General features: G+C 37.6%; 1 pseudogene; it reads left to right on the forward strand.

Moving 5' to 3' along the window:
• The first annotated feature begins 9846 nt into the window (after positions 1 to 9846).
• On the forward strand, positions 9847 to 86700 carry LOC149181604 (C2 and GRAM domain-containing protein At1g03370-like; annotated as a pseudogene).
• The last annotated feature ends 57479 nt before the right edge of the window (positions 86701 to 144179 follow it).

Raw genomic sequence — 144179 nt, forward strand, 5'->3', positions numbered from 1 at the left:
AGCAAGGGAGTATGTTGGGTCATGGAAAAGGTATGAATTTACTATTAACTTATTATCCTTTTCCTTTATTCTTATCCTTTCTATATCCCAATGCGCTAATCTATTAAGAAATTATGGTAAGAAATACAGAAATTATCTGCAATTACGCTTTGGCTAATTATTACCTTCCTTTTTGCAGGAAAACAACAAAAGGGACAAATGTTGTTCCATGTGAAGAAACAACAAACATTGACAGGCTAAGGAAGGAATGTGACAGTTGTAGATATGTCCAAAAGAAAATCAACAAGATTAGTGTGAGAAGGGAAAGATGTCTGAAGTTAGAAAATTATGCGAATCCCTCAGGATCGAGAGATCCTGAGGGATTGCTTTTATCATTTATCTTTCTTCCCCTTTCTCATTATAAAAGGAAATGATTATAAGTAGAAAGGGGATGACTATTGTTTTTTTTTTCTAGTTAAGACTAACCTAAGTACCCACGGGGGATTTGAACCGGTGACCTATCGCAAGGAGTGCCTTAACAGCGCACTCATTCACCGTCAATCCAAAGCCCCGTGGGCAAGGGAATGACTATTGTTATTATTATTATAATTCTTAATTACAGACTCTTGCTGTAGCGAAGAATGCAAATACGTTGTAATACTCTTTCATGATTAATACATAAGAGGAGTTGATATTCCTTTTCATTTATCTGAAGTAACTAGAGTGTACGATGGCAGCTAAGGGCCCGACTTCCAGTGGAATTCACTGCTTCACCTATGTCATATATTTTCAATTATTGCAAGTGTGACAGTTTGTCACACTTGCAATAATATATTTTCAATGATAGTATTATTAATTTCTGCTATTTTATTTCATTGTTTTTCCTTATTTCTTTGTGTTGACAGCATAGCTCTATTTTATATAAATTACAGCATTGTTGTTTAATTAGTTTCCTTTTGCTTTGGATTGAGTTTCCTAGATAAATATCCTACTCGAAGTAATCAACTGTAATGAGTATTAACTATTGTTGTTAGGCTCTCAGATTGATATCATCGTTGTTTTAGAGAGTAATGCGTTTGATTTAAATTCAATCAATTTCTAAGAGAGGAGTTATCAATGTTGTACTCTTAACTGATACTACTGTTACTTGAATTGCATATTGTTGTTGCCTGAATTGTTGTAGGATTTGATTTCATTAAAGGATTGAGTTTTTCTTGAATTGCAATTAGAATTTACTTGCTACATCAGTTTACTCTTGTATTTAAAAGATCTATACTGCAATTTAGAAGGATTACTCTTTGAGTTAAATAGCTGCCACATACTGTGTACACTCTTGACATAGAAAGGCTTGCCCATATTGATAATTAATGTGAAGATATTTAGGAGTTGAAAAGGAACCTTTTATCAGTCTACAACTACCACGTTCCACTCAACCATAGAATGACTGAGCCAATAATCTCTTCAACCATACACACTTGTGCCATATTCCAACCATGAATGTGGGACCAAAACCAAAAGAACCTACTAGGGAATCCCGAGGCTAAACCACCTCGTCTTCATTAATAGAAACCAAGCTTGATCATAATCCATCCTAGATCACTAGGCCAACACAATAAGCATGTAATAACAGGCTTTACCAAGATCTTCACAAGATCAATAGGCCTAAACAAGCATGGATGCAACAAGATTTCTCCACTTACACCATGAGGACCAATGGCGCAAAGGTAAGAGGCTAAGCTATAAGCCTGACCCCTAGTCATAGGTACTCCCCACATGACTTTGGCATAGCCATGAACAGAGCATCAACGGGAAAGGGGCCATCCCTTAGTTCTATTACACTTGCTCATGACCCCAACGAAGTAGAATGAGGTGCTAGGTGGAGGGTGCTAGATTTAATGCCTGGCGCTAGGCCATACAGTTGCGCATGTGACCCTGATAAAGTGTGGAGAGGGCTTCAGCAGTGGGGGTGGGCAGTTAGCCCTGGCACCCAGCCACATTAAAGTCGACTTGACCATAGGTTGATGGTAGAGGCACCTAAAATAGTGGGGAAAGCCTGTTGGCCCAGCCCTTAGGTCTATGGTGCCCATGTGGCCCTAGCATTGCGCTAAGGGTTATTGGGCATTTAAAAGATTCAACAATTTGTATCTTTGGGGGGGGTGAAATTATTGCCTTCCGAGTGGAAATTAGCGTGGATTTGTCACTTTGTTAGCTGATGCATCCAATTTGGAGGATAAATAACAACATAATGGTGGAGAGAGCCATAATGGGATGTGTTTTTGGCCTTTTGGAGCTCAAGAATAGTCCAAATAGGGCTTTTAGGACATTATGGATTTAATGGAGACCTCTATTTAATGGTTAGAACACACCTAAAGAGATTTTTGGCAGGTTTGAGTCCATGGGTTCCATGATCAATCAACATTTTGGAGTAGTTACCGAAGGCTTCTAAGCATGGTGAGGACCTTGTAGGAGTTTTCTAGCCTTCAGATGTTTATTACAGTAATGGTGACTTGTATGGTATAACTCATGTTTGTCTTTCCTCGCTATGTCTTGTTGAGGAAAGCTCTCTTTTTGTACTTCAATGTGGAATTGTAATACCTGTATGCTCATTTTCAAATGGAGTATAGGATCTTTGTAGGAGAACCTTTTTTCTTGCTAATTATTTCATCTCTGGCTGTAGGTTATCATGATTTTTAGAGTGAGAGTTATTTGCAAGAGAATGTTTCCTTGAAGGGGAAACTAGCCACTCATATTTTCATCAAACATTATGTACTCTTCTTCACTGAATATATGGAGCGGTCTAGCTGTGTTAGAAGGCCTGGAGATGTAGCTTAGGAGGTCTAAACTCTGTCACCAAATTTTTTGTTTCTTCTCTTCTTGAATGCCTTTATGAGTTAAATGATGATATGTGCTTATTTTGAATTTCACATGTAAACTAACTCATTAAACTTGAAGATACCTTTAAAACTTGTGTTTTCATAAGACCCATTTTTACTTGCAAATCGTCACAGGACAATCACATTTCAAGAAGGAGAATTTCTCCAATTTTAGATCAATTAGTATCAAATCTAGTTTTGAGCAAGTTGTGGTAATGGGAAAGAAGATGGAAACTCTACAAGATTTATAGGAGATGAATTTGTCTTTTCAAATGGAGAATGTTGAATTGAGAAGAATGCTTGAAATTGTTGATGAGGAGAAGAGGCATATGCACCTTCAGTTGCAACAAGTGCTTGAGGAACAAGTTTGTGAGAGTTCCACTCCAGTGATAGCAAAGGATACCTCTGAAGTGAAGCTAATATGTGGACATGGCTCAAACAGAGGTTATGGACCTTATGTGGAGAATGATGCATGTACATTTTTCCCACATCTAAAAGATTATCATCATATGCTTGTTGGTAAAAGTGTATGGCTTGAGTCATCTTCAAACTCATCATCAGCATCTGAAGAATAAAATATGGGTGGAAATTCCAAGGAGGTAATCAACATCTCAAGTTCAAATGGTGATGTTTATGTTAAACACGTCTTTTGTAGCATTTGAACAACATACTAAAGGCATTGGTGTGAAGTTGCTAGCTCAGATGGGTTATGAAGGAGGCAGCCTTGGAATCAATGGCTAAGGGATTACTAATCCTATCATGGTGAAAGAGAGACAAAGATATCAAGGATTGGGATATGGCCAAAGAGAGTTTGGAAAATTCTCTAAACTGTTAGAGGCAAAGTAATCATCAGAGGATGATATGTCACAGCAAGATGGTGTTGATAATGTTAATTTGTATCTCAAGAGAGATGAATGCTTCAAAGGACCTTTCATGTCATTGTCCAATCTACATCATCAAAGTTGCAGCCCCAGGGACAAGTATAAATCTCATGGGATTTTTCCAAATGCTAATAATTTTGTTTACTTGTGGGACATGTACCCTTGCACCTTTTGTGATGTTGTGTGGTTGTTTGTGAGCCATGTACGGTGATGATCAAAAGAATGGAACAAATTATTGGCATCAAGCATGAAGAACCTCCTTCACACTTGAAGACTTCCTTGTTGGTGGGCAAGCGATAGTACTTTGTACCCATTGCAACATGCATGGGCATGGGAATGAAAGATGTTGGAAACTACATCCAGAACTTTGTCCCAAGAGGGATAAAGAGGTTATGTAAACAAATTCAAGGAGCACAACAGGTGGGAAATAGGAGACTGGCATAGTTCCCAAGGAAAACTTCAAATCATAATAGATGCAAAAAAGAGAACCCATAAGCCTAGGAGAGGAAAATATTGGGTAGATTGTTTGTATAGCTTGTTGCTTTATAAATTGTAAAAGCTTGTTGTGTCATTACCTATTTTTGGGTACTTTTGTAAAGTGAACAAGAATAATCACTATTTGCAACAAGTATGTTTTTCATTGACATTTTATGTTATGTTGGCTTGTTTATAAGTCCAAATGTTTAAGAACTTTTGGGATGGGCAATGTTTGTCATCCAGTTTGTATACAAGTTTTTCATGTACTCACCAATACAAGTATTCAACATGAAACACGTTGTGAATGAAATCTTTGTTAAATATTGTAAAAGAAATGACTATGTTTTGTGGACAAAGCCAAATATGTCATTGAATTTTTGCACCCATAATACTTTTGTGTACAAGCTCAGTTTGAGGACAGTAAAGAAAAATTTGAATCAGTGCATGGCAGGCATTGAATTTCTTTTGATTTCCAAGATGGAAAGTCAAGTTTGTCTTCAAAAATGGAACCTCAAGATGAAGTTGTTTGAGCCATGAAAGATGGTTTTAAAGAATTTTTTTAGATTGCACCTATCAATGTTTTTTTTCTTTCATGGTGATAAGAATTTTGGATGGGTTCTTGATAGGACAGTAAGGTCTTCATGCAGAGGATAGGTGGAGCATCTTTATTGGAGCTTGAAGGCACCAATTGGAAACAAAGCATCAAGGATTGAGTTTTGGGATTTTTTAAAGTTTTTACCTCATTTTATTTACTAGGAGAAGCTAACTTTTGGAGTCGAAAAGTTCCTAATGGGGAGGTATGATCCGGTGATCAAAATTTAGCTCAAAATTGAAATTTCCTAGAATATTTCAAAAATGGCGTCAAATCGCAGTGTTCATCATTTTGATTCCAATGACACTTATTTTTCCCTAATCCAATGTCGTATGACAAATTTATGATGTTTTGATCATTCGGATCAACAAATAAAAAAATTTGTAGTTTGTTGACTGGGTAGTCATACTGCTAATGTCAGCAACCCTACTGTGGGCATACAGACCAATCATGGCTTTCCAAGTGGTAGCCTAATATAAAAGTAGGATGGCATAATCTGATTGGTTGTAGTTTGGTTGTGGTGGTCCAATGAGAGGATGCCACGTGGCCCAACTAGAGGCCGCTACATGGCACCTCGTGGTTGGCTAAAATTTTGTTAAGTGCTCAGACAGCCTCAGGTGAGCTCAAACCTGAGACCTCCCTTGTGAAAATTACACACCTTACCAACTCCTTTGCATGGTGGTTCTTAACCCCTAAGGGTACCAATGCTATTTAAGTTTTCAATGGGCACGTGGTTAGAGGAGGGGTCGGGCGGTGAGCCCCAACCGCCAGTTCCCTACAACCTCACACAACAAATGGTGCAAAGGTAAGAGGTTGGTCTATAAGCCTAGACCCTGGTCATGGGTACTCCCCATGTGAACTTGACATAGCCACGAATGGAGTGACGATGGGAAAGGGGCCAACCGTTGGTTCTATTACACCTGCATGTGACCCCGACGACATAGAATGAGGTGCTAGGCAGACGAGGGTAGAGTTAATGCTTGGAGCTAGGCCATATGGCCACACATGTGACCCCGACGTAGTGTGGAGAGGGCTCTTACGGTGGGGGCAGGCGGTTAGCGATGGCCCCTGACCCCATTAAAGTCGACATGACCATAAGCCGATGGTAAAGGGGCCTAATTGGGTCGGGGCAGAGCGTTAGCTTAGTCCTCGGGCCTATGGCACCTATGTGGCCCTCGTATTGCACTGAGGGTTGTTGGGCACTTAAAATATCTGACAATTTGCACCTTTGGCGAGTGAAATTATCACCTTCTAAGTGTAAATTAGGGCGTATTTATCAGTCTATTAGTAGGTTAATCTAATTTGGGGGATAGATAACAAGAGAATGGTGGAGACAGCCATAACCTGATGATTTGTTGCCCTTTTGGAGCTCAAGAAGAGTCCAGAAAGGGCTTTTTAGACATTCTGGATCCAATGGAGACCTATATTTACTGATTGGAGTACATTTGAAGAGACCTTTTGTAGGTTTGAGTCTATGGATGCCATGATCAATCAGTGTATTGGACATGTTATTGAAGGATTTTCTAGCTTTCAGATGTTTACTACAATAATTGTGACTTGTATGGTATAAATCATGTTTGTCTTTTCTCACTATGTCTTGTTGAGGAAAGCGCTATTTTTGTACTTCGATGTGGAAATGTAGTATTTGTATGCTTATTTTCAGATGGAGTGTAGGGTCTTTGTAGGATAACCTTTTGCTTGCTGATTATTTCATTTCCAAATGCTAGTATTATAGATCTCAGTAAACTGGCATGCTTAAACCTATCACTTTTACTAATCCATGTTACCTTTATGTCCCCTTTCCCTATTCAATACACCAAAATATCTCCATCCCCCAAAATTCATGGCATTTAAACATTTGGAGGCATTCATTTAATAACCACCTCTAGAATTTTAATTCTAATGCCTTTTTTTGGGGGGGGGGGTCCAAAACTATCTCTAAAAGTTACATTTTCATGATTTTTAAGGGTGGCTATCAAATACCACCCCTTAAACCCCCTTAAACTTCATAAGAATTGAACTTTTAGAGGTGGTTTTGGACATCACCCCAAAAAATGTCATGAGAATTAGAGGGGGTTGCTAAATGACTGCCTCCAGATGTTCAATTCTCATGACTTGTTTTTGGGGGGGTGTTTCAAAATCCACCTCCAAAATTTAAATTTTCATGAATTTTTAGGGGGGTTGTCAAAAAACCGCCATGGAAAATGTATTATGGGGTAATCATTTAACCCCCCCGCCCTAACAAAAGTCATTTTAGAGGTAGTTATTAGAACCTGCCACCCCATTAAAAGAAAAAGAGTTCAATTTTCATGACTTTCCAGGGGGTAGTTAGAATATCCATGATATTTAGGGCAAGAAGTCATTTAACCCCCCCCCCCCCCCCCCCCCCCCCAACACAAAGTTCAATTTGCGTGACTTTCTAGGAGGGTTTCAAAAAATCGCCATGAAAAATATATTTAGGGGTAGTAATTTGAAAACCATATCCAAAAGTCATTAGAAACACTTTTAGAGGTTGGTTGTTAGAAAAATTCCTGAAATAAGTTCATTTTATTGAATTTTGGAGGGGGGTTTCAAAAAGCACCCCTAAATCCCTAAAAACAATTTTTGAGGTGGTTTTGGCAGGCCACTACAAGCCAAACTGCCCCTAAAGACTTTTATTTAGTAGTGTAGGTGCCATTATGTGCCAAGAGCCAAGTGTTAGTTCATTCTAAGTGTCCAATCTTCCTCTGTTACTTGTTTCCTTCTTTCCAATAATTGATCTTAGATAACTTTAATTTTAAACCATTCCAAACAATGTCAGCACATGTCAAAGCATACTGAGGCATCTCAATGCATGTTAGGAATTATAAGACTTGCAAAGTGCCAATATGTGTCAAGGAGTGTTACACATGTTATGGAGTGGTTTGGCATGTCAATGAGTGGTATGTTGTGTCATAGAGTGACAAGGCATACCAAGGAGTGTTAGGGAGTACTATGGAAACACAAGGGAGGACTAGGTCAAAATGCATGGAAATGAATGAATATGAGGGTGTGTCAAGGAGTGTCAACAAGTGTTAGGCATGCCAAGGAGGGAGTGATAAGTTATGATAGGGAATACTAGGGCATGTCAAGAAGTTCTAGACTTTGCTAGGGAGTTCCAAGGTGTGCTAACATGTTCCAAATAGTGTCAAGGCATGCCAATACATGCCATGTGCTAAGGCATGTTAGGATTTGTAGGGTGACAGTGTGTGTCAACATGTGTCAAGGAGTGTCAAGGAAACAAAAGGGAGAACCAAGCTAAAATGAAATGGAATTAACACATGAGAGGGTTAACCAGTCAAGTCTTTACCTTTTTCAAAAGGGGCATGCTAGGCACACTAACAATAGGTTACAATACATGTCAAGTGCCATTGTGTGCTAAGTGTTAATATGTGTTAATGCATGCCAAGGTGTTCTAGGGCATTCTAGGGACTACATGGCATGCCAACACATGTTAAGGGAGTGATATATTGCACTAAGGCATGCCAACATGTGCTTGGGCCTCTTAGTCATGGCAATATGTTCTAGGTACAAAGATGTTCCAAGACATACAAGCTGCCAAGGAATGTTAGTGTGAGCCAAATCATGTCAAGGTGTTCCAAGAGTATTGAAGAGTGTTAAGTATCTCTCATTAATAGAATTTACCAAGATTGATTATGCATTAAATAATATGGTTCCTACACACACTAGTAGAACTTCATCTAAAGGGAATCTGCTAGAATCATGTGTTGACACATAGGAACTCTATATTCTCATTACTTGAGGGAAATGATACACACTAATTATTTCTTAATAAATTGATTGACTCTAACCTCTATGGCCTTCGACATATAATGAAAAAGAATCCATAAAAATGGTCTTAAATTGTGTTGAAAATGCAACACGAATTTCCTCATTTTATTTTGCCCAAATTAATTAGGAGAAATTCAAATTCTAATGTCATAAAAATACTTGGAGGAATTTAACTAAAATGATATGGGACTTATCATTTAGCTAAATCAGTTAGTTCAAGTAGGAGACACTTGAGTTGTGTTTAGTTATGATTGATTGCAAATTTCTAACAATCTATTTTAGTTAATTTGAGCTATTGTGATTTTAACTAGTTGTATATGATTAAAAACTAGTGGAGGATCAAACAGTGGGGTGTGTTCACTAGTGATCAACCAGTTAACTCATCAACCACCCCAAAATAATTGATGCATGTAGATAAATCAAGTTACCGTGTTGAGATTGGAGTTCAAGGGAAGTGTACTATCAGTTGTATAATTTTTCAGGTTGCGTGGATGGTACATGATGTTATCACTGTAAAAATTCCTTTAAAAAGAAAATTGGATGACCAACATGATTTCTCAATTTTTGTGTCAGTCATGGTCAAGTTATTTTTATGTTTTGTTTAGAGTCTAAGTCATAGAGTCAGAGTCTCGTTTCTATTATCAAATAAAGGTCAACAACCCTATTTCTCCTATTATAGATCCCACATTATTTCAAAATTGTCATGTGTTAGGTTGTTTCAAAATTGACATGTGCTACGAAATTGCCTAGGAGTTTTCGTACCGCAAAACTCAGAAAATGCACTATATGCGCTACGAAATCAGGGATTCATAGTTAGGATTTTTCGTATCACAAAACCTAGAATTTGCACTGGATGTGATATGAAATCGGGGATTCATGTCAAATCGAGTCTAGTTGTCAAATCAACCTGAATTCGTTAATGCTTCATCATTAGGTGTCAGTCCAAGAACCTTACCCATCACACGCAGCCATTCCCTCTCATCATTAGATTCGTTAGGGGTCTTTGTATGCACTATTTTCAAATTTAAAAAAGAAAAGGTAAGGGTGAATTGGTATTGGTCATTTTCATGTTCCTTTCATGCATAAGAAGTACTTGGAAAGCTCAGGGTCAACATACATTAGAGTTCTTTGAAGGCTCAAGAGAGGCAGTTCTCCATTTCAAGTCAAGCAAGGTTGTGTTGAAACTAAAACAGGGAAAGTTTTTCCAAGTCTCCTTTACAAGGATTTCACAGAAATGTCTGAAGAAAAGAAGAACCATAGATCAGGCCGGTGTTTGAGAGCTAAGCCTGAAGGCTTAGATGTTCTCATGAAGAATAGAGAGGTTGAAGAAGCATTCAAACATGTGGGCTACTGGAGGTTCTGTGAAAAACTTCAGGGAGGTCATAGTCAAGTAACCAAGGATTTTGCTTTTAATTTCACAGGTTTGAATTCAAAGGTTGGAGTGCTAGAATTACCCATTTCTCCTGAGGTCATTTCTACAGTCACAAAGATTCCAAGAGGCCAAGAGAGATGGTTTAAGAACTTCAAATTTAAAATGGCACCTTGCAAGGTATTCCTGAAGCCCAAATTCATAGACTCAGACTTAACTAAATCGATGCCTAGGAGCTATGTCAAAGAATCATTTGCCAACTTACTCACATACATCCAAAGATACTTTACCTGTGAAGGGAGATACCATAAGGTGTACTCTTACCATTTCAAGCTTCTATTACATTTCACTAGAAAAACATCTCTCGACTTAACTTTTTATATTTTCCGAAGCTTAGGCAAGATGTTTGATAACATTTACTTGAAGAAAGAAGCTTTTGAAACATTGTTGTTCCATCATGGCTTGATCAAATTAATTGTTTTACATGATCTTCAAAAGGTAGATAGGGAATGGTCTACTTTCCTATTTATGTTTTGAAATTGAAACAGGACTTAGCCCTAGGGCTAGGGAAATATCTTCACCAACAACAAGTCATCAGAAAGAAGCAAGGTCAAGCAGGTTTGAGAAACTTAAAGCTAGAAAGAAAGTGAAGGAACCTACGACACCACTAATTATTCAAGATACTCCTCAACAGTCGCAGAAGAAGAAGGTTCAAATCAAGGAAGTGGTACAAAAACAATCTATTGATGAAACAATCCAGAGAAGAATAACCAGAAGCCAATTAGCCAAAGAAAAGGGTAAAATAGTGATCACTGATGATAGCCCAGCTTCAAAAGGTAGTTTGAATGATCTCCTCCAGGCTATCGACATAGAAGAGTCCCCTCTGGTCCAAGCAGACTTAATTGAAGCAGGTAAGAGAAAAACAAAAAGAGTTAAATCTTATAAAAAACTCCAATTTGATGACTAGGTCTTAGAGTTCGTTTTCAAGCCAAGAAGGCCTATGACTAGACATTTAAGAAGGTCACAAGAGGCAGAGCTAGAAGTAAGTGAGATAGAGCAGGTAGCAGAGTTCCTTGAAGAGCCTGTGGTTCCACCAGTGCAATCATCACCAATGCACAAAGATGAAAGAAATAAGGCAATTGGTACTCAAGAAGAAGAATGTAGCTTTGAGGAGGTAAAAAAGAAATTGAAGTCTACCAATCTTGAGATTGCTCAACTTAAGAAAAGGGCGAGGAAACATGCAGTTGAAAAAGCCAATTTCAAAAGAGTAAAAGCCATTTGGGAAGATGGAAAAGTTCCAAGACATGAAGTAGTTGACAGTCATGCTCAATATTTCACTTGGACTGTCCCTGCAATAAAGGAGGCAAGATATATCAGAGGGATCAATGGTAAATTAAGAACTAAAATCAGGATGATGAAAAGACAAATTGAAGACCTGGAGATTCAGCTGAACAAGTCTGGAGGTCAGCTTCAGCATAAATAAACCAGATAGTAAGTGATGAAGTTTTGACACAATTTTGATTAGGAAATTACTGTTTGAAGTTGTTTATGGATGGATAATGTCAAATATCTTGGGCCTAATAGCATAAGGTGAAGCTGTGAACAAATCCCAAGGAAGACAATTTTTGAGAAAAAAATGTGTGTTTTTGATTCACACAGCAGTTTCGTAGCACGCTAAGAAACTGTTATAGGTGACATGTATCGCACAGCAGTTTTGTAGCGCGCTACAAAACTGCTGTAGCTACCAGTTTTGTTTTTTTGTGGATATATCTTGAAAGGGAAAGGAGATTATTTTGAAAAGGGTGCTGCTGCAGAGATATAGGAAGACCACTTAAGAAGGTTTGAACCCTGAACCATATACAAACACCAAATCCTGCGTTGCTAAAATAGTAGTTATTTCGTAGCTCAATTAGTTTGTCATGCTTCAGGAAACATTCAAGAGTTTTTGTCTTGGCAGAAGTGTAGGAGTAGGGTCTATGGTTAATTTAATGCATGTCATGAGATTAAAAGAGACAACATGGTTAGCAGAGACTTTGAAGAATCTTCTTGAAAACCAAAGCAACAATACAGGGGGCAGTTTCCTAGTTTCGAGGAAAGTCAAATGATAGGTAATTGAAGTCTAGCATGGAGTTTAAAGTCATCACCAAAGCCAAAGTTGAGGAGGGACAGCTGTCAAAGACCGAATTTATTCCATAATCTAGGTTGTTGCTAGCATAATAAGGAGTTACACTCCTAGTTGTATTAGGATTCTAGGATTGTCAGTTAACAACTAGTTGTAATTAATAGTTTGTTTTAAGTATGAATAGGTGTCAATGTCAAGTAAATTTGAATTCCCCTTAGGTTTGAGAAAGGAATCCAAGATTGTAATTAACTCTATAAAGGACAAGAGGTGTAATGCACCAAGGGTTGGAAATTTTTCAAAAGAACACTCATACTATGTTATTGTGAAAGACTGTGTTTTTTATGTAATACAGTGATTTGGCTTTATTACTCAGGATTCAAAAGAGAGTTTAATGTTTGATTGTCTTATGGTTGTCCTCATTTCCTCACTTGCAGTGGTATGAATTCATGTTACTTAGAACTCATTAACAGTGCTCTAACTTCCTTCATGTATTTGTAGACTGTGTTTCCTACATATTGTTATATGTTACTGATATATTAAACTCTTGATGCCCTGACTTCCATGTAAGGATAATTTGGTTGTGACACTGAAACATTTTCTGACTCCATAAGCCCAATGGATGTTTATTGATTGTGTTTAACCAATTATATTTCTTCACTTATTTTTCATAGAGTTATCCATCTAATCTTTAATTAAAATCTTTAACCTAGTGAGAGAGCCCTCTCAGGTTGAGGAGGTTAAGCCTCAACCAAAAGTTGGTCTGAAATAGTTGCTCAAGGTCCTCCTAGTTAGCAGCCTATTAGGAGAAGGTTTTCTGATAACACATGCAATGAGAGAAAGACCTATAAGGGATTGCATAGTTCTAGATGGTGATTTCCCTAATTAATAGGGGGCTAGTTCCCAAGTAAACAATGCAAGGAAATAGGGACATGCATAAGTAGAAAATTGGTTAAGTATTGGCTAAGTCTTGTCTAGGAAGTAATGAGATAGATTATACTTGTGCAAAGGTTTCTTGAGCTTGAGAAAACATTGTATTCCTTCTGTATTTTCTAACTTATGCAATACAGATAGGAAGGGATTTTGATAAGTTTCTTTCCACTTAGATAAATATTTCAGTATATGTGTGGTTGAATCTTTTCTCATATTTATATTATGATTCCTTTATCATTTAATTGTTTCCACTAATGAGTAGAGTAGATTTAAGTCTATTGTTTTAGTAAATTACATTAGCAGTTTGAATCTACAAGGAAAGTCTACAAATTGTTTCTTTTGACAAAAAATATAGCAACGGTCACTTAGCGTTATCAAAAACTCATTAGAATAATCAATGATGATGAACATTTTTTGACCTTCACCAAAATTACCCAGAAGGAGCATTGGTGAGGGCCAATAAAATATCATCACTAGAAGTGTCACCAAAGAGAGAATTAGTGATAGACCTTTAAAAACCCTCACCAAAAGTGTCATTAAAAATGGTTTTGGTGACAAACCTTAAAGGATTAGCATTATATGCACTTACAACCATGATTGTTTAAGGACTATCACCATATGCAACATTGGTGATGAACCTTAAAGGTTCATCACAAGCATGAACCTCACCAATGAGCTTTTTTGTTGTAGTGATTAAATCCTTTACAAAGATCAAGCAAGGAAAAGTTGGATCAAGAAACTTCAGTGGGAATAATTGTAGGTAGTGGGTTTCATGTGTGATTTTCCATTTGGTTTGTGAATGCATGGTACATGCATGTATGGATTCAGTTCTCTTGCTGTCATTGGTATGTGTTTCTCTAGCTGTGATGGTGGTTTCAACCTCGCCTTGTCATTTCTGGAGACACATGGTGTGATAGGGTTATTTTGTTTGGTTGAGATTTGGATTGTCGGATGGTTTTGGAACTGGGTGAGTTGGTCTAAGGAAAATTCCCAAGGACGTAGGAATCCCTTGAATGGTTTTGGTTGGATTGCGGTATAGCCTAAGGGTGGAAATGAGAAAATTCCTTAAGGTATATGTGAAGAAAACTAGAGGCATATAAACTCGTTTAGGGCCTCATGATCCCTTGATCAGTTTTGGCGGGGTTGGGGTAAATCTTGGTAGTGTATGTTTGTGTTTTGGGCCTAGTGATCCCTTGACCCGTTTTGGTGGTATTCTAGTAAAGCATAGTTGTGTAGGTGCTTGTTTCAGGTCTAGGAGTCCCTTGACCGATTTTGGCGGGATTACAGTAAGGTCTGAGGAAGCCATGGATATTTTGTTGTGAGTCCCACATTCATGCTTAGAATATGGTGCGGGGCTCATTGGCTAAAATAAAGATTTGTTTCATCTCAATCTATGGTCAGTTCATATGTGGAAGTCCCTGTCTTGGTTTAATTTTTCATATGTTAATAAGAGTTATTTTCCTATTGTATTTCATGAGTATTTATAATTGTTATTATGTGTCTTTGATGGTTTTTCTATGATTGTTATTATTATGGTTATATTCTAGTTATAAGCATCGTTTCATGACATACTCTGGTTATGGATATTATCATGTTTTGATTGGTAAATGAAGGGTTATTGAATGCATGACCTAATAGATGTTATTGCAGCTAGTATGAGAGGGAATTAGACCTTCTTGATGATTCTTAGATAAGTATTAGACTCTTATGTTCAGATATGCATTCATGACCTACATATTACATGTTCACGATGTGTTTGACAAAATGACTATCATAGTTAGGCCTATTTAGGTCAATTCCTTGAGAAAATTTTGTATGAATGTATTTGTCTTGATGTCATTTATCATTATGGAAAGTCTCACTAAGCTCTGGGTAGTGATCTAGAGGGTGACCTGGAATTTAGGCTCAGAATCCGGAACCGAATGCTCTGAACCGAAATTTTTGGATTGAAACCACTAGGATGTAGGCTTTTGGGAATCGTTGGAGGCTTCCAACCACATGGATGAATTATCGTGGGAGTGGTTGAGAGCCCAAATATGTGAAAAATAGGTCTAGCTCAAGGTTTGGCTACCTGGGGTGGTTGTTCAGCCCCTGAGTGTCATGTAGCTCCTGTAGGAGGTGTCAAGTGGTAAGTTTGCGGTCATTAGTTGACCCCACTTCCTTAATAGGATCTAGAATGTTGGTCCATGTGATAGTAGCTCTATGTCTCATATTTATGCTGACATATTGATGAAAGTGGGTAAATGTTGGAGGGAGGTGTTATAGGCTGGTATCAGAGCATGGTTCAAATACCTGGATTGGATGGGCAGAATGTGTTTTTCATGCAAGCATGTCAATGTCTATGTGATTGTTATGCATGCCTTTTCATGGTTATGTTTGTGGTGCACAAGGTCATGGTATGCAATTAGTATTATCATGCATGAAGTTTATATATTGATGTGATTATGTATATACATGTATCGTGCTAATCTAGATTGATTTTGTAGATGAGATAACCTCTCCTAAAATTCATTGAGGTATGTTGATTATGTTTGTATTTGGTTTATCTAACATGGTATGTTTACAGGAAGAAGAGGATCAAATGTGACTAGGAAATGGGTGGATTACAGTGCATGAGACTCCCCTTAGAGATCATATGTGAAACCAAGAGATGAGTACACTCCAGAAATAGCAGACACATTGAGAAGCTTAAAGGTAGAGATAAGAGGTTGCAAAGCAGGTAATGATAGAATCATTGAATCACAAAAAATACATTCCAGCGTATGGGACAAACACACAGAGGTCATTGTAGTTATTCTTTAGAGTTTTTCAGACGTGCAAAGACATGGAAAATCATGTATCAGTTATGAACAGGAGGATAGGACTAATGGAGCATATGGTAGCAGGTCTCATGGTGAGCACATGTCCGATAGGGATGAAACAGTCAGGGATTACAGGTTTTTGGATACACCTTATAGGCGAGGCAATGGACATGGTTTCTACTCTAGTTATGGCTCAGATAGGTATAATGGTCATCATCACTATCATCCTTATAGGAGGATCGATAGGGGATATTTTATAGATGTGTTCAAGAAAGCCAAGGAACCTACATTTGATGGAGAGTTGAAGAAACCAGAAGATGTAGAGGAAAGGTTGCTTGGAATGAATAGTTATTTGAGTTGCATGAATACACAAAGAGCATGAAGGCCAAGATATCTATTTTTAGCCTCAAAGGGAAAGCAAATATTTGGTGGGAAGATGTGAAATGGGTTAGAGACATTAGGGTAAAGGATTTGAGTTGGCGTAAATTCAAGAGACTCTTTAGGAGGAAGTATTTGTCAGAAATGTATTATGATAGTAATCTGAAGGAGTTTTATGAGTTAAAGATGGGACAGATGACAAATGAGGAATACATGAATAAGTTCCTAGAGTTCTTTAGGTATGTGTCATATCTTAAGATTGAGAAAGACAAAGTTCAAAGATTTGTTAGTGGATTGCCATTAGCATTTAAGGATAAGATTGAGTATGATGAAGTCTCGGTCAATGGAAGAAGTCATTTGAAAGTTGAATCACTATTATGAGTAATCGAAGCATAATACCAAGTCTATGCAGGGCTAGAAAGGAAATGAAAATACTAAAGGTAAATGGCCACTGAAGTGAACAATATCTCATGATGCAGGAGAGAAAGATAATGTTTCTTCTTACAAGAAGTTTAATGCATTTACGAAGGGACATGGGTAGCATCCTTAAGAGCAACATAATAGAGGTGATGGTAGGAGACAATTGCAATGTTTGATATATGGCAAGGAGCATCTCATGAATGATTGCCCATTATATTAGAGTGGTAGGCCTCATATATATAGTGCTCAAGAGGCATAGATAGTTGGGTATGTTGGGCAGAGAATTCCTCTAATTTATGTAGCATTGGATAACATGTAGGTGGATCGCCAGGAATCTATTATTGAGATGGATGGAAGATTTGTGATCAAGTTGTTTCTATTTTGATTGAACCTAGATGTAGTTGTAGTTCTGTTAGTCCTAACCTAGTGGATAAATGTGGTTTGAGAAAATAAGTGCATGCAGAGTCTTGATTAATGCAATTGGCTATAGGTATTAAGAAAAGAGTTCATCATTGGGTAAGAGCTTGTGAATTTGAGTTTAATGGTATGCCTACATTAGCTCATCTAAATTTAATTCCATTGGGATCATACATTATGCTTCTGGGTATGGATTGGCTATATCTTCATAGGACTAAGGTGGATTTTTATGAAAATACTATTGAGTGCCTAGATGAAAATGGAGAACAAATAATCTTTCACAGTAAGAAGGCAACATCAGTCATAATTTTTACAACTATGCAGGCAAAGTGTAGTTGCAAGAAAGGTTGTGTATTGTTTACAATGCATATTTTCAATGATAAATGTAAGGATGTTGAGGATGCGGAAGTCTGGAAGAGGTACCCAATTTTGCAGTAGTTTCAGGATGTATTATGAACATATATTTTAGATCTTTTTCCTCACAGGGAAGTGGAATTTTCTATTGAGTTGGTATTAGGCAAAACACCAACATCAAAGGCACTGTACATGTTGAGCACTCCCCAGTTAGTGGAATTGAAGTTGTAGTTGAAGAAAATTCTTGAAAAGGGATACATTAGGCCAAGTGTGTCACCTTGGGGTTCACCAATAGTGTTTGTGAAGAAGAATGATGATACTCTCATGTTATGCATTGATTACAGGCAGTTGAACAAGGTGATGATTAAGAAAAGGTATGTGTTGTTGAGGATTGATGACTTATTTGACTAGATGAAGGGATCAACACAGTTCTTGAAGATTAATTTGAGATTAGGATATCATTAGGTACGCATCAATGAAGAGGACATCTACAAGATAACCTTTTGTACTAGGTATGAGAATTATGAGTTTGTCATGGTTCCTTTTGGCTTGACTAGTGCTCCAGCTACTTTCATGTGCTTGATGAGTAGTGTGTTGCAACCTTATATGGACAAGTTTGTGATTGTATTTATTGATGATATTTTAATATATTCTAAGAATGGGGAAGAGCATGTCAAACAATTAGTAGTAGTATTGATATTGCTAAGAGAGCACTAGTTGTATGAAAATCTTAATAAATGAATTTTCTTTCAGATAGAGGTACATTACTTGGGACATGTTGTTTCCAAGGAAGGAATAATAGTGGATATGGAAAATATCAAAGTTATCGTGGAATGGGTAGCTCCTAGAAATGTCGATGAGGTTATATCATTCATGGGGTTAGCAGGAACTTCTCACAAATTTCATTTCCTATTAGATCATTGCAGAGGAAAGGAAAGAAATTTGAAAGGGGAGAGGAATGTGCAACTAGTTTTGAGTAGTTGGCATAGTTGCTTACAAATCCTCCAATTATAAAGTTGGCAGATCTAAATAAAGAGTTTGTGGTATGTACAAATTCTTGCAAGAGAGGACTTGGTGGAGTCCTAATGCAAGAGGGACACATGATCTTGAGTTGGCAACAATCATTCATTCATTGAAGATGTGGAGACATTATCTTCTTGGAAGGAGGATTTTCTTGATCAGTGATCACAATGAACTAAGATACTTGTTTGACCAACCTAATATGAATTCCAAGCAAGATAGATGGTTGGACATGCTCATTGATTTTGATTTAAAGATCAATTACATTAAGGGTAAAGAGAACAGGGTTGCAGATGCCCTTAGCAAAAGAGGGAAGGTGAATCACCTAGAAACTATGAGTTCATATGGGAGAAATTTACAGGTTTAGATGTTATGGGCAGGACAACATGATGATAGGTATAGGGACCTTAGGTAGAGGTTACAACAACAGGGTATAGGTGATCAAGATGTGGATTACCATCTCATGACGGATGGTTTGGTCAGATTTATGAACAAGATCTATGTGTCATACATCAGTGAACTCAAGAAGCTTACCTTGCCGGAATTTCATGTTAAGCCATATTCAAATCATTCAGGATATCAAAAGACTCTAATAATTGCAAAGAACTTCTACTATTGGCTGAATCTGAAGAAAGAGGTAGTTGATTTCATCACAAGGTGTTTGGATTCTCGTAATGTAAAGGTAGAGTGCGAGCATCTAGGTGGTCTATTGTAGCTGATTCCAATTCTAGAGTGGAAATGGGAGGTCATTTTGATGGATTTAATTACAGGTTTTCCAAGAAAATGTAAACAACATGATTCTATTATGGTTGTGGTTTACAGGTTGGTTGAGGTATCTCACTTCATAGTGGTTAAGTCTAATTATTCAACTAGTGAGGTAGCATAGGTATTCATCAAGGAGATAGTGAGGTTGCATGGTATTCCTAAGAAGATTGTGTCAAACAGAGATGCCAAGTTCACTTCCTTTCTCCAATGCTAGACTGCTCCAAGACTGCTCTAAGTGTGCAAGAGTATGAAAGAGAGAGAATACAGAGAGAGCTCCACCATAGAACTGTAAAAAGTTGTGAACCGATCCTTCACATGCAAACCTGTGAAGGAGATCCTTGGCAAATGAGTTCACTTCCAAGTTTTAGGAGGATTTATTTACAGGTTTAGGTATAGATTTGGCCTTTAGTACAACTTATCATCCACAAATAGAGTGGGTGAACAATATTATAGAGGACATGTTGAGGATGTATGTTATGCATCAACAAAGGAAGTGGGAAGAGTATCTTCCAATGGTAGAGTTTTCTTACAACAATGGGCATCAGGGGTCACTAAGGATGAGTTTGTTTGAGGCACATTATGGGAAAATTTGTAATACTCCCATCAATTTTAGTGATCTAGTGAATAGGGTATTGGTAGGACTTGACATGTTGGAAAACATGGAATAGGAAATGCAGTTTATCAAGAAGAATCTAAAGGAAGCACAGGATAGAAAAAAGAGCTATGCAAATAAGAACGATGCATTTAAGGAGTTTGAAGTTGGTTAGCATGTGTACTTTCACATCAAGCCAAAAAGGAGCTCCTTGAGTATTTGGTCATGTGCGAATTTGACACCTCGATATTGTAGGCCATTCAAGACCCTCGAGAGGATTGGACTAGTGGCATACATAATTGCACCACCTCCGATAGTGGAAGTATATGATGTTTTTCATGTTTCATTGATTAAAATATATGTGAAATATGTTGATCATATGATTGACTATCCTGTATTGCAGGTGGAGTTAGAAGGAGAATTCTAGCCAGAACCTTAGTGCATTTTGTAGCGGAAACAACTCATGCTCTAGAACCGAGCAATCAAGCAAGTTAAAGTTTAGTGGAAGCCCTTTGGGCCCGATGAAGCTACATGGGAGATGGCTGATCGAATGCAGTATATGTATCCTTCATTACTTTCCAGTGAAGGAAAACGAGTTTTGGTATATGTACATATGTATGCATGGGCATTATTGTAAATATCACAATGAGTTGTGTTATAAAGCTCCAATAAGCAATATGGTTGTCATGTTTTTATGTTTTTCATGTGGTTTTGCTTTCAGCAGGTTGTCATTGTAAATACTGCATCGATCTAAGTTATAAATATCCATGGGTAGTGTTTTTTGGTTTTGAGTGGTCTTGTTGGTTATGGGTCATTGAACACCGACGATGGTGTTCCCCAAAGGGGGAGGGTTCTGTAACAACCTTGTGTTAAAAGTTCATGTAATAAAGTTAATAAAGGAAAAATAAGACCAAGGTCATGGGACACATATTCCAAGTTGAATGTTAGGAAAAAATCCTAGTGGGTGTTCATTTGGTTTATTATGGCTAAATAAATTGGCAAAGGCATTGGAAAAGGCTTTGAAAAGGAAAAGAGACATTAATTGGTATTTTATTTATGAAAATATAGGAATAGGAGAAAAGGAAGGTGGAAGGTCACAGGTTTGCATGTGAAGGATCAGTTCACAACTTTTTACAGTTCTATGGTGGAGCTCTCTCTGTATTCTCTCTCTTTCATACTCTTGCACACTTAGAGCAGTCTTGGAGCAGTCTAGCATTGGAGAAAGGAAGGAAAAGTAAGGACAAGAAAGCAAAGGAAAGAAAGGATCAAGAAAGGAAAACTTGGATCAAGTAGCTTCAGTGGGAATACTCATAGGTAACAGGTTGTATGCACATGCATGTATGGATTTGGTCCTCTTATTGTCATTGGCACAATATTTTCTAGGTGTAACAGTGGTTTCAACATTGCCTTGCCATTTATAGATAACCATGGTGTGATGGGGTTCTTTCATTTGGTTGATCTTTGAATTTTTGGATGGTTTTGGAACTTGGTGAGGTGGATTTAGGAAAATTTCCAAGGGCCTAGGAATCCCTTGACTGGTTATGGCAGGATTGTGCTAAAGCCTGAGGGTGGAGACAGGAAAATTCCTCAAGGTATCAGTGAAGAAATGATCCATGTGGATATTGGTGGCCATTCACCTATTCCACTTAGAACCCAAAGTCAGTTTCATCTATTTCCTTAATTGTAGCACAATTTACTATTTTTGGCAGTTTTTCAGGTCTTGAACTTCTGGAGCCGTTTTGAGGCCCTAAACGGCGTTTTTTTTGGCAAAATTGCTTTCATGATTTTTAGGTCAATCACATCAATAGTTGTAGTCCTCAGAGACCATATTTCCAATGAGGTATCATACATTTCAAACGAAGATAATAGGACCAAGTTACGACCACGGGAAGTTGGCTGCCCAACTAACCCCAACGGGTTCCATAAACTCTTGGTGTTACATCTCCTCGGGTTAGGGTTTTGGTTGTTTAGGGTTTTCTCTTATTGTTCAATAATAAAAAGGCCCTTTAGCCTCATTGTAACGTAGTTCAGAGGCATGTAGATGCCACAACTCTTCTCAGAGATAAGCTACCATCTCCCAAGCTATATTATTTCCATTTTGTTTGTAATCATAGTTCAATATTTTTATATTAATGAAATGAAGTATTTTTCTGCTACTTATCTATGTTTATGATTATATCTATAACTTGTTGTGTTCCATTTTAAGTTCGGATCAATGGTATCAGAGAAATCTGCTCTTTGCCTGTTTTTCTTTGTAAGTCCCTAACGAGTTCAGGGTATAAGGAGTTAGGGCTCGATCTAGTTGAACCATTGTAGGATCAGCCTCACAAATCATGACGACCTCCCATGGAGGAAGAATAAATATGAGGGGGAAGGAGATCCTTGTAAAATGTTTCTCAAGGAAGCCCTCGAGTGACAAAGGGACGTGATGATGGAGAACTTTACCCAGATCCTTCGATGACTACCCATAGGCGATGCATATTTATCCAACAGCCACTCTAGAGGTGCCACTCCTTTTAAGGTACAATTTAGCACCAATGTTCCCATATTCAAAGGCCTGATAGATGCATATGCCATAGAAAAACATTTAAATCTATTGGAAGAATATTTTTCAGTTCATGACTTTTCCAATGAGGAAAAGATTATATTTCCACTTCTCAAAGCTGCCCCACGTGTCAAGGAATGGTGGGAAACCTATTGTGAACAAAAGAATGAGAGTGAACCCTTGCTGTTTTCAGTTGCACCCACTAGGAATTTTTTCTGAGATGCCATCAAGGAACAATATTACCCTATCGGGAGCTATGAAGATAAATACATAAAGTGTACCAAGCTACGACAAGGAAGGGACCCAGATGTGCTAGAGTTCACAAATAATTTCCATACCCTTCGCATAAAGTTGGGTATCAAGGATATTGAGTGACATTTGGTGATCAAGTATCACGGTTGTCTACACAAATACATCTAGGATGAGATGGAGTTCTTGGACATTTCCTCGCTTGGTAAAGCGTATTAGTATGCTGTAAAGATTGAGCAATAGTTTAAATAGAAGAAGCGAGACTTTGGATATGTGAATCCAAAGCAAGGAAAAGGCACCCCCAAACCATAGAACAAGGGACCAATCCAAGGTGGAGTTACTCAGGACAACCTGCCAAAGCCACAAGCGAAAAACAACACCACAAAGATGAAGAAGGACACGGGAAAATGGTCTGAGTTCTGTTAGCCTCCTGCTGCAGCATGTATTCATCTTTCATGATCGACATTTTTACATGCCAAATATGTCATACTTTGCATGCTGCAACGTTCCATATTTGCTACAGAGGCCAGAGAATTGCTCATGAGAGTGTCCTAGTCTAAATGCCACTGCTATGTTCCATTTTTGATGAGTTTTTTCAGTTAAGGGAGGGCCAAACAGCTTAATCTTGGTCTCCCTAGGTTTCAATTTCCTGTTGTAGAATATAGAGAATCAACATCTGTCCAAAAAGCTTAATCTTGGCAGATTTGTAGATAGGTAGAGAAACAAGGGTGCTCAACTACTTAATCTGAGCCCCTGAATGAAATAAGTGTAGATGTAGATAGGAGGACAGCGAGAAGAAAAGAATGAAAAGCTGGGTATGCTAGTTCAAGTGCACCCAAATCAAAACAAGAGAAAATGTTAGGCAAGTAGGCTGGGTAAGTAGTTTTGTGGTTGCAGAATCAAGCTGTGTGATCCATTTCATGCTTTACAGTGTCATATCTATTCATATCACAAATGCAATGCAATTTTCCCTTGGAGGACTTCAAGCGAGACATGAATAACTCCCCCTTCTTCTTATTCCCCAAATCATTTACTAACCTCCCCAAAGAGGTCAAGATCTGCTTGATATCTCTTAAAGTTTCATCATTTGCCATATCATTGCCTAAGTAAAGATCTGCTTTGCTTAAGGATGCTTATATTTCTTATACGAGTCATTTTCCCCTTAATAGCCTAAGATTCACATACTTAGCACTCTCTCATCACATTTCATATTAACTGCTAACTTTATTATGTAACTCCTTATCTTTTCCCCTCCCCCGACTAACGCTATGTTAATAATTCCCCTATATACTTATCCCTTCCTTGGGTTGAAATATAACCATAAGTATCGCTTGGGAATTACTAAGTTTATTTGAAACTTAGTAAGAACCCTCATTTCACTCAAAAAACCATCATCTTAAAGTATTTGGACTCCTTGCAAAACACAAAAACCCCCTTCAAATGCCATCGGACTCACTCTGATGCATCAAGATCCCTTCCAAAGTGTTAAACGACCTTTCCGATCACATTAACCCTCCTCCAATAAGTCTTCCTCTCCTCCGACATGATATCGCTGTCGGAAGTTGCAGCATTCATTCATCGGCCCGCCCCTTTATACTTTCCCGATATCACTTCGCCGATGCGATTTCGGGATTGGCAGTCGCAAGGTTTTTTTACCTATATACATACGCCCCGTCTCGTCCACCGATGCGATATTGCTATCACATCCAAAAGCATATCGCATCGCACTCCATACATGTCCGCAATTTTTTCCATTTTGAACAGCCGCATGCCTTGTTGCTTTTCAGAAATCAGCGATCGCTCCCATCATATCACATATATAAAAACCATTGCCCTCTGTCCTTGCCAATTGCCGATCTCCGAGTTAAAACCCTGCCGCACTGCCACATCACCCTGCCACATCACCCTGCCACGTCACTACCGTATTGGGACCCCCGCTGACATCATGCTGATGTCATGCCGACGTCATCACTAAAGGAAGGTGCGAAGGGCACAAATCGCAGCAAAGAGAGCCCGGAATGAAAATCTGAAGCAATTTTCGATGCGCGATTAGCGCTTAGCGCTAATCGCTAAGAAAAAATGACCAAAATAGAAAGCCTCGTATCGTTCGGTTTCCAGGAGGCCTGAAAATTCGTAATTTTAATAGGATTTCTTCATTTATGATTCCTATTCAAATCGGCTAGCGCCAGTAGCATTCCAGAAGCCACGGAAATCATTTGTAGCAGCCATTCTTGCCTTGAAAGGGCAGAAAGGAGGCGATTTGACAGTTTCAAACATGCCGAGGGAGAGAAAATGGCCCGATTCAAGTGTCAAAGAGTATTAGAGGAAAGATGAAGCCCGGATTAAATTAAAGAGTATCAGTGATGCAGCAATGAGTGTTAGTTCGAAGCGGGCGAACATTAAAAGCCCCCAAACAAAGTCAAAGAAAGCGGTACAGCCATTTAAAGGCCCTTAGATCACAGTTAATACACATCAAAGCCCCTCAAGAGTGGCGCATCAAAGCCCAAAGCACAGTTATGGCTGAATGAACCGCACAGAGCCATAAGGACAGATTTCAAATCATATTTTTGTGGTAGCTACCCAGCGTGGCACTTAGATATCTTCCTGCATTTATTTCACGACAAGATTAGGGTAAAGAACTCGTTTTCCTTAGATCTGTTTAAGATCTGCTATAATGAATATTTTTAGATATTTTCCCTATATAAACAACCCGAATTCATTGTTTAAAGGGTTGGTTGGTTGTACAGCTCCAAGAGAGACTCGCTCTGTATACCTGATGTTTTACTTAATCAAAGACTGGTGAAAAGCTTGGAGGAATGACTGTGTGCTGTGTATTAATGTTTTGAAGAATTGAATGTGGAATTCTTGTGCTGCAACATGACTCAATAAGTGTTTCTTACCTTTGTTTTCCATTGATGTACCATCTGAAATAGCAGAAAGAATGAATAGTTTAGAATTGGTGTAAATGCCCTCTATGCTCAATTTCTGCTGTTTCTTTATGTTTTCATCTAAATTAGTAATGAATATGAATTCCCTGTGGCTCATATTTCCCCTAATTCACTCATGTTTGACAGTTATCTGGGGATTCTCCACTACTCCAAGACAGAGCTCATTCACCTTCCCTTTATTAAGCTGAACGAGAGATTCTTAATTGCCTCTCATTCCTTAACCCTCATTCCATCCTTTAAGCTTGAATCATCGTTTCATGTGAAGCTAGCTTGCTCCATATTCCCTCTTGTGACTAAGAAAACGCACCAGCAGTCCCACTCCTTGACTCCATGCCCAATGTTTCTAAAACTTTCATGCTATCCCTACCTCTTACTTGAAAGCATCATCCTTCCCACCAAAATCAAACAAAATCCCTTGAACTCAATAACTAGCCTAAAATCATCATCAACAAAGCTAAATCATTAAGAGAGAGCCCTCTCTGACTGCTGGTAGGCTAGGACCTGCAGTACAAATATTGGTTTGTGGTTACCTCGGCCGTATCATTTAAGAAGCTTTAAGGACAACATGAGTGATAACATAATGGCGACTCCACTGGGGAACTTCTTCAGATAATTTTATAAATCAAGTTGGAAAGCTCCACTGGGAAAGAATCTGACCTCCAAAAGTTTCTTTCTAACCCACTTTCTTAGAAAAATCTCCAAAAAACAGGTTAGAAGCTGGCTCCTAAGAAGAAAATACATAATACCAGGTCAAACCCAGACCCAAATCCACCAGTTGTTTTTGAAAATCCGAATTTAATCACAAGAAACCTCAAGAAATTAGAGCGAAAAGAAGATTTTGCTGATTCTAGTCCTGAGATAGTTCGGCCAAGTGGTGTTCCCACCCCTGACAAAGTTTTATTTCGTTCAACTCCTAGTTCCGCTTGTTCTTTATCCACCTCTCAAATCACTGCTTCCACACCTTCGTTCACTGTGCATGCTACCACTACTACTCCTGTTATCCCAGTTGTTCCAGCTGTTCCATTTATCCCTATTGCCCCACTTATACCTGTTAATATGGCTAATAGATATGCACCCCTACAGCTGCTTGCTAACCTCGGGGCTATGCCTCAGGATTACCAGACTAAAATAACTTATTTTGATGGCACGGATGCCTGCACAGCCCTTCAACATACAAAGAAAATGTAGGATTACTTTGAAAGCTATGAGATTGACGATGATGGGGTGAGAATGAATATTTTTGTCCAAAGTTTGACAGGTGATGTCAGGACTTGGTTTAGAGCACTCCCAGCTAATTCCATAGCATACCCAGAAGCCTTGTACCAGTCATTTATCAACAGATGGGAGAAAAAGAAAGACCCCTTGCACATACTAGCCGAATACGATACAATTAAAAGAGGCCCTCAAGAAACTATTTTGGACTATTGTGCAAGATTCAATAATGTCTACAATGCAATACCACAGAACTTAAGACCTCGACTTGACCTTGCCTTGTATAAATTCCCTGATGGTTTCGACCCAGATATGGCCTACCAGTTAAAAGAAAGAGCCCCTAATAGCCTTGCCGAAATGCAAAACGTGGCTGTCACTGTGGAGGCAAATTTAATTGCCAAAAGAAACAGAGCCAGAACAGAGAGAAGAACAACCTTTAAGGAAGAACCCTCAGCCATAGACCAAAAGCTGGATGCCCTTATCAGTGGCATGCATAGGCTAGTAGACGGAGTGGACAATGTTGAGAAAAAATCATCTTGGGATGGGCAGCAAACCAACGCTGTTAGGAACCCAAACTTCAGAAGGAATGAAAACCCAAATGCAGAAGGGCGAGCCCAGACCGTGAAATAAGGCCTCCTTTCCAAGAAAATTACACTGAGACGTAAGCAGCTAATGAGCCCATGGAAGACACTCACATAAACCTAATGGGTTTGAAGAACGAGCAACATGTCTTCTTAACTAAAGAAGACCAAAATAATGATAACATGCATCAACACCAAACTCTAACCCAAGAATCTTTCGACTTTGAACAAGCCTATGACCCAGCCGTTTATGAGCTAAACAAGCAGTATAATCTAAGAACCAGAACGATTGATGTACCCAAGCCCATCAAACCAAAGGAAAAACAACATCCCGATAAAATCAAAGGCAAGGTTGTTATAACAGAATACGTTGAACAATCTGTCCCAAACCCACAGCACGTAACCATAGATGATATAGCTATCGAACAGCCTTCTAAAAAGCAGCCTGTCGTGCCTTTTTTCTCAAAGGAAAATGCGCACAACATTCCCAAAAGCCTGCCCATAACTGAAAAAACGCAAGCGATCACTCTCCATGACACTGGCAAACGAGAGGAAATCGCTGATAATTCCAATGAAAAAGAGAAATCTTCTATCATCAACACCAAGACTCCACTGGAAAAGCCATTTAATTTAGAGGCAGAGATTGGAAAACTTAAGATATCCATCCCCCTCTCAGAACTTGCCAAACATGATGTTTATAGGCAGCAAATACAAAGATCGTTACAAATGCCAGAGGTTAAGGATGATGTAAATGTTTTAGATGATACCCCAGAGCTGCTCTTTGGCCCAGAAGTCAATGGAAAGATAGTCAATGGAGTAGTTTTTCCATTTTATATCAGTTTGCATATCCATGATAAAATTTTACATAACGCAATGTTTGACTCAGGTGCATCACACAATCTTATGCCCAAAGCAGTAATGGAAAAACTAAACCTTGACATAACCAGGCCATACAAAGATTTATTCTCCTTTGACTCAAGTCAAGTCAAGTGTTTAGGCTTAATCAAAGACTTGTGTGTCTCCTTAGTCCAATATCCTAACAAGACAATCCTCATGGATGTGGTGGTTGCTGACATTCCACCAAAATAAGGCATGCTCCTATCAAGGTCTTGGGGAGAAAAACTCCAAGGATCGCTTCAATTAGACCTCTCTTATGCCACTATATCAGTCTTTGGGCAACTAAAAGGACTATATAGAGAAACACTCATGAAATATATGGTGAGTAGCGAGGATGAGCCACAAAACTTCCCCATCTACTCGATCCATACTGATATGGATTCATTCATTTTGTTTAATAATGATAGCCGCCCTTTAACTGATGTCAAGCCTTTGGCTTTAGAAGAACAAGCACACATTAATGAAGAATCAGTTGCACATACCCATGAGACTATCACAACAGCCACTGCAACCAGCACACAAGAAGAACCTCGCCAAACACGAGACTCAGGTCTGCCCAATCCTAAAATGACTGAAACTCTCAATACTAACCACAAGCAAGAAATCACATGGTATTTAGAGTTTTATGGTTCAGTAAACAAGTTAGGAGCAGGGCCTGGAATATGGATTCACAACACACATAACAATCATGCACAAGGTCATGCATACAGACTAAATTTCAAATGCACCAACAACATGGCCGAGTATGAGGCACTCCTCTTAGGCCTTAAGCTGCTCAGAGCTTTAGGAGCTGCCAAAGTGTCCATTCTAGGTGACTCCAACCTAGTAATCCAACAAATGAAAGGCAACTTTGTTACTAATGACAATAGAATGAGGGCCTATAGGACCGTTGCCACTAATATACTCAATACATTCACTGAATCCACACTTGCCAAGATCTCAAGAGATCATAACATTCATGCACATAGCCTAGCCACTTTTTCTAGTACGTGCAAGCTTCCCTTTGAGCCAAATCACCATTTCACTATTGAAATAAAACATAGGCCTGCCATCCAAAATAATGTTAAAGATTGGCAAGTATTCAAAAATGATTCCCAGATTAACAATTTCCTCACTCTTGAGCATGAGTTTTCAAATATAAACATTGACATGGATGTTATGACGGATGAACAATAGCAAACAAATGAAAATCAGCAGGTTGTAACAGCAGTAACAGCCAAACAAATCCTAAACCCAACTGTTTTTGACAATGCAAACATAGAAGAGCTAAAACAGATGCAATTGGAGGAAATAGCCGAAACAGAGGCCGAGATCGTTGATCTAAAGGATAACTTTCTCCCTGCTGGCCTCACTCCGTTAGAAGATATGTTTGATACAAATGATGTGCCCAAAAAACCAAAAATGCAACCCTTAAACGCCGCTATAGAAGAACATAACATTGGGACAGCAGAGAAGCCCAAAATGATCAAACTATCTCAATCTTTGCCACCTGATCAAAAGCCCAAATATGTTGATTTATTCAAAGAATTCCAAGATGTATTTGCTTGGAGTTATGAGGACTTGAAGTCCTATGACACCTCAGTGATCCAACACACCATTCCCTTAAAACCAAATCAAAATCCCTTCAAATAGAAACTTAGGAGAATCAATCCTGTGCTTCTCCCTTTGATTGAAAAGGAAGTGAAAGGGATGTTTGAAGCAGGCATCATAGCACCCATCAGATTTTCTGAATGGGTATCCAATCTTGTTCCCACAAGAAAGAAGACAGGTGAGATTAGGCTATGTGTAGATCTAAGAAATTTAAACCAAGTCTCCCTAAAAGACCACTACCCCTTGCCAAAAATGGACCACATCCTACAAACAGTAGTGGGGTCATCAAGAATCTCTTTGCTAGATGGCTTTTCAGGTTTCAATCAAATACTAGTTCACCCAGACGATCAAGACAAGACAGCCTTTACCACACCGTGGGGAACATTTAAATATGTGAAGATGCCTTTCAGACTTAAAAACGCTGGTGCTACCTTTCAAAGGGCAATGGATATTGCTTTTGCCAAGGAAATACATGATTTCCTAGTTGTCTACCTCGATGAATTAACCCCTTTCTCCAAATCTGATCAAGAGCACCTAAAACATTTGAGGCAAATATTCATGACATGTAGGAAATACGACATTTCCTTGAATCCCAAAAAGTCTCTCTTTGGCCTTGAAGAAGGCAAACTACTTGGCCATATCATCTCAAAAGATGGGATCAGAATAGATCCTGAAAGGATCCAAGCCATTTTGCAAATCCCATATCCAAGAAATATAAAAGAATTGCAAGCATTCCTAGGAAAGATCAATTTCCTAAGGAGATTTATCCCAAATCTAGCTGAACTGATAAGACTGTTAAGAAACATGTTAAAAAAGGATGCCAAGGTAAAATGGTCTCTTGAAACCAAACAAGCCTTTGAGAGTATCAAATCTGCCTTAACCCAAGCCCCAGTCCTCACAAGTCCTCAATTTGATAGGGACTTCATCATATTCTCATTTGCATCTGAGCACACCATAGCTGTTGTCCTTTTGCAAAAGGATGATCAAGGAGCTGAAAAGCCAATTGCATTTTTTAGCCGAGCCTTAAGAGATGCTCCTTTGAAGTACCAAATCATGGAGAAGTAGGCCTACGCTCTTGTTAAAGCAATCAAAGATTTCTGAGTTTACATTTTATATTCACATGTGATTGCCTATGTCCCAAATGCTGTTGTAAAAGACATACTAACCCAAGAGGGATTAGAAGGCAAAAGAGGCAAGTGGATTGCTAGTATCCTTGAGTATGACATTGAAATAAAACCAACCAAGCTGATAAAGGGACAAGGTTTAGCCAAACTGATGTCCGAAACAAACTTTCAAGCCTTAGACATTAACGAACTGGACAATGAATAGGAGCTGGCGACTCCACAGATCAGTGAAACCTTTTTGCAATCCCCATGGTATGTTGATATATGCTTTGTATTGTTAAACCTGTTTGCTCCCCCAGGATTGTCCAGAACCAAGAAAACATTTTTAAAAATGAAGGCCTCAAAGTTTTGTTTCATAGATGGTGCATTATTTTGGAAAAATCATGAAGGTATATTGCTTAATTGTTTAACCATGAATGAAACTAACAATGTCATGAAAGAATTCCATGTAGGGGACTGCGAAGGACATCTATATTGGAAGTCCAATGCTGATAAAATTTTAAGGGCTTGTTTCTATTGGCCCTCTTTATTTGCAGATATAAAGAAGTTTGCTATCTCATGTCATAAATGCCAAATATTTGAGGGCAAAAGAAAGCTGTTACCCTTGCCCCTTAAGCCCATCTCAACCGAGAAACCTTTTCAACAATGGGGTCTTGACTTCATTGGAGAAATCCACCCCTCTTCCTCAGGTCAGCACAAGTGGATTTTAACAGCCACCGACTATTTCACTAAATGGATTGAAGCCATCCCATGTAGACAGGCCAATGACTCCACCATTATCCAATTCCTTGAGTGCAATATCCTTTCCAGATTTGGCTGCCCTGAGAAGATCATCACTGACAACGCTGTTGCTTTCAAATCCAAAAAGATGATCAATTTTTGCCATAAATTTCATATCACCTTAGGTCACTCCACAGCCTATTACCCTCAAGGTAATGGCCTGGCCGAATCATCCAACAAGAGCCTGATCAATATTATCAAGAAGATCTTAGAAGAAAACAAGAAGAACTGGCATAGGAGGCTCACAAATGCCCTATGGGCAGATAGACTTTCAACAAAGAAATCCATTGGGATGAGCCCTTATGAGCTGGTATATGGCATGGAGGCCAGATTTCCATCTTCCTTGGGTATTCCTATCATCAAGCTGTTACAAGAGATCCAAGCTGAACCAAATAATGTTCAAAGAAGAATTAACCAGACCATTCATCTTCAGCAAACCAGAGAGCATGTGTATGACAGAGCTCAAATTGTGCAAGAAAGGCTAAAGAAAGCATTTGACAAAAGGACTAAAGCTGAGGATTTCTATATTGGCGATAAAGTGTTAAGGTGGGACTCACGAAGAGAAGACAAGGGAAAGCATGCAAAATTTGATTTTTTATGGAAAGGCCCATTTGTTATCAGTGTTGTGCAAGGCAATAACACGTATTTTCTCAAAACTATAGATGACAGCACAATGGAAGACGACCCTGTAAATGGCCGAATGTTGAAACATTATCGAGACCCCTTTTAAGGGATACAGTGCCCCTGTATATATCTGTACATTAGTGTTTGTATATATCAGAGCTTTCCTTTTATTTTTCATAAGCAATTCGATTGCTAGTAGCCACGTAGCATAGTATGGAGACAGAGTAGCGCAAGTCATCCATTTCAAAGCTCTGTCTTTGCGTTGATTTTGGGAAAAGAGTGCAGTTCTAAAGAAAAGAGCCAAAGGAGCGCGACATTCGAAGCCTCTATTCGATTGAAGTTAATTTCAATGAGAAGCACCTCAAATTTTCTCCCGGTTATCAAGTTACTTCAAAGGGTGCGCAAGGCAGGTTTAGGTATATTTTAAATGTACTCAATGGTCAAGGGGCAGCACTGTTGTTTATAACAGCAAATTCAATTAAAAATGCTGCATTCAAGTTTCCAGCTCTTCAGTCAATAGTATCAAAACAGAGGAGCGTTTTTAGTGTTACATCTACAGCCTATTCAAAAACAAAATTAAGAGTAGTTGCTCCAGTTTGTTCCCTTTTTGTGTTTATTTCAGAAGGCAGTTCTCAAGCAAAAATGTGTGTAATATCAAGCACGAAGAAGAAAGAAGGCAGTGCTTCATATTCGCAGTGATTCAGTTGAGGGAAAGTGCTGCTCATACGTCAAAGTCCCATGCATTTAACAGTCAGCACAAAGAAAGTCTCAGTCCTACAACAACAATAGAAGATCAAGGCAGTCTGACCTGCTATTCTTGGCTTTTCACAAGGAAAAGCCATCCCCAAGTGGAGCCACTATTAGCCTCCTGCTGCAGTAGGTATTCATCTTTCATGATCGACATTTTTACATGCCAAATATGTCATACTTTGCATGCTGCAACGTTCCATATTTGCTACAAAGGCCAGAGAATTGCTCATGAGAGTGTGCTAGTCTAAATGCCACTGCTATGTTCCATTTTTGATGAGTTTTTTCATTTAAGGGAGGGCCAAATAGCTTAATCTTGGTCTCCCTAGGTTTCAATTTCCTGTTGTAGAATATAGAGAATCAGCATCTATCCAAACAGCTTAATCTTGGCAGATTTGTAGATAGGTAGAGAAACAAGGGTGCTCAACTGCTTAATCTGAGCCCCTGAATGAAATAAGTGTAGATGTAGATAGGAGGACAACGAGAAGAAAAGAATGAAAAGCTAGGCAAGTAGGCTGGGTAAGTAGTTTTGTGGTTGCAAAATCAAGCTGTGTGATCCATTTCATGCTTTCCAGTGTCATATCTATTCAGATCACAAACGCAATGCAATTTTCCCTTGGAGGACTTCAAGCGAGACATGACTAACTCCCCCTTCTTCTTATTCCCCAAATCATTTACTAACCTCCCCAAAGAGGTCAAGATCTGCTTGATATCACTTAAAGTTTCATCATTTGCCATATCATTGCCTAAGTAAAGATCTGCTTTGCTTAAGGATGCTTATATTTCTTATACGAGTCATTTTCCCCTTAATAGCCTAAGATTCGCATACATAGCGCTCTCTCATCACATTTCATATTAACTGCTAACTTTATTATGTAGCTCCTTATCTTTTCCCCTCCCCCGACTAACGCTATGTTAATAATTCCCCTATATACTTATCCCTTCCTCGGGTTGAAATATAACCATAAGTATCGCTTGGGAATTACTAAGTTTACTTGAAACTTAGTAAGAACCCTCATTTCGCTCAAAAAACCATCCTCTTAAAGTATTTGGACTCCTTCCAAAACACAAAAACCCCCTTCAAATGCCATCGGACTCACTCCGATGCATCAAGATCCCTTCCAAAGTTGTAAACGGCCTTTCCGATCACATTAACCCTCCTTCGATAAGTCTTCCTCTCCTCCGACACGATATCGCTGTCGGAATTCGCAGCATTCATTCATCGGCCCGCCCCTTTATACTTTCCCGATATCACTTCGCCGATGCGATTTCGCGATCAGCAGTCGCAAGGTTTTTTACCTATATACATACGCCCCCTCTCATCTGCCGATGGGATATTGCTATCACATCCGAAAGCATATTGCATCGCACTCTATACATGTCCGCAATTTTTCCCATTTTGCACAGCCGCATGCCTTGTCGCTTTTCAGAAATCAGCGATCGCTCCCATCATATCACATATATAAAAACCATTGCCCTCTGTCCTTGCCGATTGCCGATCTCTGAGTTAAAACCCCACCGCACTGCCACATCACCCTGCCATATCACCCTGCCACGTCACTACCGTACTGGGACCCCCACTGACGTCATGTTGACGTCATGTCAACGTCATCACTAAAGGAAGGCGCGAAGGGTGCAAATCACAGCAAAGAGAGCCCGGAATGAAAATCTGAGGCAGTTTTCGATGCGCAATTAGCGCTTAGTGCTAATCGCGCATCGCTAAGAAAAAGTGACCAAAATGGAAGGCCTCGTATCGTTCGGCTTCCAAGAGGCCCGAAAATTCGCAGTTTTAATAGGATTTCTTCATTTATGATTCCTATTCAAATCGGCCAGTGCCAGTAGCATTCCAGAAGCCACGGAAATCATTTGCAGCAGCCATTCTTGCCTTGAAAGGGCAGAAAAGAGGCAATTTGACAGTTTCAAACACATCGAGGGAGAGATTCAAGTGTCAAAGAGTATTAGAGGAAAGATGAAGCCCGGATTAAATTAAATAGTATCAGTGAAGTGGCAAAGAGTGTCAGTTCGAAGCGGGCGAACATTAAAAGCCCCCAAACAAAGTCAAAGAAAGTGGTACAGCCATTTAAAGGCCCTTAGATCACAGTTAATACACATCAAAGCCACTCAAGAGTGGCGCATCAAAGCCCAAAGCACAGTTATGGCTGAATGAACCACACAGAGCCATAAGGACAGATTTCAAATCATATTTTTGAGGCAGCTGCCCAGCACGACACTTAGATATCTTCCTGCATTTATTTCACGACAAGATTAGGGTAAAGAACTCATTTTCCTCAGATCTGTTTAAGATCTGCTATAATGAATATTTTTAGATATTTTCCCTATATAAACGACCTGAATTCATTGTTTAAAGGGTTGGTTGGTTGTATAGTTCCAAGAGATACTTGCTCTGTATACCTGATGTTTTACTTAATCAAAGACTGCTGAAAAGCTTGGAGGAATGACTGTGTGCTGTGTATTAATGTTTTGAAGAATTGAATGTGGAATTCTTGTGCTGCAACATGACTCAATAAGTGTTTCTTACCTTTGTTTTCCATTGATGTACCATCTAAAAGAGCAGAAAGAATGAATAGTTTAGAATTGGTGTAAATGCCCTCTATGCTCAATTTCTGCTGTTTCTTTATGTTTTCATCTGAATTAGTAATGAATCTGAATTCCCTGTGGCTCATATTTCCCCTAATTCACTCATGTTTGACGGTTATCTAGGGATTCTCCACTGCTCCTAGATAGAGCTCATTCACCTTCCCTCTGTTAAGCTGAACGAGAGATTCTTAACTGCCTCTCATTCCTTAACCCTCATTCCATCCTTTAAGCTTGAATCATCGTTTCATGTGCAGCTAGCTTGCTCCATATTCCCTCTTGTGACCAAGAAAACGCACCAGTAGTCCCACTCCTTGACTCCACGCCCAATGTTTCTAAAACTTTCATGCTATCCCTGCCTCTTTACTTGAAAGCATCATCCTTCCCACCAAAATCAAACAAAATCCCTTGAACTCAATAACTAGCCTAAAATCATCATCAACAAAGCTAAATCATTAAGAGAGAGCCCTCTCTGACTGCTGGTAGGCTAGGACCTGCAGTCCAAAGATTGGTTTGTGGTTACCTCGGCCGTATCCTTTAAGGAGCTTTAAGGACAACCTGAGTGATAACAATTTCCATAAGATCTCCACTCACAATACAAGTGAGTTTCTGGCAAAGTAGTCACTAGTGGCTGAGCTGAATGCTTCTGAATTAGACACAGGTTCCGACTCTGAATCAGAACCCGATAAGGGGACTGACAAAGCACTACAATAAAAAAGGACATTGGTGAGGGGCGAGAAATGTCACCATAAGCTCATTGGTGATGGTCAAAAGAGCATTCGTCACCAGAGGTGGTGTCACCAAAAGTATACGTGTTGTAGTGACATACAGATTCCATCACCAATAATGATTTATAATGACAGATAGTGACTATCACCATTTCATATGAGCAATGGTGACAAACCATAGCCTCCGTTACCAAAAACTGAACATCACCAAAGGTGGCATCGCCAGAAGTATAGGTGTTGTAGTGACATTAAAAGTTTGTCAACAATAATGTTTTATAATGATGGATAGTAACCGGCACCATTGCATATGAGCAATTGTGTGGACCATAGCCTCGGTCACCAAAAACTGAACGTCACCAAATATGGCGTCGCCAAAAGTATAGGTGTTATGGCGACATTCAAAGTACATTACAAATATTAAATCGTAATGACGGATAGTGATCATCACCATTTCATATGAACAACAATGATTTATTGTGATGGATCTTTAATGGCCATCACTATTGGTGCATATATATTGTGACATTCATTGACCATCACCAAAAGTTGCATGGCTAGAAGTATAGGCGTTGTGGTGACATTCAAGGTACGCTGTGAATAATGACTATAATGACGGACAATGACTGTCACCATTTCATATCAACAACAATGATTTATGGTTACAGACCTTTGAGGGTTGTCACTATTGATGTGTATATATGATGGAATTCATTGGCCGTCACCATTTCATATTTTTGGTGAGGGTCGAAAAATGTCACTAAAGCTCATTGGTGATGGTCAAAAGAGCCTCCGTCACCAAAAATTGATCGTCGCCATTCCATATGGATGTTAGGGCATGATGGAATTGAACCACCAACCTCCTACTTGTAAAGTAAGTTCTCTTCCATTGAGCTAGCACCCTTTAAAGAATCATACTTTTAAAAATTAGACCTTGAAACTTCATAAATTGTAAATTCTAGTCTTGGCAATATTTTACTAAACAAGAAAAGCAATATCAAATCTGCGGGTCCCTACCTAATGGTTATTGAAGTTATGAAAAATGGGTGGAGGGAAAAATAGTTTGGTATAAGAGAATCAATATGTTCACTTGAGTACTCAATTAGAAGTGAAACTTTGAAGACATTTATAACCTATAAATGACCTATAACTAGCAAATGCACCAAATATTGCAAAGGAAATGTCATAAATGGATAGCATATGGAAGAATATGAGGGAGGGACTTGGAAGCCTTTTACATATTGGAATGCCTTATCACTTGGCACATATTAGCTTGTTTGACATGTCTCTGTACTATCTAGCACATGTTAGCATGCCCTAGCATTCCCTAACACACCTTGGTAGTCATGACCTCACAATTAGCATTACATTTTCCATGACTCGGGAACCTTACATTCACTAGAACACCTTGGCACTCCGTAGCCATCATGCCCTTTGCTATCCTCAATAATGTCCTAGGCTGATGAGGAGATCGATGGAGGTAACCGCAGACCATGTTTTAGTTTGGTAGCTAGCCCTACCAAACCAGAGAGGGATTTCTCTATGAAATCATAGCCAAGAGATGACTGGAATTTAAAGGATTTTAGGCTAGATATCTAGGCTCAAGTATTTTTTTGGAAAATTTAGGGACTTGGAAATATGTCCATCGGTGTCTTGCGTGGTAGGGACTTTGTCAAAGAGGCAGGGACTTGGAAATCTATCTAGGATAAAGCACCTAACATGCATGATAGAAGCTCCCTAAAATAGAGTACATCCTACCTTAGAAGAGTGTCCCCTACTCAAAATATAAAACCTTTCTCTACTATGTACTTTACATAAAGATAAATCTGTGCATAAAGTAGTACTAAGAAAAACACCTAAATTAAGAAAAGTGAGCATCTAAGTCAAACTATAAAAGTATACTAAATATGGCTCTATATAAGTTTGGGAAACACTAGACAAGCATGCTTGCATACAACAACCATAAGATGCCTAAAATTGATGTGATTCTTTCATCGTTTCTATACCCTCACAACAAAACTGGAATCTATAGCATGTACCACAAGGCTATATGCATCTGCTGAAGGTTTAGATTGAAAGGATCTACTGAGATGAAGTACTATTGAAGGAGAAACACCTTCAAAACAATAGATATAGTCTACTATGAATTCAACCCATTTGCACACAAACCAAGGCTGCTACTGGGTACACTTCTCTGCTAAATGGAAACTACAGTGTATTGTAGTGCTGCTGAAGAAAAAACACCTTTAGTGCAACATGGATAAAACTCTAACAAATATTGTCACTATGGCCTTGGTTGTAGATGATCTCATCAATATAAGTAATAACTTCAATAATTGAAAAACCAAAAGGTGAGATGCATAGATCATTTGAAATGATAGATTTGGGCATACTTTATTATTGTTTAGGAGTGCTAGTATAGAAAATGCAAGGTAGCATGTTGCATCTTTATGTCACAGGCCAAGGACGCGAAGAAATACATAAAATATTAAATATCATGGTATAAGTCGATTGCAGGTTCTTTTGAAACGTGAATGGAATTCTCCTAGTGAGGGTTCTAATCTAGTGGGTATAACTTTAAATAAGAGATTGATAGTTGTGGGGTTGGAATTGTCTCACAATTCATGAAACATCCCAAATTTGTTCACTAGAAAGAAGCAGAGCGAGTCGTCAAGTTTATGGAAGGGAACACCATATTCGTAGGAAGATGACTTGAAATTAGTCGGGCACATTATTTCTCATCTTCTTGTATGTGTGTGATTTGAAAAGATAACCACATCCAAAGACTCAATAACAGCTCTGGTAAAGTTTATAGATGTGAAGAACTTTTGAGCAAACCCATCGCTTAATGACAATTGAACAAGGAATATGTCAAAGGATTCAATCTTGCACTCAGTCATAAAAACGAAGTTGGGGTATCCAACATCTTGCCAACAAACTGACTCCAACCATAATGTGAAAGGCAAGTTAACTATGAAACCTCTTTCCCACTTTGTAGTATTGTTGCCTCTTGAATTCCAAAAGGTATTTGGCTACTTAGATCCACAAAACTCGGGCCAGGTAAACTCTGCATGATATAAATGTGACGTGCAATCTTGACACACGCTCTAGTTTCCGTCTAAAATAGGGTAAGTCAAAATATTATGACAATCTTAACTGTAATTTTATCATACACTATTGAGGTATTTCATGGAATAAATAATATACTATGAATGCACTAATTAATAATTCAAAATAAACGAATTTCTTATTGCTACAATAGCACCACTCTTGGAATTCTCGGATAAAGCACCTAACCTGCATGGAAAAAGCTTCCTAGAATAGAGTACCTCCTACCTAGAAGTGTGTCACCTGCTCAAAATATAGAACCTTTCTCTACTGTGCACTTTTCTTAAAGATAAATTTGTGCATAAAACAGAACTAATAAAAACACCTAAATTAAGAAAAGTGAGCATCTAATTCAAACTATAAAAGCATACTAAAAATGGCTCTATCTATGTTTGGGAAACACTAAACAAGCATGCTTTCATACAACAACCACAAGCTTCCTAAAATTGATGCACTTCTTTCATCACTGCTACACCTTTATTGGAAAACTATAATCTACAACATGTATCCCAAGGCTACATGCATCTACTCAAGTTGCAGACCGAAAGGATCTACTGAGATGAAGTATTGTTGAAGGAGAAACACCTTCAAAACAATAGATAGAGTCTAATGTGCATTCAACCCATATGCACACAGGACAAGATTGCTACTGGGTACACTTCTCCCCTAAATGGAAATTGTAGTGTATTGTTGCTCTACTAAAATAGAAACATCTTTAGAGCAACATGGATAAAAGTATAACATATATTATCACTATGGTATTAGTTGTAGAAGATCTCATTAATATAGGTAACAACTTCAATAATTGAAAAACCAAAAGGTGAGCTACATAAATCATTTGAAATGATATATTTGGGCATACTTTATTATTGTTTAGGAGTGTTAGTATAGAAAATGCAAGGTAGCTTGTTGCATCTTTATGTCATAGACCAAGGATGTGAATAAATACAGAAAAGATTAAATAGTAGGGTACAAGTCGATTGCAGGTTATTTCAAAACAGGAATGGATTTCTCCTTGTGCAAATTCTAATCTAGTGGGTTTAGATTTAAATAAGAAAATTATAGTTATGGGGTTGGAATTGTCTCATGATTCATGGCAAGTCCCAATATTGTTCACAAGAAAGAAGTAGAGCGAGTCATCAGGTTTATGAATGGGAACACCCTATTCGTAGGGAGATAACTTCAAATTGGTCGGGCATATTATTTCTCATCTTCTTGTACTTGTGTGCTTTGAAAAGCTAACCACCTCCAAAGACTCAAGAACAACCCTGGTAAAGTTTATAGGTGTGAATCACTTCTGAGAAAGCCCATTACTTAATGAAAATTGAGCAAGGAATATTTTGAAGGATTCAATATTGCACTCAGTCATAAAAAGGAAGTTGGGGTATCCAACATCTTGCCAACAAACCAACTCCAAGCATAATGTGAAAGGCAGGTTAACTGTGAAACCTATTTCCCACTTTGTAGTATTGTTGCCTCTTGAATTCCAATAGGTATCTTGCTGCTTATAATAGCAAAAATTGTCCTAGGTAAACTCTACATGATACAATTGTGACGTGCAAGCTTGGCACACACTCTAATTTCCCTCTAAAAGAGGGTAAGTCAAAATATTATGACAGGCTTAATTGTAATTTGATCATACACTATTGAGGTATTGTATGGAATAAACAATATACTATCAATGCACTAATGAATAACTCAAAATAAATGAATTTCTTGTTGCTACAATAGTGCCACTCTTGGGATTCTCCAAGGAGCCACTAACTTATACACATTTGGAATCTTTACTTAGTCCGCAGAAAGATTAACCAATGGTAGTGATCACTCTTTTCCCTCCCATGGAAGGTCTATACAGAGTCAGCAATAAATTGATTTAAAAGTGAGGTATATGCCTGACAAATAGGAGTCTGACTCTTTAATTCTAATTTAGTGGCAAGAAAATATTCAACTGTAAATGCTTGATCTTCTACAGTGTAAATTTCTAGATAAATGGCTAGCCTAAATCTACCCATTGTCCACATATCCCAAAAAACCATATATGTTTGGACTTTGGTTGTGTGTGAGAGAGGGGAGATCACATAAATAATCTATTATCAAAAGAAAAAGTTAAAGCACAGCATTCTATTGGAGATTTTTTTTAAATTTTATTACATACCTTAGAAAGTTTGAAAGGACATAATTGAAGCTTCCCTCTCCTTCCACACTTCATTAAATATGCCCCTTTTCCAATGCAGATGTGGCCTGCAGAATCACAATTAGAAAACATAATATGAAAAGTAAGTTTAATGAATTAAAGTAGATTTGTTATACCTCAAGCAAATGGACTCTGAGAAAATGGATTCATTCTCTACAAAAAGATGATATAGTAAGACCTAATCACATTTTTAACTGAAACAAAGGTAAATTGGATTCATGCTCTGCAATAGACGATATAATGAGATCTAATGACATTTTCAACTCAAACAAAGGTAAGTTGAGTAAGCTCAAGCTCCAAAATGATGGCATCCAACTTTTGAGTGGCAGTTACTATATATATCTAGCTATAACATAAAGATATTTGTTATATGTGAAGATAAAAAAATGAAAGGAACGTGAAATTTTGACCATCAACTCTAAGTTCCTTTCAAGGACTAGATCAAACCATAACATTGTTATCAAGATAATCAACTCACACATGCTATTATGCTTCTAGTAGTTTTATGATATAACTCAAACTCAATAAACTTCCAACAACATAAATTAACCAACATTATATCATACTAAATTACCTTTTGCATCTAACATTGAAAATGAATGTGAAAGAAATGAAGACAAATCAGTGATTATGATGGATGCATGTGATGAAATAAAATAAAAAAAGACCTTTCTTCTTTCTACTGATGAGCCTTTTAGGGGATTCTTGGATGAAGTTGATCCTGGACTACTTTCTAAAATCAAAGAGACACTTTCTAGCTACTCTGATTTGACGGACAACAACGCTAATGCTTATGAAAATGAATATGGAAAGAAATAAGCATCAATGAACCTGGTCTTGAAGAAGGTGTCTCAAACTCTAATATGAATAGTATTTTAAATTTCTACAGCTAGCAGAGGGTTTTCCCAGTTGGGTTCCCTAGAAAATTTTGTTTTTTTTGCTATAGTGTGACTGTGTTTTATTTCTGTTCTATTCCACTGCAAATTGGTAGAGATATTTTTTTTCTTGGTGCAACAATTAGTTTCATATTTATTCATTCAAGCAGTAGCAGAATTTCAAGGAAATTCTACAGAAGGGACAATTAATCTATATTTTCACTTATATCTTTTGCAAGTAAAATTCACAACTAAATTTTCATCCAAAGTGTTTAGGTTACTAGCAAGTGGTATCACAACATATCCCAACATTGCAAGGCATAAATCATACTATAATTTCATTAAGGTTGAGACTTTATATACAAAAATCTTCCCAAGTTATGCAAGGAAGAAAACCGTTGATTTGCATTTCTAAATCTATCCAACTAGAAAAAAATTATGCTATTTTCAACACCCTCTAGTCAAAGCTATTCCTGGCCTCATTCAACTCAGTTAAGAATATATCAATCTCATTGAGATTTCTTCTTCAGTTCATGCTTCTAAGTTATATATTTATGCAATCTAATATATCATTTATGTTAAGTGATTATTCATTCAAAATTATTTAGTTTGTCCAGCGCATTTAACTAATTTTTTGATTAGTTTCTGGGAAGACTCTATCAGATATTTGTAGCAAAAAATACAAGACTATTTTAGTACCTAGTGTTATAAAACTCTAATCTAGAATAATTATTTTGGGTTTTTTCCCTAAAAATATTTACAAAATTTTCAATCCTAAAGCCATTTTAGGGAGAATTTTAGTCAAGGAGAAATTTAGTGTTATTTTTGGAAAATTTGAATGCAACTAAAAGAATTTTTTCCAGTGTTCTCAAGAGATTCAAAAACCAAATATGAGTGAATTCATTGAACTTAAGATTTGGAAATAATTAAATTTCACTTCACTTTTCCAGGAGCATATATGAGAGAATTCACAAAACCTGATATTTGGATTCTAGAAGCACTTAAATTTCACCTCATTTATTAGGATTGGAAATTCCCTGAGATGCAAACATGTAGCATTAAGGATCTACTTTTCTTGTTTAAGGACAATGTTCATTTTATAAATAGTGATACAAGAATCCTTGTATACATGCCTGACACAGTTCTTTGGTCACAAGTAATGAAACTGAACTCCATCAATACATAACAGACAAGGTAGAATGTAAGAAAGAATCTACTTTTCAACATATAGTCTGACAAAAATAAACATCTATACGGTCATATAAAGTTGTCACCACACCAAAAAAGGAATTAAAAACGAAAATAAAAATAGGAACAGGCTTGGATTTTTATGGTTACTCTAGCAAAATGTTAAACAAGATCAATATGTTAATATGGAAAATAGTGTAGTTGATTATGATTTATTGAGCCCAAATGGTTAGCCCAACCTAATGTCATTAATGTTACTAGGTATTTAGTTAGTGCTGTGCTGGCAGGTGCCTTGCCTTGGGTGAGGTGCACTAGTCAATTCCCCTGGGTTTACGAGGGATGCCATCCATGAATGTGGGGAAACATCCATTGGGATTCCCTAGAGAGTTTTTCTTGGAAATAATACAACTAGGATTTCCTAAAGAGAAATTTTGAGATGCATACAATGTACACCCAGTAAAATCAACTCTATAGAGACAAACCATAAAAGAAGGAAAAATACAGATGCTTTCACCTATGTTCCCTTTCAAGTGTGTGCTTCATGTGAGATTTTACCATGGAGATCACCTTCTTCTTTGCACCTTCAACTTTGTAGACACCATTTTCATGAGGTTTACTAAATGAACTATCATTGTTTAGCTGATGATGTAAACCGCTACTTCTTTCAGATAATGTTATCCCCAATATCTCATTAGAAACACTAGGTGCTAGAAGCCTATTATTTCCAAGATCCCTACATGAGATCTCCTCTATTATCCTTTCTAGATTTTCCAAATAGTTAGTAGTTGCAGGAATGTGTCTATCTTGACTATATCTAGTTCTTGATCGTACATGAGCAGATAAGATGCTTCCGCTCAGAACAATTGACCTTGCATTTCCCATCAGTTCCTATAAATAATTTTTTTATGACTAGAAGATGATCCCTACCAATGTCTTCCATATTTATGAGAATTAGCCAGACCTATATTATCTTCTCTTGATGCTAGAGTGTGTTCGATCATTGCCCATGCTTGATCAACATCAAATTTAACTGTATAATTTTCCATCTCTAAAACAGGGGCTAAATCACTTCTCCAAGCTGATTCATGAAAGAGAAGCAACTTGTTGTTGGGTGTGGGTTGTAAAATTGCATCAGTCCCATCTCTGGCTCCAAATCTATCAAGGGAAGAGCTAGTCAAAAATTGCTAAAAGCCTCTTCCTAGTGCAGACCAATTGTCATGTAAAGCCTGTACACACTCTTGAAGTATGTGCTGACCTGAGAGAGCTTTTATCTGTATAATGGATACTTGGGTTGTAGACCTAGATACTTCAATTTGCCTAAGTGAAGCCCTTGCTGCATCGAGAAATGTAGGAGATGGATTTGGAGTGCTTCGTCGCAAATTCCTTCTATGAATTGTTCTTACATGAGTTGGCCTTGTCTCTGCGAGAGGAACAGAAGAAAAAGAAGGTGGTGATAAATTGAGCTCTAAGTTTACTCTTTCTACAACCATCCCAACTGGAGCATCTTCCACAAATCCTCTGATTCCTAAGCTTCATCCCTATTGTCAAAATCAAGCACAAAATCCTTAACATCTTCATCATGTGTGTTAGATTGTCCAAGCTGTCGTGGCGGAAAAAGTCGTTTGTGCGGGCACAACTGACCTCCCTAGGAGTCTAAACTCTCTAGCGACAAACAAGACAAAATGGAGTGATCTTTCTCTAAATATACCTTTTAAAACATGAAAACTACAAGTGTTTAGGCTTACCTTATTCCAAAATGCGGTTGTTGTAGTCCGTCCTTGCCGATCCGGATGAGCTCCTCCTTCACATCAATTCCTGCAACCACAAACAATCAAACAATTACCAAGCACTTGCATTTCATATAATAAAACATATATTCAACATGCAGACCAAGGAACACATGAAATAACTCATTAACACAAGCTATTGAGAAAAATAAACCAGTTTGTATTAATAACGAAACAAAGAAACTCTTACAACCTGGCCTTGGTGTTGTGCAAGTTCCTCCCAGGGTCCATCAAGGGTTTTCCTCTACTTTGACAAAGCTCACCCACTTCCAAGTAGAATCAAGCAAAGACAATCTCTCCTCACAAGGTTCTAAATGGGAGTCCTAATTCCTGCAGCATTTACCCAAAGAAAATGTATAGCTTCAACCTCTCCTCCTTCTGGCTCAATGCCTTTATTTATAGTGCTGTAAAGAGGTTATTCAGGTCCACCATCAATGGGATCATCCCCCTCTTTGGGTGGGATAGCTCCCTTATTGATGGGATAAGTTCCCCCTTAATAGAGATACATGAACCAACTGGAGGCGCATCCATTTCATCAAACCGACCTCTAGAATGTTCTAGAAGTAACCACAAGTAACTTTTTTAAGATGAAACTTGCGCATTTTTCCTTTTACAGAAGGACGCACCTGTCCCTTAACATACAGAGCGTCCATGGACGCAGATTTTATGAACATGGTCAGCGTCCCCGCAGGTAAGGCTTGAGAGAACCTGTGACCCCAGAGATAAACATAGTTTTTACAAGACTTTCTCTCTTCTTTGAGTTTGGGATGGATAACAGAGGCATGAGACTTGCCTAAGAGGGTAGCATGACTGTGGATTTGAGCCATACTAACTGTAAGTAGTCAAGGTGACATTTTTTAGTGTAACAGATTGCCCCCTAAAGTGCGAAGCCTGGAATAGATTAGGGTTTTGTAATTCTAGGAAGGGTGAAGCTCTTTATCATTTCAAGGATTGTCTTGTGGATGACCTGGTTGGAACCTGCAATTTTCAACACAAAATACATGTATAAGATTATATCATCACTGAGGTAGGCATTCCCATACTCAGATTCAAACTTTAACTAATGGACTAACTACTCTGATACAGGAATGATCTTGCAGTACATCATTTTTATAGACTTTTGTAGACACAGTATGGGCGCAGCCATCTGTTTATGATTAGTCTACATAGATAATGAATACAAAACTCCTCGCAGCCTGGATGGTAGAAACTAGATCCAGGGTCTTCACTTCTACTTCCCGAATTGGTACGATTCTAGCCATGTGATTAAATGATTTGATGTCGAACATGGTAGAAACCACTTGATTACCAGTCGATGATGTAAACTGTTAACAAGCATGAGAGAGACCACCAGTAATGTCAATGGTTCTCAAAGTACCAAGCACAACCCGTGAAATGTGAATAGATGTTTTGATGTCGAACACTTCACGGAATCCTTTGATCGAAAGTCAATGATGTAAACTGACGTCAAAGGCGAGAAACCTGCCATTGATGCATGCAGACTTCAAGGTACTGTCGATTCCTAAGTCATCTTTCTAGATAATGTGTCGATGTCGATAGAAAGTGACCCGTTGCAGGCAAGCCCACAACACGAAATCATTGTTCAAGTTGAAGAAATGTTGCTGTAAGGACTGACTCAGGGATGGTCAAATGGATGACAAGTATTTTGCAGATGAAAGTTTTGCTTGCAGACCTCTTGAACACATAACGACACGACAGATGGCTTGGTAACGAATAACTCAAAGTTAATCCCCAGAACCCGGTTAAAGACTTTCAAAGTGGTTTGATCAACTGTGAGGTAAAAGATTTCCCAACCCAGGTGAATGAAACAGTGTCGTGTTCAAGAGCGGTGATAAAGTTTCTTTCGAGACAAAAGGTAACAAACAGGTTCATTCTTCTCTCTTTTCCCCCACCATTTCTGGCAAGTACCTCTTTATTTTTAACAAGCTTGAGGAGGATAACATATGCTTGATTATAAGCTCATCCTTCGGACGAGTCCAACCTAGTTTAAATTCGAACCCTAGGAAGGAGTGGTTCGTTCCTGTTTGTAATTGAACAGGTCCTCTACTGTAAAAGTTTAACGAGCCCAGTATAGGAGAAACTCGGCGTTTTTCAATTTTAGAGAGTCTGAAAAAACTAAAGGAGACTCCACGTTGAACTTTTTCGTACATTTGTGTCCCTCAAGCCCGAAAAAGTATAAAATAATACCTGGGGGAACCGCTTGATCTTGCAACCAAGGAGTACTTTCATAATAGTGTCGTTGACCTGAAAAGTAAAAAGCGATCAAGGACACGTCGTTTTATTTCCTTATCGAGTTTGAAACGACAAAAACCCGGCAATCTTTTCCTGATTTTGCGGTAAGAAAAGAGCTAAAAGGGGACCGTCTTTTAATTCCGTTTTAACGAGTGTAAAAGAAACGCTCAGCGATCTTTTCATGTTTTAAGAGTCAGAAAAGGGCTTAAAAGATGACTCTGAGGTTTCATTTTTTCGTAAGTTTTAACGAGTTCGAAAAAATGATAAAAATGTACTCATGGTTTTCACTTTTTCGTAAGTTTTGATGAGTTCGAAAAAATGATAAAAATGTACTCATATGGCCGACTTTCAATTTAATTTACGAGCAGGAAAAGACGGAAAGAACTTGGCATTTTCATTTATTTTACGAGAATGAAAGATAGCAAAATAATCTCGGGATTTTCATGAGTTTAACGAGTCTTGAAAATAACTGAAATTGACTCGAGATAGGTTTCATTTTTACAGAAAGCTTGAAACAGACAAAAACTATGCTTCAAAATAGTTTCATTTTTACACAAGCTTGAAACAGGGATAAAACTGTGCTTGATGCCCCCTAAGCGTAACTGCTAGAGCGCATGCCCCCCAGCTTCATTTCAATATCATTTGAAATGAAGGTTGAGTTACGAGATCATTTGAAAGACTGGACCTAAAACAAAAAACTGAAATAACTAACCTAAATATGCAACTTAACATCTATGAGATCTAGTCAAACTCTCGACTCAATTAGAGGAGGATTTGTTTCATTTTTTAACGAGCTTGACACAGGAAAAGAACTATGCTCGGATTCGGTTTCATGTTTACGCAAGCTTGAAACGAAAAACTATGCTTGTTATAAGTTCACATGCCCCCAGCATAAAGATGCAAACCAAGGTACATTATTAAGGGGGAACTTATGCATTTTGCCTTTTACAGAAGGACGCACCTGTCCCTTAACATACAGAGCGTCCATGGACGCAGATTTTATGAACATGGTCAGCGTCCCCGCAGGTAAGGCTTGAGAGAACCTGCGACCCCAGAGATAAACATAGTTTTTACAAGACTTTCTCTCTTCTTTGAGTTTGAGATGGATAACAGAGGCATGAGACTTGCCTAAGAGGGTAGCATGACTGTGGATTTGAGCCATACTAACTGTAAGTAGTCAAGGTGACATTTTTTAGTGTAACACAAGCATAGATGTTTGATAGCCTTGACAATACCAATCTCCTTCAGGGATAGCCCTTCCAAGGCCAACACAATATGTATTATATGTTGAATCACAACGATCACACAATAATAGAATATCACCATCACCAGCCTCATTACAATCTAAGAAAACTTTATTTACATAGGGTTCAAGAACTCTCATCACTTCTTCTTCTGAAGGTTTATATACATGCCAAAAAGAACTAAATCATACAAGAAATTTGTCCTTCAAATGCAGAACCAACTGCTTAAACTTCAAACCTATGTATGCAAATAAATAATCATGCTTCACAGGAAAGATAATAAGATAAACGCAACGAAATATCTTTAAGAAATCCAACAAGGTGTTGTAGCTGGAAACTGATATCACCAAATTGTAAATCACCAACAAACACAAGGATTGATAGAATAAAAGGATGAAATAAAATGAACTAGACCCAGGGGAACTCAAATGTATATGTCTTTAAACATGAACCTATAAATTGAAAGAACCCTAATAAATAAAGATTACTGCTACAAATAGAACTTAAACTACTCCAAATAGTTATTGGGAAAATAACTAAATTCTAGAATTCAGACAAGGGCATAAACATGTTATCAAATGACAAAGTTGAAAGCAGTTAAAAAAATCAGGGGCATGTTGCAAATCCAATTCCTATCATTGAAATCAAGAAAACTAGCATTGGAATCTCAGGCTTGGATCCACTTCTCTATTGAATCTATTCATCTACTTGTCTACCCAATATGTTATAACTGCACGAAATGGTGCCACATGATAAATAATTTGTAACTTAAACATATATTTTCAAACAAAGGCTATCTGCTGGACATTGGAATGAGTGATGCAGGAGCATCCCCAATCCATTAGTGCTCTTGCATGACCAAAAATGTGTTTAAATTCTGGCATCTCATTCATGTTTAATCATCAATTTATACTTGTGACACTTACATGAGCCCACAGGAGATCACTCTTAGTTTCACCGACTCCCACTTTAAACATTACATTTCTAAAAACAGCTGGAAGGAAAGGCAAGATACAGTGTACTTGTTGCTACTGGAGAAATAAGACAAAAACAAAGAGATACCGAATTAACAGAAATACAGCAGGGTGCGATGGCATGACATCACAGATCTTGTTGTTTCCAGAAACATCTTGCTAAATGATGAAACAAAAATAAACTCCATCAATAATTAAGACATTCATTGCAAAGGAGGAGATCACTGAGAAAGAAATTTTAACATAGACTAGAAATCACTAGGCTAAAGTGGAAGAATTCATTGAGGAAAACAAATTAAGAGAAGCAACAGACTCTCTCGAGAAGAAGGCACCGACTTCCACAAATGAAATTGAGCACAATAATTGGGAAAGAAGATCCTTGGAGCAGTTGAGGCATATCACTGGGCAATTGAGGAAGATCACTCCACTGAAAATGAAGGAGATTGTTAAGGAATAATCACTGAGCAGCAAGAAGGGTAAATTCCTAGAAAGAAAACTAGCATGGAATCTATGCCTAAACAAGAAACCATGCAACCCATTGTTGTGTGAGAAATAGAGTATTTCTTTTTATTAATCCTTTCTTAATCCCATGCATTAGGATCAATTTCCACTACAGAGTGAATGTAATTGAGTAGCATCACTTTTATTTCACCGATTTAATTGAATGTTATAATACAATTTCATTGATAAAATCCTCATGTGGAATTGTTTGGCTTCTGTTTAGTGATGTACATTGATTTTGATGACACAATCCACTGAGATGGTTAGTAAATTTTATTTCTTATCTACCTACAACAAATTAGTATGCATTTGTGCAAGTTTTGCGTTTTCCAGCACCCATCAATTAGTATTAAAGAAGGAATAACCTGCAGTGAGGGAAATCCAACAAAGGAGGGAGAAAATTTTTTAGGCATTTCTTGTCTGTCAGGAAAAACCCAGTAGCACTAGGGTTTGTAGGGTTTCTTTGATTTTGGGAATGGGATGGTTTAAGTTTATTGTATGTCTGCTTCTTTTGATTGATCTGTGTTCCTCCGTATTGGTTGAAGAGCAGCCCCTTGTTTTAACTTATCACAATGGTCCACTTCTAACCAGTAGTCCTACTGTGGATGTTCATCTGATTTGGTATGGCAGATTCAGCCTTGCTCAGCATTACATTGTGGTAGATTTTGTTTAATCCTTAGAAGCTAGCAAGACGCTAGATCCCTCTTTGTATAGATGGCGTGAAACCACTCAGAGATACCATGGTCATTCCAACAAGGCGATTGCCATGGAAAATACAAGGCTAGGAAAGCAAAAGTTGGAAGCTGGTTATTCCCTCAGAATATCTTTGAACTAGAGCCAAATTATAGCTCTGGTGAAAGGGGAAATTGATTCCAAAGCTCTCCTGGAGAATGGAAATGTCGTGTATTTGGTATTCACGTCTGATGATGTTACTATAAAGGGATTTTGTATTCTCCACAACTGTAATTGAGCACAATCATTGGGCAAGAAGATCCTTGGATCAGTTGAGGCATATCACCGGGGAATTAAGGAAGATCACTCCACTGATAATGAAGGAGATTGTTAAGGAATAAACACCGAGAAGCAAGAAGGGTAAACCCCTGGAAAGAGAACTAGCATGGAATCTCTACCTAAACAAGAAACCATGCAACACATTGTTCTGTGAGAAACAAAGTATTTCTTTTTATTTATCCTTTCTTAATCCCGTGCATGAGGATCAATTTCTACTGCAAAGTGAATGTAATTGAGTAGAATCACTATCATTTGACTAATTTACTTGAATGTTATAATACAATTTTAATGATAAAATCGTCAGGTGTAATTGTTTGGCCTCTATTTAGTGAAATACATTGATTGTGATTGACACCATCCACTGAGATGGGTAGTAAATTTTATTTCTTATCTACAGGTTTTGTGTTTTCTATCAATTGGTATTAAAGTAGGAAGAACCTACAGTGAGGCAAATCCAACAAAGAATATTTTTTTCTCCCTCCTTTGTTGCAAATCCAACAAAGGAGATTCAGGGGAAATAAGCAACTCCAGGATGAGAACTGGAAATATGATGTCCAGAAGCCGATTGCGAAAAGAGAAAAAGAATGGTATATAGAGGAGTGGACTTGAACTAGATAAGCATATATCAAAGAAATGCAAACATTACAGAGATGTTGAGAACAAGTACTACAACACTAAAACCATAGAAACAACCCAGCTGAGAAAAATTATAGCCAAAGTAAATGATGGTAGTGAACATGAAGGGTAGAAAGGAAGCCTGAGAGGAACCCTAAGAGAAGAACTAGAGGACTCTCTTTTAAAATAAAAATTTGATAGAAAACTTCAGGCTGCTAACTCTGTTATCTTTTTAGTGAAAGATTAGTTGTTTATATAGATAGACCAGAAAGGCCCATCAATATATATATACCATTGCGAGAGAGCTTAAAGAATAGAAATTAGAAGCTGGACATAAGAACATCAATTGGAGCCCTATGAAGTTGGTGGGTTAATTTAGCAGCCTTCATCAGAAAATTTATTCCACATAACAGATCAATGGCATGGAGGTGGAATAAAAAAAAAAATCCCGAGAAATATGAGGACCATTATTTGTAGGAACGATTATCTACTAACACTATGGAATAATTAGTTATGGATCTGTGATCAGTAGAAAATCTATGTTCTAACCAATTTTACAGCTCTCTTTCACTTTCTTGTTCTTGTCCATCAATGTGTGCACAACAACACCAATGCACTTCTTTAGATTATTCACCAAGTATTAAGCGTTTTTCTTTGAATCGTAAAAAGAGCTATTATGTCTTTTTCAAAGCATAGACTTAACCAAAAATAACGTGAAGACAAGAAGTGAATCATGTTGTTTTGTCTGTACCTATCATCCAAGAACTACTATAGGTTTGGGAGGAAGATTTATAAACAAAAGGCATTGAAATTACTCACTATCCTTTGCAAAAATTAATCTTCAATTTAGCAACTGCTTAGCTCCAATATAGTAAAGGCCATCAATTATTCTAATGAGGAGATTATATTTCAAGGATCCTTATGGATAGTAAGAAAATACACCTACATACCCTTATGTGTGGTCTATTGTCAAACAAATATCTTACTAACAATGGATCATGTGATCAATTCAAATAGTGATAATGTCAATGATGAAGCGAGTGATCGAGTAAAATATGAACTATGATTGATCTTTGATTATATGGTTATGATCTTACTTCCCTCTTCTGCAACTAATTGTTGAAAAATTCCAGACAGATAAGTATTCCTAAATGCATATATGAATTGTATTGAGTTATTACTAATTTTTTATGCTTTATTTCATGGCTGAATTAATTTTTAGGTTGCCTCTCTAACTGCGATTTATGGATTCATAAATAACGGAATGGTTGTGTGCATTTAGGTTTCATAAATCTATAGTTTCATGCCCAACAATAGTAAATAGTTAATAACATAAACAATTCAATAGTAAATGGTTAATTGCAGAAACAATTTAGTTCAGTTACTTCATAAATTTGTGTGAATTTGGGTTCACTTTTTGTGTGAATTATTCAGTTCAGTAGTAAATAGTTAGTAACAGAAACAATTTAGTTCAATTACTTCATAAATTTGTGTGAATTTGGGTTCAAATTTTTTGTGAATTATTCAGTTCAGTTATTTCGTAAATTTGTGTGAATTTGGGTTCAATTTTTGTGTGAATTATTCAGTTCAATTATTTCGCAAGTTTGTGTGAATTTGGGTTTAGTTTTTGTGTGAATTTGGGTGGTAAACTGAAATACCACATTCTCAAAGTGCAACATGCATGGACCAATACCATGTAGCTATTTTTGATATGCAGGCCTTGAAATTTTATCTCCTATAAAATAGGAGAACTACTTTAAATAGAAAGTTCTTGAAATCTAACCAAAATGATTGTGCCAAGCTTTACCCACAAATAAAACCGACATGCACCTATAAATGGAACCAACATGATGGAATATGGCACATGAGAATCTAGGGGTTGAAATGCCCTGAATGCACATTAGACATCCAATGATCCAAAAGACATATGAATGCATTCACCAATTTTAAGAGCTTTAATAGGCAGACATATGTACAACATCTAGCTCGATGAACATCAGGGTTTGTGAGAAAGAGTGAGTAGATCACAGAGTATTGCACCTATAAGTGGAACCAATGATTATTTCACCAATAAATGGAACCAACATGATGGAATATGGCACATAAAAATCTAAGGGTTGAAATGCCCTTAATGCACATTAGACGTCCAATGATCTAAACGATATCTAAATGCATTCACCAATTTTAAGAACTTTAGTAGGCAGACATCGACATATGTACAACATCTAGCTAGGTGGGCATCAGGGTTTGTGAGAAAGAGTGAGTAAATCATAGAGTATTGACTTATTTCAGTCTTTACAGAAAATTTAAGTAGTTTTTAGTTAAGAATCATACAAGTTTTAAAGTAAATTCTGCTAATTTTCATAATTTGAGGGTGGTTTCACTGATCCAGAAATAGAGAATGAATAAAGGGAATAGGAGCTTACTCATGATGACATCACCACAGGGATTCTAGAGCATCATTTTTATTCCATTGGAGTCTAGTGAGGTGCCTAGTATTCTCATAATAGCGTTGGTGACCATAATGTTAGACATTTTGAACATCTAAGCCTCTCATTTGGGTCTTCTGCCTCTGCTTCTTTATTATGATAAATGCTCTACCAAATTCATCAAATTCCAATGTCATCTCTACAAAAAATAACAAAGTGTGGCACAAAGATTAAAGCATAAACTTAAAAGCAAGGATGAAAAAATAGTGAATTTTGAACGAGATATCTGAGGTGTGTGTACTCCTCCCTATGTGGAAGAAGACCAAAAGTGCGGTGGAAATGCAGCGAGGTTAGAAATGAAACATACTTGGGCACCAATAATGGAGTGAAGATCCAATGGTGGGGTTCGATATGAGTCCGCTACTGGTAAAACCTTAATTCAAAACTCTCTTCAATCCCCTTTTCCCTCCTGCCCTGTGAAAAGTGAAAATGTGCTACCCATTTTCCCTCCACCCTATGAAAAGTGAAAATACACTGCTTCTTTCAATCTCATTTTCCCTCTCGCCCTGTCAAAAGTGAAAATGTGCTGCTCGTTTTCCCTCCACCCTACGAAAAGTGAAAATATACTACTTGTTTTAGAACATAAATGAAGATTGTATTTGGGAGGGCTTTGTTACATCAAATTAAGGTTGAATTTTTTTGAAAAATGTTAAAATTTTCCTCCCTAAAAAATAATAAATACAATATTTATAGATTATAGAGTAGATGTGTAGGTGTAATGTAAGTATGTAAACAATTTTAAATATGGGCTTAGTTAAATAATAATAATAAAATTCAATTTGTTATATTTTGATTTTTTTATTAACTTGTGAATAGGTTTTGTTACAATACCATGAGCCAATACCATGGTTATCAATACCTCAAGCCCAAAATCCATAACATATTTCACGATAAAAATATTTTATAACAATATGACAAGATTCTTAACCATGGATATTCACCCCCCACTTTAGAGTGGATATTTTTAACTTGTAAAAAATTGGCTTTGTTATAATACCATGGGCCAATGCTATGGCTTATCAATACCACATGCTCTAAGAACATAACTTATTTCACAATCAAAATATTTTGTAACATTATGAAAATATTATTAACCATAGATATTCATTCTCACTTTACCATGGATATTATTAACTTTTAAATAGACTTTGTTACAATACCATGGGCCAATACCATGGCTTATCAATACCACATGCCCAAAAAACATAACTTATATCAAAATCAAAATATTTTATAAGAATATGACATGATTCTTAATCATGGATATTCACACCCGCTTTGTCATTGATATTATAAACTTGTGAATAGGCTTTGTTACAATAGCATGGGCTAATACCATGGCTTATCAATATTGCATGCCAAAAAAATCATATCTTATTTCACAATCTAAATATTTTATAACAATATGAAAAGGTTCTTAACCATCGATATTCACCCCCACTTTACCATGGATATTATTAACTTGTAAATAGGCTTTGTTACAATACCATGGCTTATCAATACCACATCCCCAAAAACCATAACTTATTTCACAATAAAAATATTTTAATTTGATTTAATTTTATAATATTTTTTTATTTGAAGCTATTAAGAAAAGGGTTGTAATTAGTTTTGAGATATATATAAACCCTTTATCCTCACGACTACTAATATTATTCCCATATAAATTAAATTAAGGTTTTAATAAAATTAAAAATGAGAATACTTTTATATTTAAAGATGTAAAATTTATCTAACACAAATATTAGTAAGAACCAACACAGATTGATCTTAACTAAGGATCCAAGTGATGATAGCAAGCAAAGTGAAGGGGAGAGAGGGGAAGCGAGATAGTGACAAAGATGGAGGGTGGAGAGAGAGAGAAGAAAAAAGAGAGAGTGAGAGAGTGATGGGGGGAGACAGAGAGGAGGAGGTAGGAGGGGAGAGAGAGAAGAAGGGGGAGGAAGAGAGATATGGAGTTGGAGGGGCAGAGAGAGAAGAAGGGAGGGGGAGAGAGAGGGAGCAAAGAACTAAGGCATGGGGAGATAGAGGTGGAGAGAGAGATGGAGTGACAAGGGATAGATGTATAGAGGGAGAGAAGAGAGGAGGGAAGAGAGAGAATAGGTGGGATAAAGATAGGGAGAGAAGGGAAGGAGAGAGAGAGAGGGAGGGAAAAGGATGGAGGGGGGAGAGAGAGAGAGAGTGATGGGTGGGGACAGAGGGAGGTGAGAGAGAAAGGGAGAGAGAGGACTAAGAGAGAGGAGAGAGATGAAGTTGGTAGGGGAGAGAAAGGGAAGGAAGAAGAAAGACATAGAGGGAGAAAGGTAGACAAAGAGAGGGAGTGACAAGGGAGTGATTGAGAGAGGAGAGATAGAGGGAACAGTGAGAGGAAGAGAGGAAGACAGAGGGAGAGAGAGATAGATATGGAGAGAGAGAGTGTGTATGTTTTGGGGGTGAGATAGAGAGAGGGAATAAGAAAGAGACACATAGATACAAATATAGATATTATATAGTATTATATAACCAGCCTAGATCCATCTTAACCTAGATCTATCAGGTGCCAAAAAATAGGTTTGCACATCAAGATATTGGATCCCTCTCGGTGCTTGATAGATCCTGGTTAAAATGGATCTAGGATGGTTTAATAAGTTTGTAGTTGTATTTGACAAACTAACACTTTTTCTATGGTCGTGTTTGAAAACATTTTTTCCATATTTGGTGTATTTATCATAATAATAATAATCCAGTTTTAATTTAATTTTAAGCTTACCTTTTTTATGCAATTATTTTGTTGTTAGTTTATAGAGATAGACATGTTATACTTTCGGAATTTGAAAAGGAAACACATGCTCTTAACTTGGTTGTATTGAAAACATTTAAGTGTAAGAAAGAAGCATGCCCTCTTATCTTGGTTGTACTAAAAACATAAGTTTTCTTATATACTAGATGGGTGCAAACAAGAGAGAGTATATGGTAAGTGGATTAAATAGTTAGAAACAAGTGTTAGTTAAGGAGTAAGTTTCAAAAATCTAACAAATAGGCTATATTGGGTTAGGATATTACTGTTTTGGGACATCTAAAGTTGAAGGAAAATTTTATGGAGGTGTAGTCTAAGCCCTTGGGTGTAGGGCACACCTTATGGTTATCTTAGACTTTTTGTTGTGTTAGTGGTGTCAACTAGAGGTGGAGATTCCAACCAATGAGTAGTAAAATTTGTTCATTTACAAGGTTGGCATCAATCAAGTACTCTCACTATCTACCCAACTCTAAGATGAGGAGTGTGCATAATGGACTTATTATTGTAAAAGATTGCAAATATTTGATTGTATTTAAGTTCCAGGGCTTGAAGTGGTTTCCTCAACCTTCAAATCTTTAAAGGAACTATGTATTTTTCAATTAAACCCTTGTGGTCAAGGAGATGCAAAAGAGGAAGGCCTTATGGCTATTTTTAATGGGTTGTAATGACCCTCGTCTTGTGGTAAGTATGTAGATATGATGTTAATGGTCTGGGTCTTAGTACATTCACGTATATATTGTAAATATTTTACTATCACCTTGCATTGTATAAATATGATAAATATTTTGTGGTTACCCTGATGTACATGTTGATGTTCCACTTGCATGATTATGGGAAACACTTCACAATTATCCTTGTGGACATGGGAAGATCATAATTACTCTATGCCCACAAATATAATAGCGAATAGTGTCTAACTTAATCAAAACCCTAACCATCAACCCAATCTCCATTGATGAGGCTTCAACCAATGGTCCTTCCTTAAGGTAACCACTTATAATTATTGATGGCACATTTTTCTAACTCAATGAACCTTGTATTAACTAGGGGGAGTTAGATGGAACCTCAATGACTTCAAGGTGAGTGTAATAACCAAAGTTAAAAATATACGATAATAACCTTTACATATGTCTTTATACTAGGAGCATGATACAAGTATAAGGAACTCTATCAATGGGGGGGGTTAAAGAGCATATAGCTCGACTCATATAGTTGAAAGAGAAAAAACAATTCGACCCACGACCTAAGAAGAGACTCACAAACACTCACAGGCATAATATTTATAGGCCTTGATGCAGTTAATGAGGGAGGGGAGATATTTTGCAACCTATTAGTACACATGAATGGATTTTTCTCCTCCATCAAGCCTTGTCGATTCTACAATAGACCTACAAAGAGGGCAAATGACAGATGGGGAGAAAATGGGAGGCAAAATGGCAGGAAAGGGAAAATCTAGTTAGCCAAGACCTAACTAACCGGAAGGATGAAGTGAGAAGTAGAAAGACTAGAGAAATTTGGACAAGGAGAATATGAAGCAAAAGAGCACAGTGAGAGGAGAGTAAGGGAGAAGGAACTGACAGAGAACAAGATGAGGAGAGGGTAATCAAAGGCAAGGAAGTCAACAGGTAGCTACTCGAAGGCTGTTATTGCAAGGAGGATATCACACTTGGACATCATGGGGTTTGCACCATGAAGATAACAAACTGAATTATGATGTCAGAGGTAAGCCTCCATTATGTTGTTGAACTGTACATTTGACATTTACTGCATCAAACTACCACTTCTCTGCATCTAATTAACAATTGAGTTCTCGGGTCTAGTGCAATGGGAAAATCACTACCATGAATCTCTTTAGAGAACTACAATTTCCCAAAGATCTTAAAGTCATATATTTGTTGGTTAGTTTTACAGTCCAAGATTCAAGAACCTTACCATCATGCGTGTGGCTTAGCCACCTTCCAACTAATGCAATAAAAACACCTAGTAATATTTTCACATTGAACACTCTACAATAAATCTAACCCTAATATCTTAGTGAAGAACAAGTAACTAGCTAGACTCTAGAAGTGTTTTTGGATTGAATGTCAGTGAAACTCATTGCAGTTAGGTGTGCCAATTTGTGTTGAGTGCTAGCGATTGCTAGGGAAACACAAGGGAGCACTAGGTCAAAATGCATGGAAATGAATGAATAAGAGTGTGTGACAGGGAGTATCAATGAGTTCCAGGCGTGGTAAGACTGGAGTAACATGGTATGCTAAGTAGCGCTAAATCATTCTAGCATGACAAAGCGACATGCAGCCAATATGTGCTAGGTGCCAAGGTGTGCCAAATAGTGCTAGGAAGTGTTGGGGAGTGTTAGGGAAACACAAGGGAACACTAGGTGAAAAGAATGCATGCAAATGAACAGTTAAGAGTATGTGACAGGAGGTGTCATTGATTTCAAGGTGTGCTAAGGAGGTCTAGGTTCCAATGCATGTTAGGGAGGGTTATGGAGTGTCAGGGAAAAAGAAGGGAGCACTAGTTTCAAATTCATGGAAATGAATGAATAAGAGTGCGTGACCGAGATTGTCAACAAATTCTAGGTGTGCTAAGGAGGGAGTGACAAGGTATGCTAGGTAGTTCTAAGGAATGCTAGAGTTCTAGGGCGACATGCCAAGATGTGCCAAGTCCTAGGGTGTGCCAATGTGTGTCAGTGAGTGCCACGAGAACACAAGGGAGAACTAGTTCAAAATGCATGGAAATGAATGGATAAGAGTGTGTGATAGGGAGTGTCAGCAAGTTCCAATTGTGTTAAGGAGGGAGTGACAAGGTTATATGCTAGTAATTTCTAAGGCATGCTAGAGTGTTAGGGCATGTTAGGGAGTGGTAGGGTCTATTAGGGAGTGAAAAATCATGCTAAGGAATGCAGGGGATGATAATGTGTGCCATGTAGTAGTGCTAATGGATTGTTATACGTGTCAGATGTTATGGCATGTAAAGATGTAAACTATGTTGCTTAGTTTTTTATGGGCACGGTTGGATGTGAGCCTTGACTTGGTAAATTGTTAAGTGGGATGAGTTAATATTGGACATGAGAAGCCTAATATGAGTTATAAGCCATTAGGGGAACAAGGCATAGTCTATTTGTAGTAAATGTAACTTGGTAAAGTTGTTGTAGTCAAGGCAGGACTTGGTTGGGTTCCTAAGTCTAAAAGAAAATAAGGGTATTTAGGAGGGCATGATAATTAAGGGGTGCCATGGCTTGCCAAGGAATTAAATGGTGTGATACATATGCCAGATAGTGTCAATGCATGTCGAGGAGTGTTTGGGAGTGTTAGGGAATCACAAGGGAGAACTAGGTCAAAGTGCATGGAAATGAATGAATAAGAGATTATGCCAGGGAGTGTTAGTGAATTCTAGGTGTCCCATGGATGAAGTGTGTTAGGAGAATTTCATATTAGAACTTGTAGGAGGAAAGCCTACGATTGTGATAATAGGATGGAAAAATCATTTTTAGACAAAGGGATACTTTGGTCTAGGCACAATAGTATTTTTTCAATGACTTGTTTGGGTTCCCAAGTCACAAAAAAACCAAGGCTATCTATGAGGGCTAGAGAAGGAAAGCCATGTAACTAGTCTGGCATACTACCTGATCAGCTGAAGGAGCAGGTCACGAAGGCTCAATAGTCACCCGAAAGTATGCATGTAGAGATTTACATGTCTGCCTACATCCTAGATGCAGTGTGTGCCCGACATGCATTCCCGGGCTTGGAGTGGGCATGGTCACTAGTGGAGACTGTTGTGAACACATATTTCAAGTTGGTGTCTGAATGTTGTTTCATAGGAATAATCACATGGCTATCTAACCATTTTGTCACCCCAATGTACTGATGATATTCAAACACGATACACCCTACATGTCAAAGGAAGAAATTGAGGCATTGTTAGGGATTGCAGATTGGTATGCCTCACTATCTGACACTTTCATCTGAATGTTTAGTGCAGAGAAGCCTCCTCATGTTCTTCCCAAGTTTTCCTTGGACGTACTTGTCATGTAGGAAGTAGCATAGCACATCTCAGTAGTATTGACAACTAGATTGCAGTGGAAGAAGAAGTTACCTTGGCCCACTCTTTCATTGTGGATTGGGTTATATGAGATCTGGAGTATCAAGTAAGCGGATGTCAAAGAAAAACAGATGAAGAAGTACCTGTTAGACCTCTAAAGCTTCAGTCCATATGACCCACATTTCATTATGAAGGATCATTGCATGAGAGTTCAATTCAACTGGATCCATGGGGCATTTCATTAGGTCAAGAAGGATTCATGGAGGTATTGCTACAATTCCTCTAGACCCAATGAATAGGTCAGGTTCACTGTGGAGTGAAGAGTGAAGAAACATGAAGCAACATCACAGAGAGCACCAATAGTAGTAGAAATTGTAGCAACAACAGTAGAGGCAGTAGAGCCAAGCATACTTGTGCGCAACAAAGGGAAGAGGAAGATTTTCGATCTCATGGAGGAGGAGCAAAGCTGCAAGTTTCAAGAAGATCCACTTGTAGAACAAGTATCTATGGCTATTCAGGCAAAGAGGCAGTAGCACAAAAAGAAAATCGCGTGAAGGCATAGGGATAAGAAGAGAATGGAAGAAGCAGAGGAGGAGTTGCATGAGGTGAGGGAGCAACTTCGAAAACAGAAAGAGCTGCGCAAATAGGAGAGTGAAGCACAACAGCAACATATACAGCAAGGGGCGCAACATGTGCAGATAGACGAAGTAGCTTCCATACATGTAGTTGATTCATTTGAATACCCAGTATTAGGAAAATAGGGTGAACCATCGTAGGAGCGAGACTTCGCTCATGAGATAGAACAAGCACTTCAATAGTTGGATGCAGACATGGAGCAATAGGAGTTGGAATAGGACACCAACCTCATGCCTCACCACAAAGAGGTCAACTCACTCACTTTAATGCATCTAGATGATGATAATATCTTGAATGACTAAGGGGGCACTGAGATCCTTGGTGGTCAACCGAAAGGAGAGATGCACAACATGACTTTTGACGAATCTCATCACAGACTTGTGCAATCTCACAGAGTACCAACTCTAGAGGATCAAACATCTCCTATGAAAGTTGAGGAGTGAGTGAACGTCATTGATGTGCACAAGCATCTAGTTTCCTTGGCCAATGCAATCAGAGTGTATGTCGAAGCCACTAGCTCAAGTGTTAACTTTCTGATAGCTGAGAATGAGCAAATGACGAAGGAACTACAGGTGGCCAAGCAAGGAGGAGACTTGGTGATAATGTCCACCTGAGTTGAACTAAAGAAGGAAATATTAGATGAAGTACTATCCCTTGACACAGTTATGCGAGTGCTGTACTCCAAGTTTGGTACCATGCACAAGGCTGTCGTCCATCTCAGCGGATGGCAGCAACGATGTGATAGAAGAGCATGCATCCTGATGAACGTGCATGCTGTTGTTGATAACATTAAAACATGGATGATTAAGTACAAGGGAGCCTCGCTTCACTTAAAAAAGATGATGAGGGCCAATTTGGTTGAGCTGCAAGCACGTATTTGGAGTCAGATCCATAACTATGAGGACCTCCTACATCTCATCACTAGCATACAAGATTCACATGCATGAGTATTCAAGAGCATGGAGTTTGTGGTGCGCACACATGCGATCCCATCACTTGGGACTCTCACCTAGGAGAAGACCAAGAAGTAGGTCTGACTAGAGCTTGACTTGTACTTCGACAAGTTAATGCATGTCGCCACCAGCCCAGACTTGCCTATCAACGTAGACATCATCTGCAAGTATGTTGCTAGTATGGCCACATTGAAGATAATGATGTGCATGCTTTCAGACGAGCTGGACAGAGGAGCCCAAGTAGCGTACTTGGATGCTATGGAGGCAAGGTTCAGGTTTCAAACAGATGTGACAGTGGAACACATGGACACTATCAAGGACTACAGATCTTGGCATCAATATCTTACTATTGATCAGCATGAGGATGTCGAGCAGTTGGACTTCTATAGTTGTCTGAGTCAGAGTGATGTCTAGTTTGGCTTGCTCAAGCCATTTTTGTTCACATGGGTACATGTGTATTGTAATGTTAAGTCGTGTCAAGTGTAAGTCTAGTGTCAATAGTGGATGTAATAGTCATAGAGTAGGTGAAGAGTCATGAGGGTAGTTGAATGGTCATAAAGGGGAATGTCAAGGGTCACCCCACCCTTTGCTATAGATAGTTCCTCATAACTCATTATATAGGCTTTTGGTCAACCAAGATTCTGATAAGACTATCTTGGAAAGAGCTTGGACAGTATTGTAATGTGCCTTGGCTTCTCTACTGCACAAAGCTAGCTCATCTCTTTAGAGGAGCAGGCGGATGTGGCTATAACATTCCAATGGTGGGGCTAGCAGTTTTACATGAATGTATTATATGATTGGAACTTACACTTCTTTATATAATAAGAGCCAACACAGTTTCATGCATATTTTGTTAATGTAGTTGGACTATTCCAATTGTTGTAGTGATGTATGTTGTTTAACATACGTAGTTGTGTATGAACTACTTTGTATGCAATTATATGAATCTTGTTGCAGATGTGTTGTTGGTTTAACCATCACTTTGGATTGTCAGATGCCCTGCTTTCTAGCTTGTGATGCATCTTCGCTCGTGTGTTCCCTTCCCAGCTGAGTACTATTACAAGTTGCCAAGGGGCGCACTCATCCCAACCCACCTATGTTAGAACCTCTCATTCACCTTCCTTGACTCATTGCAGTGGTCACACCCTTGCTACTGACAGAGGTATCTTACTTGCCTCTGTGCGACATCGCAGTCAAGGCGTTTCTTTACGACCCACTGTTGGGACTCCTACACCAAACAATCTGAGGTCTAATTGGGACTTCTTACCGGGGATATCCCCTTGACATGTTGGCGGGTCTAGCACCGTCAACAAATTCCTTTGTTGAAAATAAGTAGAAATTCCTCCTTGGCAACCACTTGCATCCCTTCTTTGATAGGAGATCTGCCACTTGATTCTACTCTCTATAGGCATTATTAGAGGTTAGTCTTTGAAAGGTATTCATCAAAGATCTTATGCATTGCATCCAAAAAGTAAGAGAAGGTGGTCTAATTTTTTTTCTCAATTGTACCGAATCTAGGATCATCTTGGAATCTCCGAGCACATGTAAATCTTCAATTGCAAGCCAGTTAACACATAGAAGAGCCCCCAAGAGTATGATTAGCTCAACTCTATTATTTGACTCTATGTCACTATATAGACTAAAATTTAAGGTGTTGTCTGGCTTCAAAACCAAATGTGTCCCACTTCTGCAAACCCCATTGGAGGATGCTCCATAAAAAATAAAAATAAAAAATAAAAGATAAAAAAATAAAGTATGACCATAGTTCCACGGGCCGAAAATGTTTTCTAGGTTGTTCCTCCTTCATTAGCCATATCTCCATAAAATATGAAAAGATCTTTAAATAGGTGTCTCTAGTATATGGTTCTTTTTGTTCAAAAATATTCTCATTCCTGCTTCTCCATATGCCCCACAAAATATAGAAAGGCAAGGAATGATATGTCTTGAAACCTTCAAGCCATTGAGTGAGACATCTCTAAATGGAAACCATGTTTTAGATTACATGTATTTTAAGTGTTTGAAGAATCCCACTCCATACCGATATCGCAAAAGGACATGTTAGAAATAGATGTTCCATGTCTTCTAAATCTTCTTTGCATAAAGAGCATCTTCCAAGATCTTGAAAGCCCCTTTTATGGATATTATCCCAAGTTAAAATATTATTGTGGACCACCAGCCACATAAAACATTTTAATTTGAGAGGTATATCCCATCTCCACATGTTATGAAACCAAAAAGCATTATCATTCAAGCCACATCCATGAGAAATACGGTTATAAATCTCTTTGATCGAGATCTGCTCATTATACATAACACCTTCCCATTTTCACTTTCTTTCTTCTCTGTGAGTTTTAAAACTATTAGAATTAACTTTGTTGTGAAACGTGCCCATTCCACAAATAGATCCTCTAGAAATCCAAGTTCAAATGCATTAAGCCAATAACTTGTAACAAAATAAGATCCTTAATCACAAGAGATTTAGTTCATAAATTAAAACTTTTTCTTATGTAAATGCTCAAGGATGCAAATAGAAAGAGTATGTATTCCCTCCACTCCTTTCATATCATCTAGTCCTATTTCTATCCTATTCCCCCCTTCCAACCTCCCATCTCAGATTTCGTAGTAGCCAATATTTGTTTCTCATCATGCTTCTCCATATATAAGATGCCACCTTCTTCTTTGGAGCAGCCTCTTTAATCCATTCCTTAAGCTATATATCTTTTAGATATTTCTCTTTAATAACCTATTACCAAATACCTTTTCCCTGGAATGTTTTCCATAATTTCTTGACAATTAAAGCCTTACTAAAACATTATGTGTCCTTCATACCCCACCCTCAATCATTCTCATGTCTCGCGAGCACCTCTAAATAGACCAAAAGTATCTTATTTGTGGATTTAGGCCTAGCCCAAAGGTGCCTAGCTATAATAGCATAGATTATTTTGGTCTAAAGATACTGGGGGGGGGGAAGATATTGAGGTTTGAGCCCTCTAATTGCAATGAAATCACCTCCTCCCCATTTTTCATGAAATGCTTTGAAGATGTCAATTATCTAGGGTTTTGTCAAAGAGTGTAGGAAGTAGGTTACCATGAGCATCTCATAGGTCTATTTTCCCTCACCTTGAAGGAAGACAAGATCACCATTGCAGGGACTGATTTCATGTTTTTAGCGGATGCCATCTCTCAAGCTATAGGCATACCAAACCATGGTGAAAACTGGTTTGAAGGCATGAACCTAGACCTAGAAGAGGACAAACCCTACTTGAAATCACAATACAAAGGAGCTCACTTACATGTTTTCCCATTCAGATGCTTGTTGGAGAGATATGCACCATTGATGAAGGCTATCATGAAGTTCTTCACATGTGAGGGAAGATTTTCTAGGCTATATCAATACCACATAAGACTGTTCATGCACTTTACAACTACCAAGTCTCTAAATTTGTCTAGCTACTTGTATACGAGCCTAACCAAAATGTCTGAAATGGTGCAATTGAAAGGAAAAGTTCATTATCCCAGACCCTTTCACCATAGCCTGATAAAGGTTATAGTAATCCATCAGTTGAAAGAGAAGAACATGGCATGGGACACCTTCATTGAGGTAGCCTTGAAAACACATATAACCACTTCACCAAGCTAGCACCAAACCATGTCAGTACAACCCATGGAGGTAGGTTCATCAAGCAAACATGATGAGACTAAATTTTCCAAAATCCACTTGAGCCTATCTATCTAGCCTAAAATCCTTTACATTCCAATCATCTCTTGGCTGTGATTTCATAGAGAGAGCCCTCTCTAGTTTGGTAGGGCTAGCTACCAAACTAAAAATCTTGGTCTGGGGTTACCTCTGTCAATCTCCTCATTAGCCTCAGACATTGTGGAGGATAACAGAGGGCATGAAAACTAGGGAGTGCCGAGGTGTTCTAGTGAATGTAAGGTTCCCATGTCATGGAAAATGTAATGCTAGTTGTGAGGCCATGACTGCCAAGGTGTGTTAGGGAATGCTAGGTCATGCTAACATGTGTCAGATAGTATGAAGACATGTCAAACAAGCTAAGATGTGCCAAGTGCTAAGACATGCCAAGATGTACAAGGGTGTGACAATGCATGTGAGTGACTGTCAAGGCAACAGAAGGGAGGAACAAGTTAAACTACAAGGAAATGAGCACATAATAGGGTTAATAAGTCATTAATTTACCTTTTCCATGAGGGGCATGCTAGGCACACCAACACTAGGTTCCAATAGGTGCCAAGTGCCAAGTGTCAATGCATTCTAGGTGTAAAATATTCCTCTATCTCTTCTCATATAGTTTCCAATAATTGATCTAGGATACTAGAGGTAGCCCTGCCCTTCTTGACATTCCCTGATATTCCCCAGTTTCTTCTCATCATGCCCTTTACAGATGAGGTACTATGTGACGTTTCTCCTCTTGAAGTTTTTGATGTATTGTTAGGACAACCATTCTTGTGGAAGTGACATGTTGTATATGAGTCTAGACCTTGGTTTGTGATTATTACTTTGGCTAATAAGTTGTACAGGATACCAGAGGTAGCCCTGCCGACTACCATCTCTTTGATCACTACAAATAAATGCAAGAAGATCACTTACGAGACTAGGAAATTTGTTTTCCTTATGATTCGGCCCTAAGGCAAGAAGAAATTTGTGTCCATGGCTTCTAGGTAGGGCTCCTCTACACAACAACATCAGATGGAAAAGGTCATGGAGGAGTACAGGGATATTTTCACCTCACCCATAGGGGTACCTCTACATTGTCAGATCAAGCACTCCATTGATCTAATCTCGAGTGTGCCACTTCCCAATGGACCAATCTATTAACGCTCTGTTCTCATGAACGATGAGATCAAGAGGAAGAATTAGGAGATGTTATAGAAAGGGAGCATCATGCCAAGCTCATCACCTTGTGGGATCTTGATTGTATTGGTACAGAAGAAGGATAGGACCTGGAGGCTCTGTATTGACTATCGAATGCCAAACAAGATCACTGTCCAGAATAGGTACCCAATCCCACATATTGATGACCTTATGGACCAGCTAAATGGGGCCAAATGTTTAAGCAAGATTAACTTGAAGTTAGGTTATCATTAGGTGCCTATCGAACCCTTCGATGTGTGGAAGACTGCCTTCAAATCCAAGGAGGACCTTTTTGAATGGTTGTCCATGTCGTTCGGATTGACAAACACCCTTGCAAGCTTCATGAGACTGATGGATGACATCTGTTAGCCCTTCAATAATGCATTCATGGTGGTGTATTTAGATGACATCTTGATCTTCGGCTAGAGTTGGGAAGAGCACCTCCACCAAGTTGTGTGCTAACTTGGAGAAATGCACCTTTGGCATGACCCAGGGTCAATATCTAGGGTGCATCATTGATAAGTAGGGTGTACATGTGGACCTATACAAGATACAAGTCATTCAGGATTGGCCAACCCTAACCACTCTAATAGAGCTCCACAGCTTTTTGGGTCTTGCCAATTTCTATCATAGGTTTGTGTTGGGGTTCTCTCATATAACTTGGCCTTTAAGTCAAGTCACCAAGGGCGAAGTGAAAGCAAAGTTCTTTTGGTTGGAAGCCCAATAGCGAGTGTTCTATGAGTTGAAGAATTGCCTTTGTTCGGCACTAGTGATAACATTACTAGACCTGCAACAACCATTTTAGATTGAGACAGATGCCTCTAAATATGCTATTGGTGTAGTTCTTACTCAACATGGGCATCCAGTGGCTTACCATGGTGAGACACTTTCAGATAGAGTCCGAAAGTACCCCACTTACGACAAAGAAATGTATTCCATTGTGCAGGCTTGCTGCCAATGGAGGAAATACATTATGGGGAAGGAAACGGTCATCCACATAGACCACTGACCTCTACAGTTCATTCAGACACAAGGGAAGTTACAGAACGATCACCATCAGAAATGGTCCACCTATCTGCAAAAGTTGCATTTTAACATTAAGTATAAGAAGGGTAGCACCAATAATGTCATTGATTGCCTCAATCGACCATCGTTCATGGCACTAATCACTGTGATTGACTCTTGTGGGCATGAGAAATCGGGGTGGCTACATCTTTACAAGAGCGATCTAGAATTCGAGAACATATACCAGACACTCCTGGAAGGGAAGCATGATCCAAATTTACACCTTTAGGATGAATTGTTATGCCACTTGGAACACATATGTGTTCCTTCAAGTGAGTGTGCTAAGATAATTTGGGAGGGGCACTACAGTTGGGTCGCTAGATATTTCGGAGTAGAGAATATAGTGGCGGTATTGCAAAAGTATTTTTATTAGCCGAAACTTTGTCAAGATGTTGGGAAGTACATTAGATCCTGCACTGCCTGTGCCATTGCCAAACTAACCATCAAGAATCAAGCCCTGTATACTCCTCTACCTATTCCTAGTTGGCCTTGGGAATCTATCTCCATGGATTATATGTTGGGCCTTCTTTCTACTAAGCACAGAAATGATTGTGTTTTCGTGGTCATCGATAGATTCTCTAAGATGGACATCATGGAAACCTGCAAGAAGAGTATCAGAACAGAGGCCATTGCTAAGCTCTTCTTTGAGCGAGTGTGGGTACACTTGGGGATCCCATAGTCCATTATCTTAGACTAGGACAACAGATTTGTGAGTGCATTTTGGTCAAGTTTCTGGTTGATGTTGGATACAAAACTTTCTAAGTTCATGTCTTTCCACCCCAAAACTGATAGCCAAACAAAGGTTGTCAAAAATATGATCGTACACATTATGTGCATGTACAACTCAAAGCATCCACACACATGGGATGAAAGTATCCCCTATGTGCAACATAGCTAACATAGAGATCTCCACATCTCAATAGGCCAGAACCCCTTTTAGGTAGGGTTGGGATTTCAGCCATTATGCCCCATTGATGTGGCCATATCATTTGTAGCCACTCAGGTAGATTTTAATCATGTGCAGTCTAAAGCTAAAAGAACTAACAAATTCATTGAGTGCATTCAGCACATCTGCCAACAAGTCCATGATATATTGGACAAAGGCATTGCTAAGTACAAGCATTGCCATGATCAACATAGAGTGTCACACAAGTTCCAAGTGGGCGACAAAGTTTGGCTTCATTTGTAGAAGGAGCACCTTGCTAGACCCCACTACAAGCTTCACCCACTCCGATATGGGCCATACACCATCACCAAGGTCATCGGTGACAATGCCTTCGAGCTCAACATCCCACCCTTCCTTGGCTTGCACCCAGTGTTCAATATAGATCAACTTTGGCCATACTTTCCAGCATTGTTGGACACATTTGATCGTGCAGAACAAATCACACCAACAGAGCCCAACACAGACTACATGGAATAAACAACAACTGATCATATCATGGACACATAGATCAAGAACACTCAGCAAGAAAGGATACAACTATATCGAGTTATCAAAGCAGGGCAGCTACTTCACCAGGGCAAGTGGTTCACCGGGGACCAGGTGTTACAGATCCATTTGGGCACATCAAATCCCAACATTCAGATCCATGTTTTAGGGATCATCAAACCATAAATTTAGTTATTTCATGCCCTAAAAAAGTCACCCCTTTGAATGCCTCCTTCCTAGACAGTTTCATGACTTGAAGACATCCATAAATTGCCTCTAGAGGGACCAGCACAGGTAAGCCCTTATGAAGGTACACTGCAGAGCAGTTGAGTCCACTACCAGGGTGCTCTGCAGAGCACTTAGGCTCCCTTTCACCTGCGCTGGGCGAGAATGAGTGAAATTCATATAGGGTTTGGGGAGTATTCTTATCTTTTTGAGTCATCTATAAGTTTCCCTATCTTATCAACTCCTATGAGCTTGAAAATGGATGAGGAATGAGTTAAGGAGCATCCTATCCTCTCATCCCTTCCTCCATGGAACTAATTCTAAGTATGGAAGGCCATTCAATGTCACCATTAATGACAAAACCTCCTTCATCTTCCTATAAATTGAGCACTCATCTAAGTGATCAAGGGTTGTATTATGTTGAATTGTAAGGAGATAATGCTGCTATCAGACTTGACTTTGGAGCAAATGATGTGATTCCACAAGCTTGTCTTGCTTTTGATGTGATGTGGATGGGATCCAAGCTAGAGGAATGACTTTGAATCAGACACTGATGGTTGTAATTCCTTCTTTTATATAATAAAGTGTTTGAACCTTTTTCCATATGTTGTGTTCTTTCATAATGCTTATATGTATGAATTGCTTCTCATTCCTTTCATTTATATTCAATGGATCATATGCTTTGATCTATTTTTGTCTTCTGTTGTCTTTACAGGGTACTTCTCAAGCGGATTAAGTATGGGAAGGAACAACGGAATTGATACAAGGGAGACGAGAGGAAAACGAAACTATAGGTAGGCCTTCTATCCCCTCTTCTTATCTATAGTTTATAGGAAAAATCTAAAACACTTTAAACTGTTCTTCTTGGCACAACTACTTGTCTAGTGAATTAGTGTTTATCCGTAGATGCTAAATTCTCCAAAACACCAGGTTCAACAAAAAATTCCTCACCTTGTGGAGGCTATGCAACCAATGGGGACCATTCACTAGTAGAAAATGATGAAATTGGTGACTAGGGAATTTAGTCACCACAATTATTTCAAGTGAATTACTATTAAATTTAAGCAATTTTAAGTGACTGAACTAAAAATGGCTGACTTAAATGACTAATTTAGTTTAGGGATAATATATATGACTAGATAATAGGTGACCAAACTAAAAGCGACTAACTAAAATGATTAATTTAGTCCATGAATAAAATATATGACTAGATAATAAGTGACAAAATTAACAGTGATTAGTTACGTAAGTGACTACTATAGTCCAAGAATAAAACTATGACCAAATAATAAGTACAAGAAGTATACGAATTAGTCATTTATGTTAGTAATTTTTAATTGTGTCACTTCGGAAATGGAAAATTGCAATTTTGATACTCAAGTGTTTCATTTCACTTTAGGCGTCTTTGAATCCATATGCAGTGTTAAAATTTAGAGACAAAGGGGTCTTTGAATCCATTTACAATTTTAAAATTCTAAATACCCTTTTGTCTTTAAATTTTAAGACTGCAATTCAATTCAAATATTCTCAACATCATTTTGACCTTCCTTCACTGTCGGGCCAAGGCTCTCCTTCACCAGTTTGTCCAAGGAGGGCATGGCTAATGGCATTTGAGATGAAGGACAAGCCAAAAAATAAATCAGAGAAAGTCGTAACTTCTGAAACTCCTAAAAACCCTAAGAAAGTCATAATACATTTCATGTCTTTCTCTGATCTCTAGGATGAAAGGGAAACCAAACTCAAAGCTAGACAACTGCAAGAAAATTTTTGCATCCCCTCGCAAATGGCCTCAAGCCCTGGGCTGGCAGAAACTAGAGGACCTGAACAGTGCACAATTGGAGTAGGGGTTAGGGCCTTTGAATCGCAAGATGACTAGCCTATCAAATTATAACTTTGCTTTTTAAAGACCTGGTAGGCTTGAAATCCAAGGCATGGTGACCTTTCAATCTAAGTACCAAATGTGAAAGTATAAAATCCTTGCACTAGCCCAAATTTTGTGAAAACACACTCCTCCAATGCATAATCCACGAACTCCTCCTCCTTCACGTGGGTCCAAGAATAAGAAACAAACATCTCATGAGTAGTTGTGTGTCTTCAAAGGTTTTATCATGACGATGATCTTTGTACTTAAAAAATAGACATCATGTGAATAAAAATCTCATGGCTATCATTTAATCTTATTTTTCATTTTGCCAAGGATATCAGAGCTTGACATTCCCCAGATCCCATTCACTCTTCATCAAAACTACATCTCTCTCTAGTCAGAAACTCCATACCCCTTTCTCCGCTTGCAATTTTTCCATGGGCCTATAGGGTTTCTCCATAATTATTGAATTCCTCTCCCATGGTAGAAATTTTGTGATGTCCTCTTTAACATTTTGACTCCATAAAAAATAAAATAAAAAATTATAACTATAACTATAATTAATAATCAAACTGACCTAGATCCATCTTAACTTTGGATCTACCAAGCGTTAAGATGGAGGATTCAAATATTTCCTAAGGCACAAACATGAAAATATAAAAGAAAAAAAAATAACTTGTAAATTCAACTAACTTTCTTTTAGAAAAATATTAAAACATTTATAACATTGGATAACTTTTTTAAAATTTTAAAAAATTGTTATATTTGATTTTTTTTTTTATATATTATGGTAAAAAAATTTGTGCTTTTCATTTGGAATTTCATTTTCCCACTCATCAAATTTAAGATTTAAGAGGGTATGGCTAAGGAGCATTGGCGGGGATATTTAAGAAGGTATGGCCAAGGAGGATTGGCAGGGTATTGCCAAGGAAGATTGACGGGAAAGCTAGGCGAAAAACATTAGGTTAACAATGAAATAGAGGGTATGGCAAGGAGGATTGGCGGGCAGACAGGCGGATAACATTCTGTTAACAACAAAATAGAGAGCACAACTGCAGGAGGAGCCTTAACACAACCAAAGCCATGAACCATTTTATATCCACGAGTCTGAAAGTCTGAAGCTTTTGATCGTTCAATCCTCTTTGAGAGAGTTGAGCCTTGGCTTGATTTTTCATGTTGGCATTACCTATGATTTTGGAAGCATGACCAGGAAGACACAAAGCAGGAAGAGCCACAAGAAGACTATTTGGAGAGGGTTCCACTTATAGACGGTTAATCGATTGATACCACAAGATAAAAATTGTATATTTTGGTAATGGACTACCCTTTTATCTACTGTGAATAGTCTAGGTACTCTAAAAAATGTTTCCTTTTATATTTATGGAATGTTATAGGCCAGTTGAAGAAATTTTTTTATAACACATAAGAAAATTCTCTTATTCAGTCCTGTTTATAAGTGTCTCATGGATTTTCTTGTGTGCATCCCCAGATAGAGAGTGAAACACCAACCTGCTGCAATATGCCCAACCTAGAAACTTAATTATTTCAACCTCTTATATGCTTTTGTAGGATAAAACAATCTTCAATTGCTTCCAGTTCTGCCACACAACCTTCAGTTCCTACAAATGTTGCCATATAACGTTCAATTCCTCTTAAACCTTATGATAATCCTTGAAATTTAAAAATGAGAATACCTAATTCATTTTTTTCATTGTTGGGCATGGATGCAGCTTTTATTCTCAATGTAAGCAATATCATCATCTATAGACATCATAATGCATTACATGGGATTCAAATCTACCCAACTTGTTGCTCTGAGTGTTGATTGCATGCTACAACGTATCTTCCATCCCTCCCTTGCCTCTTTCTCTATGCATATGTGTTCAGTGGCCAAGAAGAAAAATCATCATGGTTCCCATTCTTCATTTGTATTACCATACATGTTGACATTATAGTCTCCTTATTGCCTTAGAAGTAAATCCAACCTTATTGTCTCATCTTTGTTCTTATCCTGCTGCTAGGTTTTTTTCAATTATTCTGCTAACTCATTAATTATTAATCATATATATGTAGATTGTTCGATAAAATCTATCAATGGATTACACACACCCAACTGCTAAATTCTCTTATATTTCCATGTCTGGTAAAAACCCTCTTTGGATCATCACTACTTACCAAAATATTTATAGTTTTTAAATTTTCAAGTAATTTTTTTTCCTCCATCGAATAACTTAACTTCCTTTTTGGTGACTATTTTCATTCTTCACATATTTTGTGATTTATTTAACTTTTTTAGCTACCTTAAAAAATATTTCTTTGCATTCAATAATCAGTTTGAAAGAAATCTGAAGGTGGACAATTTGAATGAGCTATTTGAGGAAGCAGGGCTTCACAAAACTGTGAACTTCTTGATCAAGATTCATGGCAAGAGGGCTATAACAATAGAGAGAAACTTGAAAACGTGATATTTTTTGTTTGGAGCTCTAGGTCCCTTAGACTTCTTGGTGTCATGAATGTCATTAAAATTCCTTCAATTCAATTTAATTCAATTAACACTCTCTATATAGTGCATTGGATAGTTGATAGAATTGAATCTGAGATCAGAGAAAGGCATACTGAGAGTGCTTACGAAAATAAATTACTTTTGAAGATTTCCAAAGTAGTGGGAGTTTCCATTGATACATCAACTTTGAAACATGAATATGAAGAACTTAAAAGGGATATGGAAGATACCATATTTAGAAAAAAGATGAAGCAGAGGATTTACAAATGGAACAAATCATTAGATTTCTTTATTGTGTAGATGTGCTGTCTTCTGCCAAAGAGAGGGATAAGATATATTACAAGAAAAGGCTCCTTTTGGGGAGTCATTCATTGCCTCCCTTACAATCCTTTTATTGTCCAATTTTTTGAGAGGTAATGGAAGACCTTTTTGAAATTTCTTCTTGTCAAACATTTGATAGAAGTTATATTGAAAGATGGTAATTAGGTTCTAATCAACAAAGAGCTCAGACCGAATATTATACTTTCAAGTTCTATAGAAAAGTGGAAGGATAGAAATACAACAATCATAATAGCTTCATTGAAACCTAATCTTGATTTTGATGGGGAGAAGACTATCTTGTATGCTCTTAATGAATTACTAAGGTTAATAAAGGAGAAAGAAAATCATAGACAATGAATAGGAGAATAAGGTTACATTCATGTTTTAGTTGGCCTTCTAGGACAAAATAAGCAATCAATTAGGAACAAAACAATAACATTACTTTGTGGCATGATAAAGGAAAACAATTACAATAAGGTGAAAATAGTTGAGGTGGATCATGGTACTGATTTTATTGTTCATTCACTTTCACGTGACATTGGAGAGGATATGAAAATCATGGAATTATTTTTAGAGCTTTCAAAGGATATGGCTGTGTATGAACATATTAGAAAGTCACAAGGGTGTATGCACATATTAGAAAGTCACAAGGCCTTTTGTTACAAAGGTCTTTATGGAGGTTTACTGCAAAAAGAATCATAAGTTTGTAATTGTTCTCAATGAAACAAAATTTATGCCTCGACAGGAAGGAGATCTCACCATTATTTATGATGTCACACATGCCTTTGAAAGAAACTATTGGGAACATGTAACAATTTATAATGAGAATCCTATTGGCCCTTTGGACTATTGTAAATTGTCTTGGGAATGGCAAAGGGGAGAATTTATTGAAGCCATTAAGGGTGCAGAGATACTAGAACAAAGTTAGAGTGACTGCATCAATGGAGTTGTAGGCGCTTTCTACCCGGACATGGATTTCTCAACTATGATGAGTTGTGAGAAGGTCCCAACAATTGTGGACCTTAGTCAATACATGGCTAATAATACAACTATCGGAAAGACCCTTAACTAGTAGAACCTCCAAGAACATGACCCTGTCTCTCTTTTGTATCTTCTCTTATGCTTTTCAATCAAAGTCTTCTTCTTTACTACACCTTTATTTCTTTGTTCACACTTCTTCTGGCAACTGATGGAACTTTCCTTCGCTCCTTTTCTAGCAATTGAAAAAACCGTAGGTCTCTCTAGAGACCTCTTGTTCGGTGTCTTCCTTTTCTTCTCTACTTTGGAAATATTTCTTTTCCTTTATACTTAGGCTAGAGAATGAGACCTTTCTTTGAGGAATATATTCAATTCAGAGGCTGATCATCTTGACCCTATTGTAGATCAGATTCCTTTGCATGTGTGGCTGATCTAGGGCTTGAAATAAGACCTTTCACTTGTTCCATTCCTTCACTAGAGGTGGGGCCTACTTTTCTTGGTAGGGAGGACTATTGGGAGCCTCTTTTTAGCCCAATCGAACCTTCTTAGAGAGAGGCACTTTTTGACTTATTGCAGTAGCAAAACTTCATCTCTTACCTTAGCACGTGTGATAGAAATAGCCCAAAAGAAGTACCAAAACTTTGGATTTCTTCATTCTCTCTTTCGTTGCCCTAGAAGCACCTTAATTCTCCTTTTCTTACCTCTTCTTCATCCTCTTTTCTTTGCTGAAATTCATACATGAGTGATGATTCTTTTGTGAGGTTGAGCTGCCCTATATATAGGAGTTTGCCCCTCCTTTGAAGTTGACTTGATCAATTGGTGAGGCTGACTTGACATTTGTGCACCAAAAATTCATTTTTAAGCCATGTTGAAGAGGAGACACATATTTTCATTGTAGGATAATATTTGACATATTTATTTGACTCAAATACATATATTTTCATCGTGAGATATGCCCATAAGGGTCTTCAACAATTATATTGACTCTTTGACCTTCCTATAGCACTTCAACATGTGCTAGACCTATGGAATGAGCAAGAAACTCATTGTTACAATTGACAAAATAATTATTCTTTTTCTTTTACAAGTACAAATATCAAAATCACATTTATGAAGATCGAGCCTAGTTACACTTTCTTCAACACTCCCTCTTAACTAGGGAGGTATTCATAAACCACTTACAACGTGCTTGGACATTTTCAATCTAAAGAATTCTCATAAGAGAAATCGGATTGAAAATCTATTTGTTCTAGCATAATAGTAACCAAAATTGTTTCCACAGGAAGGCCTTGACTGACAACTCTATCTCTCATTATATCAAAGCACAATGTTGGTGAAACCAATGACTATACACACCTTCATCATTGTTTCTCAAGGTACATACCCACCCAAGCGTTCACTGATTATGACCTTCTAGGACTATTCTTATCTTGGGTTCCCAGCCCTTAAATAATATCAGTGCTCTTACCTACTCTTATCTTTGATGCCCTACACATCCTCAAAGAGCATCAGATGCCAAATGATTACCCAATCCTTCCACTTTTTCTTCCCAAGTGAAGACAATAATGTAGTGTCTACCTATCCCTCTCAATTAGGGAAGATAATACCATTCCTCTTAAGGAATGTACCCAATCTCCCTCTAACCAAGAACTTAGCTAAGCTCCCTCTTAATCAGAGACTTGTCAGAGCTCCCTCACAACTAGGGACTCTCCTTTTCATCAACAACTTCTTCTTGTGGGTCCTTCAACTGCTTGATCACTTTCTTTCCTTAATGTCATGAAATTCATTCGAGATTCTTCCTTGTAGGGCATCAACCATCGATCACTTTCCTTCTTAGTTCGTCATGTAATTCATTTCTTCATGGAAAGTGTACTTCTTGATACATATCTAGAACCTTCATCACATGGTTACCTCTTTCTCATCATGCTTCTTACAGGTATCTCCATCCACCACATGAGTGCTAGTTGTACTTGTACTTACAACTCTTGTTCTAGTAGCCCTACGTGAACTCATCTAGATATTATTCAAGAAAAATATAACATCAACATCCTACATGTTCATATCTCCAAGGCCTTTCTAGGTGTCAAGGATCCTTTGATCTTTTTATTCCTTTGTTAGAATTATTGTGCCTTCTTTCGGGAGATGTCTTCAACAGATCGTCGAATGTTGATTCCTAGTGTCCATGGTGTCCTTTTATTCCTAGTTTCTTTTCCCATATGCTTATTTATAGGTTCTATTGTAAACCACCTCATACTTCATATGAAGATATTTCTCATGTTTACCTTTCTCAGTGTGTGAACCATGCCTTCATGTATATCTTAATGAAAGAGATCTTATCTTATTCTTGACCATGCTTCCAGAGAAATTCCCCATGCTTATTAATAATAATGATGACATGACCTATCTAAAAAACCTAGATGCATACATACCTCATCTTAGTTCTTTCCTTGATCATTTCAACTCTCTTTGATAGCTTCCTTTATTGAAATTACGTTTAATCTTCTTTGCTCTAGTACATCTTTCTTTGCCTGCATATCATCCTTTCTTGAATCCCCATAAGTTAAATTCCTATCAACACATTGAATTTTCCTGAAGGTCATGAATCACTTATTGAATATTTCACCAGAGGATCCTTTTAGTCCTCATCCTACAAATTCTCCTTCATTTGGATGATAGTGGCTTTCTAAGATGATTCTTCATGGTCATGATCATTCCTTATTTATGAGGTCATTCAATGGCTACATCTTTCCTACATGAATACCTTTATCTGAGTTATCTCTACATAATGATCCTATATTCTTGAAGATTCCATTCTCATTAATTATATTCTACTTCTACATGTTACTATGATACCCAAAACTTTAAAGAAGACTTATGTGAAGAGTTTGATCTTAGTCATAGTAGAGATCCAGAGGAGCTTCCTTCTTCAACTTCTTATCCTCTTCTTTTACTTCTTGGGTAATGTGGGCTTCTTCCCGTTTCCTCTTATTGTTGTCCTTCTTGAATTTAGGACAATCACTCTTATAGTGTCCATACTCTTGATAGCCAAAGCATTGGACTTTGGACATATCTCTTTTTCCTCTTCTCTGTGGACCAAACTTGCCAAATTTTCCTTTTCTCTTGGCCATAGCAAAAAATGCTTGTAGTCAGTGATTTCCTTCACAAAGAATCTTACACCTTTTATAGACGTTGTAGATGGTGATGGATATCATACCAAACTATTTTTTAATGGTGAGGAATGCTCTCTTCCCGACTTTTTCCCTTCTGGAACAGGGCATGTAGTTTCTAGAAACTTTTATATTCTTTTGCTAGCATCAACAATGATACAATTGTGTTCTAGGAGCACCTCCAAATTCTCAAGGGTCCAATGCTTATAAATATTCCAATGAGTTGAAAAAAGGCAAAAATATTGGGAAATTCACTACTAATTAACAACATATAGGATAGTGTCCCAAGAAAACCAGAGGCACTCTATAGATCTTCGGTGAAAATCAGTATGGGAGAGTGGGGAGACCTATGCACTAGAACAATTTGAGGCAAAGGTGAAGCTATTTGCAACGTCTAGACTAAAATCCAGTAGCGATGTTGCTCCTATGGTGGTGAAAACGTTGTTCTAGAGGGTAGATGATGGTAAGCCTATTACTATAGAGTATACCAATGATATCCCTAGAAATTCCTTTAGGGAACCCAATGAGAAATTTCTACCACCATAATTTGTGCCATCGGAGAGAAAAATATAGTGTCGAAGGAAACACAGGAGAAAGAGGGCTCTCAGAATTTCAATTTCTTTTCTGGAGTCACACTACTCACTTTATTTTTTTCTTGTATACTCATTTGACATTTCATGAATATTTGAAGCTTGTACAAAATCTCCCATTGCAATTGTAACAAAATACTCATCGTCGAGTCTGCACTCTTTTTCTTTTTGAGGTGGTCTTGACAATGCTTCTATTAATGCATTAATCATGTACTTCTTAGAAAAATAACACCCATAATTCTCAAACAATTTAGCATCTTCGGGGAAGCTATACCTTTGATCTTGAATTTCCAATCTTGGCATGTGTTTTAACAACTAGTTTGATTCCAATCCAACTTCAACAATTAGTTCCTCATCCCTTTGACCACCCAATGAGATCTCTTGTAGAGGTAAACCAACATATTTCCCTGAATATGTCTCTAAATCTCCACCTTGATGTCCAATTGTTCTACCTTTAGTTTCAGTAAAATAATTATCTAATGCCTTGGATTTCAAACTGCATCTCTCCCCAAGAACATCAAAAAATTAATGGACCCTATATCATCATAATCTTCACTAGGAACTTGAGCTTGATGTATGTTTCTATCTTCTTCGGGAGTCAAGGTAGAAAACATTTCTGAGTTCACTTTACTAGTTGATGTCTCTGTATCCACTCTTTTAATGTTTGTTTGGCTTAAAAACTAGCTTCTAAATTGGAAGAGTTTGCATTATTAGTCACTGAACTTGGAGTATTTCCATCATGTCTTATATCATTCTTCAAACCATTCAAATATCCTTCCAGAAAATAATCAATACCGGGTAAATAATTGGATTTGAAAGCCTTTGCCTACAAGTCTTGCCAATTCTCATTTTCTTTTCTACTAGAGCACTTGAATGAATCAAGGGACCTGGAAGACAGTTCAGCCTTACAATCAAGAAAATATTTTCCTGAGATATCACATACATTCTTAGTGCCCATAGTATGAGAGGAAGTAGCCTCTTCATCACCAGTAGGATGGCTACCTTGAGAGTCATTGTTGAATTTCAATGTACCTTCTTTTCCATGAAGATTTCTAGAGATATCTCTCTTTGAAAATGTGTCACTAGCTGAAGTGTGATCATAGTCAGTCAAGGCCATTTTCTATCTTTGAGGATCCAAAATAGTAATACTACCTTCTAAGGTGTCAGATACCTGGTAACCATGCTTAGGATGCCTAATGTGACCATGTTGAAAATTGTCAAACTCACTGCTACTTATATTACTAGCAAAAGTTTTTTCATTCCTATTCATTGACAGCGTAAAATTTGTCCAGTCATTTGCATATTTTATATTATTTTCACTAGGAAAGTTGTTATAATTATCATAACTAGCAAGTTTTTATAATTATCATACCAGTTTCACTCTCATTTAAAATTCAATATGAAAATGTCATCTACAACTAGGATAACAACAAACAAACGAATATTGATTTTGCACTCTAGTCTAGGTTTTTTACATGATTCTTATATTCTGAATTCTTGTTTTATTTAACATTTCCTCTTTGTGACAATTTCATTTGGAATGTTGGCCGATAAGACAACAATTATGTCACTAGACATATTGAAGGGTGGGAGGTGTTCCTTGTTGTAGGTGCAAAATGCTCTTTGTCATCACTTACTCTTTATGATTTTATTAATTTGTGTCAATGCATTATGAGCAATATTGGATTGCATGTTCTCAAGTTAGAGTTAAATTTTAATGACACAGATAGGTCAAGCCTAGCCTGGATCCTATGATTGCAACCTTGTTTATTTGACCAAGTGTACCACCTTTTTGCATCATTGTTCTTCTTTCTACACACTATGTCAAACACACCAAGCATACATTTGCAATCATTCCAAGTTTTTTGTTTGTCCAAGTGGAGAGGCATTTGTCTTTTTGACCTAGTGTGCCACCTTGCGGAAGCATGATTCTTCTTTTCCCCACACTCAGTTAGACACACTGAGCATCCATTTGCAATCATTCCAAAAAAAATTTCATCTGAGTGGAGAGTCATTTCACTCCTTCCCACACGGTCCCCTTCCCACTCAAACATGTTGAAGGTCCCCTCCAAAGATCCTCTCAGCATTAGGCAGAGATTGGGCCATCCATTGCTAAAGGTGTTTTATACCAATGGGATCATTTGGGGCATGCTCTTAAAAAAACCTTGCACCATGCCAGCTAGTATGATGGTTTCAATACCAAGACATGGGATCTTGCTCCTTATCTAGAATATAAGGAACTAGTCTAGAGCCAATTGTGCAAATAATAGTGCCCACCCTCCCACACACACATACACACACACACATGACCTTCCTCACAAGTAGCAGCAACATATTCACCATTCCAATTGTATATTAGCAAGGGAAACTTGAAGCCAAGACCTTTTACCTCTTGAAGGAAGAGCACATATGTATGCAGGCAGCAGATTGGCCATGAGGGTTCTAACTTCTAACATTGGTCTATCTATCATCACCAGTGGTTCCCTTAACATTCTATGCTGAAATATTAATCTACATGGGAAAATTTCATCAAGATCCTTCTTGATGACTACAAATGTGCTTCTAACTATAACATCTATAGCTAGGGTTGTCTAATGGAGCATGCAAAACTGTTTATTGAGTAGGAGGGGGGATATCAGGGTACTGCCTACTGAATTCTTATGGCAATCCATTGGCAGTCACTATGATTGGTTATCTGTTTTATTCCATTACAAATATCATTCCCAATTGTAAATAAATTAGTGATTCCAGTAGAATATATCCTAGAAATGATGAAACCTTTTTAAATAATTTATTTCCTTGTTTGAGACAGCTCATGAATCTCATGACCAAATATGTGCTTCTCTGAATAGAATTTACTCTTCTTTGAAAAGGTATAATTCCCCAAGTAAATTTTTTTCATGGTAATTATAAATGGAACCTGGATATTCTTCTTAAGCAATTATTTCCTTATATGTGAATTGTTGGCTTTGATTCAACATTTTCATTTATTTTTACTAAATTCAAGGGGTTAAATGAAGTAACTCTTGGATCTCTTGGAAACACGTAGGAGATTACTTTGTGTTATTAAGAGATATATTCTCTTGACTCAGAAAATAGTGAATGCTAGATTTGAATTCATTTTATAGATCTTGCTGACTGTGTTTGGTTCACAGGGAGCTGACAAAGGACTTTGTTGTGGTTGGTACTACTACAAAGTCACATTATTGTGCATGCAAGTCTATTTACAAGCCAGACATGGTTTGTAATTTTCATGAATACTTATCCTTGTGATCTGTCAAACTAATTTTTGGTTTGGATTCTGAGGCTACAAATTGGTATAGTTTTTATTGTCATTGCAAAATAGCATGACTAAAAAGAAAATAATTGGAAGTTACAATGGTCTAACAACATTTTAAGCAATGAAAGGTAAACACAAACTGAGGCATACCTTGAAAAACATGAGTCTGTTGGGCGTTGTCACATTCTGGAAGAAGATGTAAAGTATCTGTATCATTACTCTTCCACCCTTCTGATGTTGCACAAAGCTCTGTATCTGTCCCCAAACTATTTGGACTGACACTGAATGATACATACTCAATTTTGGAATTAATTTCACTTTCTTTTTTGGAGTCACACAACTCACTTTCTTTTTTTCTTGTATACTCATTTGACATTTCAAGAATATCTGAATCTTGTACAAAATCCCCCATTCCAATTGTAAAAAAATATTCATCGTCGAGTCTGCACTCTTTTTATTTTTGAGGTGGTCCTGATAATGCTTTTATTACTGCATTAACCATGTCTTCAGAAAAAGCACACCCATAATTCTCCGAAAATTCAGGGTCTTCGGGAAGCTATACCCTTGATCCTGAATTTCCAACCTTGGAATGTGTTTTAACATATAGTTAGATTCTTGAGTTACCCTTTCCAATCCAACTTCAACAATCAGTTCCTCATCCCTTTGACCACCCAATGATATCTCTTATAGAGGTAAACCAAAATCTTGACCTAAATATGTTTCTAAATCCCACCTTGATGTCCAATTGTTCTACCTTTAGTTTTAGTAAAAGAATTATCTAATGTCTTGGATTTCAGATTGCATCTCTCCCCAAGAGCATCAACAAATGAATGAACACTTTCTTCAATAGTATCTTCACTATGAATGTGAGTTTGATGCATGTTGTTATCTTTTCGAGGAGTCAAGGTAGAAAAAATTTCTGAGTTCCATATCCATTCTTTTAATGTTTGTTTGGCTTAAAAAATAGCTTCTGAATTGGAAGAATTTACATTATTAGTCACTGAAATTGGAGTAGTTTCATTGTGTCTTATATCATTCTTCAAATTGATAGGTTACTGAATTAGGGATGGTAGAATTTCTAGGTTTTCTTGTCCAAGCATTCTATACCCCTTTAAGGAAAGAACTAAGATAATTTGCACTTGCAACAATTTGAATAAGGCTATCATTCACCAATGAATTGATTTGACTCCTAAAATTGAAATGGTTTTTTTGAATCCATCCTTCTCTGCACCCTAATTTGTCTCTTTTAGTTGTAGTTTATAATAGAGTTGATTGTAAGGGGGCAGACTCAAGAATGCATTCAATTATCTAGTCAGATACTTCATTACTAGAACTCAAAAACTAACACTCAGTGATGTTTGCAATTCATGGGAGATTATTCTCACTGTATCTCTATATGGTAGAGATAATTACAATAGATTTGTTCATCAAGAGTATGGGTTGACCAGATATGTTAATGCAGAAAGCCTTAGCGCAAGGGAATCAATGGAACCAATGGAACACCGACAAGAATTTCCAACAATTCACTATCCTCCTTTGGATCTGGAGAATTAGAAGAAGCATTATCTATACAAGAAGATAAAATAAATATCCCATCCCCCGCAGGAAGACTCTTTGCAATGTTCACAAAAAAAATACAGAAATTAACAACAAATTTACAGAAACTACCGATAAAAATACCGAAACAACTAACCAGATTGAAAGGGCTGAGTCAAAATCGTTAGAAAATTACCATGATTGTGAAGATAATTCAAAGGAAGAGCAGTCAGATGGGTTTTTTGAAGAAGGATTTGATAGCATAGATTCAGGCAAATAGGAAATTCCTAGCCCTCTACCAGGAGGAATTATTTTAGACTAAATCTATGCTACTAGTCCTCGAAATCTAAATTCCATTCTCTTTGGGCCCAACAATGATTTCAAGCATGAGCTAGCACAACTAGAGGGGACAAATAACCTTGTTGAAGGACCTTGGAGAAAAGTAGTGGGGAACCCATGAAAAGAGTGGTCACATACACCAAAGCTACAACTAAACTAGTGAAGTTCATCAAAGCTACAAAAGGACAAACTTATCTCATAGCAGATGGGAAGGTTTTTGTAGTATTAGCAAGTATAAGTACACCAAATTTTCCATATGGAAGTTCATTTAGGTGTGAATTTCTTTTCTGCATCACACCAAGGCTAGAAGTACCAACCAAAGAGGAATCCTCCCATCTTTCTATTTCCTAGAGAATGAATTTTATTCAAAGTACAATGATGAAAATCATGATTGAAGGTGGGATGAGACAAGGACTGAAGGACAACTACCAACAGTTTTCCAAGTTTCTTTCTCAGTATGTTACACCACTGGATGTTTCATCCTTGGCCTCTGAGCAAGAACAACCAAGATTAGATTTGCAGATGGATCCCCAATTGGAATGGAAGCTTATTGTTAGTTACGTTGGGGTTTTTACCTTGGTATCTACATTATTTTCTTTGGCATATCTCCTTTTTCACATCTTCCTAACCAATCCCAGTGTGATACAAGGCTTGGAATTTGGTGGGCTAGATTTACGTGATTCTTTGGGAGAAGTTATTACATGTGGGTTACTTGTTCTCCAAGTGGAGCGTATTTTCAAGATGATTTCACATTTCATGCATGCACGGTTCCAAAAGGGTAAGACAATATGTCATTCGTGATCTAAGTCGTTTCAGTTCCTAGACCTCTTATTTAGATAAAAGTAAGATTGGCAATTGTTAAAAAACATTTTGGTTTCTCAAACTTATTCATGGCTTGATTACAGTTGGTGATCATGGAATTAAAGCATAGGGAGATGGATGGCTACTGATAGTCACCCTAATTGAAGGAAATAATTTCTCTGTTGTAGATGCTACTGGTTATTTAGATCCATATGTGGTATTTACTTGTAATGGGAAACCCCGAACAAGTTCAATCAAACTACAGACACTTGATCCTCAATGGAATGGTAAAATTTCATAAAGCTATCCATATACTTTTTGCTTGAGATTCTATGCTTTTCCATGCTTCTATTCATGATTTTCTATTCTAACTTTCATTCTCCAAATAATTTTGTAGAAATATTCGGATATGATGTGACATAAGAGCCTCCTTCTATGATGGATGTAGAAGTCTTTTACTTTGAAGGGCCTTTTGCTGAGGCTACATCTCTAGGGTATGCTGAGATCAATTTTCTGAAATTTACTTCATAGGAACTGGCTGATTTGTGGATCCCACTTCAGGGAAGACTGGAAAAAGCTTGCTAATCGAAGCTGCACCTTAGGATATTTCTGACAAATACAAAGGGTCCTGATGTTGTTACTCAGTACATAACAAAGATGGAAAAGGAAGTTGGAAAATAGGTATTCATCTTTCGATATTAAATCTCTTGGAATACGTATAGTTCAATGGATTGCCCTATTTTTTCTTGACATCATGAGAATGAGAAATAATTCTATGTAGAATTCTGTATCAAGTGTTTAAAAGAAATAAGAAGTCATCAGGATTTGAGTAAAGCATGCTTAAGCTTGTTAGGACCCTACCCAAAGTCCTCAAGTATTTTCCAAGCAACAAGGCTCAAGATGCTAGAGCCTATATCATGAGTTTGCAATTTTGGTTTGGTGGATCCCTAGAGAATATTGAAAACTTCTTTAAGATGATTTTTGGGTTGTATGTTCCTTCTCTCAATAAAACACAATTGGAGTTTGTTGATCTAGTTGTCTATTTGGACACAAGAATATGGCACCCTCTGGCTCCTTTCATGTATGATGATGTTAAAGAGTATTTGAATTGGTATGACACTAGAAAGGATGCAAATGGGAAGCTCAAAAATCTAAATGCACCAGTCATTGCTATCACCTTGCAATGAAGCCACATTATTATTGGTGTTGATAGACACTATGTGGCTGTTGTGATGGAATTGGAAGCTAGAAGTGCAAAGGTTGTGCCAATATTTTTAGGTGGATTAGATTTTTCCACCCTTCTGGAGCGTTTCTTGTATGATCCCATAAAAAATAAATATCTTGTAGATTTTTTGGTTTCCTTGACTATGTTTACACTTTTGGGTGGACCTGCTAGATAGGATCATCCTCGTCCTATACAAGCTTTTTCCAAGCTTGATGTTCCCTACATTGTGGCCTTGCCACTAGTGTTCTAGACTACAAAGGAATGGCTTATCAACACTTTGGGATTGCATCCAATTCAGGTTGCATGTAAAGTTTCTCTTCCTGAGCTTGATGGTGGTTTGGAGCTGATTGTTTTCTTAGGTTGTGATGCAAGAATGGGTAGGTTTCATTGTTTTTCTGAACATTGTTTCAGCAAGTTCATCAATTAAATAAACTATTAACAATATAATCTATCTAAAATTGTGAAACTTGTTGTGAAACTCAAATTATCATTACATCGATGTTAGAATACGAAAATAGCGGTCATGGTACCATACACACATGTAGGATCAAAGTTTCTCTTGAGCCATTGCAAGGTTCTTTTGAAGTGGCCGTAAAAATTTGTTTCTAACTTATTTATATTGATAAGTAGGCAAGTACAATGCAATTCATAAGTTTTTTGAACAACTTTGTACAAGGGATATCAAGTGGGCTCAGCTAAAGCAAATAACAAGGGTGATTATGTCAAAATGTCATTTCAATTTGTTTTTCATGTTACAACCTAATTGAGATAATTGAAGTTAGGTATAATGACAATTTTCACTATTGAAATATATTATTACCTGCATGTTTACAAGAGGACAAGAAAATAGTTGTGTATGTATTTAGCTTCCCACGTGACAAATCCAACGTTGGCACTATAACCTAACTCAAGGTATTCTCTTCAATTTTTAGTGTATTACATTAACTAAAGAAAGATGGATATAATGTAGAAGGTTTTCTAGATACTTCTAAAGCATTGATTGAAGACACAATTCATGGAAAAGAAGTTAAGTTCAATAACCCAAATCTTAATATTTCTTACAAAATGAATGTGAGAGAGTACCAATAGCTCACACCTTATGCTAAGGCTTTGGAAGAAAACTGGGGCAAACCTCCAGGGAACCTTAATTATGATGGGGAGAACCTGCTTGTATATGGAAAACAATTTGGCAATGTTTTCATTGGAGTGCAACCAACTTTCATATATGAAGGCGATCCAATGAGGCTTATTTTTGCAAAATCAGAAAGACCACACCATGGATTTACTGCTTATTACTCATTTTTGGATCAAATATTTAAGGTTGATAATGTATTGCATTTTTTAAGTCATGGATCCCTGGAATTTATGTCTGGCAAGGAAGTGGGTAGAAGTCTGTAAGAAGTGTGGTATAGCATGACAGAAGACTATTCCATATACACCTCAGCAAAATGGAGTTGCATAAAGAATGAACAAGACGTTGATGGAAAGGGAAAGAAGCATGCTCAGTGGTGCCGGGATAGGACAGGAATTTTGTGCAGAGGCGGTGGAGACAACATGTTACCTGGTCAACAGATCACCTTCATCAGCGTTGGAGGATAAGACTCCACAAGAGATATGGATTGTTAAGAAACCCTCTCTTTCACATTTGAGGGTATTTGCATGTGATGCATATGTACATGTTCCAAAGGAGAAAAAAACCAAGCTGGATTGTAAATCTGAAAAGTGCATCTTTATTGGGTATAAGGATGGTTTAAAGGGTTATAAGATTTGGAACCCAACAACAAGGAAGGTTGTGTACAGCCAAGATGTGGTGTTTAGAGTGGTGAAAGATGTTATTAAACATGAAGTCCAACCAAAGGAACCTAAGAAGATAGAGTTTGAGCTAAAGGAGGAAGAATTAAACTCTACAGCAGAGGAGGAATCAGAAGATGAAGAGCCACAAACTCCAAGTGTAAGAAGATCAATTCGAGAAAGAAGGCAGCCAGAAAGGTATAGTCCATCTGCTTTCTGTTCAAATTTTTCTTTATCTATTACTGATGATGATCCCAGTACTGTGAAGGAAGCAGTAGATTCAGAGGACAGAAAACTATGGAAAGAGGCCATGGTTGATGAAATGGCATCTCTGCATAAAAATGAGGCTTGGGATCTGGTGGAGTTGCCGGCTGGAAGGAAACCCATTGGCAACAAATGGGTGTTCAAGAAGAAGACAAATGCAGAAGGAAATGTGGAGAAATACAAAGCTTAAAGCTCAGTTGATAGCAAAAGGTTATTCCCAGGTGCCGGGAATTAATTTTGGTGATATTTTTTCTCCTGTTGCCAAGGTAACTTCTATTAGATTACTTTTATCTGTTGCTGCTACTTTTGATTTTGAGTTAGAACAGATGGATGTGAAGACAACATTTCTTCACAAGGAACTGGAAGAGGAGATCTACATGAAGCAACTTGAAGGCTTTGCGGTGAACGGTAAGAAATAACTGGTATGCAAGTTAAAGAAGTCTCTGTATGGGTTAAAATAGTCACCAAGGATGTGGTATCAGAAAATTGATACATTTATATGGGGACTTGGCTTCACCAGAAGCAAAGCAGATCACTGTGTGTATTTTAAATTAATTAGTGAGTGTGTTATTTATCTTTTTTTGTATGTGGATGATATGTTGTTGGTTGGAAATGACAAAGAAAGTATCCAAGATTTGAAGACCCAATTGTCCTCCAAATTCGACATGAAAGATCTTGGTGCTGCAAACTATATTTTGGTCATGGAAATTAAAAGAGATCGGGCAAAGAGGAAGCTCGAGTTAAACTAGAGGAAGTATATCGAGACAATATTGCAGAGGTTTAATATGTAGGATAGTAAATTGGTGAAGGTTCCTATTCCTATAGGTGTAAATTTATCTGCTGAATAGTGACACAAGAAGAGGAAGAGGATATGTCCCATGTTCCATATGCAAGTGTAGTCGGTAGCTTGATGTATGCAATGGTTTGTACCAGACCATACATTGCACATGTAGTGGGAGTATTGAGCAAGTTTATGTCAAAACTAGGGAAGGAGCAGTGGAAAGCAGTGAAGCGAGTTTTCAGGTATTTGCATGGCACTAGTGATTATGGTTTGTGCTACCAAGGAAGACCAGGATTGGAAAGAGTTTTGGATATCCATGGCTTTGTCGAAGCAGAATGGGATGGAGATCTGGATCAGAGAAGATCTACAAGTGGGTATGTGTTTAACCTATTCATAGGTGCACTCAGTTGGATGATTAAGAAACAATTTGTAGTGGCACTATCAGCTACAGAGGAATAATACATGGGAGTCACTCATGCAAGCAAGGAAGCAGTTTGGTTGTAGAGATTGTGTTCAAGTATGGGGTTAGTACATGGAGCTATAAGGATAGAGTGTGATAGCCAAAGTGAAATATTGGTGGTAAAGAACCCTGCATATCATTCAAAGAAAAAGCACATTGATGTTTAGTATCACCTTGTGAGGGATATGATAGAAGACAAAAAGGTGTTGCTAGTAAAGGTGGACACTTTGAAGAATACTGCAGATGCATTGACAAAATCTGTGAGCTCTGAGAAGTTCTCCTAGTGTAGAGAAACAATGGGTGTTTCAGGGCTATAAAAATGACTAAGCTCTCCTATGGCCCCCTGTGGAAAGAAAACAACAAGTGGGAGAATGTTGGGTTGTGTTATATTCTTTCCACGACTAACCTATGTAGTGAATTGGGGGGTTAGAGGGGGGACGAAGCCCCCCTTCATTGTGTCTATTGTGCAGTGGGGGATCACATGGGGGCGGGTAGCCCCCCTCTATGGGTTCTGCGGTAGCACCTCGAGATTTTTTTTTTTGTACCCTATATTAGGTTGGGCGGACCTACCTATGGTTTTCGGTCCATGTTTTTGGACGCGATGGTTTTCAGTCCATGGTATTGGATGCTTTGGCATGTATAAATATGTATGGTAACATTGAGAGGAATATAATGAAAAATCAAGCTAGTAGTCTTGGTTTTCGGATCTAGAGGAAAATCTCTATGTATATGTGTTTTATGTGTTATGCTCTCACATTGTTTATTTTCTGTGTTTTGGAATTCATATGCAGGTAATTTCTGTACGGGGTTAAAACCTACACATCAAGGAAATTTTGAGGACTAGTGCAAATGTAGAAGGATGATTCACCTACGGTTTGGAAGCCCCCAGCTTCGAATGAGAGTCAGGCAGCAAGGATGGAGCAACTTGCATGCCCACCTGTGTAGATGGGTACAGACATGTGCTGCACAGCCCACCCAAGCACAACCCAAACGAAGGATTGAAAATTAGAAAAACATGCAGCAACAAGAAAGGCAACGCGCATCACAAATGTTCCATGTAGAAACATTCAAGAAGGTATCCGGAGTCTCGAACAGGGTTCACTAGGCGAGACGAACTGATTGGGACCTGTACGTACCAGCTGTTCGATGGGACTATAGGGCCATGTGCAAAAACCTGAGCATGGAGATGATTCTGAAGCTAAAGAATAGAGTTGAGACCATAATTTTGGAAGAAAGGAATCCTCATGCAATAGCTCTCATAGGTGGGACATCATGCGAGGACCGAGATGAAGGAGTTATCCAGATGTAGGAAACCATTCGGCGAGGGAACCTTAAACTTCACGAACTCGAAGAAGATCAGGTACGACTGAGGAAGAAAAGCATGTTAATCGGCGCAGAAATCAACAAACCAGAAAAACAAATCACGCAAGCATGTCATTTCAATAAACTAAGAATGACAGGACAAGATATGGGCAGCCATACTACTACATTAGAAGATTGCCACTGAGAATTTGTGGCTCTGCTACCATGGTTATGATCGCACCTTACCAGACAAAGTAACCATGAGAGCACATCACATAAGGAAGAACGCACGACATTGACTATCATGAGGGTAATTGAGGAGTGCCCATGGACTAGGCTGGAAGGTGAGTTGAAGCCTCGCATAGGTGGTGTGACCACCTAACTATCCATAGGGAGCACAATCTCAGCACTCCAAGCAGTTGAAAGAGAGCGTGGGACTATAAAAGAGTCTGTCTGGGAGTTACGCAATAAGGAGGTTGCGCGTAGGATCTGTATATCACAGGGGTCGTGCCCATGCATAGGGGGCTGCGCTGCCACGCGGGTAGGTTAGGAGGTGAGAATTGGTGTCAATGTTCATGATAAGATGTCTAATTTAAGGCAAAGAGGAGTGGGTGGCAGGAAATTAAGACACGAATTAAGAGCTAGATTTGGTGCAATCTGCCGCCAAGAAGGCATTAATGACTCAGAAGTGGGGGGGATGGTCGAATTCAAATTCAAAAGGTGCTATAAAATCCCCAGGGCTAGCCACAAGGCAACACTTGGTTGTTTGAGAATTAAGCAATTACAGAGTAGTAAGCGCGCGTACTCTTACCACCTTTGACTGTAGACATGATGACTGCTGCCAGAACAAGAGTGTGAGTCGCCAAAGATACCGCGGAGCACCATATGGCCCATGAGGAGATTGGAGAGGTAGCAATTGTGCCAGAAGTTCCAAAATCACCACGAACGCTGCGGCCGGAGAAAGATAAGTAGACTATGGGCCCAGTCCACGTATCCCCAAGGAACCCACGGTTCAGAAAATTGTCAATGGAAGAAAAAGGAAAAGGCATCATCGTTGAATCAAACGAAGATGAAGAAGACTTGCAAGCTCTAATCACTCAAATTGAGGCATAAGATGATGTGGAGGAGGATGCCTCACCAATGCCTTCTGCAACAAAGTTACCTATGTATATCCCCCCATGGAAAGGGAAAGTGAAGATACCGAAAGACCTGGAGGCCACGAAGAGTGTGCTCCAAACCCCGCTCCTCCCCGATGCTATACAGTTTGAAGGTCCACCTTTGGGATGAGTACCTACCATGAAGTTTGAGGATTGGGACCTCATGGATAGTGAGAAGTTCCCACACCTGTCCAGAGAGAGTTTAATGAAGCAGAATTCAGAGGGGCATGAGCTGTAAAAATGGTTGGGCGGTGTGGAGAAGGCTGGGTTACTCCATCTTCGATGGATACCCCACTAACACTGCATGCCCATCACCATTTTCATCATCAGGCAACTACTGTGCCTGGTGCATGATGGGTATCTCTGGCTGGAGGAGCCTATTCCCATCATGACCAACCTAATTCATAGAAATTCTCGACTTCCCTTCAAAGGACACGACCCCACAGCCATAACAGGAAAAAGTAGTGACCCGGCCCTCACAGAAGCTATGCAGGCCAAGTATAAACTAGAGAAGAAAAAGCGAGGGTACGCATTCACAAGAATTAAGGACAAAGGGGTGCGCATAGCCACCCATATACTGGTCGGCAAGTTGATGAGGAAATGTTGTGCCAACTAAGTATCATCGTCTGTGATTGCCCTAGCAGAGCAGTGCGCGGAGGGGGTACAGTTCAACTGGGTGAAATTCCTCTGCGAGGAGTTTCTGATGAATTGCAAAGAGGCCCAGGAGCAGGGTAATACCTTCCACTACATGTGGTTTCTCTTATCCATCTTGTTGGTTGCAGGGGAACTACCGAAGGACAACCAACTTCCTAGTATTGAGCATCATTTGCCCGAAGCCACGAGGTACACCTCACTCTAGGCTACAAAAGACGTGAAGAGGATTCGCGAGACGAACGTGTTCTGGGTGTTCATGGAGGTGAGCATCCGAATGTGGATCAATCGAAGGCCACGCCTGTCTCCCATGGTTTATAACAGCTTTCAAAGCTCAGTAGAGTTCAAGGTGGATATGCATAACCTGTATATCCGGGTGTGCAAGGATCCAATACAGAAATGGGTGAAGCTTCCATTCATTGCAATGGATGATGCGATCTTCACAGTGATGGAGTCATGGCCTCTAGAGTGGCACACCTTGCATGTGGTAGGAATGGAGAAGACTGCAGCCTAGCAAATGAAGGACACAAAGTTGTGCATCGTACAGCTGGCTGAAAAGAGGCACTAGGAATAAGAAACAGCCGCATAGCAGAAGACGGTTGATGCAACAGTAGCGGTGTAGACGGTAGAAACCACAACAACGCCAACAAAAGAGCCCAAGGAGGGCCAAGAGATGTCCACAGGGCAACAGATTGGGGAAGTGGATAGGAGAGAAGAGCACGCGAACCCCAGTTCAGCATCGCCCCAACTCAAGCGATCGCACGTCCCTGAGAAAACAACTCCCAGGAAGAAGGTGAAGGTGACAAAGACGTTTGTTGACTCGATCACACTCACAGAAGGTGATCTATTTAACATTGGTGAAATGGTTCGTGAGGTCACAAAGGACACACTCCAGGAAATGAGGATGGAGAAAAACACTGTGTTGGGGGCACTCAGCGTGCAACTACAAGGCTTACAGGTACAACCCCCCCAAATAGGTACAATGGCTCCATACGTCACAACAGGAACTACAGAGGCCGAACAGGCACTGCACGCCTGTAGGGATAACCCTTTGGTGTTTCCCAAAGGAACCCTAGCAGCAGTAAGCACGGTTGACCGGGCTGCGATGAGCAACATGAAAGGCGTCGGCTTAAACTTGGTAGCCCTGCTACGTGAAGCCCTGTACCAGTTACAGGATGGGGTTATCACAGAGCTCCGCACCACAGAAGGCCATGCGATCTAGGTCTTGAATGAGCAGAGAGTCAACATGGATCAACTCAGCCTCTAGCGAGATGAGCTTGCTGCGTAGGCTCGCGGACTGGAGTAGTGGTAGACGATGCGTGTCGAAGCATCGTAGAGCTAGTTGTGCCAACAGAGCTAGCATCAACAGTGATCCAGATTTAAATAGGAACACAACAAATTACAGAGATAACCATAAACATAGGGATGTAGCAGAAATAATACTTCATTTCATTAATGTGAAATACTGAAATATGCTTACAAACAGAAATGGAAATAAGCCAGTTAGGGCGATGGTAGCTTATCTCTGAGAAGAGATGTGGTGGCTACATGCCTCTAAACTGTGTTACAATGAGGCTTGAAGGCCTATTTATTGTTTAGAAACAATGGAAAACCCTAAACATCCAAAAAACTAACCCTAGAAGATGAAATGCCAAACTGTGGGCCCCATTTGGGTAAATTGGTACATCAACTTCCTGGGGTTGTAACTTTGGCAAATGATCTCTGTTTGACGTGCACAATATCTTGTTAGAAAGATCTATCTAAGAAATACAACTTTGGGAAGAGCAACATTGATCCATTGGTCCATGTTGCTCCTAGTTTTCCCAAAAAAACATCATTTAGGGCCTCAAAATGGCTCTGGAAGTTCAGGACCCAAAAGACTGCTAAAAATAGTAAATTGTGCTACAATTAAGGATATTGGAAAGCGAAGAGAAACAATGGTGGCGGTCCAAGTGGAATTTGTAGGTGGCCACCAATATGCACCTGGATCATTCCTCCCCCGTTAGGAAGCAATGGTCCCCATTGCGTTGAGTTCCTCCATGAGATGAGGAAACTTCTACTGAACCTGGTCCCTAGTGAGCCACTTGCCCTGGTGAATGAGTTGGTCTGCTTTGAAAACTCGATACAATTGGATATTCTGTTGGCGAGTATGCTTGATCTGTGTGTCCATGATCCAATTATTTGCAGCTTGTTCCATGCAATCTAGATTTAATTATGTGGGTGTGAGCTATTTTGCAATGTCAGATGTGTCTAGTAATGGTGGAAAGTATGGCCGAAGGCAGTCCACATTGAACACTGGGTGCAGGCCAAGGAATGGGAGAATGCTAATCTCAAATGCATTGTCTCCCACAACTGTATTAATGGTGTAAGGACCATATCGGAGTGGTCTTAGTTTCCGATAGGCTCCGATAAGGCATTCCTTTTGCAAATGTAGCCAAACTTTGTCACCCACCTGAAACTTGTGTGGCACCCGATGTTGATCATGTTGCTGCTTGCACTTGGCATTTGATTTCTCTAGAATGTCATGGAATTGCTCGCGACTATGTTGGATGTGCTCAATGAAGCTGGTTGCCTTATCTGTTTCAGACTGGACATTAGTCGAATCTGCGTGAGTAGCTGCAAATGGCATGGCGACATCAATGGGACATAGTGGTTGGAATCCCAAGCCCACCTGAAAAGTGCTATGGCCAGTCGAGCTGTGAATAGCTTAATTGTAGCTATGTTAAACATAGGGGAGGCTCTCGTCCCATGTGTGTGGATGCTTTGAGTTGTAGATGCGTAGAATGTGTACAATCATCATGTTGACAACCTCTGTCTAGCCATGAGTTTGAGGATGGAAGGCTGTGGACTTAGTGAGTTCGATGTCTAGCATCGACCAAAGACTGGACCAAAATGTACTGAGGAACCGACTGTCCCAATCTGAGATGATAGACTGTGGGATCCCAAAGTGCACCGACAGTCATTCAAAGAAGAGTTTAGGAGTGACTTCTACTGTGATATTCTTCTTGCAGGCCACCATAATGGCCATCTTCGAGAACCTATCAACGACCACAAAAACATAGTCATTTCAATGCTTAACGGAAGCAAGGCATGACATGTAATCCATGGAGATTGATTCCCAGGGTCGACTAGGGATAGGCAGCGGGGTATAGAGGCCTTGCCTCTTGATGGTCGGTTTGGCAATGGCACAAGCAGTGCATGATCTGATGTACTTCCCGACATCTTGTCGAAGATTCGGCCAATAGAAATATTTTTTCAGTACTGCCACCATTTTCTTGACTCCGAAATTCCTAGCAGCCCGACTATAGTGTGCTTCCCAAATCATCTTGGCACACTCGCTTGAAGGAACACAAAGGTGACCCAGGTGGCATAACAAGGCATCCTGGAGGTGAAAATATAAAACACGCTAACCCTCTAAGAGTGTTTGGTATGTGTGGCTAAATTCTGGGTCGCTTTTGTAGAGAAGTGGCCAATCAAAAGTCTCGTGCCCACAAGAGTTGAGCATGGTGGTTAATGCCATCATCGGTGGTCCACTGAGGAAATTTGCAACATTATTGGTGCTTCCCTTCTTATACTTGATATTCAAATGGAATTGTTGTGGGTATGTGGACCACTTCTGATGGCAATCATTCTGTAATTTCCCTTGGGTCTGTATGAACTGCAGGGGTTGGTGGTATGTGCAGATGACCGTTTCCTTCTCCAAAATGTAATGCTTCCATTGTCAGCAGGGTTGCACAATGGAATACATCTCTTTGTCATAGGTGGGATACTTCCGGACTGTTTCTGAAAGTGTCTCACTGTGATATGCCACTGGATGCCTGTGCTGAGTGAGGAATGCCCCAATAGCATAGTCAGAGGCATCTGTCTCGACCTCAAATGGTTGTTGAAAATGTAGTAACGCGAGCACTAGTGCTATGTAGAGGTGATATTTCAACTCTGTGAATGCCTTTTGTTCAGATTCAGACCAAATTTTTTTTTCTTTCACTCCTCCATTGGTGACTTGACTCAAGGGCCAAGTGATATGAGAAAATCCCAACACGAACCTGCAATAGAAGTTGGCAAGACCTAGAAAGCTGCGTAGCTCTGTTAGAGTGGTTGGAGATGACCAATCCCGAATGACTTGGATCTTGGCTAGATCCACATGCACCCCCTGTTCATCAATAATGTATCCCAGACACTGAACCTGGGTCATGCCAAAAGTGTATTTCTCCAAATTGGCACATAGCTTGTGTTGTTGTAGTGTTTGGAGAACCTATCGGATGTGGTGGAGGTGCTCTTCCCAACTTTTGCTGAAGATCAGGATGTCATCCAAGTATACCACTACAAATGAGTTGGTGAATGGCTGCAAGATGTCATCCATTAGCCTCATGAAGGTTGCAGGAGCATTTGTCAATCCGAAAGGCATAACCAACCATTCGAAAAGGCCCTGCTTGGCTTTGAAGGTAGTCTTCCACACATCGGAGGGTTCGATTGGTACTTGGTGATATCCTGACTTCAGATCAATCTTGCTGAAATATTTTGCCCCCTTCAATTGGTCCAGGAGGTCATCAATCTGGGGGATCGGGTACCTATTAAGGACAGTGACCTTGTTCAGTGCTCGATAGTCAATACAGAGTCTCCAAATCCCATCCTTCTTCCATACCAACACGATCGGGCTCCCATAGGGTGATGAACTCGAACATATGTGACCTTTCTATAGCAGCTCCTGAATTTTCCTCTTGACTTCATCGTTCTCCAGCACAGAGCACCGATAGATTGCACTGTTGGGCAGTGGCGTACCTAGGATAAGATCAATGGAGTGCTTGACCTGACAGTGTAGAGGAACCCCTGCGGGGGAGGTGAAGATGTCCTCGTACTCCTCCACGACCTTGTCCATCTGTAGTTGTCATGCGGAGGGGCCCTGTCTAGAGGTCGTGGCCACCATCTTCTTCTTTCCTTAAGGGCGTATCATCAGGAAAAAAAATTTCCTGGTTTTGGAAATGAGCTTACTACATTGTTTTGCAGTAACCAAAGAGATGGCGGTAGGCGGTGCTACCTCCAGTATCCTGTACAACTTATTTCCCAACGTGATAATAACAACACGGGGCCTTGATTCATACACAACATGTCACTTCCACAAGTATGGTTGTCCTAATATTACATCACAAACTTCAAGGGGTGCAATGTCACACAATACCTCATTCGTGAAGGGCTTGATGTTGTATGGAAGGCGACACTGCTAGCTCACGCGAAGATCCCGTCCTTGGTGAAGCCACCCAATGGTGTACGGTTGTGGATGTGCTGTGGTTGGTAAGCCCAACCGCTTTATGACCTCTGCCGAAATGAGGTTCTTTTGGCTCTCATTGTCGATAATGAATTGTAGCGGGGAGCCCTTTACCCACATCTGGGAGTGAAAGAGATGCTCCTCCCCCTCTGGATCTTTGGGTTCCCTCTTCTGTATCTTCGTAGTGGCGTCGGTGGCGTTGGGCTCTGCATTGATAATCTACTTCCCTTTTTCATTTCCCTTGTTGGGCTCTGACGTAGAGTCAGAACATGGATCTGATTCTAAAACCTTTAGCTTGGCCACCAATGACTGGTTGGCCTGACACTCACTTGTGTTGTGAGTGGAAATCTTATGGAACTCACACCACTTTCCTGTGTCCTTTTTCGGCTTCATAGTGTTGTTCTTTGCTTGCAGCTTTAGTAGGTTGTCTTGGACCATCCCACCTTGGCTTTGTCCTTTGTTTTGCGGCTTGGGGGCATTTTTACCTTGCTTTGAATTAGTAGATTCAAAGTCTCACTTCTTCTGTTTAAACTTTTGCTTGACCTTGACGGCATATTGGTATGCTGTGCCGAGCAAGGGGATGTTCAGGAATCCTATTTCTTCCTGGATGTACTTGTGCAGGTAGTTGTGGTATTTGAGTACCAAATATTGCTTCGAATCTTTGATACCCAAATTTGTGAGAAGGCAATGGAAAATATTGGTAAACTACAGCACGTCTCGGTCCCTTCCCTTCCGCAGCGTGTTCCACTTTATTTACTGATCCTCATAGCTTCTGACAGGGTAGTACTACTCCTTGATGGCATCCCAGAATGAATCCCAAGTGGGTTCAGCTGAAAATAGTGAGCCTGTACTTTCATCCTTCAGCTCGTAGTAGGTTTCCCACCAGTCCTTGACATGGGGGGCTGCTTTGAGAAGAGCGAAAATAATCTTTTCCCAACTGGAAAAATCATGAACAGAAAAATAACCCTCTAGCAGATTTAACCATTTATCTATAGCATCTACATCTATTTGACCCTCGAAGATGGGGATTTCCAATTTAACTTGTACCTTGAAGGGTGTGGCATTTCAAGAGTAGCTGCTGGAAGCCGATGCGTTGCCCCTAGGTAGCCGCTAAAGAAACTGGACAAAGTTGTTCATCATCGCGTTCCTTTGTCGCTCGAGGGCTTCTTTGAGCAAGATTTTGATAGGACCTCGTCTTTCTTTTCATCCGCCATGGGAGGCTATTGGGATTTGTGAGGCTGGTCTTGCAAAGGTTCAACTAGTTCAAGCCCTAACTCCTTATATCCTGACCTCATTGGGGACATGCAAAGAAAACAGAGAAAGAAAGTAGACCGCTTTGATACCACTGATTCGGATTTAAACAGGAACACAACAAATTACAGAGATAACCATAAACACTGAGATGTAGTGGAAATAATACTTCATTTCATTAATGTGAAATACTGAAATATGCTTACAAATAGAAATGGAAATAAGCTAGCTAGGGCGATGGTAGCTTATCCCTGAGAAGAGATGTGGCAGCTACATGCCTCTGAACTATGTTACAATGAGGATCAAAGGCCTATTTATTGTTTAGAAACAATGGAAAACCCTAAACATCCGAAAACCTAACCCTAGAAGATGAAACGCCAAACTATGGGCCCTGTTTGGGTAAATTGGTACATCAACTTCCCAGGGTCGTGACTTTGGCATATGATATCCATTTGACGTGCACAATATCTCGTTAGAAAGATCTATCTGAGAACTAAAACTTTGGGAAGAGAAACATCAGTCCATGGACCCGAACGTTCCGGAAGTTCAGGACCCGAAAAAAATAATAAAATTAGTAAATTGTGCTACAATTAAGGATACTGAAAAGCTGAGAGGAACAATGGTGGGGATCCAAGTGGACTTGGTAGGTGGCCACCAATATCCACCTGGATCAAGTAGAGTGGGTCCACCGATTGGTAGCCAGAGTCCACAAGGCCAGGGAGGAAACAAAAAAGGTTCAGTTGGAGCTGAACCTGCAGATCGCCGAGCTACGGTTGAAGGCACAGCCCTCCATGCCCCGGACGTTAGAGAGCAACGCGCCTGCACTATCCAAATCGGGTTGGAGCAAATTAGCCAAGCAGTATAGGACTGCACATGGATGTTGGATCAAGCAGTTACAATGCTTACATACCTGCCGGAAGATCCAAAACTACAACGCCTAGTTATAGAGGCACACGAGTTGTAGTAGGAGTATGATAGTGTCTAAGGGACCGTGCAGACGGTCGTCCTTACTCAATGACTCACCAAACTGTAGTAGGCAAGTGCACTAAAGGACCAATTAGACGTCGTGTGACTAAAAGAAGCCTTGCTTAAAGCGCACATCCAGCCATGGATCGATGAAGCTTTCACAATTACAATTGCCATTGAAGGAAAGCTGGCACAAATGTTGGGACTCTATGCTATTAGAGAGGAATGTGACCCTGATCATGAAGGTTCATAGATACACATGCAACAAGTACAATAGACAGTGGAACAGTGTGCCACAGACACCCAAGCTGCGCGAGACCTGTTGTAGGGGCTCCATGTTAAGATCGTCGCACCAGCAGAATGACTCAAGACGAGTCACGATGATTGTGTTAGGGGCCTGTTGGGCATGGGATCCCCGGTAGTAGGTTTTGGGCTGAAAAACCTGAGTTTTCGTCAATTGTATTGTAAGACTCCGTGAAGTGCGGGCGCGGAGTGCGAAAGTCTAGGATGAATCATAGGGTTGTCCGCCCTAAGAAATTTAAAATAATGTAAAGGTGTGTTGGCCTACCCATGGTCCGTGGACCATGGGATTGTATAAATAGAGCGAGGCTCTAAGTGTAAAGATAGTTTATAGGTAAGCAAGTAATAGATAGATGCGAAGGCATGGTTAGAGCATAGGGGAAAGTTGAAGTGTATTAGGTCGTAGTAGTAGGAAGAGGCTCTATAGCTGAGTGCGTAGAGGCCAAGTAGAGTTTGCAGCTAAGTGTGCAGACCCCTACAGCTAAGTGTGTAGGGTGAAGTCGGGTCTGTACTTGGAATTGAAAGATAATAAAGAGAGTTTACTTCGTGCATCTGTTCTTGAATCTATGTATTGATGCTATACATTTCTTTTACTCTATTTATTTACTGCACGCAATTAATGAATACTCATATGAATGCTTATATGTGGATTTAACCTAAGTAATCAACTAATAGAGATAGATTAAGGAAGACTTGGGTAAATAACATGGGCCGCGCTACGGCTACAACTATGCGAAGACAGTATCACAGGGTGTGGGGTACCCATAGGTGTGCGTAGCGCAGTAAGTGTGAAGGTTGGCTGCATACCAATCACCACATATCAAACATCCCCAGGGTGTGGAAACCTAGTTCTAGCACCCTCCCATAGTACTTCGAGTGAGACCTCAGTCTGCCCTCCACGGACTATTGCCAAAAGGGCCAGTAGTACTGGGATTTGCCTAGCTAAATCACTTCCAAACCTGGGTTAGGCCCAATTAATCCAACACAAGTCTTCTTCTTCTTCATTGGTCTCTATGGTGACAACTTTCCCCTTCTCCTCCATTGACAACTTGGTGCGCAGTGGGTTCTGCAGGGACACACGTACGAGAATCATCGCTTGTTTGTCCTTCTTGAGTCTTGGCATGCGTGGTGATTTTGGGATTTCTGCCACAATCTTGACACCTTTCGGAGCATCCCCCAAATTCAAGGCATGTGTAGCCTCTTCGACAGTCATTTATGTTATCTCCATAATGTCCTCATCTGTGCAGTCCAAGCCAAGGCATCAGACTGATCAATTCATGGTGATAGGCCTCAAACCTATCATCATCATCGTACGCATGTTGCTTTATCACCTTAGTCCTTTTGCCAAGAAAATCTTCCTTTATCTCGTTCTCTAGATTCTTGACTTCTACGTACACTAGAGCGCTTTTCTTCCTTAATCGTACCCTTTCTTCTTCAAGTTCTTGGAGCCTAAAATTTCCTTATTGGATTTCTACTTCCAAGGTTCCGAGAACCGTCGTATTTACCAGTGCTATCATGCGCAGTCTAAGCTCTCCAGGTACTATAGGGCTTATAGCGATTGCTTCATACTCTAGCCTTGGCGGTGCCTATGCGGTCAGGTTCTCGCACATGGTCCTATAAGCCCATAGAACTATTGGTATGTGCAGGTCCCAATCAGTCTACTTCGTGCTGTGGACCCTATTCAGTGCTTCACATACTTTGTTAAAAGCTTCTACATGGATATTCTTTTGTGCACTTGGTCTTTCCATACTTCGTGGTCCCAACCGGAGGGGCCGTTCGTGCCATTGCCTTACACGTACTTGCTTACTAATCATGTCTCCTACCGTGAGGATGGTGTGCATTCGTGCAGGTTTCATACCAAATGTTTGTATCCACCTAGATAGGTGGGTGCGCGGGCCAGTTCATCGACAATCTTGTCTGTTAATCGCATCAGAGGCTTCCCAAACTGCCTACGCATCATCCTTCTAGATTCGTGCCAGGCCTCAAAAACTTCTCTGGTGAGTCCCCCAGCACCTTGCGAGCGTAGCTTGTAGTACCCATTTCAGAGCATGGAAACACTGTTGTTCTAGTACTTCTCTTTCAAATTTGTTTAGGAAGTCATCCACCATGCTTAACTCATCATACGTAGGCAGATCTCTTACCTTTGTTTCTACGCAGTGCAACAATCTTGTCATCATGTTACAGTTGAGCGTGGTTACCTCGTGTAATCGGTTTTGCCATCATTCTATCTCCTCTTCAAAATCTAATGTGCAGGAGCCTTTGTTCTCCCATTAGATTCGACCATTCGTGGTTGGATTTACCCAGTCTTGCTCCTACACGGTTATCTTGTAGATGCAGTCCAAGTCATCATTGTCACTATTGTAGTCCCGCACTGTCTCCCTGTAGCGTGATCCTTCTATAGGGTCTAAAGGTACCACTACGCGCAGAGACTTTTTCTCAAAGATCATCTTCCACTTCTTTAGATTTATCACTCCATTTCATGTTAGTGGTCCAATCTATTACCAATAGCGCAGGGTAGGGATTGTTGTCATCAACAATCTCTATTACATCAAAATCTACTAGCACGCTTCCTCCTTCAATATCTACTATTATTCCCTGCAATGTCCCCATAGGTAGGATCTTTTGTTGGCTCACCATTCGTAGTTGGATAGGGGACCATTGCAACGCAGGCCTTCCCATGTGCTCCCATATCTATTTTGGTAGGACATTCACGTCCAACCCTAGATCTAGAATCACTTGGTCCATCTCATATTCCCCAATCTGCACAGTCAATCTCATTTCCCTTCCTATTCGCATCGTGTGCATCCTAAGCTTTCAGACTACGCGCGATTCTCTTGGCGTGGTACCAACGCATCTAGTTATGAGTTCTTGTAGCCCCTTTATAGCCTTATTGTCACACAGTAGCTTCATGGATGTCTCCAAGAACATAGTGAGCATCGATGGGTCCATTTTTGGCTCAAGTCTGTCTTTACTTACTGAAGCAGAGGCATCAACGAAGCTCCTCTTAGCTTCCACGAAGGTCTCATTAGCATGCTCTAAATCAAATTCTGGTTCCTTCCTTGGAGCCTTACGAACCCATGTACTTTCTTCAGGTTGCTTTTCTTTGTCATCTCCTATCGTAATTCCACTCTAGAGCACGATATTTATATTAAGATCTCCCTCACTTGGCTCACACCTCATCATTTGTAAGTTCTGGGTTGGGAGAGGTTGGAGTGCTCCTTTATCGCTCAACCTCGCTATCAGTGTGGAACAATCCTCTGTCTCATGATCAAAAAACGTACAATACAAGAATGATGGTCACGTTGGATTCTTACAGTTGTGGGCATAATTCCCTGACCCTTTGCAATTGTAACATATCAACTATCTACGACCTCTTCCTGGTCCCCCTCCACCTCGGCCTCGTCCGTGCCCCTAAAATCCAGTGCACGCCATTTGTATGTTTTGATCAAGGGCCTGTGTTTTAGCCTCAACTCAGTAGGTAGGAATTCGATCCATCATCAGTTCATAACTTCTATAGGTGCACTCATCATGTCCCACCGACCACAAAAATTACAGAACAACTGTTGTGAATTTTGCGTATACTTTTGTAATAGATGGTATTTATTTGTGGCATACTTTCCTCCTATCTGATAAATCACAAACCACAATTTAGGCACTGCACTTAGTCCTGCTTGTGCCTCTAGTCTTAGTGGCATTAGCCCTCCCCCTACAAGGTAATTCACGAACACTGGGCAGTGGTCCTTGTCATGCCCCTGGCCCTTGCATTTTATGCACCATACCTCATCACGCATCCCTAGGTAGGTTGTCCTATCTTGTTTCAAACTCTGCATCTCTAGGCACAAGTTTTTCAACTATGCATGAATGTATTGAACTCCTAGGTTAGGATCTTGTATCAGAGTCTTGTGTAATCTCATCGCGACCTCCAGAGCCTCAGCCTGAGTGGATAGCCTTTGTTATGACAATGCATTTTGTAGATGCAGCATTAACGATGCTACAAATCATTTGTGGTGTTTCCCATTTGTTAATTTCATGTTCGCTTCGCAAATTGTGCACTTCAGTCTTTGATCCAATTCCCACAGGGTCTTGCTTGGTAGCATTGTGATTTCCTTGAATCCAATGATCGACTGTGCCTCTAACTTTGGCTTGCTAAATTATTTTTTTAGCATAGCTTGGATATTCACGATCCTCGCATTCGGATTGTCATTGGAATTCTTAATGTACCAGGTTAGTACACAATCCCGCAGAGTGCTGTCCAACATTGCCTTCTTTATATTGTCTTCCATGACACCCTATGCTTCCCATATAGCTTTTATCATGAACCAAAACTGGTCGGATCTTCATTCCCTACTCCCTTGAACACTGGTATCTTTATTGCACTTTCCATAATGCTTCGTGGTGTTAGCAGAGGTGGCATGGGCGAAGTCGGGGGTGAAGACAGTGAAACTGGTGGTGGTGTGGGTGGGGGTGGTATGCACGGAATTCTTTGCCTTATCATATTGATCGCACTTCTTTGGGAGACCTTCATGATCTCTTCTTCACCCCCTCGCAGAGGTGAAATCAAGGGCCTAGTTTCTAGTTTTGTGCTACCTTCATTTATGTAGATTATTCCACTCCGCGTAGCCCCAAACATCAATTTATTCGCATAACCCACTTTTCACAAAGTAGCATTTTAATGCAAGTGTTCAAAGATTTAACGTACTTACCTCGCGGTCCCTTGAGGAAGCATCATTCTGCCTCATTATAGCTGACTGAAGTATCTACTGAGAATTCGGTGATGAATCCTCCTATGATTGGATCGAGCAAGTGATCGACAGCGTGCACGATCTTATCTTCCGATGCTTCCAGTTTGCACACCAATTCTAGAGTCCATACAATATGTTTGGCGAGTTTACACCCTTGGCTATTTGCTAGCTTCGTGATTCGCTCGTAAAACCTAGTGGGGAAGGATGCAAAGAAAATTTCATGTATCTCTGTATATAAGTAGTAGTCTAACCACTCTTCCTTTGATAGTCGCAGATTCTTGTTTTCCTGTGCTGCGAACTCGTGAATATTTCTGTCCAACCAATCTTCAATTCCTTTCTTTTTCGAATTCCAATGAGACGACATCAGACATATCTATGTAGATCCCGATCCCAGCAATGGAACCATTTGTTGGCTTGTTGGGGTCTGACCCACGTTCAGAGTTAATTAGCCAAACAAATCCCTGTACTAATCACCCCTTCGGCAATAGTCCATGGAGCATGAATAAGGTCTCACCTGAAGTAGTATGGGAGGGTGCTAGAACAAGGTTTCTGCACCCTTGAGATGTCTGAGTGGTTCGATTGGTCCACTGTTTGTTCCTACGTGTAGGTTGCTTCACACACCTTCCCGTTCCTCGTGGCTTGATACACTGCCTTCACGCAGCTCTAACCTGGGGCTGTGGAGCTGCTCTTTGCACTATTACCCGATCTTCTTACTTATCTCTAAGTACTGAGTTAATTAGTTATACAAAACCATTCATACCAGTTTGCACAGTAAATAAATAGTATACATGCAATTATATCTAATCATGCATTAAACCAGGAAAAGATACAAAGAAATATAGTAAAACTTCTCTTTGTTGATTCTACCAATGGTTACAAACTCGACCTACCCTGCGCACTCAACTGCAGGGGTTCATGCACGCAGCTACTGACTACTAGCCTTCTGCGCACTCAGCTTCAGAGCCTTCTCCTACCCTATGACCAATATACACACTTTACACTTTGACTCTATCACTTAGACTTATCTTCTTCTTCTATTCTATCTTCCATTAGTTATATTATACACTTAGAGCCTCGCTCTATTTATACAATCCCATGGTCCGTGGACCATGGGTAGGTCTATTCAGTCGACATTACATTACAAAAACTAGGGTGGACAACCTTGTGGCTCTATTATAATTTCATGCCCCACGCCCACAATTCGCGGAGTTTTTACAATAAGACTCAGTCAAAATTGGGCTTTAAGCCCCAGAACATGCCTTGGGGGGATTCCATGCCCAACAACCTGCAAGGTTAACCTGGACAAAAAATCTAGAACAACATTTTCTTTCCCTAGTTTGTCAATAGTAGTCAAATCAAACTATTGTAATAATAAAAACCATCTAATTATCCTAGCATTGACATCAAGCTTGTTCATCAAATATTTAATGGATTGATGATCAATATGAACAAAATTTTGGTACCCAGTGATATAGTGCTGAATTTGTTTGAGGAATGTACTACAACTAAGAGTTATTTTTTAGTTAAAGTGTAATTCAACTCAGCTTTAAACAAATTCTTACTAATGAAATAAATAGCATAATGCAACCTATCCCCTACTTGTCCCAAGGCTCCCCACTACATATTTATGTAATGCATCAATATGGATATGGAAAGGAAATGCCCAGTTTGTACCCCTTAAGATGGGTGCAGTGGTCAGCTTTTCTTTCAATACTTCAAGGGCCTTTTGACAATTGGTGGTCCAAAAGAAATCTGAATCTTTTGCCAATAAACTAAACAAAGGTGAAGCCACATTATTAAAGTCTCTAATGGATCTCTTATAATGCCTAGTTAGTCCCAAGAAAAACATTACATCTCTTTGCTTTTGAGGGGTAGGGACCCTTTTGATGATGGCTATTTTCTTTGGGTCTACCTGTATCCCTTCCTTAGATATGGAATGGCCAAGGAATGTCCCCCCATTCATCAAGAACTCACATTTCTCAAGGCTTTGAGAGAGGTTCATTTCAATGCATTTATTCAATACATTACACAACTTGGAGAGAGATTCATGGAAGTCACATCCATAAGGAGTGAAATCATCCATGTATATTTCAATAGAGTGATGGACCAATTCAGCAAAAATACTCAACAATTCCCTTTGGAAAGTAGCAAGGGAATTTTGCAAGCCAAATGAAAGAACTCTATAAGAAAAGGTACCCTAATTACATGTGAATATGGTCTTATCTTCATCTTCGGGGCTGATCTGGATTTGGTTGTATCCATTAAATCCATCCAGGAAGGAGAAGAATTTGTTCCTTGCAAGGCCATCTAGGACTTGGTTAATGAAGGGAAAATGAAAATGGTCCTTCTTTGTAGCCTTGTTTAGTTAAAATATACCATCATCGACATAGTTCACCATTGGTTACATTACATATAGATGCAATGTAAGTTCCATATGACTAGAAACCACAAGTGGATGGGATTCTTATATAAATTTTGTTTAGTCATTAAGTACAAGAAGGGTACCACAAACAAGTTGGTTAACATGCTTTCAAGAAAACCCCCATAAAAAATTATAGGCTTGGGAACTGTGATGCATATCAAGTCTTTCACCTATTTAGCATATAAAGAAGCATATGCAGGATATGATGACTTCAAGAAGGCATTTTAGTATCTACATAGCCAAAGTCATGTAGACAATGATGATAGTACAGTTAATTTTCATCTATAGAATGGGTTACTCTATAGGTTGGACATGATTTCTGTTCCTAAAGGTGACTAACTGTAGCTCTTAAAAAAATCTCACACCTTCAAATTTGCAAGGCATTTTCATTTTGGGAAGAAAATATCTAGCTGGTAGAGGTTGTGTACTGGCCTAGAATGCATGAACATGTACCAAGGTTCATTAGAGGTCGTACACATTTTTGTACCAACAATACTAGTAAAAAGAAATAAGGACTATACCTTCCTTTAATTTCACCCATTCATCTTTATGAAAAGATTTCCTTGGACATTGTGGGAGATTTCGAAACAACTAGGAAGGGGTGTGTCTAGCTATTCATAGTATTTGATGCGTTCAACAAGGTGTGAATTCTCATGCACTATAAAAGGACCATTAAAGGGGAAGAAAAAACAAACTTGTTTTTTTAATAGGTATGGGTGCACTTTGGGATATTGGGGAGCATTATTTTAGAGAAAGACACCAAACGTGTAAGTGCATTTTGGATTACTTTATGGGAGAATATGGATAAGAAGATAAAGTGGTGTAAAACATTCCATATAAAAACACGGGAACACAAAAGTATTCAAGAATACTTTGGTATACATTTTGAGAGGTGACAATTAGAGGCATAAAAAGACTTGGGATGAAAATATGGTATACATACAACACTTTTCTAGAAACTATATCTGAACTTCTACTAGTAAGTCCCTAGTCGAAACTTGTGTTTGGATATTTTCCACCATTACCTTCAGAGGTTATATATGGGAAACAAGTAATAAGGGAGGATCTCATAGGAGATGTGTTAAGAGTAGAAAAAATTGTTTAGAAGATTATGAAGATCCATTTTCAAGTATAGGAGAGGTTGAAAAAATCATAGGAAAAGTAAAAATTTGGGCATGATCAACAAATAATAGAGAAGATGTTTAGAGTGGGAGACACAATGTTGTTACAGTTAAACAAGCGAAGACTAAAGGTTTTTGGTAAGAAGATGAAGGATCTATTATGTATCCCTTTGGAGATACTTGAAAATGTGAGAGACAATGCCTACAAACTTAGTCTACCTCCATAGATGTACATTTAATCTATAGTGAATGTGGAAAAGGTCAACCTCTATGATCCTTCCATGTTGAATGAGGAAGAGGAACAAGTCCTATCTTTCATAGAGGATTTAGCTCGAAATAAGAAGACACAATTGATGGAGGATACAATTTAATAAAATATTTACAAAAATATAAGACATAGGTTACATGGTCTTTTGCATATTGGATTGAAAGGACATCTTCCAAGAAAATGAAAAATGGTATTCTAGGAAGGAGATAGGGGAACATTTTTCTCACTTGATTCAATAAAATATTATGGGGACCAAAATCCTCCTAAATGGTGAGATATGATTTGGATTGGATCAGTGTAGATTTTACGTCCCGCTTGATTCTTATATAGTAAAAACATTGAAGGAATCAACCTACAAGGTCAATTTTACTAACAAGTCTGAGTTCAAGAATTAGAGTCTGAAAATTTTAAGAGCCATTTTGAGGAATTAGATGATGATTTTTGGGTTCAAAACTCTCCCTCTTAAGTGTAAGACCGTGTCAAATTTCTCTACGCTCAGATAAGTTTCAAACAATGATCCGGATTTAAATAGGAACGCAAAAAATTATAGAGATAACCATATACACAAAGATGCAGCGGAAATAATACTTCATTTCATTAATGGAAAATACTGAAATATTTTACAACCAGAAATGGAAATAAACCAGCTAGGGCGATGGTAGCTTATCTCTGAGAAGAGATGTGGTGGCTACATGCCTCTAAACTGTGTTACAATGAGGCTCGAAGGCCTATTTATTGTTGAGAAACAATGGAAAGCCCTTAACATTCCAAAACCTAACCCTAGGAGATGAAACGCCAAACTGTGGGCCCCATTTGGGTAAATTGGTACATCAACTTCCCGGGGTCGTAACTTTGGCATACGATCTTCGTTTGACGCGTACAATAGCTCGTTAGAAAGATCTATCCGAGCACTATGACTTTGGGAAGGGCAACATCGGTCCATGGACCCATGTTGCCCCCAGATTTCCCAAAAAACGTCGTTTAGGGCCTCAAAACGGCTACAGAAGTTCAGGACCAAAAAAATTGCTAAAAATAGTAAGTTGTGCTACAATTAAGGTAACTGAAAATGTTGAGAGAAACAACGGTGGGGGTCCAGGTGGACTTGGCAGGTGGCCGCCAATATCCACCTGGATCATTCCTCCCCCCTTAGGAAGCAATGGTCCCCATTGCGTTGAGTTCCTCCATGAGATGAGGAAACTTTTGCTGAACTTGTTCCCTGGTGAGCCACTTGCCCTGCTGAAGGAGTTGGTCTGCTTTGACAACTCGATACAGTTGGATATTCTATTGGCGAGTGTTCTTGATCTGTGTGTCCATGATCCGATCAGTTGCAGCTTGTTCCATGCAATCTGGATTTAATTCTGTGGGTTTGAGCTGTTCTGCAATGTCGGATGTGTCTAGCAATGGTGGAAAGTATGGCTGAAGGCGGTCCACATTGAACACTGGGTGTAGGCCAAGGAATAGGGGAATGCTGAGCTCAAATGCATTGTCTCCCATAGCCTTATTAATGGTGTAAGGACCATATCGGAGTGGTCTCAATTTCCGATAGGCTCCAGTAAGGCATTCCTTTTATAAATGCAACCAGACTTTGTTGCCCACCTGAAACTTGTGTGGCACCTGATGTTGGTCATGTGGCTGCTTGTACTTGGCATTTGATTTCTCAAGAATGTCATGGACCTGCTAGCGAATATGTTGGATGCGCTCAATGAAGCTAGTGGCCTTATCTGTTTTGGACTGGACATGAGCTGAATTTATGTGAGTAGCTGCAAGTGGCATGGCCACATCTATGGGGCATAGTGGCTGGAATCCCAAACCCACCTGAAAAGGGCTATGGCTAGTGGAGCTGTGAAGAGCTCGGTTGTAGCTGTGCTGAACATAGGGGAGGCTCTCGTCCCACGTGCGTGGATGCTTTGAGTTATACATGCGCAGAATGTGCGCAATCATCCTATTGACAACCTCTGTCTGCCATCAGTTTGAGGATGGAAGGCTGTGGACTTCGTGAGTTTGGTGTCCAGCATTGACCAGAGACTGGACCAAAATGTGCTGAGAAACCGACTGTCACGATCTGAGATGATAGACTGTGGGATCCCAAAGTGCACCCACACTCGTTAAAATAAGAGTTTAGTAGTGGCTTCTGCTGTGATATTCTTCTTGTAGGCCGCCATAACGGCCATCTTCGAGAACCTGTCGAAGACCACAAAAACACAGTCATTTCCATGCTTAGTGGAAGGAAGGCCTGACATGTAATCCATGGAGATGGATTCCCAAGGTCGAATAGGGGTAGGCAACGGGGTATAGAGGCTGTGCTTCTTAATGGTCAGTTTGGCAATGGCACAGGCAGTACATGATCTGATGTACTTCCCAACATCCTGTCGAAGATTCGGCCAATAGAAATAATTTTGCAGTACTGCCACTGTTTTCTTCGACCCCGAAATGCCCAGCAGCCCGACTGTAGTGTGCTTCCAAATCATCTTGGCACGCTCGCTTGAAGGAACACAAAGGTGACCCAGGTGGCATAACAGGGCATCCTGGAGGTGAAAATCTGGAACATGCCGACCCTCCAAGAGTGTCTGGTATGTGTGGCCGAATTCTGGGTCGCTTTTGTAGAGAAGTGGCCAATGAGAAGTCTCATGCCCACAAGAGTTGAGCACGGTGGTTAACACCATGATCGGTGGTCGACTGAGGCAATCTGCAACATTATTGGTGTTGCCCTTCTTATACTTGATATTCAAGTGGAACTGTTGCAGGTATGTAGACCACTTCTGATGGCGATCATTCTGCAATTTCCTCGGGTCTGTATGAACTGCAGGGGTCGGTGGTCTGTGTGGATGACCGTTTCCTTCCCCAAAATGTAATGCTTCCATTGTTGGCAGGCCTGTACAATGGAATACATCTCTTTATCATAAGTGGGGTACTTCCAGACTGTGTCTGAAAGTGTTTCACTGTGATATGCCACTGGATGTCCATGTTGAGTAAGTACTGCCCCAATAGCATAGTCAGAGGCATCCGTCTCGACCTCAAATGGTTGTTGTAAATCTGGTAACGCGAGCACTGGTGCTGTGCAGAGGCGATCCTGCAACTCCATGAATGCCTTCTATTGAGATTCAGACCAAAAGAATTTTTCTTTCATCCCTCCCTTGGTGACTTGACTCGAGGGCCAAGTAATATGAGAAAACCCCAACACGAACCTGCGGTAGAAGTTGGCAAGACCTAGAAAACTAAAGAGCTCTGTTAGAGTGGTTGGAGATGGCCAATCCCGAACGACTTGGATCTTCGCTGGATCGACATGCACCCCCTGTTCATCAATGATGTATCCCAGATACTGAACCTGGGTCATGCCAAAAGTGCATTTCTCCAAATTGGCACATAGCTTGTGTTGCCGCAGTCTTTGGAGAACCTGTCGGATGTGGTGGAGGTGCTCTTCCCAACTCTGGCTGAAGATCAGAATGTCATCCAAGTATACTACTACAAAGGAGTTGGTGAATGGCCGCAAGATGTCATCCATTAGCCTCATGAAGGTTGCAGGAGCATTCGTCAATCTGAAAGGCATAACCAACCATTCGAAAAGGCCCTCCTTGGATTTGAAGGAAGTCTTCCACACATCAGAGAGTTCAATTGGTACCTGGTGATATCCTGACTTCAGATCGATCTTGCTGAAATATTTCTCCCACTTTAGTTGGTCCAGGAGGTCATCAATCCGTGGGATCGGGTACCTATCATGGACAGTGATCTTATTCAGCGCCCGATAGTCAATACAAAGTCTCCACGTCCCATCCTTCTTCTGTACCAACACGATCGGGCTCCCACAAGGCGATGAACTCGGACGGATGTGACCTTTCTGCAGGAGCTCCTGAATTTGCCTCTTGATTTCATTGTTCTCCAGAACAGAGCGCCCATAAATTGGTCCATTAGGTAGCGACGCACCTGGGGTCAGATCGATGGAGTGCTTGACCTGACAGTGCAGAGGAACCCCTGCAGGGGAGGTGAAGATGTCCTCATACTCCTCCACAACCTTGTCCATCTGTAGTTGTTGTGCCGAGGGACCCCGTCTGGAGGCCACGACCACCGTCTTCTTCTTTCCTTGAGGGCGTATCATCAGGAAAACAAATTTCCTGGTTTTGGAAATGATCTTACTGCATTGTTTTGCAGTAATCCAAGAGATGACGGTAGGTGGTGCTACCTCTGGTATCCTGTACAACTTATTTCCTAATGTAATAATAACAGCACGGGGCCTTGATTCATACACAGCATGCCGCTTCCACAAGTATGGATATCCTAATAATACATCACAAACTTCAAGGGGAGCAATGTCATACAATACCTCATTCGTGAAGGGCTTGATGTTGTATGGAAGGCGACACTACTGGCTCACGTGAAGATCTCGTCCTTGGTGAAGCCACCCTATGGTGTATGGTTGTGGATGTGCTGTGGTCGGTAAGCCCAACCACTTCATGACCTTTGCCGAAATGAGGTTCTTTTGACTCCCGCTATCAACAATGAACTGTATCGGGGAGCCCTTTACCCACATCTAGGAGTGGAAGAGACGCTCCTCCTCCTCTGGATCTTCAGGTTCATTTTTCTGGATCTTGGCGGTAGCAACAGTGGCGTTGGGATCTGCATCAATGATCTGCTTCCCTTTTTCATTCCCTTATCGGGTTCTGACTCAGAGTCGGAACATGCATCTGATTCTGAAACCTTTAGCTCAGCCACCAGTGACTGCTTGGCGCGACACTCACTTGTGTTGTGAGTGGAGCTCTTATGGAACTCAAAACATTTTCCAGTGTCCTTTTTCAGCTTCGCGGCGCTGTTCTTTGCTTGCAACTTCGGCGGGTTGTCTTGGGCTGTCCTGCCTTGGCCTTGTCATTTGTTCTGTGGTTTAGGGGAACCTTTCCCCTACTTTGGATTCGCATATCCAAAGTCTTGCTTCTTTTGTTTAAACTTCTGCTCGACCTTGACGGCATATTGGAATGCTGCGCCGAGCGAGGAGATGTTCAGGAATTGTATTTCTTCCTCGATGTACTTGTGCAGGCAGCCATGATATTTGAGTATCAAATGTTGCTTCAAATCCTTGATACCCAACTTTGTGCGAAGGGTATGGAAAAGATTGGTGAACTCTGACACGTCTTGGTCCCTTCCCTGCCGCAGCATGGTCCACTTTATGTATTCATCCTCATAGCTTCCAACAGGGTAGTACTGCTCATTGATGGCATCCCGGAATGAATTCCAGGTGGGTGCGGCTGAAAATAGTGAGCCAGTACTTTCATCCTTCTACTTGCAGTAGGCTTCCCACCAGTCTTTGACGTGGGGGGCTGCTTTGAGAAGAGCGAAAACAATCTTTTCCCGACTCGAAAATTCATGAACAGAAAAATAACCCTCTAACAGATTTAACCATTTATCTACGGCATCTGCGTCTATCTGACCCTCGAATATGGGGATTTCAAAATTAACTTGTACCTTAAAGGGTGTGGCGTTTCTAGAGTAGCTGCTGGAAGTTGATGCGTCACTTCTGGGTAGCCGCTGAAGGATCTAGGCAAAGCTGTCCATCATCGCATTCCGTTGTCGCTCGAGGGCTTCTTCGAGCAAGATTTTGATGGGATCTCCTGCCCCCTCGTCTTTCTTCTCATCCGCCATGGGAGGCCGTCGGGATTTGCGAGGTTGGTATTGCAAAGGTTCAACTAGTTCAAGCCCTAACTCCTTATATCCCGACCTTGTTGGGGAGATGCAAAGAAAAACAGAGAAAAAGTAGACCGCCCTGATACCACTAATCTGGATTTAAACAGGAACGCAACAAATTACAGAGATAACCATATACACAAAAAAGCAGCGGAAATAATACTTCATTTCATTAATGGAACATACTGAAATATGCTTACAACCAGAAATGGAAATAAACCAACTAGGGCGATGGTAGCTTATCTTTGAGAAGAGATGTGGTGGCTACATGCCTCTGAACTGTGTTACAATGAGGCTTGAAGGCCTATTTATTGTTGAGAAACAATGGAAAACCCTTAACATTCCAAAACCTAACCCTAGGAGATGAAACGCCAAACTGTGGGCCCCGATTGGGTAAATTGGTACATCAACTTCTCGGGGTCGTAACTTTGGCATACGATCTCCGTTTGACACGTACAATAGCTCGTTAGAAAGATCTATCCGAGCACTACCACTTTGGGAATGGCAACATTGGTCCATGGTCCCATGTTGCCCCCAGATTTCCCAAAAAACGTCGTTTAGGGCCTCAAAACGACTCCAGAAGTTCAGGACCCGAAAAATTGCTAAAAATAGTAAGTTGTGCTACAATTAAGGAAACTGAAAATGTTGAGAGAAACAATGGTGGGGGTCCAGCTGGACTTAGCAGGTGGCCACCAATATCCACTTGGATCAAAAAATGCAAGTATTATGTCACTCAGAGTTTGCATGCAAACTTTATGCCTCCTGCAAGATGACCTATTATGATTGACCACCATATTCAAGAAGATTCCATATGAACAACCATTACTAATCTAAAATGGGCTAATCACATGAGGATTATGAGGAAGAATCTATAAGGGTTAGTGTTGTAACTCTATTTGAAAGTAATTGGAGTCACACCTGACCAATAGTTAGCTATCGAAACATTGTTAAAACCGGGTTATCAAGAGAAGAAGGGGTTTCACTATATTTGATTGCATTTTGCTCCATGATAGAGAAGAGTAACCAAAATTCAAATTAAGAGAGGATAATAAAGGGGGGTAGTGTTCTATAGTGGCCTAATAAACCACAAGTCTCAGGTAACTAAATAGAAAGTCCCTCCTCCCTTATTATTTCATTATTTTCATATTAGAAAAAAGACAGTAGAGCATCCTCACCTTTCCACTATATTTTCTCCTATAAGGGTTTCTTAAAGAATGTCATTGTGCTCATTATGTTTTGTGTGTCATTATATTTATTGTTCAGTATTTTCAATATTTTCTCTATTTCATGCATAAATGAAAATGAACAATTAACAAATATGGAACCGAAAATAATCTAACCGTCACCGTGTATTTTTCAATTTATTTTATCAAATCTATTGTGATGAACTATCTAGTGGAATATCCATGGTAATTTACAAATAACTCCTAAAAACTTCAAAATTGATTTCAAAATCTAATTGAAAAGAAAGGTTTTCATATACCCAAAAATCTCGAGTTATTTCTTAGACTTATTTTGAAAACTTGATTTAAAAGAACCTCTATATCTTTTCGAAATTTTTAAACTTTACTCTCTGAAACCAAGGAAAGTTTTTAGGGCTAAATTTTGGAGATAAGCAAATTTTCCATGCATTTTCCAAAATAATATTCTACTAATTTCTATTTTTTCTATAAAAGTAAATTTCCCAAATTTTGTAGGGTAACATCATTTTCCTTAAATAACACCAAAATTTTATAGAGGCTACAAAATTAATAGAAATTTGAAACTTTATTTATAAAAATATGAGCAAACATTTACAATTTTTATATCAGAAATTCAATAAAGTTTCTATACTTAAAAAAAAATCCATCATTAATTTTTATTTATTAAAAACTCCTCTCATCCAACAAAATCTCTTCAATTTCCTTTATTAATTTATTCTTGTTTTCCATGGTGAATAAGTAACTGGTTGGATTAATCTAAGTGAGGCCCAAAATCAAGTCTAGTGAAAAGCACTATAACACAAAATATATATCAAATATATATCAAAAACCCATAAACAAACAAAAACCACAAAATTTTCTTCAAATTATTTAAGATAACTAAAATATTAAATTTAGAAAATTAACTTACAAATCTTCAAAACTTCTCTCCGTATAACTTCAATGATTTCTCATAGTTTCCACTTTAAAAAGCCTCCCAAAAATATTGGTTCTTTCTCAGAGTTTAGTTTTAAAATTCCCCTTAAAATATTCAACGTTTCTCGAACTTTACATTTTGGAAAGTATCCAAATTCTTCGGATCTTTCATACTCTTCAGATTTTACACTTTGGGAAAACCCGAACGTTTCTCGAACTTTACATTTTGGAAAGTATCCAAATTCTTCGGATCTTTCATACTCTTCAGATTTTACACTTGGGAAAACCCGTAAGAATTGTTGGATACGTAATCATCTCACCACATACTTCATCATCGCCACACCGCCTCAGTCTTCACCCTTCACCGCCTCCACCGTCACTGCCTAAACACACGAAAGTTCAAAGGGCCAACACCATGTGGCCTCATCAAGACTTGAAGAGGCAAACTTAATTTATGTAACCGACTCAGATTTGTATAAATACAGATTCTCAGCCAGAGTTGGATATCCCAATCTCTGCTTGATATTTGTTTGTTTAATTTAACAGTTGTAGCTGTGTTTTGGTTTGTACGGTTTCCTTTCAAGTGGTATCAGATCCATCCTTAGGCCTACTCCCTCGCGAGAGGGCCTAGGGATGAGAGTAGAGAAATAATTTATGTGGTTTCTTTGTCCATCAACTGATTAGAGCTAGAGCTGCTATGTTATGGAAAGAAACTATAGAATTTGATATTGTCGCCCATATTCACTTGTTTGAAGAGAGGTTGAGTTGCATGGAGTTTAATAACCATGCATGAATGAGCTTTGTGTTATTTTCTGTGTAAAAAGAGATGTGGAACCCATGAGCTTTGTGTGTCAAAGCCTATGTGTTGTGTTTAAATCATCGAGTGAGCAGTGTGAAGATTGATTTTTGAGATTTGTCTAAGGATATAAGAGTCATCACCATTCCGTTTGCCTGCAAAATTGTTGTGTGCAGCTACTGAATAAAGGAAAAAACTCAACAAATCTCCAACTAAGTTTTCCTTTTTTACGTTGTTTTCTTTCACCCATAATGAGGTCTAGACTATGACCTAAAGTTTTGTTAGAGTTTCTATTTCCAATAAGGGAGCTCACAATTTAGCACGTGAAACAATAGATGCATCCACGTGAGTGTGGAAGATTGTTTTTTAGATCTAGCTTTAATCATGTCCTCCAAAGGAAATTATTTTTGTTGGATGCTTGGCGTAGTGAGGCCCACGTTGTTTTTTGAGTCATCGTCATTTAACTTGAAGTAATTTGTGAAGAATTTATCACTATATTGGTGTTGCAATTCTTATTGAGAATTTGAAATATCGATAGAAGGAGACGCACAAACTTTGGTAGAGTCATTCTTGTCCATGAAAGGAGGGAACCCTTACGTTATTTGGTCTGGATTGTTTGGCAGGCCGAAGCCCTGATTAATCATTTCGACATCAAGAACCAACAACGTGAGCCAACAATATCCTTTCATGCGTGAGCGATGCCCTTCAAAAAGGTTAACGTGATAACTTTAATGACGTACATGTATGTAACATTGCCTGGAACATATTCCCTATGGAGAAGTCAGCGTCCGAGCAGTTAGTGAGGAGAAAATTTCATGTGGTGTGGTAAGAATGGAATTGTTCACATGTTTTTAAACCTACGCATTGAGTGGAGCCCACATTGTGATGCCATATTTAATATGATTGAAATGACAGAAATCCATATGTTTGTTTTACTCTTTGAATTCATCCTTTTAATTAATGTGGGACACATAAAATTTGATACATGGATTTGAGACCTTGAAGAGGAGGGGCTTTGAAGTAAATTAACGAGTTCATGAAAGCACCATTAGTGTGCATAATTTTAAAGAAGATGAGGTAAAGTAGATTAAATGGGCTTATATATTTGGGCAGAGTATTGACCTTTGTATTTGTTGTACCTCACTTGAGATTCTTGTAATGAGACATTTGTGTTGTAAGGGGGTGCATGATCGGTTGTACCTAACACCCAAAAGTTGATTTGGCCAAGTATGTTGTAAGCCTTGTTGAGTCAAACAGGCAATGTTTATCTCTCTTAGGAAGAGAGAGGATGTGATATCAAGTTGTGGAATTGACCACTAGATAGATACAAAAGGTGTACTTGTATCTAAACTTGATTTGTAATTGTTGAGTTAGGAATGTAGTGTTTATCCCTCTTTAGTAGAGAGAGGATGTGACATCAAGTTGTGGAATTAACCACTAGGTAGATACAAGGGTGGTAGGTGTACTCGTATCTAAGCTTGATGTGTAATCGAGGAAGTTAAAATGTGAGATGGAACCTGAATTTAAGGAATCAAGTCAGGAAGAGTTTAACATGATTGATGAACCATGTAGGTGAAAAGGATTCCTAGAGAACTAGCGAGTACAGTGGATGGTACCCATGTACCTCGGTAGATGGATTTCTTTTTATATGGACATCAGTAATCAATTGTATGCAGGTACAAGAGAGAAGAAGAATGCCTATTGTGATGAAAGCCCAAAGAGAAGATAATAACAACTAAAGACAATGCTTCTGGAGTTCTACAGATTACAAGATCAATTTGAATACACATTTAGAAAATCCTTAGCAATTTTTTTTGGTGAGATAATTAACGGGGAGAATTTTGGATACGTACTCCTCTCACCACATACTTCATCACTGCCACACCACCTTAGTCTTCACCCTTCACCGCCTCTGCCATCACCGCCTCAGCACACCAAAGTTCAAAGGTCCAACACCATCTGGCCTCATCAATACATGAAGAGGCAAATTTAATTTATGTAACTCACTCAGATTTGTATAAATATAGATGCTCAGCCAGAGTTGGATATGCCACTCTCTTTTTGAGACTTGTTTGTTTAATTTAGCAGTTGTAGCTATGTTTTGGTTTGTACTGTTTCCTTTCAGGAATTGTCTGAGATTTTCCAAATTTTATCTTCGGAAAGCCCCTCGATATCTTTAAACCTTTATCAAAGTCAAACATTGGAAATTTCTTAAGAGTCTTTGTGCCCTTCCCTAAGTTTACCTTTGAAAATCTCTCGAAAATAGCACTCACAAAAGGAAGGTGGATAAGACGACAACAGAGGTTTCTAAAACTCTCATGTTGAAGCTTAAGGACCTTTTTCTATTGCAATAATGATGTGACGAGCTTATCATAATTTTACTCTCTTCATCATTCTTGAAGGATTCTAGGACGATGATTTTTTTCAACGCAATTTTCTTTTAATTTTGAAATTAAAAATAATTGAATACTTTTTTAATGGTGGAAATGAATTCAACACTCGCAAGAACTAATAAAACATTTTAATTATAAAACTTGACAACTATAAATTAAATTTCTTGAAAGATTCTAGGACGATGATTTTTTTTCAACGCAATTTTCTTTTAATTTTGAAATTAAAAATAATTGAATACTTTTTTAATGGTGGAAATGAATTCAACACTCGCAAGAACTAATAAAACATTTTAATTATAAAACTTGACAACTATAAATTAAATTTCTAAAAATAATTAAAGACTTTCATCAAAATCATACCAAAAAAACTATTCCTTTTAGGAAATATCATCACTACCTTAAATCAACTAAATCAATTAATTTTATTGTTTCATGCCATTCTATAAGGGAAGGATGAAAACACTTTAATTATTTTGTTTAAAAGAATATTTTGAATCCTCTTTTAGCATCATATTTGTGATATTTGTGAATGTTTATATTTTATTACATTGTTTATTTTAATGAAATTATACCGAATGAAAATATTTCTTAAAGATTATGTTACATTACAATGTTTTGAAAAGAAATATATTAAATTGTAATAGTCTCCGACAATTATATAATGTTGTGATATTTATTTTAATTAAATTATATCAATTTTTAATATCCAATTAATTTGGTTAATATTACAATATTTCAATAAACTTTTTAATAGTACAATACTTATATCTATAGGTATGGTTTATTTTAGAATAAGCATTTATAATTTTTTATTTTTATGAAATGGATAGTGAAAACGAGAGATTGAGAGAATATTCATATCCATATAGAAAATTGTATGGTTTGGATTTATCTTTCATAATCTAGATTTATCTTTTACAAGTGGAAGGGGTTTTATGGAATGTGGATTAAGGGTTTCACTCCAAAACATTCTCAACCATTTCAATTTCTTGTTCATTCCTTTGAGCTATCCATGACCCTTGACGACATTTCATTTTTCCAACCACTTGGAGCAGAATATAAAAAATAAAAAATATAATAAATGTAGAATGGCTTCAAAGGGCCTGACCATAGCAGAATTTGTCTCAATCATTACTATAATGAAGATATATTCTCATTGCTTGATTGAGGGTAAGGTGAGGAATTTACGATGTATATATTGAAGGTTAGGTCATAGGTTGAGGGATCTCCCTTTCCCAATTGAAAGGTTGGTCAATAGGTCTAAATTGTGTATGTCATGATGCTTTTACTTTCCCTTCTTATCCGAGGTAACACTACTACATGAAGGGAACTTTTAAGACATTTTCTTAAGAGAAAGGAAATCTATTGTCCTAAAATGTCACTTTTCATTTTAGTTACTTTACATTAAAATTTAATATCAATTGAATTGTCTTAGATACAAAATTTAAGACAAAATAGTTTGAGACAAAAGTATTTTAAGATAAAACTTTATATTTAAGACAAATACAGTTTGAGACAAAACTATATATTTAAGATAAAAACTGCTTAAGACAGAAACATTTTAAGACAACTTTATATTTAAGAAAAAAAATAGTTTGAGACAAAAAAAATTAAGACAAAACTTTATATTTAAGACAAAAATAGTTTGAGACAAAAATATTTTAAGACAAGACTTTATGTTTAAGACAAAAACAGTTTGAGACAAAAATTTTTAAGACAAAACTTTATATTTAAGACTGACAATTAAGACGAAACCCATTTAAGATAGTTAACAATTAAGACAAAACCATATCAATTTAAGAGAATATTATCTAACACCTGCAAAATTGACTCTGATAGATTACCCTAAGTCAACCTGCTTGCAGGTTACTTCTGTCTCACGCCTATATTGAGGCTTCTATTTCACTTACCATTCACTTTATTTTATGTAAAGACAACGATTTGTTGGGCTCTTTGTTTTTTCAGGGTAGCCGACTCTGAAGTACGCGACAACATTTCCTCGCAAGATTTCACGGACATCAATTCCCTATTTATCACTTCGATCTCTGGTGATATGATTAGAGATAACTTGCCTGTCGTTGCATTAGAGAATTTTTGCACAAGGATTCCACGAGTGGATATGGGTTAATTATAGTTTTAATTTTTGAATAGATATTCAAACCACATGAGATTTAATCATATCAATTTCTTTCTTTTATATTATATTTTTCTTTTTTTCATTAATATTTTTAATTAAATATAAAATTAGAATATGGTAATCATATTAATCTTTTAATTAATTTATAACATTTTGAAAATTTAGAATATTTTTAACTAGAACAACCACATTAAAAATACTAATGTGGTTGATATAGTCGAAGGCTTCATTTTTATCTACCATTGATAAATATATAACAATAGAAACAATAATAATAAAAAAAATATTGAAATAAATTAACAAAATTAAACTTAAATGACATTAACCATTAATTTTCAACCTCAGAATGTGTTCTGCTACCCAACATGAATGATAAAAAGCTAAATATTGAGGTGGAGTGGGGGAAAATGAGGCAAAGATTCACAGAAGTCAATAAAATGGAAGTCATTTGAAATGAGATTTGGAGCACGTGTTGAGGCATCCACAGATAAAACTGAATTGGATTGTCAGTTTCCAACCACTGCCTCTAGGAGGAAAGGCCGAGACCACAGCTGTCGGATAATAACAACAAAAAATGTTAATACTATCAACAAGGTTCGTTTCATGGGACGGGGATGAAGTGTTGGGTGAAATCATCGTCATTGAATCAAAGGAAGAATATACCACCAAAATAAATTATTTTAAATTTATTAAAATTCAACACAACCCAACGGACTCTCTAACACACCAAAGTCGTTGATAAGCATTCAAAACAAGAACTTTCTAAGTGTATTCCCTTGAGAATCAATCTAGGTCATCAATTAAAAAATTAAAAATTAAAAAGTCAGAAGACCCTCATCCACCTGAAGTTGAAATAAGAAGCCTTAGGAATCCTAGCTTATTGCAGGGGAAAATGTCTCCTCATAATCGAACCCTTATTTTTGTGTGAAACCTTTTTCCACAAGCCTAGCTTTATGCTTGTCAAATGAGCCATCTTTTTTACACTTGTTCTTGAAGACCCACTTGAAGCCTATTGGTTTTTTTCCCAATGAAGGATCAACTAGCTTCCATGTGCCATTATTTATCAAAGCATCATATTATATCTGCATTGCTTCTTTCCATTCATCATGAGAAGCGACTTCTTTGAAGGAATTTGGCTCAAAATACATAGAAAATTATTTCAAAATCATAAGAAACATCCATATCAACAGGGGAATCAGTATCGTCTACATCACCTCTATTCTGTCTAGTTGAGCTTCGTGTTCTTATATTTCCAACCTCATCAAGATGAACACTTTGAAGTGTCTTTGTTGGCCATCTTGGAGGACCTTTATAAGATGGCCCAAGCTGCTCATGTTAGGTCCCAATAATACTAGTGATTCCCCCATTACTATTATCGTTGTATCTCTTATTGTTATTGTTGTGCCCCTATTGCCCCCATATTGTTATTATTGTGCCCCATAGAATCCCTCTATTGTTACTTTTGTGCCTTTATATTATTATTGTTAGGTCAGCTTGGTTACATTATGACCCCTTAGACTCATATATATAGAAAGGAGGTTTTCCCATTTGAATCATCCAAGAATTTTTCATGTGTAATGTAAAGGAGGTTGCCCACTTGAAGAAACTAAATTCTAAGGTGTTGATCTATCTTTTCTATCTTATTATGAGCTGGTTTCATAACATTTGGTATTAGAGCTTTGGATTCTAGGGTTTTGCTGCTCCAAACAGGTCATTATGGAAGTTTCACTATAACTCCTTTTCTGAGACGTTTCAGAAGCTAAAAAAAAAACCCATTTGAGAGTAAATCTCGCTGAAGCTCAGGTTTGAATTTCAGAGTTTGGCTCAATATATTTTCAGAGATATGATCTAAGGAAGTTAGGGTTTTTGCAAACTCCAGAATTTCAAGGTAAAAACAGATCATGATAGTCTTAAATACTTTTTAGAACAAAGACTATCTTTAGAAGAGGAGCAAAAATGGGTGACAAAGATGTTGGGTTATGACTTTGAAATCATCTATAAAAAAGGGAAGCAAAATGTTGTGGCAGATGCACTCTCAAGAAAGGATGAGGATGTGGAAGCATTTCTTTGCGCCATTTCTATTATCCAACACGATTGGATAAACGAAGTAAGGGATGAATGGAAGAATGACAAGGAAGTGTGGGCACTCATTCAAAACATACAACAAGATCCCAGTACATCTGATACATTTAGCTGGAAAAATGATTTGTTATGGTACAAGGATTGGTTATACCTATGTAGGAAATCCTAACTCAAACAAAAGATTCTTAGGGAATTGCACACCTCTCCCTTAGGAGGGCACTCAGGATTTCTAAAAACCTACCACAGGGTTAAGAAGGATTGTTTTTGGCATGGCCTTAAATCAAATATTCAAAAGTTTGTGGCAGAATGTTTGGTTTTCCAACAAAATGAAGTTGAAACAATTAAGACCCCAGGAATATTACAACCTTTATCCATTACAAGCCAACATTGGGAGGAGGTTTCAATGGATTTTGTCACAGGTTTACCCAAGTCCGAAGGAAATATTGTTATCATGGTGGTAGTTGACAGACTTACCAAGTATGCACACTTTTGTGCATTATCTCATCCATTTAAAGCGAATACAATTTCTACTGCATTTATGGAAACAATTCAAAAGATACATGGAAACCCAAAGATTATTGTAAGTGACAGAGATCCCATTTTCACTGGAAATTTTTGGACAAAATTATTTTCTTGTCTTGGTACTCAGTTAGCTCATAGCTCATCTTATCATCCTCAATCTGATGGGCAAACTGAGATAGTAAACAAATGTTTGGAAGGATATCTTCATTGCTTTGTATTTGATAAACAAACACAATGGGTCAAATGGTTGCCTCTGGTTGAATGGTGGTATAACACTTCCTTCCATAGTGCAACAAAAATGACCCCATTTATGGAACTTTATGGATATCATCCACCATCCATCACATCACATTTAAGAGAAAATTCTAAGGTTCAAGCAATGGAAGATCACATCGAGCATCATCAACAAGTTTTCCAACTCCTAAAGCATAACCTCTCCTTGGCGCAGAATAGAATGAAATAGGAGGTAGATCAACATCGCAGTGAAAAAAGTTTTGATGTAGGTGATTGGGTATTCCTACGACTACAACCATATAAACAAATGTCCTTCAAGGAAGCTAAGAAGGATAATAAATTATCACCAAAGTATTATGGTCCATACAAGGTGTTGCAAAAGATTGGTACTATGGCATACAAATTGGAGCTTCATGCAGCTTCCTGAGTGCACCCAGTTTTCCATGTTTCATGCTTAAAGAAGGTTATAGGTGACAAGCTTCCAGTTCAAATGATATTGCCAGAACTTGATGAGGAAGGAAAAATCATATTGGAACATGAAGCAGTCAAAGAAACAAGAACTCGATAGCTACGGAATCTATCAATTTCAGAGTATCTCATCAAGTGGAAGAACTTACCCATTGAGGATTCCACATGGGAGGATGAGAATTTTATACGGAAGCATCCAGAACTACTTAAGAGTTGAGGACAACACTTTTTTGAAGGAGAGGGGCATGTTAGGTCCCTATAATACTAGTGATTCCCCCACAACTATTTTTGTTGTATTCCTTATTGTTATTGTTGTGCCCCTATTGCCCCAATATTGTTATTATTCTGCCCCATAGAATCCGTCTACTGTTATTTTTGTGCGTTTATATTATTATTGTTAGGTCGGCTTGGTTATATTTTGACCCCTTAGACTCCTATATATAAAAAGGAGGTTTTTTCATTTGAATCATCCAAGAATGGTTCATTTGTGTAATGTAAAGGAGGTTTCCCACTCAAAGAAGCTGAATTCTAAGGTGTTGATCTATCTTTTCTATCCTTTTGTGAGCTGGTTTCATAACAGCTCATTTGGTTGAGATGGAGCTAAATCAAGATTTATCCTCCCAGTTTCGGAAATCACATCACTCAAACCATCATCTTGATTAGTGGTTGGAGCTTCATGTGGGGGAGAGAGTGCTTGAGATGAAGATTCCATAGATTGACCCAGTATAGGGATCCCCCCTCCAATATATAGAATCTCATTATCAAACACTTGAAAAGACTTTGCATGTCTCAATCTATCTAGAGGATGAAGCCTCCGCTCAACAACATTGTCACTCTAGGAAGATTCAAGAAAGATCACATTTCTAGATATTATAAACATTTTATTCACTTCATCATAGAGACAATATGATTTCTAGGTATTATAGTACCCCAAGAATATACATTTTCTACTCCTTGCACCGAGCTTGTTTCTTTGTTCATTAGGTATGAAGGCATAACATGTGGAACCAAAAACACTGAGATGTGTCACCGAAGGAATGTAGCCATAACACATTTCATAAGGAGCCTTGCTTCCGATAGCATGAGATGGACATCTATTATTTATATAAACATCACATAAAACCACATCAACAAAAAACACGAGGTTAACATTGTTGAAAAAGGCCATTAATTGTATCATATTTAAGATTGTCATGTTCATTCTTTCAACTACTTCATTTTGTTGTGGATTGTAAGTCATGATTGTTTCATGTTTGATCCCATGCTAACAAAGAGAGTTTTCGAATTCATTTGAAAAATATTATTTTTCATTATCAATACAAATAGAGTCAATATGACATTGTGCATCATTTCCAATCCACGCATAAAAGTTCTTAAATGTTTCAAATGCTTCAGGTTTGTTCAATAAATAAACCCAAAACATTCTCCCATAGTCATCAATAAATTTCATCATATATTTATTTCCATTTGCAGAAGGAATAATCATAGGAACACACACATCAAAATGAATGAGTTCAAGCTTTCTATGTGCTCTGGAATGAGAATCGTGAAATGATTATCTGTTGTGCTTTCCTAAGATACAAACATCACATTGCTTAAGTTTCCTAAGAACAGTTGGAAAACCAGTAACACCATTTTTCTTCAACAAATAAAGGTTGTCATAGTTCAGGTGTCCAAATCTAGCATGCCATAAAAGACTTGATGGAAGTATACCTTAATCATAATGATACTTGTATGAAACATTTTGTACACAAAAAAAGGTTCCTTGGAGCTGAAGAAGACTTTGTTCTTCTATACTAGTCATCAGAACTAAGTGATCCAATGCTTTTCTGACATCTAGGGAAGGATGGAAACACTTTAATTATTTCATTTTAAACAATATTTTGACTCCTTTTTTACCATCATATTTGTGATATTTGTGAACGTTTATAATCTATTACATTGTTTATTTCAATGAAATTATACTGAATGAAAATGTTTCTTAAATATTATATTACATTACAATGTTTTGAAAATTTTAATATTCTCCAACAATTATATAATGTTGTAATATTCATTTTAATTAAATTATGTCAATTTTTAATATCCAATTAAACTAGTTAATATTACAATATTTATTAAACTTTTTAGTTGTAAAATATTTATATCTATAAGCATGGTGTATTTTAGAATAGGTCTTTTTAAATTCTATTTTTGATTAAATAGATAGTGAAGATGAGATATTGAAATAATATTCATAGTCGTATACAAAATTGGATGGTTTGGATTTATCTCTCACCATTTGGATTAATCCTTTCAAGTGGAAGGGTTTTTATGAAATGTGGATTAAGCGTTTCACTCCAAAACATTCTCAACCATTTCAATTTCTTGTCTCTCCCTTTAAGCAATCCATGATCCTTGACAACTTTTCATTTTTCAGCCTACTTGGAGGAGAATTTAATAAACAAAAAATATAACAAATATAGAATGGCTTCAAAGGGCCTCATCGTAGAAGAATTTGTCTCAATCATTATTGTAATGAATATATATTCACATTTCTTTATTGAGGGTAAGGTAAAGCATATACCATGTCTATATTGTGGGTTAGATCATATTTTTAGGGATCTCCCTTTCGCAATTTAAAAGTTAGTCAATAGATCTAAATCATGTATGTCATGATGCTTTTACTCTCTCTTCTTATGTGAGGTAACACTGCTACATGAAGGGAACTTTTAAGACATTTTTTTAAGACAAAATAAACCTTTTATATTAAAAATCCACTTTTTATTTTAGTTATTTTACATTAAAATATAATATCAATTGAATTATCTTAAATATAAAATTTAACACAAAAACAGTTTGAGACAAAACTATTTTAAGAATAATTTTTATATTTAAGACAAAAATAATTTGAGACAAAAATATTTTAAGATAAAACATTATATTTAAGAAAAAAATAGTTTGAGACAAAAATATTTTAACACAAAACTTTATATTTAAGACAAAAATATTTAAGATAAAAATAGTTTGAGACAAAAATATTTTAAGACAACTTTATATTTAAGAGAAAAATATTTGAAGACAAACCTTTATATTTAAGACAAAAATAGTTTGAGACAAAAATACTTGAAGACAAAACTTTATATTTAAGACAATGGCAATTAAGGAAAAACTCGTTTAAGACAGTTAACAAATCAGACAAAACCATATCAATTTAAGATAATATTATCTAACACCTGTAAAATTGACTCTGACAATGCGCCCTAAGTCAGCCAGCGTGCATGCTAGTACTATCTCGTGCCTATATCAATGTTACTACTTCACTCACCATTCATGTTATATTATATAAAGAGAATGATTCAATGGGTTCTTCATTTTGTGGGGGTAGGCGACAGTGAAGAATGTGACAACTTTTCTTGACAAGATTTTTATTAAAATTTAATATCAATTGAATTGTCTCAAATAAAAAATTTAAGACAAAAATAGTTTGAGACAAAAATATTTTAAGACAAAAATTTATATTTAGGACAAAAATAGTTTAAGGAAAAACATTTTAAGAGAAAACTTTATATTTAAGACAAAAAATAGTTTGAGACAAAAATATTTAAGACAAAACTTTATATTTAAGACAAAAATAGTTTGAGACGAAAATATTTTAGGACAAAACTTTATATATAAGACAAAAAGTAGTTTGAGACAAAAATATTTTAAGACAACTTTATATGTAAGACAAAAACAGTTTGAGACAAAAATATTTTAAGACAAATCTTTATATTTAAGACAGAAATAGTTTCAGACAAAATTATTTTAAGGAAAAACTTTATGTTTAAGACAATGGCAATTAAGGCAAAAGCCATATAAGACAGTTAAAAATCAAGACTAAATCATATCAATTTAAGACGATATTATCTAGCACCTACAAAATTGACTTTGATAGTTTACCCTAAGTCAGCCAACTTCCAGGCTACTACTGTCTCAGGCCTATATCAAGATTTCTATTTTACCTACCATTCACACTATCTTATATAAAGACAATGATTTGTTGGGCTCTTCATTTTTTGGGGGTAGCCGACTATGAATTACGCGACAACTTTTCTTGGGAAGATTTAATAGACATCAATTCCTATTTTATCCCTTTGATCTCTGCTGATACTATTAGAGGCAACTTGTCTGTCATTGCGTTCGGGAAGTTTGCACAGGGATTCCATGAGTGGATAGGGGATAATTATACTTTTAATTTTTGAAAATAGATATTCAAACCACATGAAATTCATTAAAAACATTTTCTTTCTTTTATATTGTATTTTTCCTTTTTCATTAATCATTTTTAATTAAACATAAAATTAGAATATGCTAATCATATTAATCTTTTAATCAATTATAAAATTAAAATATAACATTTCGAAAAGTTAGAATATTTTTAACTAGCACAACCACATTAAAAATATTAATGTGGTTAATATAGTCGAAGGCTTAATTTTTATCTACCATTGATAAATATATAACAATAGAAATAATAATACAAAAAAAATATTTAAACAAATCAGCAAAAAAAAACATAAATGACATTAAACATTAATTTTCAACCTTGGAATGTGTTCTGCCACCCAACATGAATGATATAAAGCTAAACATTGAGGTGGTGTGGGTGAAAATGAGGCAAAGATGCACATAAGTCAATATAATGGAATTAATTTGAAATGAAATTAGATTTTGGAGCATGTGTTGAGACATCCATAGATAAAATTGAATTGCATTGTCGGTTTCCAACCGCCGCCTCCGGGAGGAAAGTCTGAGGCCATCATTGTCGGATAAGAATAACAAAAAGGTGTTAATACTATCAACAAGATTCGTTTGATGGGACAGGGATGGAGTGTTGGGTGAAATCATCGTCATTGAATTAGAGGAAGAATATACCATCGACATCAATCCTTTTAAATTTATTAAAAATCAATGCAACCCAACAGAATCTCTAACACACCAAATTCGTTGATAAGCATTCAAAAGAAGCATTTTCTAAGCATATTCCATTGAGAATCAATATAGGTCATCAATTAAACAATCAAAGATAAAAAAATTGAAAAGACCCTCCTCCACCTTAAGTTGAAATAGGAAGCATTAGGAAGCCTAGTTTGTTGTGGGGGCAATAGTCTCCTCATAATCGAACCCTTATTTTTGTGTGAAAACGTTTTCCACAAGCCTGGGTTTATTCTTGTCAAGTGATCCATCTTCTTTATACTTTTTCTTGAAGATCCACATGCAGCCTTTTGGTTTTGTTCCCAATGGAGGATCAACCATCTTTCACGTGCCATTCTTTATCGAAGCATCATATTATATCTGCATCGCTTCTTTCCAATCATCATGAGAAGTTACTTCTTTGTAGGAAGTTGGTTCACAATCTGTAGAGAATTTAGTTCAAAATCATAAGAAACATCCATATCAACAGGTGAATCAAGATCGTCTACATCACCTCTATTCTATCTAGTTAATCTTCTTGTTCTTCTCTTTCCAACCTCATCAAGATGAACACTTTGAAGTTTCTTTGTTGTCCATATTGGAGGACCTTTCTAAGATGGCCCAAGCTCCTAATTGGTTGAGATGGAGCTAAATAAATATTTATCCTGCCAATTTTGGAAATCACATCACTCAAACCGTCATCTTGATTAGTGGTTGGAGCATCATATGGGGGAGAGAGTGCTTGAGATGGAGATTCCATAGATTGACCATGTATAGGGATCCCCTATTCAATATGTGGAATCTCATTATCAAAAACTTGAAAAGACTTTGCATGTCTGAATCTATCTAGGCAATGAAGCTTCCGCTCAACAACAATGTCACTCTTGAAAGATTCAAGAAAGATCACATTTCTAGATATTATAAGCTTTTTACTAAATTAATCATAGAGACAATATGCTTTAGAGGTATTATAGTAGTCCAAGAATATACATTTTCTACTCCTTACACCAATTTTGTTTCATTGTTCATTAGGTATGAAGGCATAACAAGTGGAACAAAAACCCTGAGATGCATCACCGAAGCAATGTAGCCATACTACATTTCATAAGGAGTCTTGTTTCTGATACCATGATGTTTCAATCTATGATTTATTTACACATCACATAGAACTGCATCAGCCAAAAAAATCAAGTTAACATTCTTGAAAAAGGTCATTAAACATACCATATTTAAGATTGTCATGTTCCTTCTTTCGACTACTTCATTTTTTTGGGGAATGTAAGTCATGATTGTTTCATGTTTGATCCCATGCTAACAATGATAGTTTTAAAATTCATTTGAAGTATATTATTTTCATTATGAATACAAATAGAGTCAATACAATATTGTGCATCATTTTCAATCTATGCATAAAAGTTCTTAAATGTTTCAAATGCTTAAGATTTCTTAAATAAATAAACCCAACACATTCTAGCGTAGTCATCCATAAATTTCATAATATATTTATTTCCATTTGCAGAAGGAACAAGCATAGGACCACACAAATCATAATGAATGATTTCAAGCTTTCTATGTGCTTTGTAATGAGAATCATGAAATGATCTTGTCTGTTGTGCTTTCCTAAGATACAAACATCACATTGTCTAATTTTCCTAAGAATAATTGGAAAACAGGTAACACCATTTTTCTTCAACAAACAAAGGTTTTCATAGTTCGGGTGTCCAAATCTAGCATGCCATAAAAGACTTGATGGAAGTATACCTTAATGATAATGATAATTGCATGAAATTTTTTTTACACAAACAAAGGTTCGTTGCAGCTTCGGAAAACTTTCGTCTTCTATCCTAGTAATCACAACTAAGTGATCTGATGCTTTTATGACATCTAGGGAAGGATGAAAACTCTTTACTTATTTCATTTAAAACAATAATTTGACTCATTTTTTACCATCATATTTGTCATATTTGTGAATGTTTATATTATATTACATTATTTATTTCATTGAAAATATACCGAATGAAAATGTTTCTGAAAGATTATGTTACCTTACAATGCTTTGAAAAGAAATATATTAATTTGTGATATTCTCCGTCAATTATATAATGTTGTAATATTCATTTTAATTAAAATATATCAATTTTTAATATCCAATTAAACTAGTTAATAGTACAATATTTATTAAAAAATTTAATATTACAATATTATATCTATAAGCATGGTGTATTTTAGAATAGGCCTTTATAAATTCTATTTTTTATTAAATAGATAGTGAAGATGAAATGGATAGTGAAGATGAGAGATTGAAAGAATATTCATAGTCATATACAAAATTGGATGGTTTGGATTTATCTCTCACCATTTGGATTTATCCTTTACAAGTGGAAGGGTTTTTATGAAATGTGGATTAAGCATTTCACTCCAAAACATTCTCAACCATTTCAATTTCTTGTCTGTCCCTTTGAGCAATCCATGATCCTTGACCACTTTTCATTTTTTGGCCTTCTTGGAGGTGAATTTAATAAACAAAAAATATAATAAATATAGAATGGCTTCAAAGGGCCTGATTGTAGAAGAATTTGTCTCAATCATTATTGTAATGAAGACATATTCATATTCTTTGTTGAGAGTAAGGTGAGGCATATACCATGTCTAGATTGAAGGTTAGATCATAGTTTGAGGGATATCCCTTTTCCAATTGAAAGGTTGGTCAATAGATATAAGTCATGTATGTCATGATGATTTTACTCTCTCTTCTTATGTGAGGTAATACTACTACATGAAGGGAACTTTTAAGACTTTTTTTAAGAGAAAATAAATCTTTGGTATTAAAAAGACACTTTTTATGTTAGTTATTTTACATTAAAATATAATATCAATTGAATTGTCTTAAATATAAAATTTAACCCAAAACAGAGCAAGAAAAAAGTATTTTAAGACAAAAGTTCATATTTAAGAGAAAATAATTTGAGACAAAAATATTTTAAGATAAAACTTTATATTTAAGATAAAAATAATTTGAGACAAAAATATTTTAACACAAAACTTTATATTTAAGACCAAAATAGTTTGAGACAAAAATATTTTAAGACAAAAATTTATATTTAAGACAAAAACAGTTTGAGACAAAAATATTTGAAGGTAAAACTTTATATTTAAGACAATGGAAACTAGGATGAAACCTGTTTAAGACAATTAACAAATAAGACAAAACCATATCAATTTAAGGAAATATTATCTAACACCCGTAATATTGACTCTGACAATGCACCCTAAGTTAGCCAGCTTCCAGGCTACTACTATCTCGCACGTATATCGATGTTGCTATTTCACTTACCATTCACATTATATTATATAAAGACAACTATTAGATTGGCTCTTCATTTTGTGGGGGTAGCCGACAATGAAGAATGCGACAAATTTTCCTCACAAGATTTCTATTAGAATTTAATATCAATTGAATTGCCTCAAATATAAAATATAAGACAAAAATAGTTTGAGACAAAAATATTTTAAGACAAAACTTTATATTTAAGACAAAAAAAGTTTAAGACAAAACTTCATATTTAAGACAAAAAATAGTTGAAGACAAAAATATTTGATACAAAACTTTATATTTAAGACAAAAATAGTTTGAGACAAAAATATTTTAAGACAAAACTTTATATTTAAGACAAAAATAGTTTAAGACAAAAATATTTTAAGAGAAAACTTTATATTTAAGACAAAAAAAATTTGAGACAAAAATATTTTAAGACAAAACTTTATGTTTAAGACAATGAAATTAAGACAAAACCCATTTAAGACAGTTAAAAATTAAGACAAAATCATATCAATTTAAGACAATATTATCTAACACCTGTAAAATTGACTCTGACAGTTTACCCTAAGTCAGCCACTTTGCAGGCTACTACTGTCTCATGCTTATATCGAGGTTTCTATTTCAGTTACCATTCACGCTATCTTATATAAAGACAACGATTTGTTGGGCTCTTCATTTTTTGGGGGTAGCCGACTCTGAAGTACGCGACAACTTTTCCTGGCAAGATTTCACAGACATCGATGCCTGTTTTATCCCTTTCATCTCTTCTGATATGATTAGAGACAACTTGTCTATCATTGCATCGGGAAGTTTATAGACGGACTCCCTGAGTGGATAGGGGATAATTATATTTTTTATTTTTGAAAATATATATTCAAACCACATGAAATTTAATCAGATCAATTTATTTATTTTATATTATATTTTTCTTTTTTTATTAATCATTTTTAATTAAATATAAAATTAGAATATGCTAATTAGATTAATCTTTTAATTAATTATAAAATTAAAATATAACATTTTGAAAATTTAGAATATTTTTAACTAGCACAACCACATTAAAAATATTAATGTGGTTGATATAGTCGAAGGCTTCATTTTCATCTACCATTGATAAATATATAGCAATAGAAATAATAGTACAAAAAAATTATTTAAATAAATTAACAAAATTAAACATAAATGACATTAAACATTAATTTTCAACCTTGGAGTGCATTCTGCCACCCAACATGAATGATATAAAGCTAAACATTGAGGTGGAGTGGGGGAAAATGAGGCAAAGACGCACACAAGTCAGTACAATGTAAGTCATTTGAAATGAAATTAGATTTGGAGCATGTGTTGAGGAATCCACAAATAAAATTGAATTGGATTGTTAGTTTCCAACCATCGCCTCCAGGAGGAAAGGACAAGGCCATCGCTGTAGGATAATAACAACAAAAAATGTTAATACTGTCAACAAGGTTCGTTTCATGGGACGAGGATGGAGTGTTGGGAGAAATCATTGTCGTTGAATCAGAGGAAGAATATACACCAAAATCAATTTTTTTTAATTTATTAAAAATTAACGGAACCCAACTCTCTAACACACCAAATTCGTTGATAAGCATTCAAAAGAAGCATTTTCTAAGCATATTCCCTTGATAATCAATCTAGGTCAAACGATTAACAATAAAAAAGTCAAAAGGCCCTCATCCACCTGAAGTTGAAATAGGTAGCCTTAGGAAGCCTAGTTTGTTGTGGGGTCTAAAGTCTCCTCATAATCAAACCATTCCTTTTGTGAAAAACCTTTTTCCACAAGACTGGCTTTATTCTTGTCAAGTGAGCCATCTTATGTATACTTGTTCTTGAAGACCCACTTGTAGCTTATTGGTTTCCTTCCCAATTGAGGATCAACCAACTTCCAAGTGCCATTCTTTATCAAAGCATCATATTATATCTTCATCGCTTCTTTCCATTCATCATGAGAAGTGACTTATTTGAAGAAAGTTGGTTCAAAATGTGTAGGCAATTTAGTTCTAAATCATAAGAAACATCCATATCAACAGGTGAATCAGGATCATCTACATCACCTCTATTATATCTAGTTGACCTTCTTTTTATTTTCTTTCCAACCTCATCAAGATGAACACTTTTAAGTGTTTTTGTTGGCCATCTTGGAGGACTTTCCTAAGATGTCCCAGACTCCTCGTTTGGTTGATATGGGGCTAAATCAAGATTTATCCTCTCAGTTTTGGAAATCACAACATTCAAACCATCGTCTTGATTAGTGGTTGGAGCTTCATGTGGGGGAGAGAGTTCTTGAGACAGAGATTCCATAGATTGACCCAATATAGGGATCCCCCCTTCAATATGTGGAATATTATTATCAAACACTTGAAAATACTTTGCATGTCTGAATCTATGCAAGTGATGAAGCTTTTGTTCAACAACGTCACTCTTGGAAGATTCAAGAAGGATTGCATTTCTAGATATTATAAACTTTGTATTCACTTCATCATAGAGACAACATACTTTAGATGTATTATAGTACCCCAAGAATATACATTTTCTACTCCTTACTCCGGTTGGAACCAAAAAACGTGTGATGCATCACCAAAGGAATGTAGCCATACCACATTTCATAAGGAGTCTTGTTTCCGATAGCATGAGATAGACATCTATTATTTATATACACATCACATAGAACCACATCAGCCAAAAACATCAGGTTACCATTCTTGAAAAAGGTCATTAAATGTACCATATTTAAGATTGTCATGTTCATTCTTTTAACTACTTCATTTTTTTGGGGATTGTAAGTCACGACTGTTTCATGTTTGATCCCATGCTACCAAAGATAGTTTTCAAATTCATTTGAAGTATATTTGTTTTCATTATCAATACAAATAGAGTCAATATGTGATTGTGAATCATTTTCAATCCGCGCATGAAACTTCTTAAATTTTGCAAATGCTTCATATTTGTTCAATAAATAAACCCAACACATTTTGGCATAGTCATCAACAAATTTCATCATATATTTATTTCCATTTGCATAATGAACAAGCATAGGACCACATAAATCTAAATGAATGAGTTCAAGCTTTCTATGTGCTCTGGAATGAGAATCATGAAATTATTTTCTGTTGTGCTTTCCTAAGATACAAACCTCACATTGCTTAAGGTTCCTAAGAATAATTGGAAAACAAGTAACACAGTTTTTCTTAAACAAACAAAGGTTGTCATAGTGCGTGTGTCCAAATATAGAATTCCATAAAAGACTTGATGGAGGTATACCTTAATCATAATGATAATTGTATGAAAAAAGTTGTACACAAACAAATGTTCCTTGCAGCTTCGGAAGACTTGCTTCTTCTATCCTACTCATCACAACTAAGTGATCTGATGCTTTTATGACATCTAGGGAAGGATGAAAAAAATTATTTTTTTCATTTAAAACAATATTTGACTCCTTTTTTACCATCATATTTGTGATATTCGTGAATTTTTATATTCTATTACATTGTTTATTTCAATGAAATTATACTGAATGAAAATGTTTCTTAAAGATTATGTTACATTACAATGTTTTGAAAAGAAATATATTAAATTTTAATATTCTCCACCAATTATATAATGTTGTGATATTCATTTTAATTAAATTATATCAATTTTTAGTATCCAATTAAACTCGTTAATATTGCAAAATTTATTAAAAAAGTTAATAGTACAATATTTATATCTATAGGCATGGTGTATTTTAGAATAGGCCTTTATAAATTCTATTTTTTATTAAATAGATATTGAAGATGAGAGATTGAAAGAATATTTATAGTCATATACAAAATTGGATGGTTTGGATTTATCTCTCACCATTTGGATTTATCCTTTACAAGTGCAAGGTTTTTTATGAAATGTGGATTAAGTGTTTCACTCCAAAACATTCTCAACCATTTCAATTTTTTGTCCGTACCTTTAAGCAATGTATGGTCCTTGACCACTTTTCATTTTTTGGCCTACTTGGAGAAGAATTTAACAAACAAAAAATATAACAAATATAGAATGGCTTATATTTCACATACCATTCATGTTATCTTATATAAAGGCAACAATTTGATGGGCTCTTCGTTTTGTGGGGGTGGTCAACAATGAAGAATGCAACAACTTTTCTTGACTAGATTTCTATTAAAATTTAATATCAATTGAATTGTCTTAAATACAAAATTTATTTAATACAAAAATTTATATTTAAGAAAAAAATAGTTTGAGACAAAAATATTTTAGGACAAAATTTTATATTTAAGACAAAATCAGTTTAAGACAAAAATATGTTATGGAAAAATATTATATTTAAGACAAAAACAGTTTTAGGCAAAAATATTATAAGACAAAACTTTATGTTTAAGACAACGACAATTAAGAAAAAACCCATTTAAGACAATTAAAAATTAAGACAAAACCATATCAATTTAAGACAATATTATCTAACACTTGCAAAATTGACTCTGACAGTTTACCCTAAGTCAGCCAACTTGCAGGCTACTACTGTCTCAAGCCTATATCGAGGTTGCTATTTCACTTACCATTCACGCTATCTTATATAAAGACAATGATTTGTTGGGCTCTTCGTTTTTTGGGGGTAGCTGACTTTGAAGTACGTGACAACTATTCCTAGCAATATTTCACAGATATCAATGCCTCTTTTATCCCTTTGATCTCAACTGATACGATTAGAGACAACTTGTCTATCATTGCATTTGGGAAGTTTGCAGAGGGATTCCATGAGTGGATAGGGGATAATTATATTTGAAATTTTTGAAAATAGATAGTCAAACCACATGAAATTTGATCATATGAATTTCTTTCTTTTATATTATATTTTTATTTTTCATTAATTTTTTTTAATTTAATATAAAATTAGAATATGCAATTATATTAATCTTTTAATTAATTATAAAATTAAAATATAACATTTTGAAAAGTTAGAATATTTTTAACTGGCACAACCACATCAAAAATATTAATGTGGGTGATATAGTTGAAGTCTTCATTTTTATCTACCATTGATGAATATATAACAATATAAATAATATAAAAAAAAACGATTGAAATAAATTAACAAAATTAAACATAAATGACATTAAACATCAATTTTCAACCTTGGAATGTGTTGTGCCATCCAACATGAATGATATAAATCTAAAAATTGAAGTGGAGTGGGGGAAAATGAGGCAAATATGCACACAAGTTAATCTAATGGCATTCATTTGAAATGAAATTAGATTTGGAACACGTGTTGAGTCGCTCATAGTTAAAACTGAATTGGATTTCCGGTTTCCAATGAAGGATTGTTCAATGTTTTTGTCATAGTTTAAGACAATAATATTTAATACAAAACTTTATATTTAAGACAAAAATGGTTTGAGACAAAAGTAATTTAAGACAAACCTTTATATTTAAGACAAAAAACAGTTTAAGACAAAAATATTTTTAGACAAAACTTTATATTTAAGACAAAAACAGTTTGAGACAAAAATATTTTAAGACAAAACTTTATGTTTAAGACAATGGAAATTAAGAAAAAACCCATTTAAGACAGTTAAAAATTAAGACAAATTCATATCAATTTAAGACAATATTATCTAACACCTGCAAAATTGACTACGACAATTTACCCTAAGTCAGCCAACTTGCAGGCTACTACTGTCTCAAGCCTATATCGAGGTTGCTATTTCACTTACCATTCACACTATCTTATATAAAGACAACAATTTGTTCGGATCTTCATTTTTGAGGGGTAGTCGACTCTGAAGTACGGGACAACTATTCCTAGAAATATTTCACAAACATCAATGCCTCTTTTATCCCTTTGATCTCCACTGATACGATTAGAGACAACTTGTCTGTCATTGAATTCGGGAAGTTTGCAGAGGGATTCCATGAGTGGATAGGGAATAATTATATTTTAAATTTTGAAAATACATATTCAAACCACATGAAATTTAATCATATGAATTTCTTTCTTTTATATTATATTTTTATTTTTTCATTAATACTTTATAATTAAATATAAAATTAGAATAAGCTAATTATATTAATCTTTTAATTAATTATAAAATGAAAATATAACATTTTGAAAATTTAGAATATTTTTAACTGGCACAACCACATTAAAAATATCAATGTGTTTGATGTAGTTGAAGTCTTCATTTTTATCTACCATTGATAAATATATAACAATATAAATGATAATAATAAAAACTATTGAAATAAATTAACAAAATTCAACATAAATGACATTAAACATATATTTTCAACCTTGGAATGCATTGTTCCATCCAACATGAATGATATAAATCTAAAAATTGAAGTGGAGTGGGGGAAAATGAGGCAAATATGCACACAAGTTAATCTAATGGAATTCATTTGAAATGAAATTAGATTTGGAACACTTGTTGAGTAGCTCACAGATGAAACTGAATTGGATTGTCAGTTTCCAATGACTACTTCTGGGAGGAAAGGCTGAGGCTACAACTGTCAGCTAATAACAACATTTTTTTAATACTATCAACAAGATCTGCTTCATGGGATGGGGATGAAGTGTTGGGTGAAATCATCATCGTTGAATCAGAGGAAGAATATACCGTTGACATCAAATTTTTTAAATTTATTAAATTTCAACAGAACACAATAGACTCTCTAACACACCACAATAATTGATAAGCATTTAGAAGAATCATTTGTTGAGCATAATCCCTTGATAATCAATCTAGGTCATCAATTAAAAAAAGAAAAATAAAACATTCAAAAGACCCTTATCCACCTAAAGTTGAAATAGGAAGCCCTAAGAAGCCCAATTTGTTGTGGGGGAGAAAGTCTCCTCATAATCGACCCCTTCTTTTTGTGAAAAACCTTTTTCCACAAGCATGTATTTATGCTTGTCAAGTGAGTCATATGTTTTATACTTATTCTTGAAGACCCACTTGTAGACTATTACTTTGGTTCCCAATGGAGGATCAACTAGCTTCCAGGTGCCATTCTTTATCAAAACATCATATTCTTTCGACATCACTTCTTTCCATTCATCAAGAGAAGAAACTTCTTTGAAGGAAGTTGGTTCAAAATCCATATACAATTTAGTTCACAATCATAAGAAACATCCATATCAACAAGTGAATCAAGATCTTATACATCACCTCCATTCTGTCTAGTTCAACTTCTTATTCCTCTCTTTCCAACCTCATTAGGACGAACACTTTCAAGTTTATTTTTTGGCCATTTTGGAGGACATTTCTGAGATGGTTTAGGCTTCTCAGTTGATTGAGATGGTGTTGAATCAAGGTTTATCCTCCCAATTTTTTCAATCACATCACACAAAATGTCGTCTTTCTCAGTGGTTGGAGCTTCATGTATGGAAAAGAGTGGTTGAGATGGAGATTCCATAGATTGATCCAGTATAGATATCCCCTCTTCAATATGTGGAATCTCATTATCAAACTCTTGAAAAGAATTTTCATGTCTAAATCTATCCAGGCGATCAAGATTCCACTCTACAACATTGTTAGTCTTGGAAGATTCAAGAAATATCACATTTCTAGATATTATAACAATTTTATTCACTTCATCATAGAGACAATATGTTTTGGATGTGTTTGATTTCCCCAAGAAGATACATTTTCTATTAATTACACTAATTTTTTTTCTTTTTCCATTAAGTATGAAGGCGTAAGAGGTCGAACCAAAAACTCTTAGATGTCTCATCGAACGAATGTAGCCATACCACATCTCATAGGGAGTTGTGTTTCTGATAGCATGAGATGGACATCTATTCTTTATATACACATCACATAGAACCACATCAGCCAAAAGCATCGGCTTAACATTCTTGAAAAAGATAATTCAATGTACCATATTTAATATTGTCATGTTCATTCTTTCATCTACTTTATTTTGTTGGGTATTATAACGTAAGATTGTTTCATGTTTGATCCCATGCTGACGAAGATAGCTTTGAAATTCATTTGAAGTATATTATTTTCATTATGAATACAAATAGAGCCAATATGAGATTGTGCATCATTTTCATTCCATGCATAAAAGTTCTTACATATTTCAAATGCTTCATATTTGTTCTTTAATAAATAAACCCAACACATTTTGGTGTAGTCATCAGTAAATGTCATCATATATTTATTTCCATTTGCAGAAGAAACAACCATAGGTACACAAAATAAAATGAATGAGTTCAATATTTCTATGTGCTTTGGAATGAGAATCATGAAATGTTGTTTGTTGTGCTTTCTTAAGATACAAGAATCACATTGCTTAAGTTTCCTAGGAATAGTTGGAAAACCAACAACACCATTTTTTTCAACAAACAAAGGTTGTCATAGTTTAGATGTCCAAATATAGCATGCCATAAAAGACTTTATGGAAGTATACCTTAATCATAATGATAATTGTATGAAAAAAATTGTGCATAAATAAAGGTTCCTTGCTGCTTCGGAAGACTTTATTTAATATCCCAATCAATACAACTGAGTGATATGATGATTTTCTGACCTCAACCTTGCCATCAAATATATGAATGGAGTGTCCTTGCTGGCAGATGTGGACCAAAGATAACAAGTTTCTCCTCAACTCTAGGAGGTATAGAACATCATGTTGAAGAAGGTATGGAAGTCGAGGAAATTTGATCTTGATGGTGCCAAGCCCTGATGGCTTGAGTTTTGACTTGCCTTCAAAGTATACTACTCCATCATCGTTATAAGTGAATTCTTCAAAGTAGTCTCTTTTGAAATTCATGTGGAATATTTCTATTGAATCATGAAACTAAGCACATTTCCATGAAGCAAGTGAAGCATTAAATAAGTCTCCATATACTTCAATGTTGCAATGTGCCACAACATAATGAGAGGATTCATGCGATTTACCTTTCCCTTTACTAGGTGTTTTAACATGTTCAATGAAGGATTGTTTAATGTTGTTGTCATAGGCAACACACTACCACAATAAAATTATGATACAAAACAATGCACGGTGATGAACCAATGAAGCAGTCGGACATCAATGCAAATTATAGTGGTACCATTCCAACAAAACAGTGTTCACCAGCGTCCAAATGAAGAGTCTCCAATTCAATGTGTTTTTCAGTCCTCTATAAAATTCGACACAGTGTATACAGTTTAAAAACGTTATTCAATTCAAATCTCGCTCAAATCAATGCACCACGGGCTCTCCATGGGCTGATGGCACATGAGCATGATGCCTACATTTTGGATCTCAAAGTTAAGAAGTGTTCAATCATTAAAACAATTGTAATGATACAAAGCAGGGAACATTCTGTCCAATATCAAACACAACCCAACACTTCACAGTATTCAGTGCATTCAACACATTCCAAGGTATCATTGCAAGGAATCTAAGAAGGATAATAAATTATCACCAAAGTATTATGGTCCGTACAAGGTGTTGCAAAAGATAGGTACTATGGCATACAAATTGGATCTTCTTGCAGCTTCCCGAGTGCACCAATTTT

Source organism: Pinus tabuliformis, chromosome 3_2 (genome assembly GCF_031772625.1).
Source record: "Pinus tabuliformis cultivar Carrire ecotype Pingquan chromosome 3_2, CPIR1, whole genome shotgun sequence".
NCBI lineage: Eukaryota > Viridiplantae > Streptophyta > Pinopsida > Pinales > Pinaceae > Pinus > Pinus tabuliformis.